Source organism: Somniosus microcephalus, chromosome 1 (assembly GCF_052327205.1).
Source record: "Somniosus microcephalus isolate GS21.2 chromosome 1, FLI_Smic_1.0, whole genome shotgun sequence".
NCBI lineage: Eukaryota > Metazoa > Chordata > Chondrichthyes > Squaliformes > Somniosidae > Somniosus > Somniosus microcephalus.
The window spans coordinates 328,536,082-328,680,260 of NC_140987.1; the positions used below are offsets into that span (position 1 = coordinate 328,536,082).

Below are 144,179 nucleotides of genomic sequence, written 5' to 3' on the forward strand. Positions count from 1 at the left end.
AAGGAGCTTGACTGTTCCAGGATTTGGCTGAGGAAATTGGGCTTTGGGATGTACAGTACAGAGGGCCTTTAACCTTCTTGTAAGTGAGTGAGATGATCGCTTCTAGGAAAGGTGCCTCAGGAGAAAACAACTGTCCCAAATAAGATGGGGCAACAAAGGAGCGCTGTGGGTGGTCTCCTTTTTGAAATAAGTCAGCCTTGTCAATTCATGGACACCTTACTCTCTCTACCCTGGTCTTCAGATATTGTGGTTGGGTTCTGCTAATCTAGTAATCTATCAGCTGTATTCCCATGACCGAAAGCAATGTTTAGTCACTCACCCTCTGTTGTTGCCCCCTTCATTCATAGCTTGAACACATTCTTGACTGAACTCCCTGTTTGATCCATTCTGCTCGCTGAGCACACTCATTAATATGCACTGATTCTTCAGAGCAGCTCAGCCATAACTATGAAACCATTAGTTACCACAGAAGGTAAGTACTGTAGAAAATATAGGGACAGAGTGATCTCCTGGAAGAATTTCGATCGCCTAGATGGGTCGGAGAGGAATTTCCCAGATTTTTTTCTCCCAAATTGGCCATTGGGTCTTTATCTGGTTTTTCGCCTCTCCCGGGAGATCACATGGGTTCGGGTGGATGCAGAGTGATAGAAGATTTGAGGTTAGGATCAGATCAGCCATGATCTTATTGAATGGTGGAGCAGGCTCGAGGGGCCGATTGGCCTACTCCTGCTCCTATTTCTTATGTTCTTATGTTCTTATGTTCATTAGCTGTATTTCTTGCATACCTTGCTGACTTAATGATACATGGAAAAGGGATTCAATAGGGTAGATAGAGAGAAACTATTTCCTCTGGTGGGGGAATCAAGAATAAGGAGGCACAGTCTTAAAATTAGAGCCAAGCCATTCCAGAGTGAAATCAGGAAGCGCTTTTTCTACATGAAGGGTAGTGGAAATCTGGAACTCTCTCCTGAGGCTGTGGATGCTGGGGGTCAATTGAAATTTTCAAGACTGAGATCAATAGATTTTTGTTGGATAAGGGTATCAAGGGATATGGAGCTAAGGTGGGTAAATGCAGATTAGACATAATCTAATTGAATGGCAGAACAGGATCGAGGGGCTGAATGGCCTCCTCCTGTTCCTAATGTTCCTATGGTAAACAATACTTCTATTCTCTATTTAGACCAAGATGGCACGACTGACGATAGACTATTTGCTTGTATTCCAACGTTGTTATAATTTATTATTACCATGATCGAAAATGTTGATTTGACAGGACTTCGGCCACTAGCTGTGTGAAAGTGAAAGGAGACTTGGGCATAGAAAAACCTCCGAGATTGTTCAGCGTTGTCCTGGTGGAAAGGTAGAATCTCAGCAACAAAGTGGGAAGATGCTGCATCTCAGAGTCCAGCTTTTGGATGACAAGTATGAAATATTTGAAGTGGAGGTAAGACTGAAGACCTTGATGAGCTCCTTTGTTTGACTGTGGGGGGGTGGGGGGAGAAGGGGCCAAACTATTCTCAATGCAATGGCTTACAATCCAGAATTAGGAAAAGCAGTTTTTAAATGGATGATAGGTGTGGTGACACACTGAGCAGGTCAATTAGTGCTTCAGAAAATAATAATAATAATAGGATTGGGCAGAGTCAACACGGATTTATGAAAGGGAAATCGTGTTTGACAAATCTATTAGAGTTTTTTGAGGTTGTAACTAGCAGAATAGAAAAGGGGGAACCAGTGGATGTGGTGTATTTGGATTTTCAGAAGGCATTCGATAAGGTGCCACACACGAGGTTATTAAACAAAATTAGGATTGGGGGTAATATACTAGCATGGATTGAGGACTGGTTAACGGACAGAAAACAGAAAGTAGGAATAAACGGGTCATTTTCAGGTTGGCAGGCTGTAACTAGTGGGGTACCGCAAGCATTAGTGTTTGGGCCTCAGCTATTCACAATCTACATTAATGATTTGGATGAGGGGACCAAATGTAATATATCCAAGTTTGCTGATGATACAAAGCTGGGTGGGAATGTAAGTTGTGAGGACGATGCAAGGAAGTTTCAAGGGGACATAGACAGGCTAAGTGAGTGGGCAAGAACATGACAAATGGAATATAATGTGGAGAAATGTGAATTCATCCACTTTGGTAGGAAAAATAGAAAAGCAGAGTATTTTTTAAGTGGTGAGAGATTGGGAAATGTTGGTGTTCAGAGGGACCTGGGTGTCATTGTACACGAATCACTGAAAGTTAACATGCAGGTACAGCAAGCAATTAGGAAAGCAAATGGTATGTTAGCCTTTATTACAAGAGGATTTAAGTAGAAGAGTAAAAACGTCTTACTGCAATTATATAGGGCCTTGGTGAGACCACACCTAGAGTGTTGTGTAGTTTTGTTCTCCTTACCTAAGGAAGGGTATACTTGCCATAGAGGGAGTGCAATGAAGGTTCACCAGACAGATTCCTGGGTTGGGGGGATTGTCCTATGAGGAGAGATTGAGTAGACTAGGCTTATATTCTCTAGTGTTTAGAAGAATGAGCGGTGATCTCACTGAAACATACAAAATTCTTACAGGGCTTGACAGGGTAGATGCAGGGAGGATGGTTCCCCTGACTGGGGAGTCTAGAACCAGGGGCTACAGTCTCAGAAAAAGGGGTCGGCCATTTAGGACTGAGATGAGGAGAAATTTCTTCACTCAGAGGGTGGTGAATCTTTGGAATTCTCTACCCCAAAGGGCTGTGGAGGCTCAGTCGTTGAGTATATTCAAGACAGAGTTCAAAAGATTTTTGAATATTTAAGGAATCAAGGGATATGGGGATAGTGTAGGAAAGTGGAGATAAGGTAGAAGATCAGCCATGATCTTATTGAATGGCGGAGCAGGCTCGAAGAGCCAAATGGCCTCCTCCTGCTCCTATTTCTTATGTTCTTATGTTCAAAAACTTCTCTGCATGAGATTTCCTGTACATACCAACACAATCCCAGGGACCCCCTGTCAACATTGACACACGTCCAGGGAACTGCTGTAATTACTGAAAGACTCCCGCCGACACCCTGTAAACACTGACACACTTCCGATTACCCCCTGTAAACACTGACACACTTCCGATTACCCCCTGTAAACACTGACACACTTCCAGGGACCCCTGTAAATATTAAAAGACTCCCACAGGTCCCCTATAAATACTGATGCACTTTCCCAGGGATGCCCTGTAAATACTGACACACTCACAGGGACCTCTTGTAAATCCTGACACACTCCCGGGGATACCCTTGTAAATACTGACACACACCCGGGGACCCCCTGTAAACACTGACACACTCCCAGGGATCCCCTGTAAATATTGACACACTCCCATGGGCCCTCTGCAAATAATGACAGACTTCCAGGGACCCCTTTGTAAATACTGACAAACTCCCGGGGACCTCCTGTAAATAATGACACACTCCCGGGGACACCCTGTAAATATTGACACACTCCTGGGGGCACCCTTGTAAATACTGACACACTTCCGGGGATCCCCTGAAAATACAGCCAAATTCCTGGGGATCACCCTGTAAATATTGATACATACCCAGGGGCCCTCTGTAATTACTGAAACACTCCCAGGGACCCCTGTAAATACTGACACACTCCTGGGGACCTCCTGTAAATACTGACACACTCCCAGGGACCCCCTGTAAATACTGACACACTCCCAGGGACACCCTGTAAATACTGACACACTCCCAGGGACACCAGGTAAATACTGACACACTCCCGGGGACTCCCTGTAAATACTAACACATTCCTGTGGAACTCCTGTAAATAGTGACACACTCCGGGGACCCCCTGTAAATACTGACACACCTCCAGGGACTCCCTGTAAATACTGACACACACCCAGGGACACCCTGTAACTACTGACACACTCCCGGGGACTCCCTGTAAATACTGACACACTCCTGGGGGCCCCTTGTAAATACTGACAAACTTCCGTGGACTCCCTGTAAGTACTGACACATTCCCGGGGACTGCCTGTAAATACTACAGGAAACTTTTGATTTACCGGCAAAATTCAGGAGTAGGTTCAGGTAAGTTTTATTACTTGCCTTCCTCGATCTGTTGCTGTGCAATGGTGTGGGTGCAGTTGTTGCTAAGCTACAGAGAGGCTTGGAACTTGTGGCCATTGTTCTGAACCAGCAACAGGGTTTGTTGCTTTATCCGGAGCTCTCAGCTCCGTATCTTTTACTATATCTTTCGGTTATCCGGAATTTTTGATGAACCGGCACCACATCGGTCCCATCGGTGTCGGATAAAAAAAAGTTTCCTGTAACACACTCCTGGGGACCCCAGGTAAATACTGACACACTCCTGGGGACCTCCTGTAAATAATGACACAGTCCCGGTGACCCCCTGTAAATACTGACACACTCCCGGGAACCCCCTGTAAATACTGACACACTCCCAGGTACCCCTGTAAATACTGACAAACTCCTGGGGACCCCTTGCAAATATAGACACACTCCCGAAGATCCCCTGTAAATATTGACACACTCCCGGGGACCCCCTGTAAATAATGACACACTCCCGGGGATGTTTCTGTAAATACAGACACACACCAGGGGAACTCCTGTAACTACTGGCACACTCCTGGGGATCCCTGTAAATACTGACACACTCCCGGGGACACCCTGTAAATACTAACACACTCCCAGGGACCTCCTGTAAATACTGAAAAACTCCCGGTGACCGCCTGCAAATACAGACACACTCAGGGGGACCGCCTGTAAATAATGACACAGTCCCGGTGACCCCTGCAAATACTGACACACTCCTGAGGACCCCCTGTAAATACAGACACACTCCCGGGGACCCCCTGTAAATACTAACACATTCTCAGGGATGCCCTGTAAATACAGACACACTCCCGGGGACCCACTTGTAAATACTGACAGGCCCCCCTGTAAATATTGACACACTCCCAAGGGCCCGCTGTAAATACTGACACACTTCCAGGGACCTCTGTTAATACTGACACACTCCTGTGGACCCCGTATAAATACTGACAAACTTCCAGGGACCCCTGTAAATACTGACACACTCCCAAGGACACCCTATAAATGCTGACCCACTCCCAGGGACCCCTGTAAATACTGACACACTCTCGGGGACCCCCTGTAAATACTGATGCACTCACAGGGACACCCTGTAAATACTGACACAGTCCTGGGGGCCCCCTGCAAATACAGACACACTCCAAAGGACCACCATGTAAATACTGACACACTCCCGGAGACCACCTTATAAATATCGACACACTCCCAGGGGCCCTTTGTAAATACTGACACTCTCCTGCGGACCGCCTGTTAATACTGACACACTTCCAGGGACCCCTGTAATACTGACACACTCCCAGGGACCCTCTGTAAATACTGACACACTCCCAGCGACATCCTGTAAATACAGACACACCCCTGGGGACCGCCTGTAAATAATGACACAGTCCCGGTGACCCCCTGTAAATACTGACACACTCCCGGGGACGACCTGTAAATACTGACACACTCATGGGACCCCCTGTAAATACTGACACACTCCCGGGGACCCCCTGTAAATAGACACACTCCTGGGGACCCCCTGTAAATACTGACACACTCACGGGGACGCCCTGTAAATACTGACACACTCCCGGGAATTCCTGTCAATATTGACACACTCCCAGGGACACCCTGTAAATACTGACACACTCGCAGGGACCCCCATAAATACTGACACACTCCCGGGGACCCCCTGTAAATACTGACACACTCCCGGGGACCTTCTGTAAATACTGACAGACTCCCAGGGACCCTATAAATAATGACACACTCCCAGGGACCCCTGTAAATACTGAAACACTCCTGGTGACCCCCTTGTAAATTCTGACAAACTCCCAGGGGCCCCCTTTAAATACGGACACACTCCCGGGGACAACCTGTAGATACTGACACACTTACGGGGACGCCCTGTAAATATTGAACCACTCCTGGGGACCCGCTGTAAATACTGACACACGCCCAGGGACCCCCTGTAAATAATGACACACTCCCGGGGACCCCCTGTAAATACTGACACACTCCCAGGGACCCCGTGTAAATACAGACACACTCACGGGTACCCCATTGTTAACACAGACACACTCCCGTGGACCTCCTGTAAATATTGACACACTCCAGGGGACCCCCTGTAAATACTGACACACTCCCGTGGGCCCCCTGTAAATACTGACATACACCCGGGGACCCCCTGTAAATATTGACACACTCCCGGGCTACCCCTGTAAATACTGACACATGCCCGGGGACCCCCTGTAAATACTGACACACTCCTGCGGGACCCCCTGTAAATACAAACACACTCCCGGGGACTCCCTTGTAAATACTAACACACTCCTGGGAACCCCTGTAAATATTGACACACTCCCAGGGACACCCTGTAAATACTGACCCACTCCCGGGGACCCCCTGTAAATACTGACACACTCCTGGGGACGCCCTGTAAATACTGACACACTCCCGGGGACCCCCTGTAAATTCAATCACAGACCCGGGGACCCCCTTGTTAATACAGACACACTCCCGGGGATGCCCTGTAAATACAAACAAACACCCGGGGACCCTCTTGTTAATACTGGCACACTCCCGGGGACACCCTGTAAATACTCTCACACTCCCAAGGACCCTCTGTAAATACTGACACACTCCCAGGGACCCCCGTACATACTGATACACTCCCGTGGACCCCCTGTAAATACAGACACACTCCTGGGGACCCACTGTAAATACAGATACACTCCCGGGGACCCCCTGTAAATACAAACACACTCCCGGGGACCCCTTCTTAATACAAACACACTCCCGGGGACCCCCTGTAAATACAAACACACTCCCGGGGACCCCTTCTTAATACAAACACACTCCCGGGGACCCCCTGTAAATACAAACACACACCCGGGGACCCCCTTGTTAATACTGACACACTCCTGGGGACACCCTGTAAATACTGACACACTCCCAGGGACCCCCTGTAAATACTGACACACTCCCGAGGACCCCCTGTAAATACTGACACACTCACATGGACACCCTGTAAATACTGACACAATCCCAGGGATCCCCTGTAAATACTGACACACTCCCGGGGACCTCCTGTAAATACCGACACACTCCCGGGGACCCCCTGTAAATATTGACACACTCCCGGGGTCCCTCTGTAAATATTGACACATGCCCGGGGACCCCCTGTAAATACTGACACACTCCCGGGGACCCACTGTAAATACAAACCCACTCCCGGGGAATCCTTGTAAATACTGACACACTCCCGGGAACCCCTGTAAATATGGACACACTCCCAGGGATACCCTGTAAATACTGACTCACTCCCAGGGACCCCCGTAAATACTGATCCACTCCCGGGGACCCCCTGTAAATACTGACACACTCCCAGGGACCCCCTGTAAATACAAACACACACCCGGGAACCCCCTTGTTAATACTGACACACTCCCGGGGACACCCTGTAAATACTGACACACTCCCAGGGACACCCTGTAAATACTGACACACTCACAAGGACCATCTGTAAATACTGACATACTCCCAGGGACGCCCGTAAATATTGACACACACCAGGGGACCCCCTGTAAATACTGACACAATCCCGGGGACCCCCTGTAAATACTAACGCACTCCCAGGGACCCCCTGTAAATACTGACACACTCCCGGGGGCACCCTGTAAATACTGACACACTCCCAGGGACACCCTGTAAATACTGACACACTCCCAAGGACCATCTGTAAATACTAACACACTCCCAGGGACCCCCTGTAAATACTGACACACTCCCGGGGACCCCCTTGTTAATACTGACACACTCACGGGGACCCCCTGTAAATACTAACACACTCCCAGGGACCCCCTGTAAATACTGACACACTCCCGGGGACACCCTGTAAATACTGACACACTCCCAGGGAACCCCTTTAAATACAGACACACTCCCGGGGACCCACTTGTAAATACTGACAGGCCCCCCTGTAAATATTGACACACTCCCAGGGGCCCGCTGTAAATACTGACACACTTCCAGGGACCTCTGTTAATACTGACACACTCCCGTGGACCCCGTATAAATACTGACAAACTTCCAGGGACTCCTGTAAATACTGACACACTCCCAAGGACTCCCTGTAAATACTGACACACTCCCAGGGACCCCTGTCAATACTGACACACTCCCGGGGACCCCCTGTAAATACTGACGCACTCACAGGGACACCCTGTAAATACTGACACAGTCCCGGGGGCCCCCTGCAAATACAGACACACTCACGGGGACGCCCTGTAAATACTGACAGAATTCTGCGGGCCCCCTGTAAATACTGACACAATCCCGGGACCTCCTGTAAATACTGACACACTCCCAGGGACCCCCGTACATACTGATACACTCCCGTGGACCCCCTGTAAATACAGACACACTCCCGGGGACCCACTGTAAATACAGATACACTCCCGGGGACCCCCTGTAAATACAAACACACTCCCGGGGACCCCTTCTTAATACAAACACACTCCCGGGGACCCCCTGTAAATACAAACACACCCCCGGGGACCCCTTCTTAATACAAACACACTCCCGGGGACCCCCTGTAAATACAAACACACACCCGGGGACCCCCTTGTTAATACTGACACACTCCTGGGGACACCCTGTAAATACTGACACACTCCCAGGGACCCCCTGTAAATACTGACACACTCCCGAGGACCCCCTGTAAATACTGACACACTCACAGGGACACCCTGTAAATACTGACACAATCCCGGGGATCCCCTGTAAATACTGACACACTCCCGGGGACCCCCTGTAAATATTGACACACTCCCGGGGTCCCTCTGTAAATATTGACACACTCCCGGGGACCCACTGTAAATACAAACCCACTCCCGGGGAATCCTTGTAAATACTGACACACTCCCGGGAACCCCTGTAAATATGGACACACTCCCAGGGATACCCTGTAAATACTGACTCACTCCCAGGGACCCCCGTAAATACTGATCCACTCCCGGGGACCCCCTGTAAATACTGACACACTCCCAGGGACCCCCTGTAAATACAAACACACACCCGGGAACCCCCTTGTTAATACTGACACACTCCCGGGGACACCCTGTAAATACTGACACACTCCCAGGGACACCCTGTAAATACTGACACACTCACAAGGACCATCTGTAAATACTGACATACTCCCAGGGACGCCCGTAAATATTGACACACACCAGGGGACCCCCTGTAAATACTGACACAATCCCGGGGACCCCCTGTAAATACTAACGCACTCCCAGGGACCCCCTGTAAATACTGACACACTCCCGGGGGCACCCTGTAAATACTGACACACTCCCAGGGACACCCTGTAAATACTGACACACTCCCAAGGACCATCTGTAAATACTAACACACTCCCAGGGACCCCCTGTAAATACTGACACACTCCCGGGGACCCCCTTGTTAATACTGACACACTCACGGGGACCCCCTGTAAATACTAACACACTCCCAGGGACCCCCTGTAAATACTGACACACTCCCGGGGACACCCTGTAAATACTGACACACTCCCAGGGAACCCCTTTAAATACAGACACACTCCCGGGGACCCACTTGTAAATACTGACAGGCCCCCCTGTAAATATTGACACACTCCCAGGGGCCCGCTGTAAATACTGACACACTTCCAGGGACCTCTGTTAATACTGACACACTCCCGTGGACCCCGTATAAATACTGACAAACTTCCAGGGACTCCTGTAAATACTGACACACTCCCAAGGACTCCCTGTAAATACTGACACACTCCCAGGGACCCCTGTCAATACTGACACACTCCCGGGGACCCCCTGTAAATACTGACGCTCTCACAGGGACACCCTGTAAATACTGACACAGTCCCGGGGGCCCCCTGCAAATACAGACACACTCACGGGGACGCCCTGTAAATACTGACAGAATTCTGCGGGCCCCCTGTAAATACTGACACAATCCCGGGACCTCCTGTAAATACTGACACACTCCCAGGGACCCCGTGTAAATACACACACACTCACGTGGACCCCCTTGTTAATACAGACACACCCCCGTGGACCTCCTGTAAATACAAACACACACCCGGGAACCCCCTTGTTAATACAGACACACTCCCAGGGACACCCTGTAAATACAAACACACACCCGGGGATCCCCTTGTTAATACTGACATACTCCCGGGGACACCCTGTAAATAACGACACACTCCCAGGGACCCCCTGTAAATACTGACACACTCCGAAGGACCCTCTGTAAATACTGACACACTCCCAGGGACCCCCGTAAATACTGACACACACCAGGGGACCCCCTGTAAATACTGACACAATCCCGGGGACTCCCTGTAAATACCAGCACACTCCCAGGGACCCCCTGTAAATACTGACACACTCCCGGGGACCCCCTGTAAATACAAACACACTCCTGGGGTCCCCTTGTTAATACAAACACACTCCCGGGGAACCCCTGTAAATACAAACACACACCCGGGGACCGCCTTGTTAATACTGACACACTCCCGGGGACACCCTGTAAATACTGACACACTCCCAGGGAACCCCTGTAAATACTGACACACTCAAAAGGACCCTCTGTAAATAATGACACACTCCCAAGGACCCCTGTAAATACTGACACACTCCCGGGGACCCCCTGTAAATACTGACACTCCCGGAGACCCCCTGTAAATACAAACACACACCCGGGAACCCCCTTGTTAATACAGACACACTCCCGGGGACACCCTGTAAATACAAACACACACCCGGGGACCCCCTTGTTAATACTGACACACTCCCGGGGACACCTTGTAAATACTGACACACTCCCAGGGACCCCCTGTAAATACTGACACACTCCCAAGGACCCTCTGTAAATACTGACACACTCCCAGGGACCCCCGTAAATACTGACACACACCAGTGGACCCCCTGTAAATACTGACACAATCCCGGGGACCCCCTGTAAATGCTAACACACTCCCGGGGACCCCCTGTAAATACTGAGACACACCCGGGGACCCCCTGTAAATACAAACACACACCCGGGGACCCCCTTGTTAAGACTGACACACTCCCAGGGACACCCTGTAAATACAAACACACTCCCAGGGACCCCCTGTAAATACTGACACACTCCCAAGGACCTTCCGTAAATGCTGACACACTCCCAGGGACCCCTGGAAATACTGACACAATCCCAGGGACCCCCTGTAAATACTGACACACTCACAGGGACCCCCTGTAAATACTGACACCATCCTGGGGACCCCCTGTAAATACAGGCACACTCCCGGGGACCACTTTGTAAATACTGACACACTCCCGGGGACCAACTTGTAAATATTGACACACTCCCAGCGGCCCTTTGTAAATACTGCCACACTCCTGCGGACCCCCTGTAAATACTGACACACTTCCAGGGACCCCTGTAAATACTGACACACTCCCAGGGACCCTTGTAGATACTGACACACTCCCAGGGACACCCTGTAAATACTGACACAATCACGGGGACCACCTGCAAATACAGACACACTCCCGGGGGCCCCCTGTAAATAGTGGCACACTCCCGGGGACCCCCTGTAAATAGTGACACACTCCCGGGACCCCCTGTAAATACTGACACACTCCCAGGGACACCCAGTAAATACTGACACAATCCCGGGGGCCCCTGCAAATACAGACACACTCCCGGGGACAACCTAGTAAATACTGACACACTCCCGGGGACCACCTTGTAAATAATGGTCCTGAAATTAGGATCGGGAGCAAGCCGCGCGTGCAAGCCCTCGATCTGCACTCACCCTGCGCGCCGACATCTGAAGCCCGGGCCTGCTTGCATTTCCTGTCACTGGCCCGGTTCAGATGTCGGCGCGATGTGCTTACCTGATCCAGCGGCGTAGTTAGTGCGATGTGCCGGCTGGGATCAGGTGAGCACTGTGCAGCCAATCAGGGGAGGGGAAACTTATTCATGAGTTTGAGAGTAAGAACTGTCAATCTCATGAAAAATATGGGCTGCCAAAACACAACTTAAACTTTAAATAAAATTTTTAAAAACATCCCACTGATTATATTAACTATAAATAAGTTTTAAAAAATGTTTTAAACAATTAATCAACTTTTTGAAAAAAATAAATTTTTTAAAAATAGGGTCTAAAACTAAACTTACCTTACTGTAAATTCTTTAAAAATAATAAACCTGTGGAAAAAAAGTTTCTAAATTGTACTAAAAGCCCACTTACCTGTAAAACTAAGTACTTACGTCTGGTTTTTCCACGCGTAAAAACCGTAGCCCTTTACACTCGTCAACTCTGGGGAAAAAAAAAATGGAATTTCACTGCGCACGCGCTGCCTGTGCAGTCGCACGTGTTCTGCCTCTTAACCCCTTGGGTCACAGGACAGGAAATGCCGGTTTTCAGCGCATGCGCTGTGCATGCTGAAAACCGGCAATTCCTCCGGTCACACATGTGAGTACCCCGTCCGTGCTCACGCGTTGTGACAGGAATTACTGGGCCATTGACACACTCCCAGGGGCTCTTTGTAAATACTGACACACTCCTGCGGACCCCCTGTAAATACTGACACACTCCCGGGGACCCCTGTAAATACTGACACACTCCCAGAGACACCCTGTAAATACTGACACAATCCCGGGGACTGCCTGCAAATACAGACAAACTCCTGGGGACCCCCTTGTAAATACTGACACACTCCCGGGGACTACCTTGTAAATATTGCCACACTCCCAGGGGCCCTTTGTAAATACTGACACACTCCCAGGGACCTCCTGTAAATTCTGACACACTCCCGGGGACATCCTGTAAATTCTCACACACTCCCAGGGTCCCCCTGTAAATATTGACACACTCCCGGGGGCCCTCTGTAAATACTGACACACTCCCAGGGACCCCTATAAATACTGCCACACTCCCGAGGACCCCCTGTAAATACTGACACACTCCCAGGGACCCCTGTAATTACTGACACACTCCCAGAGACACCCTGTAAATACTGACACAATCCCGGGGACTGCCTGCAGATACAGACAAACTCCTGGGGACCCCCTTGTAAATACTGACACACTCCCGGGGACTACCTTGTAAATATTGCCACACTCCCAGGGGCCCTTTGTAAATACTGACACACTCCCAGGGACCTCCTGTAAATTCTGACACACTCCCGGGGACATCCTGTAAATTCTCACACACTCCCAGGGTCCCCCTGTAAATATTGACACACTCCCGGGGGCCCTCTGTAAATACTGACACACTCCCAGGGACCCCTATAAATACTGCCACACTCCCAAGGACCCCCTGTAAATACTGACACACTCCCAGGGACCCCCGTAATTACTGACACGCTCCCGGGGACCACGTGTAACTATTGACATAATCCCTGGGGCCCTCTGTAAATACTGACACACTCCCAGGGACCCTCTGTAAATATTGACACACTCCCAGGGACCCGTGTAAATAATGACACACTCCCAGAAACCCCTTGTAAATATTAACACACTCCCAGGGGCCGCCTGTAAATATGGACGCACTCCCGGGGACCACCTGTAAATACTGACACACTCATGGGGACGCCCTGTAAATATTGACACACTCCCGCGGGCCCCCTGTAAATACTGACACACTCCCAGGAACTCCCTGTAAATAAGGACACACTCCCGGGGACCACCTGTAAATACTGACACACGCCCGGGAACCCCCTGTAAATAATGACACACTCCTAGGGACCTCCTGTAAATACAGACACACGCCTGGGGACCTCCTGTAAATACTGACACACTCCAGGGGACCCCCTGTAAATATTGACACACTCCCAGGGTCCCCCTGTAAATACTGACACACTCCTGGGGACCTCCAGTAAATACTGACACACTCCCGGGGGCCCCCTGTAAATACTGACACACTCCTGGGGACCTCCTGTAAATACAGACATGCCCCTGGGGACCTCCTGTAAATACTGACGCACTCACGGGGACCCCCTGTAAATATTGACACACTCCCAGGGACCCCCTGTAAATACTGACACATGCCCGGGGAACCCCTGTAAATACAAACACACTCACGGGGACCCCTTGTAAATACTGACACAGTCCCGGGGACCCCCTGTGAATACAAACACACTCCTGGGGACGCCCTGTAAATACAAACACACACCAGGGGAACCCCTTGTTAATACTGACACACTCCCGGGGACATCCTGTAAGTACTGACACACTCCCAGTAACCCCCTGTATATGCTGACACACGTCCGAGGACCCCCTGTATATACTGAAACACTCCCGGGTCTTATGTTCATTAATAAATAGACATTCTTATTATGAACACAGCTAGCTTATGCTAGTTACTTTATTGAGCACATGTGGACTAGGTACATTATCTGTAGAAGCTTCCACCTTGACTGCTGCCTTGTGGGTAGCCTAGTGCCTCATGGGTAATGTAGTCTTAATATACATACAGCTGGGTAGTGTAGTCTTATATACAGCTCTACACAGCTCTACGGCTCCACCTAGTGTCCACTATAGAATGACATGTTATTGATCATTACACCGGGGACCCCCTGTAAATACAAACACACCCCTGGGGACCCATTTGTTAATACGGACACACTCCCGGGGACACTCTGTAAATACTGACACACTCCCGGGGACCCCCCGTAAATACTGAAACACTCCCGGGGACCCCATTGTTAATACAAACACACTCCCAAGGACCCCCTATAAATATAAACACACTCCCAGGGACCCCCTATAAATATATACACACTCCCGGGGACCCCCTGTAAATACTGACACACTCCCGAGGACCTCCTGTAAATACTGACACACTCCCGGGGACCCCCTGTAAATACTGACACACTCCCGGGGACCCCCTGTAAATACTGACACACTCCTGGGGACCTCCTGTAAATACTGACACAGTCCCGGGGACCCCCTGTAAATACTGACACACTCCTGGGGACCTCCTGTAAATACAAACATGCCCCTGGGGACCTCCTGTAAATACTGACACATGCCCGGGGACCCCCTGTAAATACAAACACACTCCCGGGGAACCCTTGTAAATACTGACACAGTCCCAGGGACCCCTGTAAATACAAACACACTCCCAGGGACCCCTTGTTAATACAAACACACTCCCAGGGACCCCCTGTAAATACAAACACACACCAGCGGAACCCCTTGTTAATACTGACACACTCCCAGGGACACCCTGTATATACTAAAACACTCCTGGGTACCCCCTGTAAGTACAAACACACCCCCGGGGACCCATTTGTTAACACTGACGCACTCCCGGGGACACTCTGTAAATACTGACACACTCCTGGGGACCCCCCTGTAAATACTGACACACTCCCGGGGACCCCATTGTTAATACAAACTCACTCCCAGGGACCCCCTATAAATACAAACACACTCCCAGGAACCCCCTGTAAATACTGACACACTCCCGGGGACCTCCTGTAAATACTGACACACTCACAGGGACACCCTGTAAATACTGACACACTCCTGGGGATTCCCTGTAAATACTGACACACTCCCGGGGACCCCTTGTAAATACTGACACACTCCTGGGGGGCCCCTGTAAATACTGACACACTCCTGGGGACCTCCTGTAAATACAGACGCACACCTGGGGACGTCCTGTAAATACTGACACACTCCCGGGGAACCCCTGTAAATATTGACACACTCCTGGGGACCCCCTTTAAATACTGACACACTCCTGGGGACATCCTGTAAATACTGACACACTCCCGGGGGCCCCCTGTAAATACTGACACACTCCTGGGGACCTCCTGTAAATACAGACACCCCCCTGGGGACCACCTGTAAATATTGGCACACGCCCTGGGAGCCCCTGTAAATATTGACACACTCCCAGGGACCCTTGTAAATACTGACACACTCCTGGGGACCTCCTGTAAATACAGACACAATCCTGGGGACCTCCTGTAAATAATGACACACTCCGGGGACCCCCTGTAAATAATGACACACTCCGGGGACCCCCTGTAAATACTGAGACACTCCCCATGACCCCCTGTAAATACTGACACGCTCCTGGGGACCCCATGTAAATACTGACACACTCACAGAGACCCTCAGTAAATACAGACAAACTCCTGGGGACCTCCTGTAAATACAGACACACTCCCGGGGACCCTCTGTAAATACTGACACAGTCCCAGGGACCCTCAGTGAAGCAGCGTATAATATTCCATAGCAATGCCGTGTTGTGACCATACAGACCTGCAGCTGATTAAAAGGAAAGAATTTAGTCATGGGTTGAGACTAGGAGCTTACAGAAATGTCAGTCTATGGAAGTAAAAAATATCTTATGTCTGTCAACCGCATCAAAACTGTAGCTAAGCTCTCATATAAGTTAAACATAATTTAATTCATAGAAACATAGAAGATAGGAGCAGGAGTAGGCCATTCGGCCCCTCGAGCCTGCTCCGCCATTCAATGCAATCATGGCTGATCATCCAAATTCTGGTCCCTGCTTTCTCGCCATACCCCTTGATCCCTTTAGCCTTAAGAAATATATCCAACTCCTTCTTGAATATATTTAATGAATTGGCCTCTACTGCCTTCTGTGGTAGAGAATTCCACAGGTTCACCACTCTCTGGGTGAAGAAATTCCTCCTCATTTCTGTCCCAAATGGCTTACCCCTTATCCTTAGACTGTGACCCCTGGTTCTGGACTCCCCGACCATCGGGAACATCCTTCCTGCATCTAGTCTGTCCAGTCCTGTCAGAATTTTATAAGTTTCAATGAGATCCCCTCTCATTCTTCTAAACTCCAGCGAGTATAAGCCCAATTGACCCAACCTCTCCTCATACGTCATTCCTGCCATCCCAGGTATCAGCCTGGTGAATCTTCGCTGAACTCCTTCCATGGCAAGAACATCCTTCCTCAGATAAGGCGACCAAAACTGCACACAATACTCAAGATGTGGTCTCACCAGGGCCCTGTACAACTGCAGCAAGACATCCTTGTTCCTGTACTCAAACCCTCTCGCTACGAAGGCCAACATACCATTTGCCTTCTTAACCGCCTGCTGCACCTGCATGCTTACCTTCAGCGACTGGTGCACAAGGACACCCAGGTCTCGTTGCACTTCCCCTTCTCCCAATCTATTGCCATTCAGATAATAATCTGCCTTCCTGTTTTTGCCTCCAAAGTGGATAACCTCACATTTATCCACGTTATATTGCATCTGCCATGCTTCTGCCCAATCACCCAACCTGTCCAAATTATCCTGGAGTTTCTCGGCATCCTCCTCACAGCACACACGCCCACCCAGCTTTGTGTCATCTGCAAATTTGGAGATATTACATCTAGTTCCCTTGTCTAGATCATTAATATATATGTTGTGAATAGCTGGGGTCCAAGGACCGATCCCTGCGGTACCCCACTAGTCATTGCCTGCCACTCGGAAAAAGACCCGTTTATTCCAACTCTTTGCTTTCTGTCTGCCAACCAGTTCTCTATCCAAGTCAATACCTTGCCCCCAATCCCATGTGCCTTAACTTTACATGCTAATCTCTTATGCGGGATCTTATTGAAAGCCTTCTGAAAGTCCAAATACACCACATCCACTGGTTCTCCCTTATATATTTTACCAGTTACATCCTCAAAAAATTCCAGTAGATTTGTCAAGCACGATTTACCTTTTATAAATCCATGTTGACTTTGTCCGATCCTGTCACTGTTTTCCAAGTGCTCTGCTATTACATCTTTTAAAATGGACTCTATCATTTTCCCCACTACCGATGTCAGGCTTACCAGTCTGTAATTCCCCGTTTTCTCTCCACCACCTTTTTTGAATAGTGGGGTAACATTAGCTACCCTCCAATCCAGGGGTACTGTTCCAGATTCCATCGAATGTTGGAAGATGATCAGCAATGCATCTACTATTTCTAGGGCCACTTCCTTAAGTACCCTAGGATGTAGATTATCAGGCCCTGGGGACTTATCGGCCTTCAATCCCATCAATTTCCCTAACACCATTTCCCTACAAATACTGATTTCTTTCAGTTCCTCCCTTTCATCAGACCCTATGTTCCCCTGCATCTCTGGGAGGTTATTTGTGTCCTCCTTTGTGAAGACAGAACAAAAGTATGTATTTAATTGGTCTGCCATTTCTTTGTTCTCCATTATAAATTCCCCTGATTCTGACTGCAAGGGTCCTACGCTTGACTTCACCAATCTTTTTCTCTTCACATATCTATAAAAGCGTTTACAGTCAGTTTTTATGTTCCCTACTACCTTACTCTCGTATTCTATTTTCCCCTTCTTAATTAATCCCCTTGTCCTCCTTTGTTCAATCCTAAACTGCTCCCAATCCTCAGGTTTACTGCTTTTTCTGGCCAATTTATATGTCCTTGCCTTGGATCTTATGCTATCCCTAATTTCCCTTGTTAGCCACGGTTGAGTCACCTTTTTTGTTTTATTTTTATGCCAAACTGGAATGAACAAATTCTGTAGTTCATGCATTCAGTCTTTGAATGTTTGCCATTGCCTATCCACCATCAACCCTTTGAGTGACATTCCCCAATCAATCCTACCCAACTCGTGCCTCAGACCATCGTAGTTTCCTTTATTTAAATTCAGGACCCTAGTCTCTGAGTCAGCTAATTCATTCTCCATCTTAATGAAGAATTCTATTGTATTATGATCGCTCCGACCCAAGGGGCCTCGTACAACAAGATTGCTAATTAATCCTTTCTCGTTACATAATACCCAGTCTAAGATGGCCCGATCTCTGGTTGGTTCCTCGACATATTGGTCCAGGAAACCATCCCATAAACACTCCAGGAATTCCTCCTCCACAGTATTGTTACTAATTTGCTTAGCCCAATCTATATGTAGATTGGTGTGGAGATGTCGGAGTTGGACTGGGGTGGACAAATGTAAGAAGTCACACAACACCAGGTTATAGTCCAACAGTTTTATTTGAAATCACAAGCTTTCGGAGCGCTGCTCCTTCCTCAGGTGAAGTGGAGAGATGCATAAAGACACAACTTATATAGTCAGAGAATAATGCCAGATGATCTTTCTAACTGCCATTTATCACACCTCGGCAGAGAGATAATCACAGCAATCAAAGGTGTGAATGGCATTCAGCCTCCGATCTTCGGGTAAGCATTCTCCAAGGCGGCCTTCGAGACACACGACAACGCAAAATTGTCGAGCAGAAACTGATAGCCAAGTTCCGCACACATGAGGACGGCCTCAACTGCGATCTTGGGTTCATGTCACGCTACATGTAACCCCACCTGACGTAGGGTCACCCAGACTCGAGTTGTTGTTGGCTTGTTCTCTCTACACAGCTGCGGCCGGACCTGCTGTGATTTCCAGCAAAAAAAAATGTTTTTTGTCTGTTTTTTGTTTTTCATACAGACCCCAGCATCTGCAACATTTGACCCCTTGTGACCCCACCTCATTGTTCTTTGATGTAATGTTTTCCTGACTAACCTGTTTGGACACCATTCACACCTTTGATTGCTATGATTATCTCTCTGCCGAGGTGTGATAAATGGCAGTTAGAAAGATTACCTGTAATCATCTGGCATTATTCTCTGACTATATAAGCTGTGTCTTTATGCATCTCTCCACTTTACCTGACGAAGGAGCACCGCTCCGAAAGCTTGTGATTACAAATAAAACTGTTGGACTATAACCTGGTGTTGTGTGACTTCTTACATATATGTAGGTTAAAGTCACCCATGATGACTGCTGTGCCCTTATTGCATGCTTCTCTAATTTCCCTTTTAATGCCATCCCCAACCTCCGCATTACTGTTTGGAGGTCCCACTAACATTTTCTGCCCCTTGGTATTTCTCAGTTCTACCCATACAGATTCCACATCATCAGAGCAAATATCCTTCCTTACAATTGTGTTAATCCCCTCTTTAACCACCAATGCTACCCCACCTCCCTTTCCTTTTTGCCTATCTTTCCTGAATATTGAATACCGCTGGACGTTGCGATCCCAGCCTTGGCCACCCTGGAGCCATGTTTCCGTAACCCCAATCAAATCATATTCGTTTACCTCTATTTGCGCAGCTAATTTATCCAACTTATTACGAATGCTCCTCGCATTAAGACACAAAACCTTCAGGTTTGTTTTTTAAATGCTCTTAGACCTATTAGAATTATTATTTACTGTGGCAATGTTTGATTTAAACCATTGATTTCTCTGACTGCCACTTTTGTTTTTCTCCTTCCTATCGTTTGCTTTTATCCTTGTTTCCCTTTCCTCTGTCTCCCTGCTCAGGTTCCCAAGCCCCTGCCATTTTAGTTTAAAACCTCCCCCAGAGCACAAGTAAACACTCCCCCTAGGACATCGGTCCCGGCCCTGCCCAGGTGCAAACCGTCCGGTTTGAACTGGTCCCACCTCCCCCAGAACCGGTTCCAATGTCCCAGGAATTTGAATCCCTCCCCCTTGCACCATTCCTCCAGCCACATATTCATCTGAAATATCCTTCTATTTCTACACTGACTAGCACGTGGCACTGGTAGCAATCCTGAGATTACTAACTTTGAGGTCATATTTTTTAATTTACCTCCTAACTCCCTATATTCAGCTTTTAGGACCTCATCCCGTTTTTTACCTATATCGTTGGTACCTATATGCACCATGACAACTGGCTGTTCACCCACCCCTTCCAAAATGTTCTGCAGCCACTCTGAGACAACCTTGATCCTTGCACCAGGGAGGCAACACACCATCCTGGAGTCTCGTTTGCAGCCACAGAAATGCCTATCTATTCCCCTTACAATAGAATCCCCTATTACTATAGCTCTACCCCTCTTTTTCCTCCCGTCCTGTGCAGCAGAGCCACCCCTGGTGGCAGGAAGTTGGCTGCTGCTGCCTTCCTCTGATAAGCCATCCCCCCAAACAGTATTCAACGTGGCATATCTGTTTGAGAGGGGGATGTCCACAGGGGACCCCTGCACTACCTGCCTGCGCCTACTACTCTGTCTGTTGGTCACCCCTTCTCTTTCTGCCTGTCCAACCTTTGCTTGCGGTGTGACCAACTGCTTAAACGTGATATCCACGACGTCCTCAACATCGCGAATGGTCCAGTATGTATCCAACCGCAGCTCCAGTGCCACAATGCGGTCTGCCAGTAGCTGCAGCTGGACACACTTCCTGCACACATAGTTGTCAGGGACACAGGAAGTGGGTGTGGGTCAGGATTTCAAAATATATCACAATATTTGTGAAGGCAACATCATTGCCGCAGTTAATCATCGTCATTACTACTGCAGAGATGCACCTAATGCTGGAATCATAATTTTACCCCAATTTGGTGGCTGCACTGATGCCTCAGTGCCAATAATGTCCCTCAGTGCCCAGAATGTCCCTCAGTGCCCAGAATGTCCCTCAGTGCCCAGAATGCCCCTCAGTGCCCAGAATGCCCCTCAGTGCCCGGAATGCCCCTCAGTGCTCGGAATGTCCCTCAGTGCCCAGATTGCCCCTCAGTGCCCAGAATGCCCCTCAGTGCCCAGAATGGCCCTCAGTGCCCACAATGCCCCTCAGTGCCCAGAATTCCCTTCAGTGCCCAGAATGCCCCTCAGTGCCCAGAATTCCCCTCAGTGCCCAGAATGCCCCTCAGTACCCAGAAAGCCCCTCAGTGCCCAGAAAGCCCCTCAGTGCCCAGAATTCCCCATAGTGCCCAGAAAGCCCCTCAGTGCCCAGAATGCCCCTCAGTGCCCAGAATGCCCCTCAGTGCCCAGAATTCCCCTCAGTGCCCAGAATGCCCCTCAGTGTCACAGTTTGCCCCGAAGTTTTATTGTTTAAGGTGGGCAATGGCAGGGCTGATGTCTCACTGCAAGCTGACATTCTTGGCTGCTGACCAACAGGGCAGGATGGGGCCTCCTCGTTCTTCCTGTGCTGTGTGAGGCCACTTCCTCCTTTCAGATGTAATCCCAGGATAACGTGAAAATCTGGTGGATATGGAAGTAAATTCGATTGATTAGATTAGATTAGATTGATTTTTCAGCAGTGCAAAATGGGCCCTTGCATGGTCAAATGCAATGGCAGTATATTATGGTTATGGTGGGGTAGTGGTTAGGTTACTGGACTAGTAATCCAGAAGGTCTGGATTAATAATCCCGAGCTGGGCAGGACCGGCAAATAGCTGTACAACCACACAGCTTAGAGGGAACGTTACTTAACTGCCTTCTGAAGTCATGCAGCAAGCCGCTCAGTTGTTTCAAGCCACTAGAAAGACAAACAAGAATAAAATCAGACGGACCACCCAGCATCGACCTAGTACTACATTCAGAACGATAAAGGCACACACAGCCCAGTCGACCCTGCAAAGTCCTCATCAGTAACATTTGGGTATTTGTTGCACAGACTAGTCAAGCAACAGCCTGACATAGACATACTCACAGAATCATACCTATTAGCCAACATCCCAGACTCCTCCATCACCATCCCTGGGTATGTCCTGTCCCACCGGCAGGACAGACCCCCCAGAGGTGGAGGCATAGGGGTATACAGTCGGGAGGGAGTGGTCCTGGGAGTTCTTAACATTGATTCTGGACCCCATGAAGTCTCATGGCTTCAGGTCAAACATGGGCAAGGAAACCTCCTGCGGAGTGCCACCTACCGCCCTCCCTCAGCTGATGAATCAGTACTCCTCCATGTTGAACACCACTTGGAAGAAGCACTGAGAGTAGCAAGGGCAGAGAATGTACCCTGGGTGGGGGACTTCAATATCCATCATCAAGAGTGGCTCAGTAGCACCACTACTGACCGAGCTGGCCGAGTCCTGAAGGACATAACTGCCAGTCTGGGCCTGCGACAGGTGGTGAGTGAACCAACAAGAGGGAAAATCCTACGTGACCTCGCCCTCACCAATCTACCTGTCGCAGATGCATCTGTCCATGACAGTATTGGTAGGAGTGACCACCGCACAGTCATTGTGGAAACAAAGTCCTGTCTTCACACTGAGGACACCCTCCATTGTGTTGTGTGTCACTACCACCGTGCTAAATGGGATAGATTAAATGCAGAGTTGCCAGCTCAAAACTGGGCATCCATGAGACGCTATGGGCCATCAGCAGCAGCAGAATTGTGTAAAACCACAATCTGTAACCTCATGTAAGCCTCCCCAGCACCTACAAGGCACAAGTCAGGACTGTAATGGAATACTGCCCACTTGCCTGGATGGGTGCAGTTGCAACAACAACAACAAATTGCACTAATATAGCACCTTTAATGTAGTAAAATGTCCTAAGGCGCTTCACAGGAGCGTTTTCAAACAAATTTGACAGAGTCACAAGGAGATATTAAGGCAAGTGACCAAAAGCTTGGTCAAAGAGGTAGGTTTTAACTAGCGTCTTAAAGGAGGAAATGGAGGTAGAGAGGCAGAGAGGTTTAGGGAGGGAATTCCAGTGCTTGGGGCCTCGGCAGCCGAGGGTATGGCCGCCAACGGTGGAGCGATTAAAATTGGTGATACACAAGAGGCCAGAATTAGAGGAGCGCAGATATCTCGGGGGGTGGGTGGGGGAAGGGTTGTGGGGCTGAAGGAGATTACAGAGATAGGGAGGGGGCGAGGCCATGGAGGGATTTGAAAACAAGGATGAGAATTTGAAAATCGAGACGTTGCTTAACTGGGAGCCAATGTAGGTCAGCGAGCACTCAAGTGATCGCCACCGTCCAGGACAAAGCATTCCACTTGATCGGCAGCCCATCCACCACTTTAAACATCCACCCTCTCCACCACCGGCGCACTGTGGCTGAAGTGTATCCTATCTGCAGGATGCACTGCAGTAACTTGCCAAGGCTTCTTCGTCAGCAGCTCCCACCCAGTGACCTTCTGCACTTAGACGGACAAGGGCAGCAGGCACATGGGAACACCACTGCCTCCAAGTTCTGGTTCAAGTCACAAAGCATCTGACTTGGAAATATATTACCATTCCTTCATTGTCGCTGGGTCAAAATCCTGGATCTCTCTACCTAACAGCACTGTGGGAGTACCTTCACCACAAGGACTGCAGCAGTTCAAGAAGACGGCTCACCACCACCTTCTTGAGGGCAACTAGGGATGGGCAATAAATGCCAGCCTTACCCGCGGCACCCACATCCCGGGACTGATTAAGAGAAAAGTCTCCAGTGGCTCAGTGAGCTCATTCTCTTTATGTGTCGTTACTGAGCTAACTGTACAGATGAAGCCCCAGATCTGATCTCAGGTCAGTACTGAGTTAGCCAGTTAATGATGGCGGCCATACAACTGACCTCAACATTCTTGGCCTAGAGAGGCCAGGAACATTTTCAACCAATATTCTTGTTGCTGGAAGACTGAGTGAATGTGTGCATGTGTGAGTATCTTTGCGTGTGTGTGTGTGCTTGAGTATCTTTGTGCGTGTGTGTGTGTGCTTGAGTATCTTTGTATGTGTGTGTGTGTGCTTGAGTATCTTTGTATGTGTGTGTGTGTGCTTGAGTATCTTTGTATGCGTGTGTGTGCATGCGTGCGTGCATGTGTGTGCGCATGTGCGTGCGTGTGTGTGCACATGCGCGTGTGTGTGCGCGTGTGCGTGCGCGTGTGTGTGCATGCATGCGTGTGTGCGTGTGTGCATGCGTGTGTGTGTGTGTGTGCACGGGCTCGTCTGTGTATTTGTCACATCGAGACTCAATAATTCCAGTGCTCCCTTGGCTGGCCTCCCATTCTCCACCCTCCATAAACTTCAGCTCATCCGAATCTCTGCTGCCTGTATTCTAACTCACACCAAGTTCTGCTCACCCATCACCCCTGTGCTCGCTGACATACATTGGCTCTCGGTGCGGCAACGCCTCCAGTTTAAAATTCTCATCCTTATTTTTATATCTCTCACTCGTCCCTGTCTCTGTAACCTCCTCCAGCCATAAAAACATCCTAGAACTCTCCAATCCTCCAAATCTGGCCACTGGTCTCTCCCTTCACCCACCATTGGAGGCAATATCATCAGTCATCTAATCCCCACACACAGGAATCACTGGCAGGAATATTATGGCACAAGCACGTGACCCATTTGGATGACACTCGTCTGTCCCCTCTCTTGGTTGAGACGTTAACCCCATTAAAATAATCAGCTTAAAGTCTGGGTTAAAGTACAGTGCAGAGAAATGTCATACAATCGCTTTCACTTCTAGGTTTTAACATTTGATAATATCACAAAATCAACAATTTAACTAAATATTTTCCCCCTGGATTCTTGCTTGCAAAATTTTTGATGAAATTAATAAATTTGAAAAGCACAAAGCGGAGCGTATCAACTTATGTTGCATGTTACACAAGAGAGCTCTCTGGATGAAGACCCTTAGGGCGATGAGGCTGGTCATGTGGTCGGACATGCCTTTCATTAAGAGGCTGTCATTGTGGAATCAGCAGTGGGCACTAACTGGAGATGCTAAGTGTGTTATTTTGTTAAATGGAGCACCACTAACGGTAGCAGCATGTCTCTGCCAATAATGGACATGCCTCTCCTGAAGACAGCTGCTTTGCACATTAACAATGAACGTATCAATGGATTAAGCCATTTTATGCAATGCTTCTCTTTGCTACAAGCATTGCTCGAGGTCTTCTGTTGAATTTAAAATTCTCATCCTCCTTTTCAAATCTCGCCACAAACTCGCCCCTCCCTATCTCTATAACTACCTTCGCCCGACAGCTCTCTGAGAACTCTGCGTTCCTCCAATTCTGGCCTCTTGTGCATCTCCCCCACTTCCTTCACCCCACCATTGGAGGCTGTGCCTTCAGTTGCCTAGGTCCTAAGCTCTGGAATTCCTTCCCTAAGCCTCTCCGTCTCTCTACCTCTCTCTCTCTCTTCATTTAAGACACTCCTTAAAACCTACCACTTTGACCAAGCTTTTGATCATCTGTCCAGATATCTCCTTATGTGGCTCGGTATCAAATTTTGTTTGATTACCCTCCTGTGAAGCACCTTGGAAAGTTTTACTATGTTAAAGGCACTATATAAATACAAGTTGTTGTTGTTGTTGTCGTTGTCTGCAGAATAAATTCCAGCTGTAAAGGATAATCGTTCAACAACAATGGGCTGGTGAACCAACTACCCATTGAATCAGTGACCAAGTTATGGGCATCAAGGCGGCTGATTTGAATTGTGTCATGTTGATAATTAATTATACTTTGTCCAATGGATAGATAGAGGCTTTCCCTCTCTCATAGAAACATAGGAACATAGAAGTTAGTAGCAGGAGTAGGCCATTCGGCCTCTCGAGCCCGCTCCGCCATTTAATGAGATCATGGCTGATCATCCAAATTCAGTACCCTGTCCCTGCTTTCTCCCCATATCCCTTGATCCCTTTAGCCTCAAGAAATATATCCAACTCCTTCTTGAATATATATAATGAATTGGCCTCAACGGCCTTCTGTGGTAGAGAATTCCACAGGTTCACCACTCTCTGGGTGAAGAAATTCCTCCTCATCTCAGTCCTAAATGGCTTACCCCTTATCCTTAGACTGTGACCCCTTATTCTGGACTCCCCGACCATCGGGAACATCCTTCCAGCATCTAGTCTGTCTAGTCCTGTTAGAATTTTATAAGTTTCAATGAGATCCCCTCTCATTCTTCTAAACTCTAGTGAATATAAGCCTAATCGACCCAATCTCTCCTCATACGTCATTCCTGCCATCCCAGGTATCAGTCTGGTGAATCTTCGCTGCACTCTCTCCATGGCAAGAACATCCTTCCTCAGATAAGGTGACCAAAACTGCACACAATACTCATGGTGTGGTCTCACCAAGGCCCTGTACAACTGCAGCAAGACATCCTTGCTCCTGTACTCGAATCCTCTCGCTACAAAGGCCAACATACCATTTGCCTTCTTAACCGCCTGCTGCACCTGCATGCTTACCTTCAGCGACTGGTGCACAAGGACACCCAGGTCTCGTTGCACTTCCCCTTTTCCCAATCTATTGCCATTCAGATAATAATCTGTCTTTCTGTTTTTGCCACCAAAGTGGATAACCTCACATTTATCCACATTATACTGCATTTGCCATGCATCTGCCCAATCACCCAACCTGTCCAAATCATCCTGGAGTTTCTCTGCATCCTCCTCACAGCACACATGCCCACCCAGCTTTGTGTCATCTGCAAACTTGGAGATATTACATCTAGTTCCCTCATCTAGATCATTTATATATATTGTGAATAGCTGGGGTCCTAGCACCTATCCCTCCGGTACCCCACTAGTCACTGCCTGCCACTCGGAAAAAGACCCGTTTATTCCAACTCTTTGCTTCCTGTCTGCCAACCAGTTCTCTAAAGAAGACAGTACCTTACCCCCAATCCCATGTGCTTTAACTTTGTACGCTAATCTCTTATGCGGCACCTTATCGAAAGCCTTCTGAAAGTCCAAATACACCACATCCACTGGTTCTCCCTTATTTATTCTACCAGTTACATCCTCAAAAAATTCCAGTACTTGTAACTCTTTATAATTACTCCCACTTCTCTCTTGAGGAAGGGTCGTAGATGTAAAACTGACTGACTGGCCTGCTGGAGATTGACCTGACCGGCTGGTGACCTCATCCTGCGGGGGTCATCTGACCTGCTCGGGGCCACCTGATCCTGTTGGTGTCACCTAACCTGTGGGGGACGTCACCTGACCTGTGGGGGGGGGGTCACCTGACCTATGGGGGGTCACGTGACCTAATGTGGGTCTCCTGACCTGCTGGGAGTGACTGGGTCTGACTTCAGGTGACCGCCAGGCTCTCCTGAAAACAGTGAGGACCAATATGGCGATGGCCATGATGCCGGTGCAGAATAGGTGCAGGATCTTGTGCCCAGAAAGTGGTGTACAGTGCACCCATTTTACGCCCAAAGAACGGACGAAACATATACCAATTTCTGCCCCACCGTGTCCAAATAACATTTGCCAAATGTGGCCCATGCCAGGAGACAGATATCGGATCAGGCCCAATATAGAAAAATCCCTTAATCATTTTAAACACCTCAATTAGATCTCTCCTCAACCTTCTAAACTCAAGGGAATTCAAACCAAGTTTATGCAGCCTGTCCTCCTAATTGAACCTTTTTAGCCCCGGCATCATTCTGGTGAATCTGCCCCGTACCCCAGTATATCCCTTCTGAGGTGCGGTGCTCAGAACGGAATGCAGAACTTCAGATGGGATCTGACCAAGGCTCTGTACAACTATTCCACCTCGTGGAGACAGGAGCCTTTGAAAGGATGAAGGAGAGGAAAGTAAACATACTTGCAAATGAAAAAAGAATCAAAATAAGGTTTTCGGGTGTGTTTTCAAAAAATCCATATTCGACCCCTTTAAATAGATTCGCTACCATCAAAAGCCACGGCGCATTCAAATTAGGATCAGTTTGTTTATATTGCTGATGTGTGAATGCTCTTTTAAGCATGAGGAATATACTGATCAAAAGAACATAGACAGCCCCTTGAAGATGCTAAGTCAGAGGGGCTGACTGCTTTTGCATCTGCTGTGGGTTGATTACTGATAAATAGCTGCTGTGTTGTTAGCTTGCTAAAATGTCCTGCTTTGATGTGTGAAGAATTATAGTTATTATTCATTTAGACACATTAATGGTTAGTTGGATTACCAGCTGACATGGATGAGCTCACTAAACACGACCACAGTGACTTTAAGAAAAGCCAGTTCTGCCTAGAGAACTGGTTGAATTAAACATAGTGTTTAGCAAAAGAATAGCGAGAACCATAATGATAGATTTGGATTATGCCTCCCACTATTAATCCTTTGCTTCTATCTGACAAGGACACATTCCTGGGACATCCCCTGTAAAGGCAAAGTAGATCTGCCGCCATCTTTAATTGCATTTGGTCGGTGCTGAGGCAGCCGTCCTTCAAAGTACAGCTATTATTCTGTCAGTCAAAAGTCAATGCCTGGGGAGTAGATGGAAAGTATTTTCAGAGAAAGAAAAGAAATAGATGTTGTGAAAGTGGATTAGCTTTTTAGAGAATCCGTTCTGGAATAGCTGAACGTACAAAGTGTCTTAGCTTAATAGTTACAAGATTTGTGGAGTGATTTTTTTAAAAACATTTCCTGGAAATGTCCCAGTTTGGGTGAATTTATTAATGTGTCTGACAGTAAAGAGCATCAGAATGAACAGCAGCCGCTGTGTTTTTGCAATCCACAACATTGCTAAAGTGTTTGGAAAAAAAGCGCTGCTTTCTTCATTAATCCAACAGAATTAGATATGGAATAACGAGAGCAGGCAAAGATCACCAAGGTGCTCGCCAGGGTGTCTCCATGGGCTGCTCTAGTTGCTGTTTTCATGCTCCTTCCACAGAGAGCAGTGTGAAGTACTGGGACGATTAACGGTCTGACAGGCCTCGGCGTGGATGCTCCTTCCATGGCCACAGCCATCTTTATTCCAGATAATAGTGGGGGGGCTAGTCCTGTTCGGCGGGAGGAATTTATGGGCTCACACAACCCATACAATGAGGGGGGTGCCACCCACACCAACTGGATGTGAGTATTCCACTGGCAGTCCATTGGGAACCGAAGCTCCGGTCTTCCACTTGCCGGGACTCTCTGGAGCGGGCGTCAGGAGCACCTTCTGGCTCAGAGGCAGGAGTGCTACCACTGAGCCAAAGGCTCGCTCCTGTGATGCTCTGGGATGTACCATGTGGCACATATTGGCGGGGGGGTCTCTACTTCTGCTCTGGTCAGCCCCAGGTTAAAGCAAATGAGTGGGAAACCACACGCTGGTGAGCGCAGAAGCAAAAGCCCCGGCCATAAAATTTAACTCCACAACCCATCAATTTGCAAGTATCTTAGGATAGAAATTGTGCCTGTTTTCCAGGCGTAAAATAGGGGTGAAGCAGACCAATTTAGCAGTGGGACAGCCTACGCCCAATCTGCGCAGGCGTGGCCCACCTGCTAAATTGGTGGGGTCCTTTATTTTAGGCGTCCCGGGCGGACTCTCTTGAGATGCAGTGAAGTCTGCCAGCGGCCTCGCCGCTAGTGAATTTTCACACCCCCTTCTCCATACTGCACCCGGGTGCAGAATCACAGTGATTGCTCATTAACCTGGCTTCTCCTCAGCAAAAAGCCACCGGAAAGATTCTTTTCGATTGTGTCTGCCACCACCTGAAGCTCGTTGAGGAGGACTACTTCGGAATGGAGTTCAGCGATCGCTATGGGAATGTGGTAAGCGATGACCTATCCCTGTGTCTTAGCAACCGTAGCAAAGTCTGCAGCGTGCGGTAATTTAGAGGTACAGGCACGATGGGCCAAATGGCCTCCTTCTGTGCGGCACGATTCCATGATTAGAGAGGTATGAAATGGAAAATACCATTCAATATTTTAAAGAGCCAATTTTCTATTTGTTGATATTGTTAACATGATAAATGGTTATTGACTACATCATATAAAAGTTACTTTTCAACAAAAAGGGCCCTTGAAATATTTAAAGGATGCAAGAAATATTTTAAATAGCTACCTTATTGCTTCTGTCAGGAAAGTCTCAAAGTGTTTCACATACAATGAATTACTTTGTAGCGCAATAAGTATTGTTATGTGGGCATATATGCCAGTCATTTTGCACACAGCAAGATCCCACAAACAGTTATGAGATGCATGACCTGTTATTCTGTTTTTGGTGGTGTTGGTTGAGGGAGGAATCTTGGCCGGGACACCAGGACAGCCTTCCTGACACACAGGTTTTCCAGAACATTCCCTCCTCCTCTCCAGTGCCCACGATGAATCATGCCCAAATATGGTATGGTGAGTGCGAGCTGCCCTCAGGAGCTCCATTCAGTTCTGTGTTGGTAAACTCTTTGCCTGTGGTGGACCAATCCACTGAGCCCAATCCTATCCTAACTCGGGGCCATACCATTGCCTTTTTTGCTAAGTTTAATGGAAAATGATGAAACAATATTGTAACCTCGTTAGAAAGCGCTGACGGACTATTTGCCCATGTTCAACATTGCTCTTCTACCCCTCCAAATATGGATTAACAAACACTCGCAAAAATTGAAAATAAGCAATTCTTTTTGCATGTTAAAACCCAACTAATCATTACTAATGAACTCGTAGCATTCCACAGTTACAAGAAGTGGGCACTTTACTGGAGTGAGGGGGGTTTCCTGCTGGAGATGATTTCAAAGCTATCACCGTGGCAGAAGTGAATAGTAAAGAGGAGCTTTCTTCCCTCTGTGGGTGTGTCTCGGTGGATCAGGAAGGACAGAGGGTGGCCTGGGCACACAGAGGTCATTGGAGGTACAGGACTCCCAGTAGCTCCTGCCCCATGTGCAGCAAGTCCATTGTTGTGAGCCAATGATTTGGTTATGCACCAAGTCTGAGTAAGTATCAATTAGTGTAGAGGATGGGATCCTAGGACCCATTAGAAGGTCAGTAGCTTTGGACCTAAAAACAATCAACTTTTTAACCTAAAATAACAGAAATTGCTGTCACAGACCTGAAACATTAACGCTGTTTCTCTCTCCACGGATGCTGCCTGGCCTGCTGAGTGTTTCCAGCATTTTCTGTTATTTCAGATTTCCAGCATCCGCAGTATTTTGCTACTGTATCAACTTTTTAATCTAACTATTCATGGATTAAAATTCCTCTCTGTTCTACTTTTAGTGCACTAGTTAATGCCCTCCTGTCAAATTCCTGTGTGTGCTATCTTAACAAACTCGTCAACCTGCTTAACTTCTGCATACGATGCCTTTGTTTTTTTGTTACCGCGATGAAAATTCTCAGAAGCCGTGCGTTATGAAACCCTGAGTCCCTGCAATCTTGTTAGAAGGTCAGCAGTTTTAATGAAAACAGATTGCCCTCTTCTCAAAATGGCTAAACTTAACCCACTTTCCAGCAAGGATCACTGGATAGTGGTCAGGAAGAAGAGCCAGAGCTGATTCCCCCTTCCCCTACTGCTGGACATGGTGACTCCCACCCAGTTTTACCTGCCCCACCATTGCCCTGGTTGGGATCAGCTAACTCAACACAGACCAGGAATGTTGGGCCTTCATGTTCTGTATAGCCCAGTACCATACCACACAGGCCTGTTACTCACTGAGTTAGTGCGAGCTTTTTTTAAATTGAAGTGACCCAACTATGTTGTGTATAAATGTATATGCTCTATCCTGTCATGCCATACTGATCTGGATCTCTGTACTAATTGCAGGTTTGGTTGGATCTCTTAAAACCTGTTTTAAAACAAATCAGAGGTGAGTAACGTGCGCATTTCTAAACTATCTCTGACTAAACGCAAAAGGGTTTCTTGTTTTAATAGGAAATGTGTGGAGCATGATTGGCCAATTACACATGGCCATGGATGGAGATCCCGGCGTGCCAGCATTTACTGGGGTACAGAGAAAGCTTTGGAAGTAGAATTCATGGCCCAGTGTGATGCGAGTAAGAAATTGTCCTTTAGACAGAATAATTCTCGTGCTTCATCAACCTATATACAAGAGAAAGTCAATACATGGCCTTCCAAACTAGAGCTCAGACGGAATGAGAGAATGTTCCAGAAGTGTGGTGTAGATTGGGTTTCGTGGTGACTCTCCCACTTTAGTTCCCATCAGAAGCTACGGCCAAAGATATTTTGGCCATATTTCTACAGTCTCCATGAGATGTATAGCCATAATAATAGGATGGTTCTAAAGGAGACGGAATGGGTTTAATGCCCCTTTTGTCATTTAATCATGCCTGCCCTCCATCCTAACACAGACCTCTCCCTCTTGTTCTTTCCCTGCCCTCCTTTCCCAGGATCTGTATTTGCTTAGAAGCCATTAATTTCTAATTTCTTCCAGTTCTGATGAAAGGTCATCGACCTGAAACCTTAACTCTGTTTCTATCTGCACAGATGCTGCCTGACCTGCTGAGTGTTTCCAGCATTTCCTGTTTTTATTTTGGGTTTACTGTATGATTGATTGAGAATAACTTTCCCGTCTTGAAAAGATTAACTTTATATCAAATAAGAGAGCTGCTTGATGAGACCAGAGCCATTATTTGTGTCTCACGTATGTTGCCCATCCCTAGTTGCTCCCTGTTTTGGACAGGCCACTTCAGAGGCTTGAAGGGTCACCCGCACAGTCACGTGTTGGCCTGACCGGAAGGATTGTTGTTTTCTGACTGCTTTCCTGGTCATTTTAGTCTGCTGCCAACCCCCAGATTACCAGATTACACTGAGTTCAGTTTTGCAACTGGGCAGGGTGGGATTCCAATGGCAGGGTCACTGATCCATTACCATAATCACTGCAGTGCTGAACCCACACCCATTAGTTTTGTCGCTGGAGTGAGTGCTAATAGGATCCTAGCAGAGGGTACTTTTATCGTAGCGCTGTACTGATCATTGCCAGTCCCTTTTTATTCCAGCACTCGTGAATGTGAGGGATGTCACCGCCGGGGAGCAGAACACTCTCCAGTTCAGGCACTCAGAGTCAGTGCCGAGCATTCTCAAATACAAAAAGAAAATACTGCAGATGCTGGAAATCTGAAATAAAAACAGAAAATGCTGGAGACACTCAGCAGGTCAGGCTGCTGAGTGTCTCCAGCATTTTCTGTTTTTATTTCGAGCATTCTCAGGTCGGGTATGGCACAGCCAGATTTTCAGCAAGCTCCTGCCGCCTCTGCCTCTACCTCAGAAGAGCACCACCCTCCCCATGGCCAGTATAATGGGGTAGTGCTATTACCATACACTATTATATAACAAGAATGTTGTAGATCACGAATAAACTAAAAAAAAAGACTGCATGCAATGCAATTAGCTTCATTTAACTGCAGTCAGTGCTTAGTGCAAACTGTATCCCCACACCACTTAGAGGGGGTTGGAAGGTCCTTAAATACACCAAAGATAATTGAACATTAACAAGGCGTTATTTACTTATGTTAGTTCTTGTATTCAGTGCACCTTAATGAGGTGCGATCTAGTGAGTAAGCACAGCTCTTTCTGCCTGAAAGAGGAAGCTTTTATCCCATCAGTTAAGGTTGGATTTGATGCCAGATCCCAAAGGGGAAAGGCCAATCTCTCAGACCAATTTCCAGCTATTTAGCGTATGTAACAGGTGCCATTTTATTGCTGAAGATCAAAGAGCAAAGCTGCCCCAAACTGCACGTAAGTCATAGCCTCCAGCGTTCAATGCTGGTACATCGTAACATTTAAAGTAGAAAAACCATCTTTAGAAAAAGGCCATGAAGGATTTTTGGCTCATGATGAAGAAGAGCCCTTTCCAACGTGCCTTGCTGGAACTTTCTATAAGTAGTACCAACCTAATACCAATGAATGCAGCCAAAGTGCCTTTGTGCTAATTCATTAATGCAGCCTTTCTCATAGAAAGCTGCTTCAGAAATGTTAGTCAGTAATGGACCCTTCACAAGCCTGAGTGAAAACACCAGCACTACCTTTCAAAAAAAGTCACTGTAGCAAACTGTTAAAAAGGAAAGGAAAGACTTGCATTTCTATAGCACCTTTCACAACCACAGGACATCCCAAAGTGGTTTACAGCCAATGAAGTATTTTTGAAGTGTAGTCACTGTTGTAATGTAGGAAATGCGGCAGCCAATTTGTACACAGCAAGATCCCACAAATAGCAGTGTGATAATGACCAGCTAATCTGATTTAGTGATGTTGATTGAGGGATAAATATTGGCCAGGACACCGGGGAGAACTCCCCTGCTCTTCTTCAAATAGTGCTGTTGGATCTTTTACGTCCACCTGAGAGAGCAGAGGGGACATCGGTCTAAAATCTCATCTGAAAGACGGCACCTTTCAGCACTGCACTGGAGTGTCAGCCTATACTTTTGTGCTCAAGTGTCTGGAGTGGGACTTGAACCCACAACATTAATTTAAACATAGCACACAAAATACTTACGCTCAATCTCACCTCAAATTACTGCATGAGAGGAACCAACAAGCTGAGGCCTGAGGTCTTTGTGCCGAGGGGTTCGGTTTTTAATACATAACTCGGTGATGCCCCAGGTGATAACTCTGATGTAAAGTTAGGCAGGACTGGCGTGACCAATCAATGCCTGTTCACAACCTTGGTGTCCTTTTTGACTCCGTGCTGAGATTCTGACTCCATATCCTCTCCATCACAAAGACTGCCTACTTCCATCGCCGTAACACCAACCATCTCTGCCTCTGCCTCAGCCCATCCTCTGCTGAAACCCTGATCCATGCCTTTGTTACCTCCAGACTTGACTATTCCAGTACTGCTGGCCGGCCTCCCACAGTCCACCTTCTGTAAACTTCAGCTCATCCAAAACACTGCTGCCCGATCCTAACTCACACCAATCCCATTCACCCATCACCCCTGTGCTCACTGACCTACACTGGCTCCCGGTCCGGTCATGCTTCAAGTTCTGGATTTCACTTCCTAAACATCTCCTCTTCTCCACCTCTCTCTCCTCATCTAAGACCCAGCTTAAAACCCACCTCTTTCACCAAGCCTTTAGTCACCCTCCCTAATAGCTCCTTCTTTGGCTTGATGTTGATTTTTGTTTAATTACGCTTCAGTGAAGCACCTTGGGACGTTTTGTACATTGAAGGCACTACAGAAATGCAAGTTGTTGTTAAATACTGCACAATCATGCTTCTTTATCTTAAAGCTGTCAAAATTAAACTCAAACTTCAAAATTGGAGTTAATTGTTATTTAAAACTGCCATGGTAAAGTCATGTAGTTATAAAAGGTTAAAGGATGAAAGAACTTGTATTTATATAATGCCTTTCATGTTCTCAATTAATTAATTTTGAAGTGTAGTTCACTGTTGTAATATAGGAAACGCTGCAGTCAATTTGCACACAGCAACATCCCACAAACAGCAGTGAGATAAATGGCCAGGTAATTTGATTTTTATTCTGTTGGTTGAGTGACAAGCATTGGGCCAGGACACCAGGGAGAACTCCCCTGCTCTTCTTCGAAATAGTGGCGTGGGATCTTTTATGTCCACCTGAGAGGGCAGAGGGGTCCTCGGTTTAACGTCTCATTCGAAAGACGGCACCTCCGACAGTGCAGCACTCCCTCAGCACTGCACTGCAGTGTCAGCCTGGATCTTGTAATTGGGTCTTGGATTGTAGCTGGAACCCACGACCATTCTGACTTCACTCTAATAATTACAGCATCTCAAACAGTAACTGGTTCTGCAGATCTACTGAAGAGTTAAACAATTATAATCTAAACTAACGTTGAAGTTGTAAAGTGATTGGTAAGCACACAGGCCAACTATAGAAAGGTCAAGCCCATTGTAATTGCAGAACTCTGTGTACACTGTCTTCTTATCAATACTCTATTGAAGAGCGTTCTTAGGCCCAGTATATACAATAACTCAAACCCAAGCTAAACTTATGTTCATCTCTTTTAATTATTTGTCAGTATTGATCACTACAATACTATAGTTTTTTTTTAGGTGTTTGACTGTAACCAGATAGGAAATTCTTGGCCAGTCCCCTCAGAGAAGTACCTTGTGGAAATGAAGCATTTCACTGAGGAGAGAAAACTAGTTCTCTTTACTTTGACTTATTGCGAGCATCTCGAACAGCTGGCAACATCAAGAAGCAACACTGGCGATAGACGATAGCCTCAATCTAGGGTTCTATAGCTGTGTCTTCACTTCCAATCTGGTTGTGTGGCGATAAATGAAGATTGGGAGGAAACAAAAAAATTGGAGTAGCATGAAAACTATAGAGCAAACAGTTCACAGACACTAGTACTCGTCACCCGATTAACGTAAATATTTCAGCAAATACCACCACTTAGCTTAAATTAGAGCTAGGCTGTTCAGGAGTGAAATCAGGAAGCACTTTTTCACAGAAAGGGTAGTGGAAATCTGGAATTCTCTCCCCCAAAAGGCTGTGAATGTTAGGCGTCAATTGAAACTTTCAAGATTGAGATTGATAGATTGTTGTTGGGTAAGGGTATTAAAGGATATGAAGCAAAGGCAGGTAAATAGAATTGGGGTGCAGATCAACCATGATCTGATTGAGTGGCTGAAATGGCTCGAGGGGCTGAATGGCCTCCTCCTGTTCCTATATGTCTCTCATTTGTAAATTGTTATATTTTAGAATCTCTGTTTTTACAGAATATGGAAGAAATTAAGATCTGCAGGATTTATTTTTCTTTATTCATGGGATGTGGGCATCGCTGACAAGGCCAGCATTTATTGCCCATCCCTAGTTACCCTTGAGAAGGTGGTGGTGAGCCACCTTCTTGAACCGCTGCAGTCCGCGTGGTGAGGGTACTCCCACAGTGCTATTAGGGAGGGAGTTCCAGGATTTTGACCCAGTGACGATAAAGGAATGACGATATACTTCCAAGTCAGGATAGTGTGTGAATTGGAGGGGAAATTAGAGGGGGTGGTAGCATTCACGCCTAGTCTCTGACCTGCTCTTGTTGCCACAGTATTTATGTGGCTGGTCTAGTTAAGTTTCTGGTCAATGGTGACCCCCAGGACGTTGATGGTAGGGGATTCGGTGATGGTAATGCCGTTGAATGTCAAGGGCCGATGGTTAGACTCTCGCTTGTTGGAGGCAGTCATTGCCTGGCACTTCTATGGTGCGAATGTTACCTGCCACTTATCAACCCAAGCCTGAACGTCGTCCAGGTCTTCTTGCATGCAGGCCTAGACTGCTCCATTATCTGAGGAGTTGCGAATGGCACTGAACACTGTGCAGTCATCAGCGAACATCCCCATTTCTGACCTTATGTTGGAGGGAAGGTCATTGATGAAGCAGCTGAAGATGGTTGGGCCAAGGGCACTGCCCTGAGGAACACCTGCAGTGATGTCTGGGGCTGACATGATTGGCCTCCAACCACCACAACCATCTTCCTTTGTGCTAGTTATAACGCCAGCCAGTGGAGCGTTTTCCCCCTGATTCCCATTGACTTCAGTTTTACTAGGGCTCCTTGATGCCACGCTCAGTCAAATGCTGCCTTGATGTCAAGGTCAGTCACTCTCATCTCACCTCTGGAATTCAGCTCCTTTGTCCATGTTTGGACCAAGGCTGTAATGAGGCCTGGAGCCGAATGGTCCTGACAGAACCCAAACTGGGCATCAGTGAGTAGGTTATTGGTGAGTAAATGCCACTTGATAGCACTGTCGACGACACTTTGCTGATGATTGAGAGTAGACTGATGGGGCGGTAATTGGCCGGATTGGATTTGTCCTGCTTTTTATGGACAGGATATACCTGGGCAGTTTTCCACATTGTCGGATAGATGCTTAAACACCATTTATTAATGGCATTGCTATTGGTAGCTTGTGATTGATGCTTTGGGGTTTTGTACCTACCCCCAATTTTCAGTGGTTCAGACACCATGGGGTCGACACATGAGTCTAAATGGGTGTGTGAGATTGATGCAATTTTAACTCAATTGGCCAATTGATTTCCAACGTGTGGGAACCCTTGGCAAATGAGTATTTCCAGTCAGAAAGTCGCATAATATGACATCATTATTGCTGCTGCATTTAGGGTCTGCAGCAAGCCTTGCTTCTTCTGCAGGCTGCCAACCTTTTGGCATTTGCTGATACACTGAGCTGGAAGCAGAATGGCAAGAGAAAGACCAAGGTCTGCACCCCGTTTTGATGACGTTGCCCTGCAGGCTTTAGTGGAGGGAGCAAGAGCTCACAAGGAGGTGCTCTTCCCTTCATCAGGGAGGAAGATGCCTCCCCAGCAGACAAAGGCTGCGTGGCTGCAAGTGGCAGAGGAGGTCAACTCCTTATCGGCTACCCGCAGAACCTGGATACAGTGCAGGAAGAGATTTCATGACCTTCAGCACACTGGAAAAGTGAGTATGAAGTTCCCATCAATCTCAATCTGATCTCCATTGCCTCTCTTCACCAGCACTCAGCTTTAGCAATCTCTTCCTCCACATCCCACTTGACACTGACATCAATGCACCCGTACCCATTCCCTCTCTCTCTATGCTCACATTCACCTAACTATTCGACTATGCAGCCCTCACCCTCCCTATCACTCTGATGCTATGAAAACAACTGACAACACACAGGGAGGGCCCTTGGTCTTGCCACCTCACTCCATCTTTGTCTCCCTCTAAGCATCTATGCTATGGATTTTCTACGCTCACTCCTTCATTCTCACTCAAACTCCACTTGTCTCCCTCATTGCAGGAAAAGAGAGCTCACAATAAAAGAGAACGAGTGAGGACAGGAGGAGGGCCACCATCAGCAGCCCACCTCACCCCCTGGGAGGAGGCAGTCCTGGAGGTTGTAGGACTGGAGGATGAGGCGCAAGTGGGGGACGGACAGACGGGTGCATCACAGCAAGCTGGTGACAGAATAGTTTTCCATCTCTCTCATTGATATTGCATGAGTCGCTGATAATGATTCTGAAGCTATAACAGATGGACCTATGATCATCTGCAATATGCAATGTGCATGTAACCTTGACCTCACATCTCTAACTCTTTCCTTCACTCCCCCACAGGACCATAGCGAGCCCCCATCCCCACTGTCCAGGAGGAAGAGCCTGAGCTTCCAGACGACTCAGAGGAATCTGCAACATCTGAGGGCGCAGCGTCAGCAGAATTCAGCGCACCCAGCACCAGCGCAGACACTCACACCTCGGTGGGACCTTCTGGACATAGAATAGTGTTGTCACCTGGTGTATCACAGCTCACAAGTGAGCATCAGCAGATTGTGGAGACAGGGACAGCAGTGGAGAGTGCTAGACAGAGGGCGCAGGACTCTGCCAGCTCGGCTCAGCTGCATGTCGACCCTCTGCCTCTGGGCCCATCCATAAGATCAGCGGGGCTGGAACTCCAGGAACAGATGCAGGAGTCTCTGGCAGGTTTTGTCTCTAGGGTCAATGAGAGTGTGGAGCGAATGGAGGAGTCCATAGCGAACATGAGCAGAGCCTTTGTGGAGTCATTGGCGCATGAACGCATCACCATGGAAAGGATGGTAACCTCCATGGAGGAGATAAGTCGCCAGGGTATGGAAAACATGGTGAGTGTTCATAATAGAATTACATCTCTTGAGCAGCGATGGGCATCTACTGAACAGAGAAACCAGACCTTCATGGAAGTCCTTCTGAGCAGGACTGCCAGTGCAGATATGGGTCCCCATGGCCCTCTGAAGCGCAGCAAGGTGCTCTCAAGCCACTTCCACGCGCTGGCCCCTTCTGGCCTGTGCAGCTTCAGGTGGGTGAGCAGCAGCCTGGTGCTCCTGTTGCTGCTGCTGTTGTTCCTGGTTCTGCTGGTGCCGCGGCTGGTGTTCGAGCTCATCTAATGCACAGAAGGGAAGGAAATAAATGGCTCCCATGCTTCTGGTATATGCCTCCGTTGAGGAAGCGCTGAGTGAAGGTGGCGAGCGGGGTTTCCCAGGAGGTCACACTGGAGATGTGTGTGAGGCTCCAACCTTCCACAGGTGTGGTTAAGCCAGGTAAAAGTTGCCCCAGGCCTGAAACAACAAAGTCCTACCACCTGCAAATGATGACTGATCAAATCTCCTCTTTAATGGTTGACCTGTAGCTGATAGTCAGCAAGCCAATAGTGCTCACGCCAGGTTTCACAGGCGTGATCCCCACCAGGCGGGTTTTACATGGGAAAAGGGTTAAAAATGCAAGGGCCTATTAAAATGGGATTATAAAGGCCAATTATTGCTGTTGGAGGCAGGACTGATTCGGGACCATCAGACACGCCTGGGTTAAAATGGCTCGGGGTCAGGAACCAGGCGGGGGGTCCCGACCCCCAGTTTTTGCGATTTTTAACCCCCCACACGCCTCAAAGCCCGCCTCACGGCTGAGTTAAAATCGACCCCCATGTTTGGGGAGATATAAATGTCTGTGAGAGAGAGCCATAGAGGGAGTCAGAGAGAGAGAGAGAGTGAGAGAGAGCGCCCAATAAAACAGGACTGAGACAGTGCAACAAGATTAAATATAATTATGTCACACAATCATCATACAGTTAGATTTTCAATCCTGTCCCTGGGGCCACTTCGGTCCACTGTGTATATCAATGATTTAGCTATAAGCTTAGAGGGAATGGGGTTTAAATTTGCAGATGGAACCAAAATAGGAGGGGTAGTTAATTCTTTAGTAGACCGACGGAAGCTGCAATGGGCTATTGATAAGATGGTGGAATGGGCAAAGGTGGCAGCTGTAATTTAGTAAGTGTGAGTTGATACATTTTGGTAAAAATAGCAGTAATGATAATCTAAATGGACGTAGGCTCAGTGCTATCAAAGCAAAGGGATTTGGGGGGACAGGTTCACAAGATATTAAAGACAGCGTCTCAGGTTGGTAAGGCTGTAAAAAAGCTAATGGATTTCTAGGCTTCATCACAAGAGGTTATATGGGGCGCGAAATTCGGTTACGCCCCGTTTGGGGGCAGTAACCGAGTTAAGCCCGGACATTTAGCGCCCGGAGAGGAAGTACCACCCCGGCCGCTAAATTCAGCTTACTGCCCCGCACAGGAAGTGGAGCACAATCTTGGGCACTCCACTTCCTGGTGGGGCGGTAACTGAGGCGTTTCAATGCTCCTCCAGTTCAGTTAAAGGGGAGGGCCGCTGTGCACTCCGCAGGGCCTCCGCTGGTCCACACTAGGCCACCAGGGCGGCATGGGGCCACGGCCGCAGCTCGGCATTGAGATGCGGTGCCGGGCTGCACGATGGCGGCCAGGACCACGCCACAGCCCACCACGGAGGGCTGACGTGGAGGTCGTCCAAAAAAAAGAAAATGGCGGCGCGGGTTGCAGCTGCACCACCCTCTTAAATACTGCCATGTGAGTGGAGGTCGGTCCGGTTCGCGACCCGCGGGTCTGGCACTGACACTGCATGCAGCAGCCTTGCGGGGTGCAGCTGAATTTCTGCCGTGGGGATGTAAGGGGATGCGGCGGGGCGCTAAGGGGTCGCCACGCACGGCTATGATGTCATCCCTGGCGGCGCAGCGGCCCGGGGCGCTACCGGCGCCGGTGCAGCACTAATGGGTAATACCTCAGAAACGCCCCACCGAATTTCTCAGGAGGCACTTTTTTCGCCCTCCCCCAGGCGATAAGCCCTTTGCACCCCATTAGCGGCCCCTGGAGGCGCTAACGGCAGGCGCAAAGGAGCTGAATATATAAGGCAGGAAGTAATGATGAGTCTATGTAGATCCTTAATAAAACCTCAGTTAGTGTAGTGTGTGCAGTATTGGGCTCCACACTGTTGCGTCTTTGGAAAGGGTTCAACACATTCACTGGGATGGTGCCTGGTAAAGGGAAATACAAAATATGAAGAAAGACTTGAAAAATTGGGGCTTTTATCATTAGAACAACACATGGCGGGGCGATCTAATTGAAGTTTAAAATTATGAAAGTGGGACAGGGTAGAGAGAAGCAATGGTTGCAGGGTCAAACATAAGGGGCCATAGATATAAATTTAAATGTTGTGGCGGAGCCACTAAAGGACTCAGATCGTTTGTATATAATTCCCTTTAACAACATGTTAGCTACAGCCTGAGTCTGTATCTTTATTTATACTGTTTACGTGTACAGAGCGTGATTACTTTAACAGCGCGGGTAAACGCGATGACGTCACGCCGTACATCACGTGATCCCCCACTGGCGGGAAGAACGTGATGACGTCATGACGTCAACCACGGGACCAGCCAGCAGTCCTTGTGGAGCCTCCGAACTGAACAGACCTACACTTGATGTTCTCCTGCAGTTACTTGTTTAAACCTGTTAGTTTCCATTAAACTTCGTTTTGTTTGAGCGCCTGAGTGGACCTCAGTCTTTGGATAGGAACTAGACATTCCTACATTGGTGACCCTGACTTTTGTGAACGGTTTTCACAGAAGACAATCAACATGGAAATGAACGCCGTTACCTCGAAGCTACCGCAGTTCTGGGAGCACCAACCAGCCGCGTGGTTCATCCAGGCTGAAGCCCAGTTTGCCATCAGGGACATCGTTGCAGATCAGACCCATTATTATTACGTGGTCTCCGCTCTCGACAGCGCCATAGCCTCGTGGATCGTCAGCCTACTTGGTCGTCCGCCTACTGATCGCAAGTATGACACGTTAAAGGCGTGGTTGCTGCAGGTCTTCGGGCTCACAAAGTCAGAGCGCGCCCACCGGCTGCTCGCTATGCCCGGCCTCAGGGACTCCAAGCCGTCCGAGCTCATGAGCCAGATGCTCACGCTCCTTGGTTCCGAGCCGGAATGCTTCCTCTTCAGGGAGCTATTCCTCAGCCTACTCCCAGAGCAAGTTCAGGCTGCCCTAGCCAGGTCCTAAGTCACAGACTGCGCGGAGCTTGCTGCCGAAGCGGACAAGATTTTCGCGGTGACACAGCAGTACTGCGCGGCCACGAGGCGCCCATCCCCCACAGACGCTGCTCCAGCTCCTCAATCAGCGGGGTTGTGCTTCTACCATGCCCGTTTTGGCGCAAAAGCAAGATGCTGCCGCCCTCCCTGCAGTTTTTCGAACAAAAAAAAACATCTACAGCCACCCTGGCGAAAGAGGACCGGGTCTAACGAGCGCCCTGCGGCTATGATGGCCATCGGAGATTCAGGGAAGCATCTCTTCATCACCGACTCCCTATCTGGTCGACGTTTCCTTCGCGACACCGGGGCACAGTGTAGCATCCTACCTGCGTCAAATCTCGATATACTAGCTGGGAGCCACGGCCCCGCCCTCGCGGCGGTTAATGGCGCGGCCGTTCAGACCTTCGGAAGGCTGCGGGTCCAGGTGTGTTTCGGCGGCCAGCGCTTCCACTGGGAATTCATCACGGCCAAAGTCACGCAGGCCATCCTTGGGGCGGATTTTTTGTGCGCCAACGGCCTCCTGGTCAATGTCAGGCACCGCCGGTTGATCAATGCGGCCACGTTCCACTCCATCCCGTGCCACCGCGGTAACGCCGTGCCGTGCACTGTCTTCTGTGCGTTCCCACCTCCAGACGACTTCACTCGGCTCCTTGGAGAGTTCCCAAATCTGACCAGGCCCACTTTCTCCTCCTCGGCCACTAAACATGGTGTAGAACATCACATCACCACCACCGGCCCCCCAGTTTACGCATGGGCCCGACGACTCGAACCCGGCAAGCTCGCGGCTGCGAAAGCGGAGTTCGACATGATGGAGCGGCTGGGGATTATTTGCCGGTCGAATAGTCCCTGGTCTTCGCCTCTCCACATTGTTCCGAAACCCGGTGGCGGATGGCGGCCATGCGGCGACTACCGACACCTGAATGACGCCACTACTCCTGATCGGTACCCGATCCCGCATATCCAAGATTTCTTGGCCCATTTGGCGGGAAATACCTTTTTTTCAAAAGTCGACCTCATCCGTGGTTACCACCAGGTCCCCGTGCACCTGCAAGACGTCTCGAAAACCACAGTCATCACCCCATTCGGCCTGTTTGAATTTCTGCGGATGCCGTTTGGATTGAAGAACGCTGCACAGGCTTTCCAGCGCTTGATGGACTCCGTGCTTCGGGACCTAAAATTCCTCTTCGTCTACCTCGACGACATCCTCATCGCCAGCCCTAGCAAAGAGGAGCACTTCTGCCATTTGCGCACCCTCTTCACACGCCTCAGACAACATGGTTTGATTATCAACCCAGCCAAGTGCCAGTTCGGCCTGCAGCGGATTGATTTCTTGGGCCACTGCATCACATCAGGCGGCGCAATTCCCTTACAGATGAAGGTTGAGGCGGTTACATCTTTCCCGCTCCCGCAGACCGTCAAGGCCCTACAAGAGTTCCTCGAGATGGTCAATTTTTATCACTGGTTCATCCCTAAGGCGGCTCTGCTTATGCAGCCCCTGTACGAGGCCCTCAAGGCCAAGTCCGGTAAGGATCCGATCAGCTGGACGGCCGAGATGGACCGGGCGTTCGTCGACACCAAAGGCGCCTTGGCCAACGCAATCATGCTGGCGCACCCGCTTCCAGGTGCCACCATTGCCCTTACCACCGACTACGCAATCGGTGCAGAGCAGGAACAGTGGGTGAATGGGACGTGGCAACCGCTGGCGTTTTTCAGCCGTCAACTACGGTGAAACGAAAGAAAGTACAGCACTTTCGACCGGGAGTTGCTGGCTCTTTTTCTAGCCATCAGCCATTTCCGGTTCTTACTAGAGGGACGTCCGTTCACGGCTTATGTGGACCACAAGCCATTAACGTGTACTATGGCCAAGACCGCCGAACCGTGGTCAGCTTGGCAACAACGTCACCTGACGTTCATTTCAGAATTCACCACGGACATTCAGCATTAGTCCGGCAAAGACAACCTGGTGGCGGATTGCCTCTCCCGCGCGACTGTGTACGCAGTCCAACTCGGAATCGACTATGCCCTCATGGCTGCGGATCAAGCCTCGGACTCAGAGGTCCAAGCATACAGGACCAGCCCCTCTGGCTTCCAAGCGGCCGACGTCAAATTCCATGCCGCAGGCACCACGCTACTTTGCGACATCTCCATGGGAGTTCCCCGCCCTATCGTTCCAGTCGCCTGGCACTGAAAAGTGTTCGACGCCATACACGGGTTGTCACTCCCTGGCATGAAGGCCTCGCAAAGGCTGATGTCATCAAAATTCATCTGGAGGGGTATGCACATGGATGTCTGCGACTGGGCCAACACCTGCGTGGTCTGCCAAAAGGCCAAGGTACAGCGTCATGTAAAAGCTCCATTGGCCACTTTCGCTGTTCCAGAGCGTCGATTCGACCACGTGAATGTGGACCTTGTGGGGCCGCTTCCACCTTCTCAAGGTTTTACACACATCCTCACAATGGTAGACCACACCACTAGATGGCCAGAGGCCGTTCCTTTGGTTTCCACCACTTCGGCAGACGTGGCCAGAGCTTTCATCTCCTCTTTGGTTGCTCGTTTCGGGGTACCGGCGGACATCTCTTCCGATCATGGACCGCAGTTTTCCTCTGAGCTCTGGAACGCTGTGGCTCAGGGACTCGGCACCAAACTACATCGCACCACCGCCTATCATCCACAGACAAACGGCCTGTGCGAGCGATTCCACAGGTCGCTCAAAGCCGCTCTGCGGGCCAGTCTTCAAGGCGCGGGATGGGTGGACAGACTTCCCTGGGTCCTTTTGGGTCTTCGTACAGCGCCCAAAGAAGATTTGCAATCGTCCTCGGCGGAACTCGTACATGACCAGCCACTACGAGTACCAGGGGATTTCCTCCCGTCTCCAACAGAGCCATGGTCCGCATCCCAGCAACTCGTCAGCCACCAGGAAGCGGCCAATGTTTCGCTCCAGTGCCTACGTTGCATCACGGCTTACAGAGCTCCCACGTCCCAACTGAGCTGAAAAGCGCCGAGTACGTGTTTATCCGCCACGACGCTCACCGGGATCCGCTCAAGCCTCCTTACACTGGTCCCTTCCACGTCATAGAGCTGGGAGACAAGACCTTTTCGGTCGATATCGGTGGTAAACTGGACCACATATCGGTTGACCGGCTGAAGCCGGCACACTTAGACCTGGACCGCCCAGTCGAAATCGCTCAACCGCCAAAAAGGGGCCAACCGCCCACAGTCGCCATGCCAGATCCACCACAACCGCCCGCCAGCTCGACCACCGTCCATCAGCTTCCACTTCAGGGTTACAGAAGTCACTCGGACAGGCTTGTCAGGCCGCCTCGCCGTCTCACTTTTGCTGTTAAAGACAATTCTGGGGGGGCGCATGTGGCGGAGCCACTAAAGGACTCAGATCGTTTGTATATAATTCCCTTTAACAACATGTTAGCTACAGCCTGAGTCTGTATCTTTATTTATACTGTTTACTTGTACAGAGCGTGATTACTTTAACAGCGCGGGTAAACGCGATGACGTCACGCCGTACATCACGTGATCCCCCACTGGCGGGAAGAACGTGATGACGTCATGATGTCAACCACGGGACCAGCCAGCAGTCCTCGTGGAGCCTCCGAACTGAATAGACCTACACTCGATGTTCTCCTGCAGTTACTTGTTTAAACCTGTTAGTTTCCATTAAACTTCGTTTTGTTTAAGCGCCTGAGTGGACCTCAGTCTTTGGATAGGAACTAGACATTCCTACAATGTAAGAGATTTAGAACAGAGGGCAGGAGAAACTGAGCTGTGGGGCTGTGGAATTCACTTCCAGTGTTAGTGGTTGAGGCAGAGACTAAGTCAACATTCAAGATTTGATTGGATAGATGGATGAAGGCAAAGAGGATGAAGGATATGGGAACATGTCAGGTAAATGGGATCAGAACTATTTGCTGGCATGGAGGGTTAAGACTGACACAGACTGGTTGGGCTGAATGGCTTGTTTCTGCATTGTAACTTCTATGTATTCCTACGTAACGAACTAATGAATGGGAAGCAGTTCCTCTTTTATTGCTTTAATCTCATCCATGAAGCCTTCCTGAACTTTAATGCCTGATTTGTGAAGTCCATTTTCTTTTGACAGGGGTGAAGAAGGTTCTGTTCCAATTTGTAGTGAAGTTCTTTCCCCCCGATCCTGGGCAACTACAAGATGAACTGACAAGGTGGGTACAGACCGCTCCTGCTCTGAGGAACGCAACCAACTCAAGTTACCATTAAAATCCTAAATGATCATTTTGTAAATTCTAGATGGACCTCACCTGTTGCCAACGCATATCAATTTAGATTATGTGCTCTGGAGTGGGGATTGAACCCACAACCTTCTGACCTTAGAGCCAAGAGGTTTTTTTTCATTCATTCATGGGATGTGGACATCGCCGGCGCATTTATTGCCCATCCCTAATTGCCCTCGAGAATGTGGTGGTGAGCCGCCCTCTTCAATACAACTGAGTGGCTTGCTGGCCATTTCAGAGTTAAGATTCAACCACATTGCTGTGGGTCTGGAGTCACATATAGGCCAGACCGGGTAAGGACGGCAGATTTCCTTCCCTAAAGGACATTAGTGAACCAGATGGGTTTTTACAACACTCTGGTAGTTTCATGGTCATCATTACTGACACTAGCTTTTTATTCCAGCTTTATTTAATTGAATTTAAATTCCCCAGCTGCCGTGGTGGGATTGTGAACTTATGTCACGCGGATCATCAGTCCAGACCTCCAGATTACTCATCCAGTAACACAACCACTATGCCACCGTACTACTTCTTCGGACCAGTGCCATGGGATCTTTTATGTCCACCTGAAAGAGTGCAGCCACTGAGCCACGGATGGCATTTAAAGCATGCACGCTTCTCCCATACTGCTGCCTGTGAGCTGAGGAACAGTTGTGATGTTTAGATGAAGCTGTGGTTGACCCAGGAATGTGCGGGAAATTTCTGCCAGCTTACAGAAAGTCGAGCAACCTCTGGCCCCCTGCCAGCACTCCAGTGTAGGGAAGGCCAGGGCAGGGGAGGGCTACACTTTCTGGAGAAGCACTCCTGCTTTACCTTCAATGCCTCCTTCTGCTTCTATTCTGGTATTCCCACATCAAATACTATGACATGAAATTCACCTTACCATGTGGCTGTGCCCGTGTTAAAGCTCAAAGTAACAAATGAGTCTATGGGTTAGGTCCCCTAACAGTGATTGCTGGGACAATGGTTATATCAGTACTTAGTGTCAACTTACATTCCACTCTGATTAAGAGGGACAAAGTACAGGTGAAAACATGCAGTCTACACTTCCTACAGACTGTACAGCCTTAACCAACGTCTCTGAAACGACCGAGCCATTTTATCCCAATTATCCAAAGCACTTTTATGACCGCCTTATCATTCCTTAAGAATTCTCAAAGGGCTAATTATAGAAAATAATTCCAGAATGACATCATTGTTAATGAGCGAAAAGTTAATTAACATAATGATTTTAAAAATCAGACGCATTTCAGAAGTTAGTTTCAGAGGCTGAAAGTGACATAATGCTGAACTATAGGAGTGAAAAGGTTAATTAAACCTGTGTTCTACTCACTGCCCTCTCATTTTCTCTTTATTGTCTCGTCTTGCCATTAGTTTTACTAGAGCTTCACTTATTTGGCCTTTTGTCTGCAGATCCCATTTAACCTACTGCATTTATACACAAGCCCATTCTCTTCCGAGGTGTCAGCCATGGCTCAGTTGGTAGCATTCTCAACTCGCAGTTAGAGGCTTGAGCAGATAATCTCGGCTGACACTCCTGGGACAGTACTGAGGGAGTGCTGCAATGTTGGAGGTGCCGTTTTTTGGATGAGACGTTAAACCGAGGTCCCATCTGCCCTCTCAGGTGGATGTAAAAGATCTCTATTTTGAAGAAGAGCAGGGAAGTTCTCCCTGGTGTCCTGGCCAATATTTATCCCTCAACCAACATCAATAAAATAGGTTAACTGGTCAAATATCTCATTGCTGTTTGTGAGCGCTTGCTGTGTGTAAATTGGCTGCTGCATTCCTTACATTACAAAGTGACTACACTTCAAAAATACTTCATTGGTTGTAAAGCACTTTGGGAACGTCCTGAGGTTGTGAAAGGTGCTATATAAATGCAAGTTCTTTCTTTCTTATCATATGCAGTTAACTAAGTAAAAGAGACATGGGGACAATGTTTTTTTCTGGGGAAACATTCTGATATTCTATAGTCTGCATTATAATTTTGGGAGGTTACACAGCTACGCTCTCTCATTGCAGCACTCCCTGAGAACTGAGCCTGCCCCCAGGATAGGGGCACCCAAACCACAGCCCATGGGTCACATGCAACCTCCAAGCCCCAATAATCTGACCCTAGAAGGCCAAGCAACTCAATCTTACTTGTGTTTATATTTCTTGATTGCTGGTTCCGAAGGAGCTTCATGTTGTTGCTTCATTGGTGGATAAACCCTAAATAAGAACACCAATTAGTATCAGTAACTGCAACTATTCACAGCTGTGAGCCATGGCTCAGTGGTAGCAGTCTCGCCTCGGAGTCAGAAGGTTGTGGGTTATCTATATCTTATCTACATGCTCCCCCTCGGCAACATCATCACGCTGCTTGTCCGACATTCAGTATTGGATGAGCAGAAATTGCCTCCAATTAAATATTGGGAAGACTGAAGCCATCGCCTTCAGTCCCCGCCACAAACTCCGTTCCCTAACCACTAACTTCTTCCCTCTCCCTGGTCACTGTCTGAGGCTGAACCAGACTGTTCGCAACCTTGGTGTCATATTCGAACCTGAGCTGAGCTTCCAACCCCATAATCCTCTTCATCACCTACTTCTACCTCTATAATATCAGACACCTCCGCCCCTGCCTCAGCCCATCTGCTGCTGTAATCGTCATCCATGTCTTTGTTGCCTCCAGATTTCACTATTCCAACGCTCTCCTGGCCGGCTTCCCATCTTCAACCCTCTGTAAACTTGAGCTCATCCAAAACTCTGCTGCCCGTGTCCTAACTCGCACCAAGTCCCGTTCATCCATCAGCACTACAGTACTGAGGGAGTGCTGCACATTGGAGGTGCCGTCTTTCCAATGGGAAGTTAAACGGAGGCCCATTCAGCCCTCTCAGATGGATGTAAAAGATCCCACGGCACTACTACAAAGAAGAGCAGAGACGGTCTCTCTGGTTTCCTGGCCAATATTTATCCCTCAACCAACACATAAAACAGATTATCCATGAATTTATGTGCAGTATTTTTTTCGAGGCAGGCAGAGTATCTTTCTGATCGTTTACAACATGTCTTGAACTGGTAATGTTGCTGACAGAATTTTCCTTTTAATGAGACCTGGTGATTGCAGGGTGAAAACCCCATAATTACCCCTCAAGAACAATCTGCACAAGTAGCGGTAAACCCAATACAACATTGGACATATTGGCATATCCACTCAGCTACTGCCCCCCTTGTTTGAAGCAGTGAGCACTTAACCCTCTCTCTAAGAAGCACCAACATGGACCTCACCTTCAGTCACCTCTATCACCTACACTTGGCTAATGATGCACATACACTCCTTTTTGAATATATTTTGTCAGCAGTTATAAGCAGTTGCCTTTAAGAGACTTATTTTAATTTGGCCCAGACAGAATTGTCTAGCTGACTGAGCTGGAAATTTTCTGATTGCGAGAATTCTGTTTTATCTTTGACCAGCAGTCGTTTGCAGTTGATTTATGTTTGGGAAAAAATTATACCTGCATTTAATCCATTTTTGACGCTGGAATCATCGACACACCATCTAATAAACACTTGCATCTAAGTAAATTCAAAGCAGTTATTGGTGGAGATAAAACTTAATGGGGCAAAATAAAATGTTATTTTTGTTACACCCTGCATCATAGTAATTCCCTATACCTGTAGATTTCTCGGTAGATGCACTTTCCCTGTTTTTCTCGTATTTGTTCTCTGGATGTGAGCGTCGCTGGCAGGGCCAGCATTTATTGCCCATTCGTAGTCACCTTTGAGAAAGTGGCTGTGAGCCGCCTTCTTGAACCACTGCAGTCCATGTGGTGAAGTTGCTCCCACAGTGCTGTTAGATTGGGAATTCCAGGATTTTGACCCAGGGTTGATGAAGGAGTGGCGATATATGTTCAAGTCAGGATGGTGTGTGACTTGGACAGGTTCCTGGGGGTGCCAGTGTTCACATGACACTGCTGCTCTTATCCACCTCGCGGGTAGAGGCCATGGGGCTGGGAGGTATTGTTCAAGTAAACTTAATGAGTTGCTGGAGTACATCCTGCAGATAGTATACACTGCAGCCACTGTCCACCAGTGATGGATTTGGTGGATATTGAGTCCAGTGGCAGGGGCATGTCGAGCTTCTTAAGTATTGATGTGGTTTGAGCCATCCAAGTGAGTGGTGAGTGTTCCATCACACACCTGACTTGAATCAATGCAGGTTCAGCACAGTTACGAGTTTGGGTTTTAACTTTAGATGGTCTCCTTGGGTAGAGCACCATTGGCCTCTTCCATAACTGGACCTCATCGATGGACAAGAGTGTGCCTTTAAATTTAGACTTTTTTTTATCAAGGACAAGAAAAAGCCATCAGATCCAAATTTGGCCTCCCTCCTTGGCTGATTCCATCCCCATACACCAGTTATTTTATAACTGTTATTTTAATACTGAACTGAGTGAAAAAGCAAATGGTGGTTAAAAAGAATATGGTGAAACGATTTGAATGCTTTGATTGGTTGGTTTTGTTGCACTTGTTGTTTCTTGAATGGTAGTTTTGTCAAAAAAATTGAAGAATTTAATTACTCAATTTTGTGTTCCTTATTGGTACTTTTTAGTTTGTTCATATTCAGCCAAGAAGATGATGCACCACCACCTTCTCAAGGGCAACTAGGGATGGGCAATAAATGCGAGCCTTGCCAGCGACATCCCGATAATTCAAGACAAACAAATCTGATAATTGGATATAATGTAACAGACTATTGGCAGTCAATCCTGACTCTTTTGCCCCTCAGACATGTGACCCAATGGAGATGTGGCACTGTTCAGGCGTGATGTCTCTGTGACCTCACCTTCAGATGGGACGTTCCTGAAAGGCTTGACACTACACACATTGATGCGCTATCAATTACTCATAAAAGACTGAGAGTTAGAAGAGTAACTAAAGGCTTTTATTAACAACAGAATGGAGGTCTGCCTCGAGTGGTCGACCGGTCCAGGATACCAAGGGCTGGGGAGCAGTCACCTTTATACTAGGACCTGTGGGAGGAGTCAGCCGAGGCATGTCCAGGCATGTACACAGTGGAATACAAACAGGACAAACAGGAATACAAACAGTGGTTTACCACATTCACCCCTTGTTTAAAATTGAGTCCGGCGGGGTGAAGTGTATTAAAAGTTAGTGTATTGGAGTCTCTCCGGAGGTCTTGTCTGCCGCTGTGATCGGCGTGGCGACGGCAGGGGTAGTGAAGCTTCCGGCGTCGAGTCCAGCGTAGGCTGTGGCACAGGCGTGTCGTCCTCGTAGATGTCGAGCGGGTCGCGGGGCCCAGGCCTGCCGTCTGCTGGGGCTGGATATCGGATCGTGGGGGGGGGGTGGTAGTGGGTAGTGGGTTACTGTGGTCCCCGAGGGTGCAAGGTCTCTTATGGAGACTGTGTCCTCCCGCCCGTCCGGGTATGCGATGTAAGCATACTGGGGGTTGGCGTGGAGGAGGTCGACCCTCTCGACCAGGGGGTCCGTTTTATGGGTCCTCACGTGTCTTCTCAGTAGGACCGGCCCTGGGGACGTCAGCCATGGCGGTAGCGATGTCCCTGATGTGGACTTCCTTGGGAAGACAAACATTTTCTCATGAGGGGTGGCGTTAGTGGCAGTGCAGAGCAGTGACCGAATAGAGTGGAGCGCATCGGGGAGCACATCCTGCCAGCGGAAGGTTGGAAGGCCCCTAGACTTTAAGGCTAGCAGGACGGCCTTCCAAACTGTTGCATTTTCTCTTTCCACCTGTCCGTTCCCCCGGGGGTTGTAACTGGTGGTCCTGCTTGTGGCAATACCCCTAGTTAGCAGGTACTGACGGAGTTCGTCGCTCATAAACGATGAGCCCCGGTCGCTATGGATATAGCTGGGGAAGCCGAACAGGGTGAAGAGGTTGTTCAGACATTTAATGACCGTGGCACTGGTCATGTCCGGGCAGGGGAAGGCGAACGGGAAACGGGAGTACTCATCAATAATATTGAGGAAGTACACATTGCGGTCGGAGGAGGGGAGAGGCCCTTTAAAATCAACGCTCAGGCGCTCGAAGGGGCGAGTGGCTTTTATCAGGTGGGCCCTGTCTGGTCTATAAAAGTGTGGTTTGCACTCAGCGCAGACTTGGCAGTTCCTGGTCATGGTCCTGACCTCCTCAATAGAGTAAGGCAGGTTGCGGGCCTTGATGAGGTGGAAGAACCTGGTGACCCCCGGGTGGCAGAGGTCATTGTGGAGGACCCGTAGTCTATCGATCTGCGCGCTGGCGCAGGTGCCACGCGATAGCGCATCCGGGGGTTCATTTAGCTTCCCGGGCCGGTACAAGATCTCGTAGTTGTAGGTGGAAAGTTCGATTCTCCACCTCAAGATCTTGTCATTTTTGATTTTGCCCCTCTGCTTGTTGTTAAACATAAAAGCAACTGAACGCTGGTCAGTGAGCAGGGTAAATCGTTTTCCGGCCAGGTAGTGCCTCCAATGACGCACAGCCTCCACAATCGCCTGGGCCTCCTTCTCAACAGCGGAGTGTCTGGTCTCCGGGCCTTGGAGGGTTCGTGAAAAGAAGGCCACGGGTCTCCCCGCCTGATTGAGGGTAGCGGCCAGGGCAAAGTCGGACGCGTCGCTTTCCACCTGGAAGGGGATGGATTCGTCCACTGCGTGCATGGTGGCTTTGGCAATGTCCTCCTTGATACGGTGGAAGGCTAAGCGGGCCTCTGCCGTCAAGGGAAAAGAGGTGGACTTGATCAGCGGACGGGCCTTGTCCGCATAGTAGGGGACCCACTGGGCGTAATAGGAGAAAAACCCGAGGCACCTCTTCAGGGCCTTGAGGCAGTGGGGCAGTGGAAGTTCCATAAGGGGACGCATCCGGTCGGGGTCAGGGCCGATGACTCCGTGTTCCACAACACAGCCAAGGATGGCGAGGCGGTTTGTGCGGAATATGCACTTCTCCTTGTTATATGTCAGGTTTAGGAGTTGGGCGGTGCGGAGGAATTTTTCGAGGTTTGCGTCATGGTCCTGCAAGTCACGGCCGCAGATGGTCACATTGTCCAGATATGGGAAAGTGGCCTGCAACGCATTTTGATCTACCATCCGGTCCATCTCCCTTTGGAAGACGGAGACCCCGTTGGTGACGCCAAAGGGAACCCTAAGGAAGTGATAGAGGCGGCCGTTTGCCTCAAAGGCAGTGTACTGGCGGTCCTCAGGGCAGATGGGGAGCTGGTGGTACGCTGATTTCAGGTCAATGGTCGAGAAGACGCGGTACTGCGCGATCTGGTTGACCATATCAGCTATACGGGGGAGTGGGTAGGCGTCCAGCAGGGTGTAGCGATTTATTGTCTGGCTGTAGTCGATGACCAGGCGCTGCTTCTCGCTGGTCTTAACGACCACAACCTGGGCTCGCCAGGGGCTGGTGCTGCCCTCAATAATCCCTTCTTTCAGGAGCCGCTCCACTTCGGTTTTAATGAAAACCCTGTCCCCGGCACTATATCGCCTGCTCTTTGTGGCGATGGGCTTACAGTCGGGGGTGAGGTTAGCAAACAGTGGTGGGGGGGTGACTCTGAGTGTGGAGAGGTTGCACCTGGTGCGCGGCGGGCAATTTGGAAGCTGCTGGCTGCGGACTGTGAGTGGGGGTAGGGGTCCACCGTACGCCATCGTAACACTTTTAAGGTGGCACTGAAAATCTAACCCCAGCAGGACGGCAGCGCAGAGGTCAGGCAGGACCAGAAGTTTAAAATGATCGTACACGGTCCCGTCTACTACGAGTGTCACCACGCAGTAGCCGCCGATGTCCGCCGACTGGGACTCGGAGGCCATAGAAATCCGCTGTTGCGCAGGCAGGACTGGGAGAGAGCAACGCCGCACCGTGTCGGGGTGGATGAAGCTCTCCGTGCTCCCAGAGTCAAAAAGGCAGATTGTATCGTGACCATTTACCTTAATGTCCATTGTGGAACTGGCCAGTTGGTGCGGTCTCGCTTGGTCCAGTGTAACGGATGCCAGCGTAGGGGTCGGTGTGTCGCTGCGGGTATCAGATGAGGCGGTGTCGGGGGCCTGCTGCGTCCCGGCTGTCATCCAAGATGGCAGCGTCCATGATCCCCATGTGGCTGGAGGCGTCCAAAATGGCTGCTGTACCGGTGATTCGCACACAGCCGGGGAGGTCCAAAATGGCGGCCCGCAAGGCCCACACGCGGCGCTGCTGGGGTTCGGGGTGGCTTTGGCCCTGCAGACGCTAGCGTAGTGTCCCTTCTTCCCGCAGCCCGAGCAGATCGCGTTTTTCGCCGGGCAGCGCGCTCTGGGGTGTTTTGCCTGGCCACAGAAGTAGCATTTCTGGCCTTGGGGCACTGCTGTCTGGCCTTGGGACACTGCTGCGGTAGTTGGGCCGTTGTTGGGGTGTGGCTGGGGTGGCACGGCGCTATGAGGCGGTCCTACCGTGTCCCAGGCTGTCATTCCCCGCGGCGTCCACGGTGCAGAGGAGTAGGCATCCATGCCCTGGTAGGCTGCATCCAACGATAGTGCGAGTTCAGAGGCCTTGTTGAGGTCGAGGTTACTCTGCTCCAACAGTCGCTGTCGTGTGTAATTGGATCTGTGGCCCGCTACAAAAGCGTCCCGGATAAGTTCCTCTGTGTACACGGCGGCCTTTACATCCTTACAACCACAGGCCCGGCCAAGCACAGACAGTGCCTGAAGGTATTCCACGGTCGATTCCCCAGGTTGTTGTTTACGACTCCCCAGGAGGTGCCTGGCGTACACTTCGTTCACTGGGCGCGTGTACTGGTCCTTGAGGAGCTTGATAGCATCCGCGTACGAGGTCGCGTCTTGGATGACCGAGTGCACTCGGTGGTTCACTTTGGAGGTCAGGACATCCAGTTTGTCCTCGTCCGATTTGATTGCTTCGGAGGCGGTCAGGAATTTTTCGAAACACTTAAGCCAGTGAGTAAACTTGGTGGATGAGTCCGCCTCCCGATGATCTAAGTCCAGGCATGCTGGTGTGAGGATCTTCTCCATTATAAAAATGTTGTTAATAAAATTAATGCGCTATCAATTACTCATAAAAGACTGAGAGTTAGAAGAGTAACTAAAGGCTTTTATTAACAACAGAATGGAGGTCTGCCTCGAGTGGTCGACCGGTCCAGGATACCAAGGGCTGGGGAGCAGTCACCTTTATACTAGGACCTGTGGGAGGAGTCAGCCGAGGCATGTCCAGGCATGTACACAGTGGAATACAAACAGGACAAACAGGAATACAAACAGTGGTTTACCACACACATAGAATCATAGAATGGTTACAGCACAGAAGGAAGCCATTCAGCCTGTCGGCTCTCTGCAAGAGCACTTCAGCTAGTCCCACTCCCCCGCCCTTTCTCCGTAGCCCTGCAAATTTTTTCCTTCAGCTATTTATCCAATTCCCTTTTGAAAGCCATAATTGAATCTGCCTCCACCACCCTTTCAGGCAGTGCATTCCAGATCCTAACCATTCGCTGTGTAAAAAAGTTTTCCTCATGTCGCATTTGGTTCTTCTGCCAATCACCTTGAATGTGTGTCCTCTGGTTCTCGACCCTTCTTCCAATGGGAACAGTTTCTCTCCATCTACTCGGTATATACACCTCATGATTTTGAATACCTCTATCAAATCTCCTCTCAATCTTCTCTGCTGTAAGGAGAACAACCCCAACTTCTCCAGTCTATCCACATAACTGAAGTCCCTCATCCTTGGAACCATTCTGGTAAATCTTTTCTGCACCCTCTCTAAGTCCTTCACATCCTTCCTAAAGTGCGGTGCCCAGAATTGGACACAATACTCCAGTTGAGGCCTCTCCTCGTTCTTCCTGCCAAAATGTATCCACGTGCCCGCCCATTCCACTAGCCTGTCTATATCCTCTTGAAGTCTATCACTATCCTCCTCACTGTTCACTATACTTCCAAGTTTTGTGTCATCTGCAAATTTTGAAATTGTGCCCTGTACACCCACATCCAAGTCAGTAATATATATCAAGAAAAGTAGTGGTCTAGTACTGACCCCTGGGGAACACCACTGTGTGCCTTCCTCCGGTCCAAAAAACAACTGTCCACCACTACTCTCTGTTTCCTGTCACTTAAGCCAATTTCGTATCCATACTGCCACTGTCCCTTTTATTCCATGGGCTTCAACTTTGCTGGCAAGCCTATTATGTGGCACTTTATCAAATGCCTTTTGGAAGTCCGTGTACACCACATCAACCGCATTGCCCTCATCAACCCTCCCTGTTACCTCATCAAATAATTAAATCAAGTTAGTTAAACACGATTTGCCTATAACAAATCTGAGCTAGCTTTCCTTATTAATCCACACTTGTCCAAGTGATTAATCCACACTTGTCCTTAGACACGGGCGGTGGGGGGGGGGGGGGGGAGAAATTCAGTATCGCCCCGTTTGGGGGCGGTAACTTTTGAAAGCTGGGAAACCTAGCGCCAGGGGCTAAAGATTCCTAGCTTTTAAAAAATTGGGATTTAGTGCTCCAGGAAGGAAGTGGAGTGCTAAATCAAGTGTTCCACTTTCTTCCTGGAGCGCTAAAGGATGCAGGCAGGGCAGTAGTGGTGCAGCACTGCCGCGATCCAGGGCTCCTTCCCTCCTTTAAAGGGAAGGGCCATCGCTGCCGGCTCTGCATTGGGACCAATTAGCTGGTCCCCGACGGCGGCCGCGATCCGGCCCGATCAGCCCCATGCACTTCAGCAGAGCCCCGGGCTGATCGATCGCGGCCCAGGAGAAGTGAAAAAATTTAAACAAAAACACTTTAGAAATTTAGGTATTTACCTCGGTGACCTCCCCTTTAACTTTCACCCCTGAAGTGCCCAGCCTCCCGATCAACACCTCCTGCATCTGTCGGTGTCATCACCCCGTGATGCTGCAGGGGGCGGAACCAAAGTTTGGGTCTGGGGCGCTACTGGGGCAATGCGCATGGCAATGATGTCACGATCTCTGGGCGAAGGAGATCGTGGCGCAAAGTCTTACCGCCGCTGCAAAGCTGTCACCAAAGTTCGCGGGAGTCGTTCATCTCGCCGCGTCCGGGCAGTAAATTGTTAGCGCCCCGTTATCGAATCCCGGGGGCGCTAATGGGAGTCGCTAACCTACTGAGTTTCTCCCACAGGGCTCTTAAACATGTGGGCCTAGAAATTGGGTTGGGGCGCCAAAGTGGCGCAAAAGTCGGCGGAGCGCAGGATTTAGCGCAGCGATCGGAGTGATACCGGTCGCCAGATATTCAGTTTCATTGCTGCTTGAGGGACACGGGGTGAGGCTCGAGGCGCTCCGCGTCCCTCTTAGGGCGCTGAAACTGAATATCGCAGCGCAACATGCCGCAGCGCCACACGCTGCGGCACGGCACGCTGCGGTACTGCAGGCCTTCCTCCCACTGTTAAGGGGGAGGTGCCTGCAACAGCGCGATCCCCGATCGCGAGTGCCGGCAAATGAGCCCGGCACCAAGGAGAAGTGCCGGGCTCTCGGGAAACAGCCGGCAATGCCGCGGGGGGGGGGTGGTTAGGAGGCCGGGGACGGAGGTGCTGGCAGGCGGCTGCCAAAAATGCAGCCGCACCGCACCTCCACCTTAACTTGCGCCACTGCCGGCACAGTAAGGCCCCGTGAACCGGGCGCGGGTAGCGAGCGGCGCAACTGCGGCGTTCGCTACCAAATATCGTGAACGGCGCACGAATGGGGCGCTGCGCACACTGATGATGTCATCGGTGGCGGCGCAGCGCAAATGCCTAACGCCACCATTAGCGCCCCTACTGAATATCGCCGGAGACGCAGCCAGTGGCGCTACAGCCACTGACTGCCTCTTTAGGCGCTAACAGGTGGCGCTACTCACCCAATTTCTCCCCCGTGATACCATAGCAAACTGCGAGGAAGAACCTAAGAGATTTCAGTATGAAATAAAAAGTTAGCAAGGTGGTCAAATAGATGGCCAATGTAGAGAAATGTGGTGTAGTGCTTTGTGTGAACAAGAATGATGAAAGAAAGCATACTCCAAATGATAAGACTCTTAACAGAGTGAAGGAATAGAGAAATCTCGGGGTATGAGTAACTAAAAGTGGGCGTGTAGGTAGAACGGGGCATAAAACGGGATAATGGGATTTGAGGTCTTATACACAGGGGTGCTATATATAAAAGTACGGAAGTGAAGTTGAATTTGTATAAGACATTGTTAAAGCACAATTGGAGTTTTGTGTGCAGTTCTGAACGCTTCATCATAGGAAGAATGTTATTGCCATGGAAAGGGACAGTGAAGATTCATAGTATAATACTAAACATAAGAAATTATAATTTTCAAGGAAGTTTTTTTTTATTTGTAAGGTTAGGAAGCGAATTCTAATGGAGGTTGATCGAAATTCTGTAAGATTTTGAGAGGGAAAATAGTGAAAATTTTCTTCCACTGGGTAACGAATTGTAGTAAGATAGCAGAGATTTAGGATTATCATTTGGAGATCTTTTCCGCAGAGGGTTATTGGAACATGGAATGCTATACTAGAATAAGTGAGGCAATAACACCATTCAAGTGGGAATTCATTAAGTATTTGGAAAAGAATATAAAGGGATTCGGGTAAAGGGCAGGGAAACGAGAGTAGAGTAGGTAACTCCGGTCCAAGATGGAGCACCAGCACAGACACCGATGTCCAATTGGCCTCCTACTGTGCTGTAAGTTTCATGATTGTAGGAATGAGGTCATAGTTACGAAGAAAGATTTGAAATATTGAGGCTTTTCTTTTACAGTAAAAGACGATTAAGAGGAATCTAATGGAAATTTTTAAGATGATGAAGTGTCTTGAGAGGGTAAATTGTGAAAGTGCTGGTTGGGGAATTGAGGGGACACAGACACAAGATCATTACTAGAAAAACACAGGGGAAAGTTAGAATTACATAGGATATACAGTACAGAAACAGGCCATTCGGCACAACCAGTCCATGCCGGTACTTATGCTCCACTCGAGCCTCCTCCCGTCTTTCCTCATCTAAATCTATCAGCATAACCCTCTATTCCCTTCTCACTCATATGGTTATCAAGCCTCCCCTTAAATGCATCTATACTATTCACTTCAACCACTCCCTGTGGTAGTGAGTTCCACATTCTCACCACACTCTGGGTAAAGAAGTTTCTTCTGAATTCCCTATTTGATTTCTTGGTGACTATCTTATATTGATGGCCTCTAGTTTTGCTCTTCCCCACAAGTGGAAACACTCTCTCTGTGTCTACTCTATCAAAACCTTTCATAATTTTAAAGACCTCTATTGGGTCACCCCTCAGCTTTCTCTTTTCAAGAGAAAAGAAACTCAACCTGTTCATCCTTTCCTGATAGGTATAACCTAGCATTTCTGGTATCATCCTTGTAAATCTTTATTGCACCCTCTCCAGTGCCTCTATATCTCATTCTTATAAAATGGCGATCAGAACTGTACACAGTACTTCAAGAGTGGTCTAACCAAGGTACGATACAAGTTTAGCATAACTTCTACCCTTTACCCCTACTCTCTGCTTTCTTTTTTGCAGCTAGCTGGCTATCCATTCTGCTACTTATCCCTAACTCCATATTCCATGATGTTATTCATTAGTCTATTATGTGGCATCTTATCGAAGGCCTTTTTGGAAATCTAGATAAATTACATCTACTGCATTACCCTTGTCTACTCTCTCTGTTACCTCTTCAAAGAATTCAATGAGCTTAGTCAAGCAAGACTTTCCCTTTTGAAATCCATGCTAACTATTCATTATTATATGTTTGTTTTCTAGATGTTTTTCTATTTTCTCCTTTAGTAGGTTAGTCTATAGTTCCATAGACATGTTCTATCTCCCTTCTTAAATATAGGTATTGCGTTAGCGATCTGCCAGTCCTCTGGCAGTACACCTTTTTCTAACAAATTATTAAATATGTGTAGTAATGCCTCTGCTATCTCTTCTCTAGATTCTTTTAGAATGCACGGATGCAATCCGTCCAGACCAAGGTGTAAAGTCTGTGGGTTGTGCAGTTAATAAATACACAGACTTCCCGTTAAACATACATATCTTCAACTTCCTATAAAACAAATTACAGATATAACCTCGGTGGAGTCAATGTCATATAAAACAATTTACAGATATAATCTCGGTGGAAACAGTTCACAGGTTCAGTCTCTGCGGAAACAGTTCATAGATTCAGTCTCTGATCTTGACTCGTTCCGAACAACATTTCTTTGGTGTAGCCGGTTCACCTGGCTAGCGTGACTCCTCCATAGCCTTTTTCTTGACGTAACAGCTTGAACTTTCGTCCTGTTGAACCAGCAGTGCGGACTTTTACAACCAACTGGCTGTCTTGACATTTTCCAGTTTTTCAACTAATTTAGCTCCTTTCGTAATGTCCCGCCTGGGATGGTAGAAGTGCTAATATTTTAGACAGTTATTATCTTCTGCTTCTTCTTTTTCTTTTCTGCCTTTTTGAAACTCTCGGAGCTCCTTTCTCGGCTGCCAGCTGTAGCGCCACCAACTCTCTATGTTCCTTAGACCTTAAGTGCTTCATCCGGATTTCAGCACTTTGGGAGCTTTCATCACAAGCTGGGCAGACCACATCCTCGTAATATTCAGTGTCACTCAACAGGTCATGGTAATATTCGGGTTCGTCCTGAGTTAGGCCAGCGAGAGAGCCTTCTTCTTCCTCCTCACCCGTCTGGACGTTAGCTGACGGTGGTTCCTTCCCTAGACATCTTTCTTGAAAAGACTTCTTCATGCATTCATATTCATCCCGCTCTTCCTGGGTTATCTGCCATTCCTTCACGACGGACCTCATTTGTGAGTTCAATACCTTCCCTTCCATCGGGAATTGCGTTATCAGGCTATTTAAACCTTCTACTGAAGTAACGGTTTCCACATTCTTCTGTTCACCTTGACGTGATTCAACGTACTTTTGGCATCCTTGTAAAATTTGTGTTGCCACCTCAGCTATCTCCGTGACTTTTGAGAGCTCCAAACTCGTTCCCCCTGAAGATTGAAGCTCGTGTTCAGATTGTTCCCCTTGCAGAGTCTTGTCCTTCAGCATATGAAGGAGTTGGCTGACCATTAACTCTTCCCTGGGAACACGGTGGATCAGAGTCTTCTCCATTTCATCCACCTCTTTCTCCAATACTTCCACCTTACGTTCCTCTTGAACTTTGGCTTTCAGCGCTCGGAAAAGTTGCGCCCTGATGCTCTCTAGTTCATGTTCAGGGACCATTCTTACAGCCTCTGAGTTTCTTACAATTTCCTTTTCTTCCACTGAATCTGTTCTTCAAGTTGTTGAACCTCGGTCATTGCCGCCTCATATTTGTCTTGGGTGTCCTTCAATGTTTTTATGAGTTCTTGGACATCCTGTCTTTCATGCTCTGCCATGTTTTTCACCTCTAATTTCTCATCTATGGATGGAACTTCTACCGATGAGTCTGTCTTGGCCTTGAGCTCATCAAGAATTTCCTGCAGCCTTTGGACTTCTTGCTCATGTTCAACCTTTAGTTGTTCATATGCTTTTACTGAAACTAGCTTTTCGGAGGCTGCCGAGTTAACCCCCTCCAGAATTGTAGCCTGGGCCTGTTCATACTGTTCTTTCAACTTCTCACACTCTGCTTGTAAGGAGTCGTAGAGAAGAACTGGAATAAAAATCCTGGCTTCCTGAAGATTCCTCTTCCTTTGGTTCGTTCTGTAAATATTCTAGTTCCTGAACAGCATCAGGGGAATATGATTGGTATTTGACCACGATGGCTCTATGGTCGCTCTCTGCTTGAGCTAGCTGTCTCTGTTGTCTTTCCAGGTTCTCCCATTCGGTGTCCCAGAACTTTTCCATATTTTTCATCTATTGTACGAGACGGTCACTCAACTGTTCTAATTGTTGTCGTACTTTGACATAAGTTTGCGTCCGGGCTCGGTGTTCTTCCGTCGTGGATGAATCCTTTGCTTGAACAGGCTCAGAATTCTCTGTCAACCTGGAGTTCTGCTCTGCAGCTTTATTCTTCTTGGTACCATAAGTCCTTCTGCATGTCTTCGTTTTCTTCCCCATCGTCGGCAAGTCCCTTTTAGCCTTGTCTTCCATATTCGACTTGGTCTTATCATCATCCATTTCAGAATCTGAGCTAATAGCTTGCACCGAGTCCTCCCTCATTATGGCTTTTAGGTAATGCCATTCCATGTCTATTTTCTTAATCCACTCCCATCCTAGAAGTGGTGGTCCTCCCTCAGGTACTACGTACAAGTTCATTCTTGGGTGTTCTTTACCCCTATCTCTCACCTTGACTCTTATTTTCCCCACGGGGTATACGTTATGCCCCGTGTATGTCTGTAATACGAACTTGGTATTTCTTAAAGGTATGTGAGAGAATAGCCGGTGGTAGTCCCTTCGGTTGATGACTGATAGAGCTGATCCAGTGTCCAGCTCCATTCTTACTTGGACTCCAGCTATTTTTAGTATGACCCAGATGGTCTGTAGATCCGTTTCTTTACCCACATTGTGGATTCTCAGACTACCCAGCTCCTGGTTGTTTGGGTCTGAGTCTGAATTCTGTTCGTCTGAACTCTTCTCAGCCACCTTGTGTACCTTGTTGTACTTTTCTTGTGGTGGCTTCCTTTGATTGTTGGTCTTTTTCCCGGACCGGCATACCTTCGCGATGTGACCCAGTTTGCCACATTTCCTACACTCTTGGTTCTTAAACCAGCATTGATTCTGGCCATGCGTTGTCTTCCCACAACGGTAGCATTTTGTTGTGCTTGAAGTAATTTGGTCCACCCCGAGTGCCGCCGCCTTTAGTTGCATTTCCGCCGTTCCTTTCGCTGCGGCTTCGTGCGATGCAGCTATAAGGACAGCCCTGTCCAGTGTGAGGTCGTTCTCTTCCAGTAGTCGCTTCTGCGTCCCTTCTTTGGACAATCCGCATACGAACTTGTCCCGCAGCGCTTCTGTCAGATTCCCTCCGAACTGGCAGTATTTCGCTAGCCTACGCAGTTCGACCAAGTATTCCGCATTGCTTTCGTCTTTCCTCTGCGTTCTTGCGTAGAATTTGAATCGTTCAGCCAGCATCAACGGTGTGGGGTTCAAGTGGTCCTTCAGCACAGCCACAATCTCTTCGAAGGTCTGATCCGTTGGTTTATTTGGTGCTATTAGATGCTTCAAGAGCCCGTATGTTTTTGCCCCCATCGAGTTTAGCAATGTTATCGCCTTGTCGTCTTCCTCTATTTTGTTGGCTTCGCAATAGATCTCTATGCGTTCCACGTACGTGGCCCAGTCTTCTATTTCAGAATTAAAGTCGTTAATATTCCCTCGCTTAGGCATCTTTCTTCCCTTGGGAGCAGCACCAGTATTTCTTTAAGTATTCTTATTTATTTGTTTATTTCTAAGATGGCGGTTTTCCCACGAAAATGGCGGTTTCCCGCTCTTCCTTTCTCGCCCCGCCCACTTCAATGGCGGTTTCCCGCTTCTGGCGTCTTCTCCGCCTAATGGCGGCTTCCCGCGTTTCTTCCCGGTGGAAGGGGTACGCTTCCCCCACAGTGGACAGGTTCAGCCGCTGGCTGGCTTCCGCACAGCTCCCCTTACTCGGCTCTGTCTTTTCCTCCCACCCGCACGGCTCTACCGGCGCTGGGTACACCCCGTTAACGGAGGACAGTTCAGCCGCTGGACTGGCTCTCGCGCAGTCTCTCTCTCCGTACCCGGCTCTGTCGCTCTCTCTCCCGCACGTTCGGTGCTACCGGCCCTGGGTACCCCGTTGGTGGAGAACAGTTCAGCCGCTGGACTGGCTCTCGCACAGTCTCTCTCCCCTTGCTCGGCTCTGTCTCTCCCTCTCCCGCACGTTCGGTTCTACCGGCTCTGGGTACCCCGTTGGTGGAGGACAGCTCAGCCGCTGGACTGGCTCTCGCGCAGTCTCTCTCCCCTTGCTTGGCTCTGTCTCTCTCTCCCACCCGCACGATTCCTGTTCGCCTCCCAGCCCTCTCGCAGACCGGTGTTTCCCTCCCCGGCTGCGGCTGGGTTTCTCTTCCCGCGCCTACTCCCAGTCTCAGCGCTTCGTGGCTGCGGGCGCTGCCCGGCTTTTCCCGCCGATCGCGGTCCGGCTGTCACCCGACGCCGTTGGAACCAACTTCTGACCGGCTCAGCTCCCCCTCGACCGAGGTCGAGTGCTCTGCCCTTATCCTCCGGATACTTCTACACCTTCCCCTACTCACAGTCTCTTCGGCCGCCTTGTTCCCTTCTGATCGGCTCACTCCGTACCGTGATAGAAGGGTAGTCAGTGCCTGTTGCAGACGGAAGCTTTTGTTGCTAAAGTCTTCCACCTTTCTCCTGCTGCAGCCTCGTGTTTTCTTCCAGCAGCACGACGAGGGCGGTTGCCTCTCTTCGACGCTCTTCTTGCTTTGGTAATCTTGCCGCAGGGTACGATCGGACTCGTCGCCACTGTAAAGTCTGTGGGTTGTGCAGATAATAAATACACAGACTTCAGAAGTAACAAACAAACAGGTCTTTACTATTCGAAGGTCCGGGCGAATCTGCCCCAGCAATCCTGCCACAACACTTATATACTGGTGTGGTCACTATCGGTATTACAGTATACAGAAGCCAAACAAATAGTGCCACACCTAAAGTAGTTCTCTTAAAGGTGAATGGTTACATTCAATAGTTCCCTTAAAGGTAGATGGGTACATACACTACACAAGGGTTTTATCCTCTTTGAGTTTGATTAGTTTATTTAATATTTCTCCTCTTATTTTAATTGTGGTTATATAATTTCTAATATCATCTTCTACTGTCAAGTCCACCTGCTCTGTCTCCCTGGTAAATACTGAAGCAAAGTAATTATTTAATATTTCTGCCATTTCTCTGTTGCTGCCTGTGATTTTATCCTGTCCATCCCTTAGTGGGCCTATTCCCATCCTGATTTTCCTTTTTTTATTGATGTGTTTGTAGAATATTTTACTATTTTGCTTTATGCTCATTGAAAATTTAATTTCATAGTTCCTCTTTGCCTTCCTAATTGTTGTTTTGACTTCTCTCCTGGTATTATCCCTTGTCATGCTCTCTCGTGCTGTCCATGTACTTAGTGTATGCCTCTTTATTTCCCTCAATTTTTCACTTATGTCTTTAGTCATCCATGGTGTCTCATCAGTATTTAGTTTGATCTTGTTTTTTTTTAGTGTAATATATTTTTCCTGGACACTGTTGAACACCATTTTAAATGTTTCCCATTGCTGTTCTACATCATTGTTTGCCAATATTGTTGTTCATTTTTTTCCCCACGTTCTATTCTCAGCCCCTCAAGATCTGCTTTTCTCTAATCTATTACCCTGTTCTTTGTAATTCTTATGTCCTTCTCAATTATTATATTAAAGTGTATTGTATTATGGTCACTATTGCCTAGATGTTCCCCTATTTTTACTTCTCTTATCTGTTCTGGTTCATTTCCCATTACTAGACCCAGTAGCGAATCCATCCTAGTTGGGCTTCTTACATACTGGGCTAGAAAGGAGTCCTATACATATTGTAGGAACTCCATTCCCTTATCACCTTTACCTACCTCTTCTGGCCAATTAATTCAGAGTAGTTGAAATCCTCTATGGTTATTATTCTATGTTTTTTACCTATTTCCCTAATTTGTTTGCATATTTCTTCCTCCACCTCCCTTCCACTATTAGGTGGTCTGTAGACTACCCCTATTAGTGTGATTGATCCTTTATTATCTTTAATCTCTATCCACTTGGATTCTATTCTGTCCTACTGATAGCTGTGTCACTTTTTTCTACTGCCATTATGTTATCTCTAATAAGTACAGCTACTCCACTTCCCCTTTTTCCCTCTCTATATTTTCTAAATATGTTATACCCTGCAATGTTTAATTCCCTGTCCTGATTTTTCTGCAGCCATGTCTCAGTAATCCCTACTATATCTGGTTCCTCACAACATATTATTGCTTCCAGTTCCCCCATTTTATTATGGACACTGTGTGCATTGCTGTATAGAGTTTAACTTATTTTTAATAGCAGTTCCTATCACTTTATTTTTAGCCATCTTTTTGCACTCCTGTAATATAAGTCTATTTTTTCCCTGGCCATTTATGTCCTCCCTTAGTTTACGCTGTCCTATGCTCACTTTTCCTGTTTCATTTCTTGTAGAGCCCTCCCCCCATTTTACTAATTTAAAGCCTTTGCCACATCCCTATTTACCCTTTCTGCTAGCACGCTGGTCCCATTAGAAGAGATGTTTCTATACAGAGGCTTATTAGAGCATGGCATGCTTTACCACAAGGCACTCCTGAGGCAGAGACTAGAACATCACTCAAAAGGGAATTGGATAAGTATTTGCTAATGAGGAATATAAAAGGGTGCAGGGAAATAGAATTCAAGGAGCTGGTCCAGTTGAAGTGTTGGCAGGCACAAAAGAAAAAAAAGACTTGCATTTATACAGCGCTTTCCATGACCTCAGGACATCCTAAAATGCTTTATAGCCAATTAAGTACTTTTGAAGTGTAGTCACTGTTGTAATTTTTTTTAATTCGTTTATGGGATGTGGGTGTCGCTGGCATGGCCAACATTTATTGGCCATCCCTAATTGCCTTTGAGAAGGTGGTGGTAAGCTGCCTTCTTGAACTGCTGCAGTCCGTGTGGTGAAGGTACTCCCACAGTGCTGTTAGGGAGGGAGTTCCAGGACTTTGACCCAGCGAGGATGAAGGATCGGCGATATACTTCTAAGTCAGGATGGTGTGTGACTTGGAGGGGAACTTGGAGGTGGTGGTGTTCCCATGCGCCTGCTGCTCTTGTCCTTCTAGGTGGAAGAGGTTGCGGGTTTGGGAGGTGCTGCCGAAGAAGCCTTGACGAGTTGCTGCAGTGCATCTTGTAGATGGTACACACTGCAGCCACGGTACGCCGGTGGTGGAGGGAGTGAATGTTTAAGGTGGTGGATGGGTGCCAATCAAACAGGCTGCTTTTTCCTGGATGGTGTCGAGCTGCTTGAGTGTTGTTGGAGCTGCACTCATCCAGGCAAGTGGAGAGTATTACATCACACTCCTTACTTGTACTTTGTAGATGGTGGAAAGGCTTTGGGGAGTCAGGAGGTGAGACACTCGCCGCAGAATACCCAGCCTCTGATTTGCCCTTGTTGCAACAGTATTTATGTGGCTGGTCCAGTTAAGTTTCTGCTGAATGGTGACCCCCAGGATGTTGATGGTGGGGGATTTGGCGATGGTAATGCAGGAAACATGGCAGCCAATTTGCACACAGCAAGCTCCTACAAACAGCAATGAGATAAATGACCAGATAATGTTTTGATGATGTTGGCTGAGGGAAACCTATTGACCAAGACATCAGGGAGAACGCCCCTGCTTTTCTTTGAAATAGTGCCATGGGATATTTTACATTTACCTGAGTGAGCAGATGGGGCCTCAGTTTTGTAAAGTCCGCGCCTCAATAATACACGGAATTCGGGAGAGCAGTTTAACAGGTACTTTACTTGAACAGGAGGCAACGTCAGACTGAAATACAGAAGCCTGCTAGGGCCTTTTATACAGGGGTGGTTGTTGTGTATGTACCTTTAAGAGAATAACTGGTCTCAGACTGCAATACCGGCAGTGACCACCCCTGTATAAAAGGCGCTAGAGAGCCTCTGTTTTGTTAGATTCGTTTGTGCCTTTCACCAGTAAAGTTCTGTTTGTTTCTCTCCTGCTAGTCCGTGTCTCAATCATTCACGGACTTAACACTGGCGACGAGGTAGAAAGAACTTACCTGCAACTCAGCAGCAGCTCCGACGACGTTGAAGGTCGGAAGAAGAAAAAAAAAATAGAGTCCATTGAAACTCGAGGAACGGGCGTCGACCGTCAATCATCGGGTTCAAGGCTTTGCAGGAGCGACTTTCCAGAGCCAGGCTGGGTTCCTCGGTCCGTGGTTTCCCAGCTAATCGGGCTGGTGGCAGGTAGTGCTCTGATCCTTCCTGGGCTGCAACGGGGCTGGGCAGCGAGTCGGGAAGCAAGAAGAGAGAGAGAGGGTGGAGCACACAGGGCGCGGCCGGTGTTTCGAAGCTGGGCAGCGTTCGGACCTCAGAAGAGGGAGGGAAGTGTTCCAGAGGGTCCGCTTCACGATGGGAAGATAATAAAAGAAAACGAATTAATATTTAATGCGCAGGAAACCGTGGAAAGCAGCGCTAACAACAGCGGGGAAGAAGGAAAAGCGCGGGAGGCGCCATTTTGTTAAATCGGAGAAGAAGGCAAAGCGCGGGAGGCGCCATTTTAGATTTGCAAGATGCCAAAGACTGGCTGTATCACTGCTTTTGATAATACATTAGAGGACTGGACCACGTATGTGGAAAGAGTAGAGGTATATTTCGAGGCAAACGATATAGCGGAGGGGAAAAAGGCATCGGTATTGTTAAACTTAATGGGCGCTAGAACGTACGGCCTATTGCGGGACCTGATTACTCCAGCCAAACCGAAGGGGAAGAGTTTTAACGAAATTGTTGCTGTTCTACAGGAGCACTTAAACCCTGCACTGCTGTTGATAGCAGAAAGATTTAAATTCCACAGGAGAACTCAGCACAAAGATGAGAGCAATGCTGAGTATCTTACGGAACTACGCAAGCTATCAAAGCACTGCCAGTTCGGAGCAGGACTGGCAGATACCCTACGGGACAAATTTGTCTGTGGACTCACAGAATCACAGAAACCCCACAGTGGAGATAGAGGCCATTTTGGCCCATCGAGCCTGCACCAACACATATCCCACCCGATCCCCGTAACCCCTATACCAACACATATCCCACCCTATCCCCGTAACCCCACGTATTTAATCCCCCTAACACTAAGGGTCAATTTATCATGGCCAATCAACCTAACCCGCACATCTTTGGACTGTGGGAGGAAACCGGAGCACCCGGAGGAAACCCACGCAAACATGGGGAGAATGTGCAAACTCCACACAGACAGTCACCCGAGGCCGGATTCGAACCCGGGTCCCTGGTGCTGTGAGGCAACAGTGCTAACCACTATGCCACCATGCTGTTAACCACTGTTATTGTTTTCATTGTTGTTCACTACTGTTATCGTTATTGCACATTGTTACCTCTTGCTACTCACTGTGCACCAATTCATGCCTCGGCTGGCTCCGCCTACATGACCTGGTATAAAGGTGGCTGCCCGGCAACCCACTTCCTTCTTGGAACCAGTCGTCCACGAGAGGCATGCTCTGTTCTTTAGTTAATAAAAACCTTTTCATTACTTTCCTAATTCATCACCTTTTATGGAGTAATTGATAAGCGTATCAATTTTATTAACTAAAAGTAAAATGTCCGGAACTGAGCAGCAACAACAGCAGGCGTTGCTGCGAGCCCTCAGACCAGCATGCCTGGACCTCGACCCCCAAGCGGCGGGTTCATCTACCAGTTTCGAACACTGGCTGAGCTGCTTTGAATCCTTCCTAGAAGCCTCCGCCGTGACATCGGAGGAGAACAAATTAAAAGTCCTGACCGCCCAGGTGAGCCCTCAAGTATATACACTCATCCGGGACGCTACTACGTACACGGTGGCTCTCGACCTGCTAAAAGGGCAATACACGCGCCCAGTGAATACGATTTACGCCAGACACCTCCTGGGATCCCGCAGGCAGCAACCGGGGGAATCGGTAGAGGCATTTTTACGGGCGTTACAGACGCTCTGCAGGGACTGCGACTGTAAGGCGGTAACGGCTGCCGCGCACGCGGAGGGACTTACCTGTGATGCCCTCGTTAAGGGCCTCCAGTCCGACTACTCCCGGCAGAGACTTCTCGAAAGCAAGGAGCTCGACCTGAAGACGGCCATAGCCCTCGCGTTCTCACGAGACGCGGCCCACCGAAACCTCGAAGCATACGCACGTAACGGGGCCGCGCCATGGTCATCGCGACCTTGGGACATGGGACCACCACCCCCGGTACCAACTACTGCAGCGATGTCCCGAAAGCAACCGGGACCGCCGCCCCCGGTACCAACTACTGCAATGATGTCCCGTAACCAGGCCCAAAAATGCTATTTCTGTGGCCAGTTAAAACACCCCAGAGCACGCTGCCCGGCGAAGACCGCTACCTGCTCTGGCTGCGGGAAGAAAGGCCATTACGCCAACGCCTGCGGAGGGAAACCCGCGAACGCCAGCAGCGCCGCGTGTGAACCGTGGGGGCAGCCATCTTCTCTGCCATTTTGTGCACCTCCGGCCGCGTGGGGATCGGAATCATGGCCGCCAGCATTTTGCCCTCCGCACTCAACCGCCAGTTTGTCTCCGGACTCGACCACCGTCTCGGCGGACGACCTTATCAGCTCACTCAGCCATACACTGGCCTCCGTTACGCTGGATCAAGCCCTCCCTCATCATCTGTCCAGGTCCATGATGGACATTCCGGTAAATGGCCGCACCACTACTTGCCTGTTTGACAGCGGGAGCACGGAGAGTTTTATTCACCCCGACACAGTGCGTAGCCACTCTCTCACGGTCCTGCCAACGCGCCATCGGATTTCTATGGCGTCCAAGTCCCATTCAACGGACGTCGGCGGCTACTGTGTGGTGACCCTTTCGGTTAGGGGCACTGAATATAAAAATTTTAAACTTCTTGTCCTGCCCCGTCTTTGCGCTGCCGTTCTGCTAGGGTTGGATTTTCAGTGCCACCTCAAAAGTGTCACATTGGCATACGGTGGACCCCTTCCCCCACTCGCAGTCTGCAACCAACAGCTTTTAAATCGCCCGCCGCGCAACACTTACAGCCTTTCCACACTCAAAGTCCCCCCCCTCCCTTGTTCGCTAACCTCACCCGCGACTGTAAACCCATCGCTACCAAGAGCAGGCGGTACAGCGCCGGGGACAGAGCTTTTATTAGCGCTGAGGTGGAGCGACTCCTGAAGGAGGGCATTATCGAAGGGAGCACCAGCCCATGGCGAGCCCAGGTTGTAGTCATTAAGACCGCCGATAAACGCCGCCTGGTCATCGACTACAGCCAAACCATAAACCGGTACACCCAGCTGGACGCATACCCCCTTCCCCGCATATCTGATATGGTCAATCAGATTGCGCAATACAGGGTATTCTCCACCATTGACCTTAAGTCAGCATACCATCAACTCCCTATCCGCCATGAGGACCGCCAGTATACTGCCTTCGAGACAAACGGCCGCCTCTACCACTTCCTTAGGGTCCCCTTCGGCGTCACCAACGGGGTTTCGGTCTTCCAAAGGGTGATGGACCGGATGGTTGACCAGAACGCGCTACAGGCCACCTTTCCCTATCTGGATAACGTCACCATCTGCGGCCACGACCAGCAGGACCATGACGTTAATCTAGCAAAATTCCTCCGTACGGCCCAGCGGCTGAATCTAACATACAATAAAGAGAAATGTATGTTTCACACCACGCGCCTTGCCATCCTCGGCTGCGTAGTGGAGAACGGAGTCATCGGGCCCGACCCCGACAGAATGCGCCCCCTTATGGAGCTCCCCCTCCCCCACTGCCTAAAAGCACTGAAGAGATGCCTGGGGTTTTTCTCTTACTATGCTCAGTGGGTGCCCAACTATGCGGACAAAGCCAGACCCCTCATCAAGTCCACCTCCTTCCCCCTGACATCAGAGGCAGGTGCTGCCTTCACTCTTATCAAGAGTGATATTGCGAAGGCCACAATGCACGCAGTGGATGAGTCCATCCCTTTCCAAGTGGAGAGCGATGCATCCGACTTCGCCCTAGCTGCAACCCTTAACCAGGCGGGGAGACCCGTGGCCTTTTTCTCAAGGACCCTCCAGGGCCCCGAGATTCGACACTCCTCTGTCGAAAAGGAGGCCCAGGCTATTGTGGAAGCGGTGCGACACTGGAGGCATTACCTGGCCGGAAAACGATTTACCCTTCTCACTGACCAGTGTTCAGTTGCTTTTATGTTCAATAATAAGCAGAGGGGCAAAATCAAGAACGACAAGATCTTGAGGTGGAGAATTGAACTTTCCACCTACAATTATGATATCTTGTACCGGCCCGGGAGACTCAATGAGCCCCCAGATGCTCTATCACGAGGTACAGGCGCCAACGCGCAAGTTGATAGACTGCGGACCCTCCACAATGACCTCTGCCACCCCGGGATCACCAGATTCTGCCACTTCATTAAGTCCCGCAACCTGCCCTACTCCATCGAGGAGGTCAGAACTATGACCAGGAACTGCCAAATCTGTGCCGAATGCAAACCGCATTTTTATAGGCCTGACAGAGCAAGCCTGATCAAGGCCACTCGCCCCTTCGAGCGCTTGAGCATCGACTTTAAGGGGCCCCTCCCTTCCTCTGACCAAAACGTGTACTTCCTCAACATTGTTGATGAGTACTCCCGTTTCCCGTTTGCCATCCCTTGCCCAGACATGACCAGTACCACGATCATCAAATGTCTGAATGACCTCTTCGCCTTGTTCGGGTTCCCCAGCTATATACATAGCGACCGGGGCTCCTCTTTCATGAGCGACGAACTTCGTCAGTACCTGCTCGCGAGAGGTATTGCTACGAGCAGGACCACCAGCTACAACCCCCGGGGGAACGGCCAGGTGGAAAGAGAGAACGCGACGGTTTGGAAGCCCGTCCTCTTAGCCTTAAAATCTAAGGGCCTTCCGACCTCTCGCTGGCAGGAGGCCCTCCCTGCGGCGCTCCACTCCATCTGGTCACTGCTTTGTACGGCCACTAATGCCACCCCTCATGAGCAAATGTTCGTTTTCCCCAGGAAGTCCACATCGGGAACCTCGCTACCGACATGGCTGACTTCTCCTGGGCCCGTCCTACTGCGGAGGCACGTGAGGACCCATAAAATGGACCCCCTGGTCGAGAGGGTGAACCTCCTACACGCCAACCCCCAGTATGCCTACGTGGCATACCCAGACGGGCGGGAGGACACGGTCTCCATATGAGACCTCGCACCCTCGGGCGCCCCTGAATCACCACCGTTATTATGCACCACTTCTCCCAACCCAACCCCTGTAGACGGCATGCCGGAGCCCCAGGACCCTTCGTCGACCACTCAGACACCAGACTCGACGTTGGATACTGCAGCACCGCCGCCGCTGCTACGACGATCAGGACAGCATACAAGGCCTCCTGATAGACTTACCTACACGAACTTTTAGTACACTTCACCCCGCCAGACTCAATTTTAAACAAGGGGTGAATGTGGTAAACCACTGTTATTGTTTTCATTGTTGTTCACTACTGTTATCGTTATTGCACATTGTTGCCTCTTGCTACTCACTGTGTACCAATGCATGCCTCAGCTGGCTCCGCCTACATGACCTGGTATAAAGGTGGCTGCCCGGCAACCCACTTCCTTCTTGGAACCAGTCATCCACGAGAGGCATGCTCTGTTCTTTAGTTAATAAAAACCTTTTCATTACTTTCCTAATTCATCGCCTTTTATGGAGTAATTGATAAGCGTATCAACTCCTGAGTGAAGGAACACAGAAGAAGTTACTCACAGAAAAAGAGCTGAAGCTAGATAAGGCTTTCAGCGTGGCAGTATCGTATGAAGCAGCAGCCAGGGGAGCTGCAGAAATTCAACAAAAACCACAGGAATACAGCACCCACGAAATGACACAGGGATTTGCAAAATGTTATCGCTGCAGCAGAACTAACCATGACCAGAAGGACTGCTGGTCCAAAGACAAAATATGCAGACAATGCAGGAAGATTGGACACATTGCACGAGTTTGTAGGTCTGGGAAGAAGACCAGCGACAACAAAAAGGCTACTAAGGAACCGTACAAGAAAGTACAAAAGATGACGGACAGTAGTTCCGAAGACCAGATGAGCGATAGTGAATCCGAGAGCAGGAGATTAAGCTGTCTCAAACTTCACAATGTAATCGCAAAAGAGGATCACCAAACCATTTGGGTCACCCTCATGATAGCAGGGTCCCAAGTTAAAATGGAATTGGATACAGGATCAGCGCTAACTGTCATGAATCGACGAGACTATGAGCGGCTATTTTCAAACATACCCTTGAGAGAGACATCCATCGTCTTGACGACGTATACGGGGCAAAAAGTATACCCCAGAGGAAAAAGAAGGGTGCCTGTCGAATACAATGGCAAGAAAATACGGAAATTGTATCTCTACATACTGCCAAATGGTGGACCACCATTATTGGGATGGGAATGGATCAGGAAGATAAACTTAGATTGGTATTCCATTCATGCAATGAAGGTGGACGGTAAAAAAGATGAAGACGTCACTCCTGGACGATTGTCAACAATCTTAGATAACGCCAAAGAGGTATTTCAACAAGAACTGGGCACGCTTAAAGGCATAACCGCCTCGTTAAAAATAGAAGAGAATGCAGTTCCCAAGTTTTTCAAAGCGAGACCGGTACCATATGCAATTCGTCCAGCCGTCGAGGCAGAGCTGGAGAATCTGGAGAAGGCGGGCGTGTTGTCTAAGGTCGACTGGAGCGAGTGGGCGACACCCATCGTTCCTGTCATGAAAAAAACGTTAAGCAATAAGTCCGGAGAGCCAAGGAAGATTCGCATCTGTGAGGATTTCAAGGTGACGGTGAACCCTGTCCTTCACACAGTACAATATCCTCTTCCAAGGATAGAAGACATCTTCGCCTCACTGTCTGGAGGGAAGCGTTTTACAAAAATTGACCTAGCACAAGCATATTTGCAGATGGAGGTTGAAGAGTCCTCTAGGAAGTATCTCACGATAAACACTCACAAAGGTCTTTACCAATATCATCGATTGGTATTGGGAGTAGCATTGGCTCCGGCGATATGGCAAAGAGCGATGGAACAAGTCCTGCAAGGGATTCCGGGGACTCAGTGTTACTTGGACGACATCCTTGTAACAGGTGAAGATGACAGTGAAGACCTTAACAACCTAGAACAGGTGCTCACTAGACTACAGGAACATGGGCTGCGAGCCAACCGCCCCAAGTGCGAATTTTTTAAGAAACAGATATCGTATTGTGGCCACGTGATTGATGAAGAGGGGTTACATAAGTCCCCTGACAAAATTGAAGCGGTTGTTAAGGCCCCAGCGCCTGAAAATGTGTCACAACTGAGGTCATTCCTCGGGTTGGTGAATTACTATCATAAGTTTTTGCCGAATTTGTCGACAATTCTGCATCCACTGAACGCCCTGCTACGAACTGGGGTAGCATGGAAGTGGAGCGATGATTGTAAACGTGCTTTTCAGAAGAGTAAGGACTTAATCACTTCGAAAGAAGTATTGGCTCACTACAACCCAGCACTGCCAATCAGGCTGGCGTGTGATGCGTCTCCCTACGGCATTGGGGCGGTACTGTCACATAAATTCCTTAATGGTTTGGAGAGGCCGATAGCTTTTGCGTCACGCTCGTTAACTTCTGCCGAGCGTAACTACGCCCAGATTGACAGAGAGGCCCTCAGCCTAGTGTGGGGGGTGAAGAAGTTCAATCACAATCTGCACGGTCAAAAATGTACTCTACTAACCAATCATCAACCTCTTGTCTCCATTTTCAACCCTCAGAAGGGCGTACCGATAATGGCAGCACAACGGCTGCAGAGATGGTTCCTTTTCCTAGGGGCACACCAATATGACATCGAGTACAGGGGAACTAAACAGCATGGAAATGCTGATGGATTGTCACGCCTACCGTTGCCGACGGTGGAAGAAGAAGACCTTGCAGTGGATCCAATGGAGTTATTCCACTCGACCATAGTCGAATGTCTCCCTGTGATGAATGCAAACATAGAAAAGGAAACACGGAATGACCCGACACTATCACGGGTCTATGATTTAACGGTGAAGGGATGGCCAGCACATGGCGAACCACTGCTGACAGCATTTTCGTCAAGAAGAGAACAGCTGTCAGTGTGCAGAGGAACCTTGATGTGTGGATCCAGAGTAGTAATTCCACCTAAGTTGACAGATAGAGTGCTCAATGAGCTTCATGAGGGTCATCTGGGTGGGGTAAAAATGAAGAGCTTAGCCAGAGTGTTTGTGTGGTGGCCGGGAATTGATAGAGAAATCGAAGAGATTACCAAGAGCTGTGCAGGATGCCAGAAGGTCCAAAACGCCCCACCACAAGCTCCTCTGCATCCATGGGAGTGGCCCTCATCCCCATGGCAAAGGGTGCACATTGATTTTGCTGGTCCCTTCATGGACTCGATGTTTTTAATTGCGGTGGATGCACATTCAAAGTGGCCAGAGGTAATAAAAATGCCCTCAACCACCACGGAAAAAACTATCGCAGTTTTACGAACCATATTCGCCAGGAATGGGCTGCCTGAACAGATTTGCTCTGACAATGGACCACAGTTTGTGTCTGAAGAGTTCCAGAGGTTCTTAAAGAACAATGGTGTTAAGCATTACACATCAGCCCCATATCATCCAGCCACTAATGGATTGGCCGAGAGGTTTGTCCAAACATTCAAGAAGGCTATCAAGGCAATGTGTAATGAAGATATACCCCTACAACACAAGGTGGACAACTTCTTGATTGCCTACCGGAATGCGACACATGCGGTTACCAACCAAACTCCAGCCATGATGTTCTTCAATCGAAGACTACGATGCCACTTGGATTTGGTTAAGCCAAACGTCCGAAGAGATGTCAAGAACAGGCAGTTTCAGAATATGAATGAAAGGCCGACCAGGAGTTTTAAGATAGGTCAACCAGTTTTGGCCCGGGACTACCGCACTGAGAAATGGCAGCCAGGAACGATTTGTACACGACAAGGACCTCTCATGTATATCGTGGACGTTGGGGAGAGCATTGTAAGACGCCATGCTGACCAGATTCTACAGTCATTGAAAAACGTCAACTCCACACCACGATCTGATACACCTGGTAATGAAATCAACGTTCCAATTGCAGCTACCACAGAACCGGTAATATTGGAAGCAGATGAACCAAACAACGACATTGATTTCGACTCAACATTGCCAGAAGAACCTGATACTCCAAGGAGCCGTTATCCAGACAGAATCAGGAAGCCTCCTCAAAGACTGAACTTATAATTGCTTAAACTTAACCAATGTATCTAGCAACAGTAATTGTGATTGTAATTCGTTATCATTAGTGTTAAATGAATGTTATGTACTGTTTATCTAAAAGGGGAGGAATTGTTGTGTATGTACCTTTAAGAGAATAACTGGTCTCAGACTGCAATACCGGCAGTGACCACCCCTGTATAAAAGGCGCTAGAGAGCCTCTGTTTTGTTAGATTCATTTATGCCTTTCACCAGTAAAGTTCTGTTTGTTTCTCTCCTGCTAGTCCGTGTCTCAATCATTCATGGACTTAACAGTGGTCACTGCCGGTACTGCAGTCTAAGACCAGTTATTCCCTTAAAGGTACATACACAACAATTCCTCCCCTTTTAGACAAACAGTACATAACATTCATTTAACAACTAAATAATAACTAATTACAATTACAATTTTCTCGGTACTATATACATCAACTGAAATAGTCATTTATAAGTTCAGTCTTTGAGGAGGCTTCCTGATCCTGACTGGATAGCGCCTTTCTCGAGTATCCTGTTCTTGCGGTGGAGTCAATTCTGGCTCATTGTCATTGGTTGGTTCGTCAGCTTCCAATACCCCTGCTTCTGAGGTAGGCGCAATCTGTACTTCGGGCTCATTACCAAGTGCACCTGCTTGTGGTATAGATTTGGCTTGTTCCTGTGACTCTAGAATCTGGTCAGCATGGCATCTCACGATGCTCTCTCCAACGTCCACTGTATACATTAGTGGTCCCTGCTGTGTGCATATCGTTCCAGGCTGCCATTTATCTGTTCGGTAGTCGCGGGCCAAGACTGGTTGCCCTATCTTGAAGCTCCTGGTTGGCTTCTCATTTATGTGCTGGAACTGCTTATCCTCAACATCTCTTATGTTTGGTTTGAGCAAATCCAAGTGACATCTTAGTCATCGGTTGAAAAACAGTACAGCTGGAGTTTGGTTGGTTACTGCATGTGTCGCATTCCGGTAAGCAAACAAGAAATTATCCACCTTGTGTTGTAGTGGTATGTCATCATTATACATTGCCTTTATGGCCTTTTTAAAGGTCTGAACAAACCTCTCAGCCAATCCATTTGTGGCTGGATGATATGGGGCAGATGTGTAATGTTTCACCCCATTATTCTTCAGGAACCTCCGGAAATCCTCAGACACATACTGTGGGCCATTGTCGGAGCAAATCTGTTCTGGCAACCCATTCCTGGCGAAGATGGTCCTTAGGACTGCAATATTTTTCTCCGTGGTAGTGGAGGACATTTTAATGACCTCTGGCCATTTCGAATGGGCGTCCACAGCGATTAGAAACATTGAGTCCATAAATGGACCAGCAAAATCAATGTGTACCCATTGCCATGGAGATGAGGGCCACTCCCATGGATGTAGCGGGGTCTGTGGTGGAGCGTTTTGGACCTTCTGGCATCCTGTGCATCTCTTGGTCATATCCTCGATTTCTTTATCGATTCCCGGCCACCACACAAACGCCCTGGCTAGGCTCGTCATTTTTACCCCTCCCAGATGACCCTCGTGAAGCTCATTGAGCACTCTATCTCTCAACGTGGGTGGAATTACCACTCGGGATCCACACATCAAGGTTCCCCAGCACACTGACAGCTGTTCTCTCCTTGGCGAGAATGCTGGCAACAGTGAGTCGCCATAAGCTGGCCATCCCTTCACCGTCAAATCATAGACCCGAGAGAGTGTCGGGTCATTTCGGGTTTCCTTCTCAATACCTGCGTTTGTAACAGGCAAACATTCGACTATGGTCGCATGGAATATCTCCACAGGGTCCACTGCAGGTGCTTCTTCCGCCGTAGGCAACGGTAGGCGTGACAGCCCATCAGCGTTTCCATGCTGTTTCGTACCTTTGTACTCTATGTCGAACTGATGTGCCCCTAGAAAAAGTGACCATCTTTGCAGCTGTTGCACCGTCATCACCGGAACGCCCTTCGTTGGATTAAAAATTGAGACCAGGGGTTGATGATCAGTTAGTAGGGTGAATATCTGCCCGTGTAGATAGTGATTGAACTTCTTTACCCCCCACACCAGGCTGAGGGCCTCCCTGTCAATCTGGATGTAGTTACGCTCGGCTGAGGTTAGCGAGCGCGATGCAAAGGCTATTGGCCTCTCTGAACCGTCACGGAATTTGTGTGACAGTACCGCTCCAATGCCGTAAGGTTACGCATCACATGCCAACCGAATCGGTAGTGTTGGGTTGTAGTGGGCCAATACTTCTTTTGAAATGATTAGACATTTACATTCCTGAAAGGCACGCTCACACTCATCACTCCATTTCCATGTTACACCAGTTTGAAGCAGGGCGTTCAGTGGGTGCAGAATTGTAGATAAATTCGGCAAGAACTTATGGTAGTAGTTCACCAACCCGAGGAACGACCTCAGTTGCGACACATTTTCCGGTGCTGGGGCCTTGACTACAGCCTCAATCTTGTCCGGCGACTTAGGTAACCCTTCCTCATCAATCATGTGACCACAATACGAGATTTGTCTCCTGAAGAACTCGCATTTGGGGCGGTTGGCTCGTAGCCCATATTCCTGCAATCTCGTGAGCACCTGTTCCAGGTTGGTAAAGTGTTCATTGTCATTTTCGCCCGTAACCAGGATGTCGTCCAAATAACACTGGGTCCCCGGGATCCCTTGCAGGACTTGTTCCATTGCCCTCTGCCAAATCGCTGGGGCCGATGCTACCCCGAATACCAGTCGATTGTACTGGTAAAGGCCTTTGTGAGTGTTTATCGTGAGGTATTTCCTAGATGCTTCTTCCACCTCCATTTGTAGATACGCTTGAGCCAGATCAATCTTTGTAAAACGTTTCCCTCCAGATAGTGAGGCGAAAATATCTTCTATCCGCGGAAGAGGATACTGTACTGTGTGCAGGACTGGGTTCACAGTCACCTTGAAGTCCCCACAGATGCGAACCTTCCTTGGCTCCCCAGGCGTGCTGCTCAATGCTTTCTTCATTACAGGAACGATGGGTGTGGCCCACTCGCTCCAGTCCACCTTAGACAGCACCCCCGAATGCTCCAGACTCTCCAGTTCAGCTTCAACGGCTGGGCGGATCACGTATGGCACCGGTCTGGCCTTGAAAAATGTTGGGGTTGCGTTATCCTCAATCTTTATGGTTGCCTTTACTCCTTTTAGAGTCCCAAGTCCTTGTTGGAACACCTCTTCCGCGTCAGATAGAATTTGTGACAGACATCCAGGTGCGACGTCATCATCCTTTTTGTCAGTCACAGTTAGTGCCAGAATGGAATGCCAATCCAATTGTATTTTTCGGATCCATTCACGTCCCAATAATGGTGGTCCTCCATCTCGTAGTATATACATGTATAGTTTCTGTGTTTCCTTTCCGTTATATTCAACTGGCACCCTTATTTTTCCTCTGGGGTAGACCTTTTGCCCCGTGTATGTCTTCAATACAATGGACGTGTCCTTTAAGGGTATGTGTGAGAATAGCCGCTCATAGTCTCGTCGATTCATGACAGTTAGGGCTGATCCTGTGTCCAATTCCATCTTTACTGGGGACCCTGCTATCATGAGGGTGACCCAAATGGTTCGGTGATCTTCCTTTGCGATCACATTGTGTAACTTTAAACAACTGAGTCTCCTGCTCCCGGAGTCCTTATCACTCTCCTGATCTTCTGAACTACTGTCTGTCAGTTTCTTTACTTTCCTGTACTGTTCCTTAGTAGTTCTTGTCATGTCGGTTTTCTTTCCTGACCTGCAGACTCTTGCTATATGTCCCATTTTTCCGCATTGCCTGCATATTTTGTCTTTAAACCAGCAGTCCTTCTGCTTATGGGTTGTTCTGCCGCAGCGATAGCACTTTTCTGCTCCATACGCCATTTCGTTAGTGCTGTATTCTTGTGGTTTCTGTTGTATTTCCGCAGCTCCCCGTGCTGCTGCTTCGTAGGATACTGCCACGCTGAAAGCCTGTTCTAGCATCAGGTCCTTTTTTGAAAGTAGTCGTTTCTGGGTTCCTTCACTCTGGAGCCCGCAGACAAACTTATCCCGTAAGGTGTCTGCCAGTCCTGCTCCGAAGTGGCAGCGCTTCGATAACTTGCGTAGTTCCGTCAGACAGTCAGCATTGCTCTCATCTTTGTGCTGGTTTCTGTTATGGAACTTGAATCTTTCTGCTATCAGCAGTGGTGTAGGGCTTAGGTGTTCCTGTAAGATATGAACAATCTCCTCAAAACTTTTCTCCATTGGTTTAGCTGGGGTAATTAAATTCCGCAATAGGCCGTACGTACTCGCACCCATCAGATTTAATAATACCGACGCCCTGTTTCCATCGGCCACCTCATTTGCCTTGCAGTACACTTCAATTCTTTCCACATACGTGGTCCAGTCTTCTATCTCGTTGTCGAAAGCAGTGATACTGCCGCTTTTCGGCATCTTGGGTGACTTAAAATGGCGCCTCCCGCGCTTTTGCTTCTTCCCCAATGGAATAAAATGGCACCTCCCGTGCTTTTGCTTCTTCCCCAACGGGATAAAATGGCGCCTCCCGCGCTTTTGCTTCTTCCCCTTGCTGCCACGCTGCTCCTAGCGTTCTACGGGGTAATGGCGGCGACCCGCAGCTTCGGCGCGTCTCGCTTTCCTTCCCCCCGTTCAGTTTCTCTCCACTGCCCTGTTCTTGAGCACCGACCGCGCCCTGTATGCTCCACCCTCTCTCTCTCGTTTTCTTTTCCCGGCGACGCTGTGCGGCCCGTTTTGTAGAGCCGCTCGATCGAGCTTGAGCCCGCCGCAGTCCGGAAGGGTCAGCGCGCTACCTGCTACCAGCACGATTTTCTGGAACACCTTAACTGCACAGCTCTCCACAGTCTCTCCCGCAATTCTCCAAACACCAATGAACTCTTTGGGCGGTTGCCCTCGGTCAATGCCTGTTGCTCAGACTACGACCTTCCAGAACCCTTCTCTCAGGGCGAGATCCCCGTGAGATGCTGCCACACTGCCGGTGAGTTCGTACTTACTCGTCGCCACTGTAAAGTCCGCGCCTCAATAATACACGGACTTCGGGAGAACAGTTTAACAGGTACTTTACTTGAACAGGAGGCAATGTCAGACTGAAATACAGAAGCCTGCTAGGGCCTTTTATACAGGGGTGGTCACTGCCGGTACTGCAATCTAAGACCAGTTATTCTCTTAAAGGTACATACACAACAAGTTTAACATCTGAAAGACAGCCCCTCTGACAGTGCAACACTGGAGTGTCAGCCTAGATTATGTGCTCAAGTGCTGGGGTGGGGCCTGAACCCAGGAAGAAGCATCACCTTGACCCTACCTGAATATCCTGGAGCAGAGATGTGTCTCGGGCAGTGGCTCAAAACGAGCAACAGTGAAACGAGCTGCCGATTCGCTATCACTTGTTTCGCGCTACCACACAAGATATGTTTATACCCCACAGGGTTTAGAGACAAATTCATTAATCAGAAGGCTGTAGGAATTAACGAATTCCAACGAATAACGGAGATCGACACAAGAGAACAATTAAACAGGTCTTTACTCAACGGAGATGCCACGAGGACTGCCTGGGCAGCGCCGTGGTTTGCGACGTGACGTCATCGCGTTTGCCCGCACTGTTAAAGGGGCCACGCCCCGTACATGAAAACTCTATACGAAACACAGTAATGCCTAACACAATGGGACAGGTTTAGGCTGGCGTTAGAACATCGTTAAAAAGAATTATATACAGTTAGCCAGAGTCATTCAGTGGTTCTGCCACAAGGCAAAATATAAAGAGTTCCAGTGTTTTATTGGTTTCAAATAGATAAATATTTACTTTACAAAATGTACACGCAGGTATATGGCTCTGCAGTTTTGAAATATAAATCAGTTTGTGTTAAGAGTGTTGGTTGTCTCCCGTGAACTACAGGCAGTGCTGTGCTTAAGTTTCTGGAATGGGGCTTGAACCCATGATCTTCTGGCTCAGAGATGAGAGTGCTACCCACTGAGCGATGGCTGACGCACAATGAGCTGAATGGCCTCTTTCTGTGCTGCACTTGCTATGAGATGCACCAAGGGGGAGTCCCTGCTCTAGTTTTGGTGCTCCTCGCGGTGCCGACTGTGTTGCCTGTCTGTCTAACTTCTACACTGTGATTGCATGGAGATATTCTAACGGATCTCGTTACTTCTGCAGGTATCTGTTTGCTCAGCAAATCAAACGAGACCTGGTTGCCGGGAGGCTTCTTTGCAGTGACAACAGTGCCGCACTGTTACTGTCTCACATCATCCAGGGTGAGTAATGACCAGAATTATCCATCCTATTGAGTTCAAAAGAAGGTTAAACGTCTAATTGAGCTGTGGAAGCAGTTTGGGCTCTCTGCCAACACTGCAGTTATGTTATTTTTATTTTTAAATGCCTCTAGATCAAAGTGTCAGATTTATGTCCATGCCAGATGTATGTATATTTACACTGACCTACTGAGACCGGTAGCTGTAGTCCGGGTTTAAGCTAGACAGAGCCTTGTTTGCACTGCCTGGGTAAAGCTTCTGTTCAGCTGACCAGTAGTGAGTGAGGCAGATGCTCCTCTCCCAGCCTCTCCTGGGATCCAGGCCTGAGCCCTGACTCCAGATTTACTGCTCAGGGAACCACTTTAATTCCCTGAAGCTGAGATTGTAAACGCAGCCTGAGGGGAAACTTGTGCGACTGAACCCCAACGCTTAAAGGAAAGCTGTTGTTTCTTCAGCTGTTTGATCTCTGGTTGACATCCTGAGGGCCCGAATGCAGATTCCACCCCATAAGGGGAACACGTACAACATGAATAGAAGATTTAACAGGTGGATGTACATTACACGTCAATGAGAAAAAGAATAGAATGAAGGCCTAACTGTGTCGAGAAAACTGCTCTTCCCACAGTGAGTGAGGCTCCATCTCCACCATAACAGCAGCAATATCATGGGAACACCAACACCTCCAAGTTCCCCTCCAAGTCACACACCATCCTGACTTGGAAATATATCGCCAATCCTTCATCGTCACTGGGTCAAAATTCTGGAACTCGCTCCCTAACAGCACTGTGGGAGTACCTTCACCGCACGGACTGCAGCGGTTCAAGAAGGCCCATCATCACCTTCTCAAGGATAACTAGGGATGGGCAATAAATGCTGGCCTTGCCAGCGATGCTCATATCCCGAGAATTAATGCAGCATAATATTTATGGTTCAGACTCATTCCGGGTAATTTTAACTTGGTACGATGGTGAATGATATGGAATTAACTGCTCTTATACAATATGCCCAACCAGACGGGGTGTATAATGCACTGCTAATTCCATATCGCCCGTCATAGACCATTGCCTAATATTAAAATGACCCCCGATGTAACTTGCTCACCTATTTCTCTGGTTTGCTGCACACGTTTCTATGTCCCTTTCCTTTTTTTGTGTATTTGTCTTCCTATCTTAAAGCTGAGGTTGGTGATTTTGATGAAGAACTTGACCGATCGCATTTACAATCCAAGATATACCTTCCGAACCAGGAATTCCTGATTCACAAAATAATGAATTTTCACCAGAAACTCATGTAAGTACAAAATAAAAATCAGCAAGGTTTTATAGAATTCAACATTAAGAGATATTTTAGTATCTTTACGTTGATTCAATTGGTAGAACATGTGGTTAGAAGTTTGAGTCCCACTCCAGAGACCTGAGAACACAATCGGGACTGACACTCCAGTGTAGTGCTGAGGGAGTGCTACACTGTCGGAGGTGCCGTTTTTCAGATGAGATGTTCAACCGAGGTCCCGCCTACCCTCTCAGGTGGATGTCACAGATCCCATGGCACTATTTCAAAAAGTGCAGGGAGTTCTCCTCAGTGTTCTGGCCAATATTCATCCCTCAACCATCATCACCAGTAAAATAGATTAACAGGTCACTTATCTCATTGCTGTTTGTGGGACCGTGCTGTGTGCAAACTGGATGCTGTGCTTGCCTAAATTTACATTTCAAATGTAATTCATTGTATGGGAAATGCTTTGGGATGATTCTGAGAGATTTTATATATTTGCTCTGATTTTGCGTGAAGATTGCCTGGAAAAGTCATTGATCTTTGGAAGGTCAGTAAACACTCTGAGAAATTACATTACTTTAATAAACTTGGTTAAAGAGCCTACACAATTCGGCAAAGGTCAGTTTACGTGTCTCTGCTATTTGTGGAGAATCAGTTTTGTAAACTTTCCTATAAGGCGTGGAAAGGAGGGCATAAAAAGACCAACAGGCCCAACCAATGTCATCCTATTGATTAGACAGGGCAACCTCGGACATCCCCGTCCCCAACCACAAGTAACGACAACCCCCAGGCCGAACCAATGTCATCCTATTGATTAGACAGGGCAATCTTGGGAGGGTTTAAACTCATTTTGCGGTGGGTGTGGGGATGGGGGGGCGCGGTGGACACCAGGATGTAGCATTAGAAAGGAGAAACAAGGTGCACAAATGATTGGGAGAGATGCATAACACTAGAGTAAGAAATAGTATGGTATTAGGTGGAGTCAGACCAACAGAGAATACAAGAAGGTCTAAGATAGGTTTATAGTGCATGTGTGTGAATGCACGAAGTGTGGTAAATTAAGGTTGGCGAGCTGCAGGTGCAAATGGACACATGGGAATATGATGTTGTGGTGATAACGGAGACCTGGCTCAAAAAAGGGCAGGATTGGGTTCTAAATATTCCTGGATATAAGGTATTCAGGAAAGATAGGGAAGGGAAGAAAGGAGGTGGGGTGACAGTATTGATTAAGGAGAGTATTACAGTGCTGGAGAGAGAGGATGTCCTGGAGGGGTCAAGGACTGAATCTATTTGGTTAGAGTTGAGAAACAAGAGAGGTGCCATTACACTACTAGGTGTATTCTATATGCCGCCAACTAGTGGGAAGGATATAGAGGAGCAAATTTGCAGGGCGATTACAGAGAGATGCAAGAACTATAGATTAGTGATAATGGGGGGCTTCAACTATACTAATATAGACTGGGATAGTAATAGTGTAAAGGGCAGAGAGGGGGAAGAATTTCTAAAGTGTATTCAGAAAAACTTTCTTGATCAGTATATTTCCGGCCCAATAAGAAAGGTGGCATTGCTGGATCTGGTTCTGGGGATGAGGTGGGCCAAGTAGAGCAAGTATCAATAGGGGAACATTTAGGAAACAGTGATCACAGTATCATAAGGTTTAGACTAGCTATGGAAAAGGACAGGGAGCAATCTAGAGTAAAAATACTTAATTGGAGGAAAGCCAATTTCAGTAGGTTCAGAATAGATCTGGCCCGGGTAAATTAGAATCAAAGATTGGCAGGCAAAACTGTAATCGAACAATGGGCTGCCTTTAAAGAGGAGATGGTTCGGGTACAGTCGAGGTACATTCCCACGAGGAGGAAAGGTAGGGCAACCATAGCCAGAGCTCCCTGGATGACGAAAGAGATAGAGAATAAGATGAAGCAGAAAAGGGGGGTGTAGTGTATGTGCCTTTAAGACAGAACTACTTTTACAGCTCCTGTATACTGTAGTACCGGCAGTGACCACACCTGTATATAAGCCTTGCGCATGCCTCTGTACCCCCAGTCTTGAGACTACCCTCCTCCAGTAAATACCTGTTTATCGTTAAGTTACAGCATCCGTGTGGTTATTGAAAAACAGCATACTCTCAGAATTACGGATCTAACAGTGGCGACGAGTGTCGATTCGAATCTACCTGCAACTCTGCATTTCCCTTCGAGGATTCGCTCCGGGAGGGCGGTGTAACAAAAAAAACAAAAAAAAGTCGAGGCCAGGAACACAGGCGTCGACCACGAGCAACCGCCCAGTCGTCCGGCAGAGAGTGAACATCGCAGGGGAGGCTGTGGAGAGCCGGGCTTGGTTCTCCTGCCACGACGATCAGCAAGAGACTGACGACAGGTCCAGCGCAGACCCTTCCTGGACAGCGGCGGCTGGAGCCGACCGACGGTGGAAAGAAAGCCGAGCAGCGTCGACGGGGTAAGACAGAGGGTGAAGCGCACAGGGCGCAGCCGGGGGTTGAAAACCGAGCGGCGTCGAAAAAAAAAAACCGGAGAGAGGGTAAAGCAACAGCCGGGTTCAGGACTGAGCGGCGTCGAGAAAAAAAAAAAGAACGCGCAGAGCACAGCCAGGGCTCAAGGGCTGAACAGTGTCTGCGGGGAGAAGAAGGGAGAGCACGGGAGACACCATTGAGCCGCGGAGAAGAAGGAAGAGCGCGGGAGACGCCATTTTTAGAAGCCGCAGCGGAGAAGAAGTGCGAGCGCGGGAAGGAGGGAAAGCGCGGGAGACGCCATTTTGTGCCAGCGGAGAAGAAGGGGAAGCGCAGGAGACGCCATTTTTGACAGTTAAATCACACCCAGGGATGTCGAAGAGTGGCAGTATCTCTACGTTCAACAATGAAGTCGAAGATTGGGCGACATATGTGGAAAGTATTGAGGTGTACTGCAGGGCGAATGAAGTGCCAGATGCTAGTAAAGCACTGGTTTTGTTAAATTCCATGGGTGCAAAAACTTATGGGTTACTGCGAAATCTAATAACCCCAGAGAAGCCGGTGAACAAGAATTTCGAAAGCATAGTAGAAATCCTACAGGACCACTTAAACCCCACACCGCTGCTGATAGCAGAACGATTTAAGTTCCATAAAAGGAACCAACACAAAGATGAAAGCAATGCTGAGTACCTAATGGAACTGCGCAAGCTATCGAAACACTGCCAGTTTGGAGCGGGACTAGCAGATACGTTAAGGGACAAGTTTGTGTGTGGGCTACAAAGTGAAGGAACCCAGAAACGGCTTCGATCAGAAAAGGATCTTACGGTGGACAAGGCTTTCAGTATGGCAGTATCACACGAAGCAGCCGCAAGGGGAGCTGCAGAGATACAACGGAGACCGCAAGAATATGGCACCAATGAAATGTCCTATGGAACAGGGAAGTGCTATCGCTGTGGCAGAACAACACATGACCAGAAAGATTGTTGGTTCAAGGACCAAGTGTGCAGACAGTGTGGAAAAGCAGGACACATAGCAAGAGTCTGCAGGTCTGGGAAGAAAACCAACAGTAAGAAATCTCCACAGGAGAAGTACAAAAAGGTACACCAGGTGATGGACAGTGGTTCAGACGAACAGAAAAGTGACACAGACTCCGGAAGCAAGGAGCTGGGTTGTCTGAAGCTACATAAGGTAACCAAAATGGAGGATCACCAGACTATGTGGGTTACACTCAAGATAGACGGAGTCCAAGTGAAAATGGAATTGGACACAGGATCAGCCCTAACAGTCATAAACCAAAGGGACTACAAGCGGCTATTTTCACATATACCCTTGTAAACTACAGAGATTGTCTTGAAGACGTATACGGGGCAAAAAGTCTAACCCAAAGGAAAAATAAGGGTGAAAGTGATATACAAAGGCCAGGAAATACCTAAAATGGATATATATGTATTGCCAGATGGAGGACCACCACTGCTAGGCCGTGAATGGATCCGGAAGATACAATTAGATTGGCATTCCATACAGGCACTGAAGGTTGAGGCCAAAAAGGATGACGACGTCACACCTGGACGACTGTCAAAAATGCTAACTGACGCAAAAGAAGTGTTCCAGGAGGGACTAGGAACACTAAAAGGCATAACAGCAACGATTAAAATAGAGGAAAATGCAAGCCCAAAGTTTCTTAAGGCCAGACCAGTGCCTTATGCGATCAGACCAGCTGTCGAAGCAGAGCTGGAAGGATTGGAACATTCAGGAGTACTGTCCAAAATGGACTGGAGCGAGTGGGCTACACCCATCATTCCTGTAATGAAGAGGTCGTTGAGTAATACGCCTGGGGAACCAAAGAAGGTCCGCATCTGTGGGGATTTTAAGGTGACAGTGAACCCAGTCCTTCACACGGTACAATATCCGCTTCCACGAATTGAGGATATTTTCGCCTCGCTATCTGGAGGTAAACGCTTCACCAAAATTGATCTAGCCCAGGCGTACTTGCAAATGGAGGTAGAAGAAGCTTCGAAACAATACCTTACGATTAACACTCATAAAGGTCTCTATCAATACAACCGGCTGGTGTTCGGGGTAGCCTCGGCTCCGGCTATCTGGAAAAGGGCAATGGATCAAGTCCTGCAAGGGATTCCAGGGACCCAGTGTTATTTGGATGACATCTTGGTCACGGGCGAAAATGACAGTGATCACCTCGCCAACTTGGAGAAGGTGCTCACCAGATTAAAGGAGTATGGGCTACGAGCTAATCGCCACAAGTGCGAGTTTTTCCAGAAACAGATCTCGTATTGTGGCCACGTCATTGAGGAAGAGGGGTTACATAAGTCCCCTGAAAAGATTGAGGCAGTAGTCAAGGCTCCAGCACCAGAAAATGTGTCACAACTAAGGTCGTTCCTCGGGCTGGTAAACTACTACCACAAGTTCTTACCAAATTTGTCCACGGTATTACACCCACTGAACATCCTACTGCAAACAGGGGTACCATGGAAGTGGGATGACGAACGTAGATGAGCTTTCCAGAAGTGTAAAGAATTGATCACATCAAAAGAGGTGTTGGCCCATTTCAACCCAGCGCTACCAATTCGTTTGGCATGTGATGCATCACCCTATGGTATTGGAGCGGTGCTGTCGCACAAATTCCCAGACGGGTTGGAGAGGCCAGTAGCCTTTGCGTCTCGGTCACTAACCTCAGCCGAGCGCAACTACGCCCAGATTGACAGGGAGGCCCTCAGCCTAGTATGGGGAGTAAAAAAATTCAACCACTATCTGCATGGGCAGAAGTTTACCTTGCTGACTGACCACCAACCACTTGTCTCCATCTTTAATCCTAAGAAGGGCGTTCCAGTGATGACTGCACAACGGTTACAAAGATGGTCCCTGTTTCTAGGGGCGAATCAATATGAAATAGAATATAAAGGCACGAAACAGCATGGGAACGCTGATGGGCTATCGCGCCTGCCACTGTCTACTGTGGAGGGAGCACCAGCAGTGGACCCTATCGAGATATTTTATTCATCAATAATTGAACGATTGCCAGTAACGAATGCGGATATAGAGAAGGAGACCCGCAATGATCCGACGCTGTCTCGGGTATATGATTTGACGGTGAGGGGATGGCCAACACATGGCGACTCACTGTTGCCAGCATTCTCATGCAGAAGAGAACAGCTGTCAGTATGCCAGGGGACAGTGATGTGTGGATCCAGAGTGGTGATTCCACCCAAGTTAAGGGAGAGAGTGCTAAATGAGCTACATGAAGGTCATCTGGGGGGAGTGAAAATGAAAAGCCTTGCTAGGGCTTATGTGTGGTGGCCGGGAATCGATCAACAAATCGAAGACCTAACTAAGAGCTGCTTAGGATGCCAGAAGGTCCAAAATGCACCACCACATGCCCCTCTACACCCATGGGAGTGGCCCTCCTCTCCATGGCAATGGGTGCATATTGATTTCGCTGGTCCATTCATGGACTCAATGTTCTTAATAGCAGTGGATGCTCATTCGAAGTGGCCTGAGGTGAAAAAATGTCCTCAACCACTACAGAGAAAACGATTGCAGTCCTACGGACCATATTTGCCAGAAACGGTTTGCCAGAGCAGATTTGCTCTGTTAATGGACCACAGTTTGTGTCCGAAGAGTTTCAAAAATTTATGAGAAGGAATGGGGTAAGGCATTACCCATCCGCCCCATATCATCCAGCCACAAATGGATTGGCTGAGACGTTCGTACAAACCTTTAAGAAGGTGATAAAGGCCATGTGCGACGATGAAATTCCACTACAGCATAAGATGGACAATTTCTTATTAGCCTACCGAAACACGACACATGCAGTTACCAACCAGACCCCGGCCATGATGTTCTTTAACCGAAGGTTGAGGTCTCGTCTGGACTTGCTCAGACCAAATGTGCGAAGAAATGTTGAGGACAAACAATTCCAGCACATCCAATGAGAAGCTGACAAGGAGCTTCAATGTAGGACAACCAGTCTTGGCCCGTGACTATCGAACAGAGAAATGGCAACCCGGAACGATATGCACAAGGCAGGGGCCATTAATGTACACAGTGGATGTCGGGGAGAACATTGTGAGGCGCCACATTGATCAGATCTTAGCGTCACAGGAACGCGTCAACCCCATGTCTCGATTACCTGGGGATGAACCCGACATACCGGTAGCATCTACCTCAGAACCAGTAGCAGTGGAACCCGATGAACTACCCGATGAAAAGGGGTCAGAATCGCCTCTGCACCAAGAACAAGAACCTCAGGAAAGGCGCTATCCCGAAAGGGTCAGGAAGCCGCTCCAAAGACTGAATCTATAAATGGACTATTGTTGTTTAATGTACATGTTAAAGTGTTAATTGTTATTTGAATATTAGGGGTACTACTAATCTAAAAGGGGAGGAATTGTAGTGTATGTGCCTTTAAGACAGAACTACTTTTACAGCTCCTGTATACTGTAGTACCGGCAGTGACCACACCTGTATATAAGCCTTGCGTATGCCTCTGTACTCCTAGTCTTGAGACTACCCTCCTCCAGTAAATACCTGTTTATCGTTAAGTTACAGCATCTGTGTGGTTATTGAAAAACAGCATACTCTCAGAATCACGGATCTAACAGGGGGCGTATGACAGATGTCAGGTTGAGAATACAAGTGAGAACCAGGCTGAATATAGAAAGTTCAGAGGCGAAGTGAAAAATGGAATAAAAGGGGCAAAGAGAAAGTATGAGAATAGATTGGCAGCTAACATAAAAGGGAATCCAAAAGTCTTCTATAGGCATATAAATAGTAAACAGGTAGTAAGAGGAGGGGTGGGGCCAATTAGGGACCAAAATGGAGACCTATGCATGGAGGCAGAGGGCATGGCTGAGGTACTAAATGAGTACTTTGCATCTGTCTTTACTAAGGAAGAAGATGCTGCCAAAGTCATAGTGAAAGAGGAGATAGTTGAGATGCTGGATGGGATAAAAATTGATAAGGAGGAAGTACTAGAAAGGCTGGCTGTGCTTAAAGTAAATAAATCACCAGGTCCGGATGGGTTGTATCCTAGGATGCTGAGGGAAGTAAAGGTGGAAATTGCAGAGGTACTGGCCATAATCTTCCAATCCTCCTTGGATACAGGGCTGGTGCCAAAGGACTGGAGAATTGCAAATGTTACACCCTTGTTCAAAAAAGGGTGTAAGGATAAACCCAGCAAATACAGGCCAGTCCTCACCACTCGCTGCGTAAAAAAGTTTTTCCTCACATCCCCCCTGTATCTCTTGCCCAAAACCTTAAATCTGTGTCCCCTAGTCCTTGTACCATCAACTAGTGGGAACAGCCTTTCCCCGTCTAGCCTATCTAAACCCGTCATACTCTTGTACTCCTCTATCAAATCACCCCTCAACCTCCTTAGCTCTAATGAAAACAAGTCCAGCTTCTCCAACCTGTCCTTGTAGCTAAGATCCCCCATCCATGAAACCATTCTGGTAAATCTCCTCTGCACCCTCTCAAGGGCCTTCACATCCTTCCTAAAGTGTGGTGACCAGAACTGGACACAATACTCCAGTTGTGGCCTAACCAGCGCTTTATAAATGTTCAGCATAACTTCTCTACTTTTGTACTCAATACCTCTATTTATGAAGCTCAAGATCCCATATGCTTTGCTAGCCACTCTCTCAATATGTCCCGCCACCTTCAGGGGCCTATGCACATTAACTCCCAGGTCCCTCTGTCCCTGCACACGCTTTAAAACTGTGCCATTAAGTGTATATTGCCTCTCCCTGTTCCTTCTGCCAAAATGCATCACCTCACACTTCTCTGTATCAAATTCCACCTGCCACTTGTCTGCCCATTCTACTAGTCTTTCTATGTCCTGTTGCAGTCAATTTGTATCATCCTCACTGTTTGCCACACCCCCAGATTTGGTGTCATCGGCAAATTTAGAAATTCTACTCTGTATTCCAATATCCAGGTCATTTATATATATCAAAAAATGCAGTGGCCCCAGCACTGATCCTTGGGGAACACCACTGTCTACCATCCTCCAGTCTGAAAGCAGCCATTTACTGCAACTCGCTGTTTTCTGTCCTTAAGCCAATTCCTTATCCAAGCTGCCACTGACCCACCTTTTCCATGAGCCTCAATTTTGTTAACCAGCCTTCTATGTGGTACTTTGTCAAACGCCTTCCTAAAATCCATGTAGACAACATCCATTGCATTCCCTTCATCAATCATCCCTGTTACTTCCTCAAAAAATTCAATTAGATTAGCCAAACACGATCTGCCTTTTACAAATCTGTGTTGGCTATCCTTAATTAGCTTAACCCTCTCCAAGTGCCCATTAATTTTTTCCTTAATTATTGTTTCTAAAATTTTACCCACCGCTGACTTTAAACTGGTTGGCCTGCAGTTATTAGGATTGTCCTTACACCCTTTCTTGAACAATGGTGTCACATTTGCCACTTTCCAAACCTCAGGCACCTCCCCTGCATCGAGGGAAGATTGGAAAATTATGGCAAGCCCTTCTGCTATCTCCACCCCCAATTCCCTTAGCAACCTGGGATGCAAGCCATCTGGACCAGGCGACTTATCCACTCTAAGCGTACCCATTCTTTCTAGTATATCCTGTCTATCAATTTTCACCCCTTCCATTGCTTCTACTTTATCCACTTCGACCGATATTTTATCAGCATCCACCTCCTTAGTAAACACCGATACAAAGTACTCATTGAGTATTCTAGCCTTGCCCTGTGCCTCTAAGCATATATCACCTTCTTTGTCCCTAATAGGCCCCACCTCGTCTTTTACTACCTGCTTACTGTTTACATGCCGGTAGAAGATTTTTGGTTTCTCTTTTATGTTAACTGCCATTCTACTCTCATATTTTCTCTTTGCCAATCTTATTTTCATCTTCACTTCCCCTCTCAACTTATTGTGCTGTATATGGAATTCCATTAGGCGTTTGATAAAGTGCCACATAATAGGCTTGCCAGCAAAGTTGAATCCCATGGAATAAAAGGGACAGTGGCAGCATGGATACGAAATTGGCTAAGTGACAGGAAACAGAGTGTAGTGGTGAATGGTTGTTTTTCGGACTGGAGGAAGGTATACAGTGGCGTTCCCCGGGGGTCAGTACTAGGACCACTGCTTTTCTTGATATCTATTAATGACTTGGACTTGGGTGTACAGGGCACAATTTCAAAATTTGTAGATGACACAAAACTTGGAAGTATAGTGAGCAGTGAGAAGGATAGCGATAGACTTCAAGAAGACATAGACAGGCTGGTGGAATGGGCGTATATGTGGCAGATGAAATTTAATGCAGAAAAGTGTGAAGTGATCCATTTTGATAGGAAGAATGAGAAGAGGCAATATAAACTAAAGGGTACAATTCTAAAGGGGGTGCATAAGCAGGGAGACCTGTGGGTATAGTGCACAAATCGTTGACAGTGGCAGGGCAGGTTGAGAAAGTGGTTAAAAAAGCATACAGGATCCTGGGCTTCATAAATAGAGGCAGAGAGTAAAAAAGCAAGGAAGTTATGATGAACCTTTATAAAACACTGGTTCAGCCTCAACTGGAGTATTGTGTCCAATTCTGGACACTGCACTTTAGGAAAGATGTGAAGGTCTTAGAGAGGGTGCAGAAAATACTTACGAGAATGGTTCCAGGAATGAGGGACTTCAGTTACGTGGATAGACTGGACAAGCTGGGGTTGTTCTCCTTGGAACAGAGAAGGTTGAGAGGAGATTTGATAGCGGTGTTCAAAATCGCGAGGGGTCCAGACCGAGTAGATAGAGAGAAACTGTTCCCATTGGCAGAAGGGTCGAGAGCCAGAGGACAGCACGGTGGCATAGTGGTTAGCACTGTTGCCTCACAGCGCCAGGGACCCGGGTTCGAATCCGGCCTCGGGCGACTGTCTGTGTGGAGTTTGCACATTCTCCCCGTGTTTGCGTGGGTTTCCTCCGGGTGCTCCGGTTTCCTCCCACAGTCCAAAGATGTGCGGGTTAGGTTGATTGGCTATGATAAATTGACCCTTAGTGTTAGGGGGATTAAATACGTGGGGTTACGGGGATAGGGTGGGATATGTGTTGGTGTAGGGGTTACGGGGATCGGGTGGGATATGTGTTGGTGCAGGCTCGATGGGCCGAAATGGCCTCTATCTGCACTGTGGGGTTTCTGTGATGTTCTGTGACACCGATTTAAGGTGATTGGCAGAAGAACCAAAGATGACATGAGGAGAAACTTTTTTACGCAGCGAGTGGTTATGATCTGGAATTCACTACCTGAGAGGGTGGTGGAAGCAGATTCAATTGTGGCTTTCAAAAGGGAATTGGATAAACACCTGAAGGAAAAAAAATTGCAGGGCTACGGGGAAAGGGCGGGGAAGTGGGACTAGCTGAAATGCTCTTGCAGAGAGCTGGCACGGGCTATTTGGGCTGAATGGCCTCCTTCTGTGCTGTAACCATTCTATGATTCTATGATCTGCCACTAGTAATGACAACTCCTGTCCTTTGCCACTAGTAATGACAATTGCCAGGCCCAACCAATGTCATCCTATTGATTAGACAGGGCAACCTCGGACATCCCTGTTCCCAGCCACTAGTAACAACAACTCCCAGCAAAGGTAGAATCCAGAGGGAAAAATACCTGAAGCTATTTCAGGTAAAACCTGCGCATCACCTTCACACAGATTGTAGTGGTTCAAGACGAAGGCTCACCACTAACAGCTCAAGGGCAACTAGGGATGGGCAATTAATACTGGCCTTGCCAGTGACGCCCACATCCCGAAAATGAAATTTTTAAAAATGCTCCCTGCCTCCCTAAAACAGTCTTGTGTTGACAGTCACCAGACACACTTACACTAACCTACACACAGAATGGGCTTAGTCCGAAATTGGATGTTAAATGGCAAAAACTTTCAAACCAAACTATTTTATGCTTAATATTCCGTTTGTAACAAGCCCCAGGTAAGCCCATAAGGAAAGGATTCTAGTAGTTTTTAGTAAGGTGCTTTGCTCATGGTTGTTGAGTAAACATTTTACCTTCGCACAGTGGGCTGACGTCAGCTGAATCCGAAACTCGTCTTCTGGACACAGCGAGGAAGCTGGAGATGTACGGCATCAGGCTGCATCCAGCCAGCGATGGTGAAGGAACACAAATCAACCTGGCCGTTTTACACATGGGCATACTGGTCTTTCAGGTTCATTAAACTTGAGTGAATGTTGTGAACTGTTGTGAAGGGGAAGCCCATCACAGGCCGCATCAAGTGCAGCTGGATTTGTTGTAGAATGTAAGGGCATTTAAAATATTCCACAAGATACACAGGTACACAAACTTTACAGGTACACGAACTATACAGGTACATGAGCAATACAGGTACATGAACTATACAGCTACACGAGCAAAACAGGTACATGAGCAATACAGGTACACGAACTATACAGGTACATGAGCTATACAGGTACACGAGCTATACAGGTACACGAGCAATACAGGTACACGAGCAATACAGGTACACAAACTATACAGGTACACGAGCTATACAGGTACACGAGCAATACAGGTACACTAATTATACAGGTACATGAGCTATACAATTACATCAAACTTTGAGTAAGAGGCTTTGGGATCCGTAGGATAAATCCCTTAGGGTTCATGGTTGAAGCATCATTATTGTTACGTTAGCACATCACTCCATTAGATGTTACTGTGCTATTGCAAGATTTCATTACATAAAATAGCTTTGCCATTCTGTGTATTTGTAGCCCAGGCCATGGAAAAATGAACGGAATCATGGGAGTTGATCCCCAAAACAGTGGTGAAGATTCAAAAACCCCATGTAAAGAAAATGTAATTTGGCTTCCCATAAACCAAGGGGACGAATTATAAATGGTGGTAGTTATGGAGTGAGATCCCCAAATCAACACTAGAACCCCATGTAATAAAACTGTCTTTGACTTATGCATTCATCGTGAACCAGTGGAACTTGCTTACGACCTTCACATTCCAGCCCTGCAACCCACTGAGTTCTCTGCGCTCCTCTGAATCTTGTGCATCTCCTACTTGCTTCGCTCCACCATTGGCGGCCATGCCTTCAACTGTCCAGGTCCAAACTCTAGAATTCTTTCTGAAAGCCTCTCCTCCCATACACCTCGCTCTCCTCCTTTAAGACTGCTTAAAACCTATTCTTTGACCAAGCGTTTGGTCACCTATATATATCATTGTCTGATTCCGCTCCTGTGAAGTGCCTTGGGATGCTTTACTACGTTAAAGGCGCTTATACAATGCAAGTTGTTGTTGATGTGACAGGATCGATATTAAACTGCTGCTTTCATTCCAGGGCAAAACTAAGATCAATACTTTCAACTGGGCCAAAGTACGCAAGCTGAGCTTTAAGAAGAAGCATTTCCTTATCAAGCTCCATTCCAACATCTTTGTAAGGTTTTTTATACTTCCATCATCGCACAAGATTAATGTTCATCAAGTGATTCTTTGTCTGATAATGTGTCCTGTCTCTGAAACTGACAGACCACCGCGTGCAAGGACTCCTTGGAGTTCCTGATGGCAAGCCGTGATACGTGTAAACACTTCTGGAAGACGTGCGTTGAGTATCATGCCTTCTTTAGGCTCCCTGAGGAACCCAGGTCGAAGCCCAGGCCCATACTTTACAGCAAAGGATCCTGCTTTCGGTACAGGTATTGTGGAGAAATCTCTTCTTGGGATATTGCCCCTCACTGCGCCAAGATGTTGTGTTAATTATTTGGGGCAGAATTCAACTAATCGGGTACAAATTTCATTTTATGGGGTCAGCTGTGGTTCAGTGGTAGCACTCTCGCTACTGAGTCAGTGGGTTCAGGTCCCACTCCAGAGAATCGAGTGCAAAATCCAGGCTGACACTCCAGTGCAGTGCTGAGGGAGCGCTGCATAGTTGGAGGGGCCGTCATTCAGATGAAATGTTAAACCGAGACCCCGTCTGCCCTCTGAGGTGGACATAAAAGATCTCACGGCCACTATTTCGAAGAAGAGCAGGGCAGTTCACCTTGGTATCCTGGCCAATATTTATCCCTCAACCAACATCACTGAAACAAATTATCTGGTCATTATCACAATGCTGTTTATGGGATCTTGCTGTGCGCAAATTGGCTGTCGCGTTTCCTACATTACAACAGTGACTCCACTTCAAAAGGACTTCGGTGGTCGTGAAAGGCGCTATATAAATGCAAGGTCTTCCTTTAAGTTTTAACTCTTGTTTCAGTGGGAGAACACAGAAGCAACTGGTAGAATACATGAGCAAAGGAGATTTCAAGAAGGAGCCGTTCAAAAGGTAATATTCAGGAGGCTGCTCGTTCCAAAATTCAGGCCCATTTAAACTTCCACCTTTTTTTCTCGCATAAAATTACATAGAATCAAGATCACAGAAACAAGCCATTTGACCCAACTGGTCTATGCTGGCGGTTATGCTCCAAATGAACAGATGAACATACGAACAATGACAAGGTATTGACTTGGATAGAGAACTGGTTGGCAGACAGAAAGCAAAGAGTTGGAATAAACGGGTCGTTTTCCGAGTGGCAGGCAGTGACTAGTGGGGTACCGCAAGGATCGGTCCTAGGACCCCAGCTGTTCACAATATATATTAATGATCTGGACGAGGGAATTGGATGTAATATCTCCAAATTTGCAGACGACACAAAGCTGGGTGGGAGGGTAAGCTGTGAGGAGGATGTCGTGAAACTCCAGTACGATTTGGACAGGTTGGGTGATTGGGCAGAAACATGGCAAATGCACTATAATGTGGATAAATGTGAGGTTATCCACTTTGGAGGCAAAAACAGGAAGGCAGATTATTATTTGAATGGCAATAGATTGGGAGAAGGGGAAGTGCAAAGAGACCTGGGTGTTATTGTGCACCAGTCGCTGAAGGTAAGCATGCAGGTGCAGCAGGCGGTTAAGAAGGCAAATGGTATGTTGGCCTTCGTAGCAAGAGGGTTCGAGTACAGGAACAAGGATGTCTTGCTACAGTTGTACAGGGCCTTGGTGAGACCGCACCTTGAGTATTGTGTGCAGTTTTGGTCACCTTACCTGAGGAAGGACGTTCTTGCCATGGAGGGAGTGCAGCGAAGATTCACCAGGCTGATACCTGGGATGGCAGGAATGACGTATGAGGAGAGATTGTGTCGATTGGGCTTATACTCACTGGAGTTTAGAAGATTGAGAGGGGATCTCATCGAAACCTATAAAATTCTGTCAGGTCTGGACAGACTAGATGCAGGAAGGATGTTTATGATGGCCGGGGAGTCCAGAACCAGGGGTCATCGTCTAAGGATAAGGGGTAAGCCATTTAGGACTGAAATGAGGAGGAACTTCTTCACCCAGAGAGTGGTGAACCTGTGGAATTCTCTGCCACAGAGGGCGGTGGAGGCCAGTTCATTAAATATATTCAAGAAAGAGTTGGATATATTTCTTGAGGCTAAAGGGATCAAGGGATATGGGGAGAAGGCAGGGACAGGGTACTGAATTTGGATGATCAGCCATGATCTCATTGAATGGCGGAGCAGGCTCGAAGGGCCGAATGGCCTACTCCTGCTCCTATCTTCTATGTTTCTATGACGGGCAGGTAAAGACCCTCTGGGCCATCCAGCCTCTCCCACACAATTGCGATACCTTGTGTGTCACAACATACACTCTACCCCACCCGAAACCATGTGACCTCCTGGGAGAGGCAAAAAAAAAGATAAAAAACCCAGGCCAATTAGGGGGAAAAAATCTGGGAAATTCCTCTCCGACCCATCTAGGCGATTGAAACTAGTCCAGAGATCACTCTGGCCCTGAATTCCCTGCCGTACCTACCTTCTGTAAGAGGTGATCTCCGCCCCAGCCAGAAACAAATCCAGCTCTCGCTTGAAGGAATTCACTGAGACCGTGTCCACCACACGAGATGGCAGCCTGTCCCAGAGGTCCACTATTCTCTGGGAAAAGAACTTCCTCTGGACATCTAACCTAAATCTAGCCTTATACAACTTAAATTTGTGACCCCTGGTCCTGCCTAACCTATTTAATTGAAATAAACTGTCAGCTAGAACACAATCTATTCCTTTCATTATCTTATAAACCTCAATCAGAACCCCCCTAAGTCTACGCTTCTCTAATGTATACAGTCCCAACTCTTTTACCCTATTTTGAGAACTAAGATGCTTTAGACTGGGAATTAGTCTAGTAGCCCTCCTCTGCACCCTCTCCAAAGCCTCAATATCACCCACCATGTGAGGAGACCAAAACTGGGCACAGTATTCCAAATGCGGCCTGACTAAGGTCTTGTACAAGAACAAAACAGTATGCCTTGCCTTGTACTCAATTTTCCTATGGATACACCCTAACATCCTATTTGCTCTAGCTATCGCTACATGACATTGCTCATGTACCTTTAAGGATGCATGCACTAGAATGCCCAAATCCCTTTCTATCTCCACCATCTTTAATGCCTTTCCCTGAAGGGTGTATGAATGTTGAGCATTTGCCCTGCCCACATGCATAACACTGCACTTATCTAAGTTATACATCATTTTCCAGTCTTGAGCCCAATCTCCCAACACACTATGATATGCCTGAAGCAAATAAGCATAATCTACAGCTCTAACACTCGCACAGATCTTGGTATCATCTGCAGATTGTGCCCCCAACACCTACATCCAGATCATTAATAAAAATAGTAAAGAGCAACGGTCCCAACACCGATCCCTGCGGGACAGCACTGGTGAGCGATCTCCAAACAGATCCAAATCCATCTATAACTTTTAGTTGCCTACATCCTGTCAGCCAGTTCTCAATCCAGCTCAATATATTACCACTATAATACCAGAGACTTCGATCTTGTAGAGAAGGCTCTTGTGCGGTACCTTATCAAAAGCTTTTTGGAAATCTAAGTGGACAATGTCTACTGGACTTCCCTCAGCCACCAACTTTGTAACTTCTTCAAAAAATGCAATTCGATTTGTAAGGCATGACCTCCTTTTATGCAGCCACGTTGGGTGTCCCTAATATGTCCCTTTCTATCCAAGTATTCATATATTGCATCCCTAATGATTCCTTCAAGCATCTTACCTATTACTGATGTTAAACTAATGGGCCTATAGTTACCCGGGTCTGTCTTGTCACCTTTTTTAAAGATGGGACTACATTTTCCTCCTTCCAGTCGATAGGAACCATTCCAGAGTGCAATGAGCTATTAAAAATACAGGCTGGTGTCTCGCACAGCACAGGCCTCGTCTCCCTGAGGACCCTCGGGTGGATATCATCTGGCCCGGATGCTCTATTTATTTTCAAGTTCTTAATTCTTTCTAAAACAATGTGTTCATCTATGTTAATACTAGTTTTGTTCATAACATTATTAAATTCTAATAGTCGAGCATCATCCTCAAGGGTGAAGACCGATGTAAAGTACTCATTTAATATTTCCGCCATACCCAGAGAGTCCTTTGTAACCTGTCCTTGAATATCCTTCAATGGCCCAATACAGTCTTTGATGCAAAAGTAAAATACCGCGGATGCTGGAAATCTGAAATAAAAACAGAAAATGTTGGAAATACTCAGCAGGTCAGGCAGCATCTGTAGAGAGAGAAACAGAGTTTCCTCCCTCCCCGCTTCCTGTAAGGACTCTATTTCATTTTCCCAGTTTCTCCATCTCCATCGCATCAGCTTAAATGATGCCCCCTTCCATACTAGTGCTTCCGGTATGTCTTCCTTTTTCCTCAACCGAGGATTTCCCTCTACTGTGGTTGACACGGCCCTCGACCGTGTCCATTCTATTTTCCGCACTTCTGCTCTCACCCATTCCCCTCCCTCCCAGAACCATGATAGGATTCCCCTTGTCCTTACCTTTCACCCCACCAGCCTCCACATTCAACAGTTCATCCTCCGCCATTTCTGCCACCTCCAGCGTGATCCCACCACCAAACACATCTTCCCCTCACCGCCCCTTTCAGCATTCTGAAGGGACCGTTCCCTCCGCGACACCCTGGTCCACTCCTCTATCACCCCCAACACCCCTTCCCCTTCCCACGGCACCCTTCCTGTGCAAGCGCAGGAGATGTAACACTTGCCCTTTTGCCTCCTCCCTTCCCACTGTCCAGGGCCCCAAACACTCCTTCCAGGTGAAACAGCGATTTACTTGTACTTCTTGCAATTTAGTATACTGTATTCGCTGCTCACGATGTGGTCTCCTCTACAGTGGGGAGACCAAACGCAGATTGGGTGATCACTTTGTGGAACACCTCCATTCAGTCCGTAAGGGTGACCCCGAGCTTCCGGTCGCCTGTCACTTTAATTCTCTGCTCCACTCCCTCTCTGATCTCTCCATCCTCGGCCTCTTACACTGTTCCAACGAAGCTCAATGTAAGCTTGAGGAATAGCACCTCATCTTTCGATTAGGCACTTTACAGCCTTCAGGATTTAACATCGAGTTCAACAATTTCAGACCATAACCGCTGCCCCTAATTTTTTTCACATGGCAGCTGTAGATGATTCTGCCATTCCCATTTACACCTCCTCTAGACTCAACTTTTGTTTCTTTACTTGTCCCATTACCATCTCCTTTTGCCTTGTACAATCATCCCTTTTGTCATTGAATCTCTCCGGCCTTCCACCCTATCACAGACCTTCTCTTTTGTTCTTTCCTCTCCTCCCCCCTTTCCCTGCCCCTACACTTGCTTAAAACCTGTTACAGTCTTTGACAGTTCTCTGATTCTTCACATAACTGAAAATGGTTTGCCCATTACTTCCAGTTGTCTACAATCCTTTTTTCCATTAGCCTTTTTGCTGATCTAATAGCAGCCTTCATTTTCTTTAGTTGTTCCTGTACACAACTCTATTTAATTGAGTATTAAGTGTCTTTAATTTATAGAAACATTTCTGTTTACATCTTATTTGTCTTTGTACATAACCAGTCAGCCACCTTGGCTTTCTCTTATCACACTTCCTTCTTTTGACTTTGGGTACATATTTGTTTTCCACATTTTTTTATCTTATTTTTAAAAACTTCCATTTGTATTCTACATTGGTCTCATTACCACCCAGGAGGGTGAGCCAATTTACCCGTTACAAATCATCTGCAATTTTGCTGAAGTTTTATAGTAATCTGGGATGTAATGTTTAAGTTATCCACCAGATGGAGTCAAATGTTAAGGGTTCACATTCACCGGTATTTAAGGTAATGGGTCATGTATTCAATGTCCTGGTACACCAGTTTATATGGTAATGTGACATTGCATTATGGGTATGACTCAGAGGTTCATCTTCCATCTTGGTTTGTGCAGTAAGAATTATGTGCCTGGCTTCCAGCTGGTAAGAGCTATGTCTCTCTGCTACACCGTGCAAATAAACAGTTGGGTTTTGTTCCTAATATCTCGCTTCTCTCAGTTTCTGACCTTACCACTCGGATATCACATATTGGCGACGAGGATAAACAGATCACATCTTGACAAAGAAAAAAAAAGGAACACTGAATAACGGATCATGGCTGCTACGGTAGGAAAGATCTCTGCTTTTGATGTTTAGGCGCAGACCTGGGATGAATACTGCGAGGTGTTGATGCATTTCTTTGAAGCAAATGATATAAATGATGTCGGAAAAAGGAGAGCTATTTTGCTCACTTCCGTGGGAAGTCAGATGTATAGTTTAATGAGAAACTTATGCAGTCCTGAAAAGCCTGGAGACAGATCATTTGCTAACTTAGTGGCCTTGCTGAAGGACCATTTCAATCCCAGACCGAGTGAGATTGTACATTTAATTCACGGAACAGAAAACCGGGAGAGACTGTATTGGATTATGTAGCGGTGTTGCGGAAATTGGCACATGATTGCAATTACGGCAACAACCTGAAAGACATGCTGAGAGATAGGCTAGTTTGCGGGATAATGGATGATCGAATGCAGCGGAGATTATTGTCCGAGACTGGGCTTACATATGAAAAAGCGTTGGAACTTGCTCAAGCCATAGAGACAGCGAACCGAGATGTAAAAGAAATACAAGGTTCAGACTGGGCTACTACAAAGCAGGTTGCAGGTCAGGTTATTGTGCACAAGTTAAACATGCATCAGAGACCACAACGTGAGCATGTAAAGGCATGTTATAGATGCAATGGCGATCACCTGGCAAGGGAATGCAGGTTTCTGGAGGAAAAGTGCCACAAGTGTGGGGAAAAAGGGCACATAAAACGTGCATGCAGGGCAAAAACAATCGTGGAGGAATACAAACCAAAAGGAGGAGGAAAGCAAAACCTAGGAAGAGAAGTGAAAAAACAGGGAGCACATCACATCAGCGGAGAAGCTGAGAAAGAAGACAACATGTTCATAATGCATAGTATGGTAGAGAACATTCCAAAAGTGGATCCTATCACTTTGCAACTGACAGTAAATGACTCTAAGGTCAACTTTGAAGTGGATACAGGATGCGGTGTAACCATAATGAACAGGGAGGAGTACTCAAAATTGTGGAACCGTGCAAAAGTTCCAGAGTTAAAGTCTTGCTCTATGCAGCTTAAAAATATACTGGTGAATGAGTGGCGACATTGGGTACAGCTACTGTAACTGTGCAACACAGGGACACCGTGGAACAGCTACCTGTAGTTGTAGTATCGGGTTCCGGACCAAACCTGTTAGGTAGGGGCTGGATACAAGAAATTAAATTAGATTGGGGAGCAATAAATCAGATAGAGGGTGGCAAACAGTTGTCTTTGCAAGAAGTGTTGATTGAAAATGAGAACATGTTCAAGGAAGAACTTGGCACATTTAATGGCCCCCCAGCTAAGATTTATGTAGACAAGGAGGCACTGCCAAGGTTTTTTAAACAACGACCTGTGCTGTATGCCATGAAACCGAAGATAGAGGTTGAGCTTGATCGTCTTTTGAGAGAGAACATACTGGAACCCGTGAAATGTTCAGAATGGGCAGCTCCCTTTGTACCTGTTTTAAAACCGGACAATTCGGTAAGACTCTGTGGAGATTATAAATTGACAGTAAATAGGGTGTCTAAACTAGAACAGTATCCTATTCCTAAAACAGAGGATCTCTTTGCAAACCTGGCTGGAGGGAAGAAATTCACAAAGCTGGATATAAGTCATGCATACTTGCAGATTACACTAGATGAGGAATCCAAGAAGTATGTAACCATAAATACACACAAGGGTTTGTTTACCTATAACCGCTTACCATTCGGTGTCTCATCTAGTCCAGCTATTTTCCAGAGGACTATCGAGGGTGTACTACAAGGGATCCCACATGTTTCAACCTGTCTGGATGACATTCTGGTGACGGGATGAACCGACCAGGAGCATCTGAGCACTCTGAGAGAGGTACTACAAAGATTGGATAAGGCTGGGTTACGGCTCAAGAGGAGTAAGTGCACTTTCCTGGGGAATGAGGCCGTGATCCTGGGACACAGAGGGGATGCCACCGGGCTCCATCCAATCAAGGAGAAGGTACAAGCACTGCAGGAGGCCCCACCTCCTACCAATGTGACGGAGTTAAAAGCTTACCTGGGACTGCTAAACTATTATAACAGATTTTTACCAAACTTGGCAACAGTGTTAGCACCTCTTCACAAACTTCTGCGCAAGGAGACACAGTGGCAGTGGGAAGAGGAACAGAGGGTTTCATTCGAACAGTCCAAGAAACTGATGCTGTCCTCAGATGTGCTGGTTCACTACAATGCAGAGAAAGTCATCATTCTCTCTTGTGATGCTTCGCCTTATGGGGTGGGGCCGGTTCTTTCACACAGCTTGGAAGATGGAACAGAAAGACCAATAGGGTTTATGTCTCAAACTCCGACACCGGCAGAAAAAACTATTCCCAGTTAGATAAAGAGGGGTTAGCAGTAATGTTTGGGTTACAGAGGTTTCACAAGTACATATATGGCAGGAAATTCACCATATGCATCAATCATAAACCTCTTCTATCTCTTTTTAATTAAATGAAAGCAGTACCACAGATGGTGTCACCCCGGATCCAGAGGTGGGCAGTGATATTGAGGGCATATGAGTATGTCATCGTTTACAAGGCGGGCAAGTACCATGGGAACGCAGATGCCTTGAGCCGTCTTCCACTGCCAGGTACACCTATCCGTGCAGCTCCAGAGGACAGAGTTTTGATGTTGGAGGACACGGACACGGCAATTGTGACCGCAGAACAAGTAAGGACATGGACCGGTAAAGATCCAGTACTGTCTAGAGTCCGAGAATATGTGATGAGGGGTTGGCCACAGCATCCGGAAGGGACTGATTTCATACCTTACAGTGTCAGGAAGACAGAGCTGGGTGTGCAGGATGGTTGCGTGTTGTGGGGAGCACGAGTGATTATTCCACAGCCAGCACGACAGTCTATCCTAGAGCAACTACATCAGTGTCATCCTGGGGTTTCGCGTATGAAAGCCTTGGCAAGGAGTTACTTGTGGTGGCCAAAGCTAGATGAGGAAATAGAAAATCTAGTCAAGACATGCAGCACTTGTCAAGTACACAGGAAGGCACCAGCAGCGGCTCCTCTCCACCCCTGGGAGTGGCCGGATAAACCATGGAGAAGATTACATGTAGATTATGCGAGTCCATTCATGGGAAAGATGTTCCTCATAATCATTGATGCCCATTCCAAATGGATGGATGTTTATCCTGTAAATTCTGCTTCATCTACTGTTAGTATAGACTGCCTGCGTAGGAGTTTTAGTAATCAAGGGCTACCGGAGATCGTAGTAAGTGACAATGCCACGTGCTTTGTGAGTACAGAAACAAAAGAGTTCATGAGAAACAATGGCATAGTGCACGTGACCTCAGCTCCATATCATCCGTCTTCAAATGGACTTGCGGAGAGAGCTGTGCAAACATTTAAGGAGATGATGAAAAAAAGTGCGGAAGGGAGTTTGGCAGCCAAGGTGTCATGAGTTCTGTTCAGCTACAGAATAACACCTCAATCTACCACAGGACTCTCTCCTGCTGAGCTGTTGTTAGGACGTCGACTACGCTCCACTCTTGACCTGGTTCACCCAGACCTAAAAAGGAAGGTGGAAAACCGACAAATCAAACAAAAGGAGAAGCATGACAGGAGGATAAAGAGCCGCAGTTTTGGAGAAAGAGATGCGGTCCTTACCAGGAATTTCAGTTATGGTCCAAAATGGATTCCTGGCATCATAGACTCAATGACCGGTCCAGTATCATATACAGTCATGGTGGGAACTTGTCAGGTAGTACGCAGACATGTAGATCAAATACTGACCAGACCAGGGGAAATCGAAATGGAGGTTCCAGAGGAGATGTCGGAGGACAAGTTGGCCCCCAGTTATCCAAATGCATCGGTGGTACCACCACCACGAACAGAGCCAGTTCCACCTGGACCCCTTCGTCAAGAGGAAACCATCGTAGCAGAGTCAGATACTCTGAGTACTGCTCAGGAGCAGCAGGTGGCTCTACCACAACCAAGCAGGGACTTGACTGTAAGACGTTCACCAAGGTCTCACAAGCCGCTAGAGAGATTGATAACGACCTGCTAGATTCGTTCAGTATGGACTATCGTTGAGTTTACTTATGGGACTTTTTAAAGAATGTTGTTAAGAAATTAATGTTCAACTTAAGAGGGGAGGGATATAGTAATCTGGGATGTAATGTTTAAGTTATCCACCAGATGGAGCCAAATATTAAGGGTTCACATGCATCAGTATTTAAGGTAATGGGTCATGTATTCAATGTCCTGGTACACCAGTTTATACGGTAATGTGGCATTGCATTATGGGTATGACTCAGGTTCATCCTCCATCTTGGCTCATGCAGTAAGAATTATGTGCCTGGCTTCCAGCTTGTAAGAGCTATGTCTCTCTGCTACACCGTGTAAATAAACAGTTGGGTTTTGTTCCTAATATCTCGCTTCTCTCAATTTCTGACCTTACCACTCGGATATCACAAGTTTGCTCTTCTGAAATCTGGTATGAGTTGCAGATTCTCAGTACCTTTAGTTCTCCCAGCCAATTGGAACCGTATAATGTTGTGGTCACTGTTGGCCAGATGTTTACCCATATGGAGGCCCGATACGAGGTTGGGCTCACTACTAAACACTCAATCCAATATATGATTATCCCGAGTCACTTCATTAACATGTTGAATCAATAAATAGTCTTGTATATTTTTGACAAATTTTTCAGCTGCACTTCCCACCACAACAGTGGGTAAACCATCGAGCTGCTGAATTCCAGGAAAATTAAAATCACCCACCAAACAAAGATGGCATTTTATATTCAAAGCGTTTGCAGTCTGTTTCCTTAATAACTCATCATGTTCAGTTGTCTGACCCGGGGGCCTATAATAATTATCGATAATTTTTTTTTATATGGTCCCTGCCCGTGAGCTTGGTCCACTTGAATCCAGATAGCCTCAGCTGTACTTGTTGAGGCAAAATCAAGTCTTTCTGTAGCTGTTAGATTCTCACTGCTAAAAATAGAAACCCCACCTCCCCTTTGACCTACTCCATCCTTTCTGAATCCCTTGTAGCCCTTTAGATGAATTTCTGTCCCCTCACTTTCATCTAGCCATGTCTCAGAAATACAGTATGTCTAATTTCTCCAACACAGCGTAGGATTGCAGTTCTAACAATTTGTTTCGAACACTCTGCATTTATATAAAAACAATTTAAAGGTCTCTCATCTAATTTCTTAAGTTATTTATTCTTGTATGCGTCCTACCTGGTTTATCTGCATGCTTAGCACATCTATGTAATTATCAAGGTCAGTAAGGCTATGTTTGAAATTATCTGCACTATCCCCTTGCTGAATTAGTTTAAATGCTTTCTGAAAGCATGCTCAACACCCTCTGCCAGCCTTTGTGCTCCCAGGCAGTTAGGATGGAGGATGTCCCTCCTCCCACCTTAGTTCATCTCACCCCATCAGCAGATGCTTCTATTCCTTTCTCCCTCATGCACTTATCTAGCTTTCCCTTAAAGACATCTATGCTATTTGCCTCAACTGCTCCTTGTAGTAGTAAGATACACATTCTCACCACTCTCTGGGTGGTACCAGTTTCTCTTCAGGTTACACCAGTCTATCTGCTCACTTTTAATCTTTCACATATGTAGTTACTTAATCTACTGGAGTTAAGTGTCAGCTCGCCCCGAGTCAGGAGGTTGTGGGCCCAGGAATTGATCACCTGATCTATGACAGTGCGGGACTGAGGGATTCAGAAGCACTGTCTCTTGGCTGAAATGTTAAATTGAGGCCTGCTCAGGTGGAGGTAGAAGATCTCATTGCAAGTGTCCTGGCCAACATTCATCCCTCAACCAAACACCACCAAAACAGATCAGTTGGTCACTTACCTCAGCCTCGGCTCAGTTGAAGCAATCTCACCTCTGAGTCAGATAGTTATGGATTCAAGCTCCATTCCAGAAACTTGAGCACATAATCCAGGCTGACACACCAATGCAGTACTGAGGGAGTGCTGTACTGTCGAAGGTGCCGTCTTTCGGATGAGATATTAAACAGTCTGCCCTCTCAGGTGGAGATAAAAGATTCCACGGCACTCTTTTGAAGAAGAGCAGGGGAGTGATATTTGAACAAGTGGCATGCCTTTATGACGATGAATTATTCTTTTGTTGATACTGTTGTTTTTTTTGCAGGAGGCAATGTAATGAACAGTCTGAGGAAGCTTCATCAGTATCCCACCTCGAGCTGGAGAGACAGGTTAGTAAAGGAAACATTCTTTGAAGACAGTGTTCTCAATTAACAGTTTAATTAATAAAGACAGGTTCAAAAATCATTATAGAAGGATCAAACAGTCAGATAGGATACTGAGGAGTTGAGTTTCAGTGGGCAGGAGGGGGTTCTCCTGGTCATCTACTGTAACTTCAATGGAAGATCTGTAGAAATCCCAAATATGGTCTGGAGTATCCTCCTTGGGCATAACCCGGAAATTAGACCCGAAAATGTTGGTCTCATTTTGCTGAAGTCAAGTTACGCCCAAGTATCCATCCAATCTTATTAGAATACGCCCGACTTAAAGTGGGCGTAAATCAGTGTAAACAAGGCAACACCAAACCCACACCAGATATTCCGCCTTCGAGCCTGTACACGTCAGGCACAGCATGTTTAGGAACCTGCAATCAGGGAAGATTTTCAATTTTTAATGTGACTCAGACTGACATCAGCAACAGAAAATACAGAGATCTGTGAGGATAATTTCTTTATAAAAACAAAGTTCAAAAATTGACCAGAAAAATGATTTTTTTTCCTGCTGTACCTAAAAATCTGGTTGTAATGTTGAGAGACCCCTGAACAAGCGTGATTGGAGCATACTTGCGTTTGAGAGTTCGGGGCGTGGACGGGAGGTTTGATGGACGGAAGTAAAAGATTGTGGAGACTTGGGTGCATTATTGTTATGAGCAATGTTCCCTGTAATTTTGGTTGGCGCATGCACGGTTTTTACATTGAAAAGCCGGCTGCACGGGATCCCTGGGAACATTGCTTACAGGGAACATTGGTTGTGAGTGCACTTATGCCCAAATACCCCCATCTTTTAAGAACATAAGAAATAGGAGCAGGAATAGGCCATTTGGCCCCTCGAGCCTGCTCCGCCATTCAATAAGATTATGGCTGATCTTGGGCTCAAAGTCACTTCCCCGCACGCTCCCCATAACCCTTCACTCCCTTACCTTGCAAAAATGTGTCTATCTCCACCTTAAATGTATTTAATGACCCAGCCTCCACAGTTCTCTGGAGAAGAGAATTCCTCAGATTTACGACCCTCTGAGAGAAGAAATTCCTCCTCATCTCAGTTCTAAAAGGGCAACCCTTTATTCTAAAACTGTAACCCCGCGTTCTAGATTTCCCTACGAGGGGAAACATCCTCTCTGCATCTACCTTGTCGTGCCCCCTCATTAACTTAAACGTTGCAATAAGATCACCTCTAATTCTTCTAAATTCCAATGAGTATAGGCCCAGCCTGCTCAACCTTTCCTCATAAGTCAACCTCCTCATCTCTGGAATGAACCTAGTGAATCATCTCTGAACTGCCTCCAATGCAAGAATATCCTTCCTTAAATAAGGAGACCAAAACTGTACGCAGTACTCCAGGTGTGGTCTCACCAATACCCTGTACAGTTGTAGCAGGACTTCCCTGCTTTTATACTCCAACCTCTTTGAAATAAAGGGCAACATTCCATTTGCCTTTTTGATTACTTGCTGTACCTGCATGCTAACTTTTTGTGTTTCATGCACAAAGACCCCCCAGGTCCCTCTGCACTGTAGCATTTTGTAATCTCTCTCCATTTAAATAATAATTTGCTTTTTTATTTTTCCTGCCATAGTGTATAACCTCGCACTTTCCCACATTATACTCCATCTGCCAAATGTTTGCCCACTCACTTAACCTGTCTATATCCCTTTGCAGGTTCTTTGAGTCCTCTGCACAACTTGCTTTTCCACCCATCTTTGTATCATCCGCAAACTTGGCTACATTACACTCGGTCCCTTCATCCAAGTCATTAATGTAGATTTAAGCCGTGTAATTGGTTGGTGTCCAGATTATGGGCGTCTCTGGGCGCAATCGTGGAGGAAAGTCAAGTTTATGTAATCTCTTGTAGACCTAGATGTGTACATGATACATAAGGTGCTGTCTTGGAACGATTGTGGCTACCGAATCACTGGGCTAGATCACGACTTTGTGCGATAGTGTAAAACAGGTGCTAGTGAGTCGGCAACCCGGTTTACATCCCTCCCCATTTTTATTTCCTGAATTGGCTGCCAACTCACCGTTACCCATTTACACTATTGCTCAAAGTCAAGCTCTAACCCACTGTAGCAAAAGCCCCAAATCATCTTGTTTTATTGAAAATCTGAGAAATTGGATTGAGTCTCATCTTCCATTCAGGTCAAGGGATTGCCACATCGCCTTGGTGACACCGAGCAGCCAGGAGACACGAAGGTTAAGGTATGGCAGGAGGCCGCACAGAGGGAGAGGAAGGAGTCGGCAGTGGAGATCGTGTTTACCACAGAATTTGAGCGGTCCAAACCCGAGGCTACCCCAGCATCAGAAGCTCTCTCCAGCAGCAATGTCTCCACTCCCTGCAACAGTGACAGCGGCACTGAGGCCAAGAGGGATCTAGTCCAACCGCAAAAAAGCAGGCAACCTTTCCAAACTGACAGGACCAGGAGGGATACTGATACAGAAAAGTTAAGATGTGGAAACTCGCCCGAGTTCACAATAAGTAGTCAGTGTATCAGTGATAATTTCCCGAATTCGGCCGTTTGTTTGGACAGATCTCGTCAGGTGCCGAGACGCACTTTACTGAACAAAGAAGTGGTTCGGCCTTCGGGTGTGGCTCGCCCAGTCAGCCTGCCTGCTCGCAGCTACTTAGCCAATTATGGGCTTTACCAACGGGTTGTGATGAGGAGTAGCTGCGGCAACTATCTGAATGCGGTGAAGGAGGAGGAGGGCCAACAGGACGAGAGTCTGCAGCCTTCCAAAAGATCTCACAGCCAGTCGGATGTGAAAACACTTGGCCTAATTCATGGGCCAGAGTTAAGACCACTAGCTCATTACCTGCCACTGAGTCGGAGACAGAATCCCAATAAACTGAGGCCTATGCATCCAGCGCACGCGGCGTTGCAGCACAAGGAGGCTCTACAGACGACAGAAAGATACATCAGCAGTGGCACAGAATCAAGTGATTCAGACTCGGAAATAATTAGCCCCTACTTTCATCCTTGTCTATTTGGCAAAGCCCTTCGATCTTCAGCACTGAGGGGAGGCCGGTTTTCCTCAGCTAGCCTCCAGTCAGCTGAAGGTGCTGCATTCGATCTGAATTGCCGTAAAGGTGGGAGTCACTTGACGGTATACACTGAATTCATTTAGTCTGGGATCGATCCAGGTTTCACAGTTGCCGTGTTCTGCAACCAGCCCAACTATTGTCATCATCGTCATCATTGCCATCGGTCTCCTATTGTTGGAGCTCTGTGACTGTCCTCCACACCTCTTCACAAAGCAAGGACCTGAACCCTGGTGTTGTGTGTTGGACTGTCCATGGTCAGTCGTTCATTGCCATGTTCTGTAATGAGGCTGGGTCACCCCTTGCAGGTTCTGGACGCCATTGGCTAATTCAAGGATTAGCTCATCCACCTCTTGATGGTGATTCCTCCATCGAGAGACCCGTTCCCCTCCTCCAGGGGCTCAGCCACTCGAGGTCATTGACACTTTCTGGAGGTGACCAGGTTAGTTAACCACTGCCTGGCACTCGGTGGTGACCAGCTGCGGGTAGTGCCGTCTACTGTCGTTACGGTAACAGGTTTGAACACCATTTATGGCATTTACATTTAAGTCATGTTCAATACCTCTACTGTATTGTCACAAAGCAGATTATAGTGCGAGATGTGTTAAAGGCTGCCGTTATAGTACAGATGGTGGCTTAAAACACATACTGTAAAGCAGATGTCAGTTATACTGTCAAGGGTATCTCGGTGCATGTTGCACTGAGGTCAGTGACAAACAGGCGCTCTGCGTATGGGCACACAGCCTCGTGCTTGGCCTACTCAGGCGGTCCAATGGGCTACACTGAAATGCTGCATCACTGGGCCAGAGTTATGCTGCACCCGCTGAAAACCTGAAGCGGTGCAAGATCACCTCCTGAAGGGGGTGTTACATTTCTCGCTTTGATGTGTGGGGGAGTCAGAGCAGATGAGTTCCGAGCTAAACTCAGATTCGCAACGATCTTCACACATTTGCATCAGTGCAAACACTGCAGTATAACTGCAGCTGACTGGTCCAGCTGCATCATATGAGACTGTGACTGTGTGCATCTGAAAGCATTGTAGAGATGGAACACTGCTTTACGTGTGTGCAGTACTACTTTGCTACACCTGGTTTGATTATTAATCATTTTACCAAGAATAACTGGTTAAAACACATTACTGATTGTTATTGGAAAAGGGCAGAGAGTCAGATTTAAGAAAAATGGAGGGAAACATTGTAATTTTCCCTCAGGGAGTGTGGTTCATGGAATCTATTAATAGACTGAAGTAAATGTTCAATAAACCTGCCTGTGCAACACATCAGAGCAACATTGGTTCATTTATTTATTTTAATATAACCCGGACTGCTAAAAGCTGTAATTAAAGAGTGTAGAAGAGGGCTACAGTGGCATGAGATTATTACTCAATTTTGAGGTTTCTTTTGTAACCAGTAATATATAAAAGTTGAAGCACACCCGTCATTGACTCGTCAAAAATCTGCCTCTAATATCTCCTAGCTATTACTTGGGAGCTAGCTTTTTTCCTTTTCCTGCTGTTGTGATTTTTGGCATCCCTCAAAGCTACTGGACCAGTAACCCAGGGAGCACGAGTTCAAATACCACCACGGCCGTTCGAGAATGTGAATTCAGTTCAGTTTTTAAAAAAAAGTTGGTATCTATAAAAGCGACCATGAAGCCGTCAGATTGTCGTAAAACTCAACTGGTTCACTAATGTCCTCTGCTTCGAGCTACATTGTTGCCATAGAGATTTTTACCTAAATGCTAATCCAATTACATTTCAATTTAAAAAAAATCAATGTTTGCATTTTTACGTCTATCACAACATCCCGAAGCGCTTTACAGCCAATGAAGTACTTTTGAAGTGTAGTCACTGTTGTAATGTAGGAAACGCAGCAGCCAATTTGTGCACAGCAAGCTCCCACAAACTTGATATTGACTAGATAATCTGATTTTTTTTTTGGTGTTGTTTGAGGGATATATATTGGCCAGGACACTGGGGAAGAAGTCTCTTGCTTTTCGTCAAATTAGTGGCATGGGATCTGTTAGGTCCACCTGAAAGGGCAGACGGGTCCTCAGTTCAACATCTCATCCAAAAGATGGCACCTCTGACAATGCAGCACTCCCTCAGTACTGCACTGGAGTGTCGGCCTAGATTTTGTGCTCAAGTCTCGAGTTGGACTTGAAACCATGACCTTTGGACTCAGAGGCGAGAGCTACAACTGAGCCAACACCTCATTTTAGTATTTGCAATTGTGCAATGCAAGACACCGGGGTTTCGAATAGATGCCCCATCACAACAGGGGACCTAGTGTAAGCTCAGAAAGTGTCACTTGTACGATCCACAAATCAGAAATCTTTCAGAAACTTATTGTGCACAATTGGCCTTCTACAGTCTGGGTTCCTGTAATGGTCCCATTGATGCACAAACATGACCTTCAACTTATAAACCAGCTAACAGGAAAATCTGGTCTAAAAGGTGCATTGTTCGAGTGTTTGGGGTAGAAGCCTTGGCTGGTTTCCTTGGCGCCCAAGAAACAATCTTCACCAGGTGGCATAGACTAGGCTTGTACTCCCTTGGGCACAGACTAGGCTTGTACCTGTTCGGCCTCAGCTTTTATAATCTATATTAATGACTGAGATGAAGAGACTGAGTGCAATGTATCCAAGTTTACAGACGATACAAAGTTAGGTGGGAAAGTAAGCTGTGAGGACACAACGAGCCTGCAAAGGGATACAGACAGGTGAAGTGAGTGGGCAGTAAGGTGGCAGATGGAGTATAATGTAGGGAAATGTGAGGTTATTCACTTTGGTAGGAAGAACAGAAAAACAGAATTTTTAAAAATGGTGAGAAACTATTAAATGCTGGTGTTGAGAGATTTAGGTGTCCTCGTACAGAAAACACAGATTTAGCATGCAGGTACAGCAAGCAATTAAGGGGGCAAATGGCGTATTGGCCTTTATTGCAAGGGGGTTGGAGTACAAGAGTATGGAAGTCTTGCTGCAATTGTACAAGGCTTTGGTGAGATGACACCTGGAGTACTATAACACAGTTTTGGTCTACTTATCTGAGGAAGGATATACTTGCCTTGGAGGCAGTGGAACAAAGTTTCACTAGATTGATTCCTGGGATGAGAGGGTTTTCCTATGAGGAGAGATTGAGTACACTTGGCCTATACTCTCTGGAGTTTAGAAGAATGAGAGGTGATCTCATTGAAACATACAAGATTCTGAAGGGGATTGACAGGGTAGATGCGGAGAGGTTGTTTCCCTTGCTGGAGAGTCCAGAACCAGGGGGCATAGTCTCATAAGGGGTCAGCTATATAAGACTAAGAGGAGGAATTTCTTCACTCAGAGGGTTGTGAATCTTTGGAATTCTCTACCCCAAAGTGTTATGGTCACTGAATCATTGAGTATATTCAAGACAGATGGACAGAATTTTGAACTCTAGAAGAATCAAAGGATATGGAGATTGGGTGGGAAAGTGGAGTTGAGGTCGAAGATCAGCCATGATCTTATTGAATGGCAGCGCAGGCTTGAGGGGCCGTATAGCCTACTCCTGCTCCTAAATCTTATGTTCTCCCTTGGGCATAGATTAGGCTTGTATTCCCTTGGGTGTAGACTAGGCTTGTATTCCCTCGAGTATATAAGATCAAGGGTGATCTAATTGAGGGGTATAAGCTGATTAAAAGGAGTTGATAGAGTCGATAAACTATTTCCTCGGTTGGGGGGGGGGGGGGGCGATGGGGAGGAGTCCAGAAGAAAGGGGCATAACTTTAAAATTACAGCTAGGCTGTTCATGGGTAATGTCAGGAAGCATTTCTTCATATAAAAGGGAGTGGAAATCTGGAAAACTCTCACCTAAAGTTGTTGAGGCTGGGGGGGTGGGGTGGGGGGGTCAATTGAAAATTTCAAAACTGAGCGATAGATTTTTGTTAGGCAAGGGTATTAAGAGGCACGGAACCAAGGCAGGTAGATGGAGTCAAGATACAGATCATCCATGGTCTAATTGAATGGCAGAACAAGATTGAGGGGCTGAATGGCCTTCCCCTGTTCCCGCTAATACTGCAACATTCCAAGAAACATTCTCCGCGATCTCCAACAAACACTCAAAGCAACTGCCGAGGATGATTTAAATATTTATTCATAAAACCATTCAAAACCCACAACTAAGAATAACAAAACGTTATCTACAAAACAGATTTACAAGACTATTAACGGTCACAGATCTGACTAACACAGCTTGCGCTCCCCTACTAGATCCTCACATATTTCTATATTTACACCGCTATTTTTTTTTAATTTTTTTTTTTACACACTTACAAAAATATTGCTTTAAATCGACATTAATTGTGGCTTTTTCAAAATTACCGGCGAAACAAAATGATAATTCTTTTCAATCTAGAAAAAATTGGCCTGATTGCGTTACGTTCAGGGTGAAAAGTTACCTTGTTTGACTGGGTAAATAACTAACTGCAGCAGGCATCAGTTGAAGTGTAATGCTTGGCATTTTGCGATATATGCAGGACTCCACCAACACTATGAAATGATTGATACATGTGAGAGCACTAATGGCAACTAAATCTCTCCCTATTTGGCCATTGATATGTTGTCTAATTACCATGCGCCAACCAATCACGTTGAAATATTTGGCAAAATACGTCTAAGCAATCTATATATATATACACATATATCAAAAAGAAATTTTGCGTAAAATTTACAGAGTGGGTAAAAAAAAATGAAAGACACAATTGCATATCTTTACATTGGGCTCCCGCACACAAAACAAAACCGAACAGTCAGAAGCAAAGTGTAAACACCCTGTGGTGATCTATAACAAAATATATACACATGTGGCTGGCTCTCTCTCTTGGGCTGGATGTGGAGACCCATCCATTCCTGGGTACCCCAGCGAGCTCTTCGATTGGGAGAGAGCAGAACCTTCCCACCTTATTCCAAGATGTCCTATGGCTGCACCCATCGTGAGCTTGGAACCGGACAGAACTGGTTCACGTTCGGTGCAGATTTACACTTCAATCCCTTTGTTTTGTTCGATTTGTTTTGTTGAATGAGACCAGTGTTCTCCCACCAGCTCGGGAGCCACACCCACCTGCTGGACATTCTGGGAAATCTGGTTTGGGGGGGGGGGGGGGCGGGCGGTGGGCATGGGGGTGGAGAGGGCCTGCGATTTCCCGATATTCAGGGGCGCATCAAGCGGGAACCCCAGCCCACCTCCACCAGCCACACTGTACTCGGGACATTGGCCCTTGGGATTTATTTGCTTTTAAATTCAATCCATATTTACAAGCGAGGGGGATTGGCCAATTGTCGAAGATCTCTCGCACCTGGAGTCACCAAACTGCTCAATCACTCTTAAGCCTTTCTTAAAGCAGACTTAACAAACAAATGTACAACTGTGTTTGGCTGGCATCTAACCTTCCACCCTGGTGCCAATTCCACGATAAGATGAGAGAAACTACTAAAAGTAGCAGCACACAACCCAAATGTTACTAATGGATGACAAACAGAATGTTTGTGAACTCCAGGGGCCCACAAATATACTGAGAGCAGGCGAAGTCAACAGAGATTGGAACTGAATAGAATGGGCTTCATAATAATTGATGGAGGCTCTGTATAGGATATCTTCGCAGAATTTTGAACGAGCTTCCATCCTCAGTCTACTGAGAAACAGGTAGGTTCCTATCAAACAGGGACTGAAGTCCTCCTTCTCTGAAGGAGGGATTTTAAACACGACGGCTCAGCCGCCATACTTGACAAGGTCACAGCAGAAGAATGTAAAATCTCCTTTAACCAATTCCTTTTGTGGACATATCATCTTCCTTACTTAACTTCTGTCGCAGGCCACTCAGCAACCCCCTCCTCGCTCCCCTTTCCTCCCCCCACCTAAAAAAAGGTCGGCGATGGGAGGCGTGCGTGGATTCCGTCTCTCCAGTGGCCTCGTCTGCTTCTCATGCATTGGGATGTACAGCAAGTTCACACCGTGAGTCTACACATAGCTTTGTGCCTTCATCTGGACTGTGCCTTTTCATACGACCACTTGCAACAGCTTTCTGCGTCATTAAGGGGACAGTCCAGGCCAGCCCCTTTCAAAGCAGAGAATGCCAAATTGAGTTACAGAATGAGCCAACAACACAGCTGGGGGCTCCTTGATGACACACAAGGTAGAATCCACCTCCCAAGCCTCAGATCTGGCCATTTGGGAGGACATCTGGAAGACTGTTAGTTTTGAGCAATGCTCGTGTATATTCTTTACATAACGTCTTTTAGGTTTAGGTTATTCTTGTAGGGACATGAGGCAAAAAGGTTCAAGGAAATATGACCCATGGTATGAGAAAAGTGAAGTGAATGGGAAAGGTTGACTTGCTTTAACTTTTTTTTGAAAGAAGTGATAATGTTCTTTCTTTTTTTGGAAGAATGGTTCTGTTCCCTTCTCTTGGACCTTGTGGCAGAATATAAGGGGGCTCTCAAGCGGTTTCAGGACACTGTATTGAAGAGGTGGCTTCTCCACATGGACTTTGCTGACCCATAGTATGTGGGCACCAAAAGCACCTGATCAACAATATCAGAAATGTTATAGTTCTGCTACAAATTTACTTTGGAGTTCAACAGGATGTATAAACTAACACCTAGCAATGTACTAAAGTATTAACAACAGCAGCCGGCATAATGGGTCAATATGTTATAAGAATAATAAATCGCATAGCTCAGGGTGGCCAAGCTGTTGTCTTTGAGGGCCATGTAGACTGTGTAACATGGAGCCTTGGGAAGGATTGATATTGTGCTGACAGGAACAAATTTTGGGGTTCTGATTGAGGGTTTATCCACCAATGGGGCAACAGCAGAGAACGGCCCTTACCAAATCCACAGAATTCAAATAGGACCGTCCAGCAAGAAAGATAATACAAGCCCGAACCGGTGAGCTGCCAGAGCCTCGACAGACAGATCGCCAGGCTTGGGGGATGGACATCCTTGGCATAGCTGGTTTCAAGATACCCACTGGCCTTACATGGCACCAATAGTCAAGGAGATGGGGACAGGAGTGGACACTCATTCTGAAATCACGCTAAGGCTCGTCTTGGCATGAGGCAAGGTGGGGGCCTCTTCCGATATAAACACACAACTTCTCATTCGCTATATCTATCTCCATAATCTCCATTTTCCAGCCAGACTCAGATGCAGAGGAAGAAACTGTTTGGGGGAAGAAAAGCGTGTGTCTGTTGCTAGATTTAGAGTAAGCAACTTCCTGGTAAAGTCACATAATGTCACCCTCTTCCTTTCTCCGATCTAGCCCTTTATTTCCCTTTGGCGCAAGTAGCTGCCTGAGGTCTAATCCCGGTGGAGTGCAATGGAGACTTAGGTAAATGTGGCTGCCTTACACTTTCCTAAACAGACATCACCAACAAGAATGGCATTCAACTGAGCGCTGGGGTTTGAGATTTCTATTTAAATAACAAAGATATACAGTAGGGGCGGGATTTCTCCCTGTTTAAAAAATAATCATTCAATCATTTCAGGCTTTCCAGCAGTCAAGTTTTCTTCCTTGGCCTCACCATACACATACGTAAAGTGTTTACCACCTTTTTACTGACAAAACTCAATTGTTAAAAAATAAGAAAGAGTTAAGAACAGTTTTGTGAGCGAAGGAAGACACGGTAGGGGAGAAGAAACCTGTTCTCCAGTCCTGGGGTGTCGTGTAGAGATAGTTTTGGACAGTGTTGATTTGTTGGGACCAATAAAAGAATCTGGGTTGGTAGGTGGCGTCTTTAAGATGCTTCAGTGGCCGAAAACCTAACGTGGACAAAAGATCATAAAATTAGAAAAGAGTGACATTTTACAGTGACTTCTCGGCACCCTCTGTAAACTCGAGCTCATCCAAAACTCGGCTGCCTGTGTCCTAACTTGCAGCAAGTCCCGTTCACCCATCACCCCTGTGCTCGCTGACCGACATTGGCTCCCGGCTCGGCAACGACTCGATTTTAAAATCCTCATCCTTGTTTTCAAATCCCTCCATGGCCTCGCAACCCCCCCCTCTCTCTCTGTAATCTCCTATAACCACCCCCCAGAAATATCTGCACTCTTCAAGTTCTGGCCTCTTGAGCATCCCTGATTTTAATCGCTCCACCATTGGCGGCCGTGCCTTCAGCCACCTAGGCTCTAAGCTCTGAAATTCCCTCCCTAAACCTCTCCAACTCTCTCTCCTCCTTTAAGATGCTCCTTAAAACCTACCTCTTTGGCCAAGCTTTTGGTCACCTGCCCTAATTTCTCTATGTGGCTCAGTGTCAGATTTTGTCTGATAATGCTCCTGTGAAGCGCCTTGGGGCATTTTACTACGTTAAAGGCACTGTATAAATGCACGTTGTTGTTGTTTAGCTCTCCACTTTACAGGGGGTACAGTGGTGAAGTGATTATGTTACTGGACTAGTAATCCAGGGTACGCGAGTTCAAATGCAGTACGAGAATTTTTAATTGTTTTTTTAAAAAAAATCTGGAAATATAAATCTGGCATCAGTAAAAGTGACCATGAAGCTGTCTGATTGTTGCAAAAACCCAACTGGTTCACTAATCTCCTTTAGGGAAGGAAACCTGCCGTCCTTACCCGGTCCAGCCCATATGTGACTCCAGTCCCACACTCAATGTGGTTGACTTTTAACTGCCCTGTGAAGTGGCCTAGCAAGCCACTCAGCTGTAACCAAGATAACTAGGGCAATGGGCAATAAATGCCGCCGTTACCAGTGACACCCACATCACAAGAATGAATATAAAAGAATATAAACTTTCAGGTACCTTGTGCACCGATAACTGTAGGGATGGCTTCATTCAGGTAAGTGCAATTGCAACATTCGAGGTCAGGATTACACAAGGGGAGCACAGTAAACTGTATGAAAAGGTTACTGGGCAGATAGCTTGGAGACTGAAGTTGTTGCCCTGGTGAACACTGATGGTGCTGCACTTATTGTACTGATCTTTGTACTGTCTAAAATGGCAAATAAACATGATTCAACACAACATCCCTCAGAGGAAGAGTCAGTCGTGCGATTATGGAAATCCAGTTTTATCGTGTTTTCCAGCTGTTGCAGGTGATCCGTGACACTAAACAGCTGCTTATTTTGGGAAGGAGCAGCTTCCTATTCTGTAGCACCACCGCTATTGGGTGGGCTTTTCAGGAGGCCACTTTTTAAAGCTCATTAAATGTTGAGGGCATTTGAAAAGAACTCTTGTTTTTGTATCTTCGCACTCTTTCTTTGGAGAACAGTGTGGAGTGGTGAGAGGATTTTGTGGGCTCCCACAGCCCATACGATGAGGGGGGCATGGCCACCCACACCCACCGGACGTGAGTATCCCGCTGGATGTCAACCCAGGGTTCTCAGCCGGAGCTGCGGTCTCCACTGGCTGGGGCTGTCTGGAGTGGGATTCGAACCCTGCACCTTCTGACTCCGGCGGGAACGCCATCACTGATGCAAAGGCTCGCTCCTCTTGTGAGGTGATGAGCTATGAATTGGACATTCCTCTTCAGGCTATGTGTCCCTCATATCTGTCCATCATTCCCTTTATCCTTCGTTGGCTGGGAATAAATTGCCCTGATAACGTCGTGAATCCATTCAGAAAGAATGAGATTCCTATTGCATCACATCTCAAAAATGCTGACTGAATCTTTGCAACACAAGGTTTTCATTACCCTTGAATGCATTTTGACCCGAAGTGAGAACGGAAAACAAGCAACAGGCCACCCAGCCAGCATTCCCTTCAGAGCACTTCAACTGGGTGAGTTAACAAGACTGGAATACTGGCCATTCCAACCCAGCATTCCTTTCCAGGATTTGACACAGCCAAGTGAGAGGTTCTGAGGCACCATTGGATCCTGTGGTTCCTGGGATTCACGACGAGCCCTGCTCCGTTCAGCAAGAGTCAACCGGACATCCGCAGGATCCAGTCATGAGGACAACAAGCAGCCTGTTGGTCATGACCTGTGCTAGATGGTTGTAACTTTGGTAATCTGCATAAAGCAAACTATCTTTCAACAATGGGGAACTGCCACTAAACTGACTGCTATAAATAACTGCAATAACAAAGAAAGAAAAAAGAACTTGCATTTCTACAGCACCCTTCATGACCTCAGGACGTCCCAAAGCACTTTACAGCCAATGAAGCACTTTTGAAGTGTGGTCACTGTTGCAATTTGGGAAATGCAGCACCCACTTTGCACACAGCAAGATCCCACAAACAATATGGTAATGAGCAGGTAATCTGTTTTAGTGATGTCGGTTGAGGGATAAATATTTCACAGGACACCGGGGAGAACTCCCCTGCTCTTCTTCGAATAGTGCCATAGGATCTTTTACATCCACCTGAGAGGGCAGACGGGGCCTCGGTTTAACGTCTCATCCGGAAGACGGCACCTCTGACAGTGCAACACTCCCTCAGCACTGCACTGGAGTGTCAGCCTGGATTATGTGCTCAAGTCTCTGGAGTGGGACTTGAACCCACGACCTTCTGACTCAGAGGCGAGAATGCTACCACTTAGTTATGTGATTGGAAAGCAGATCCTGACCATTCTAAGTGACTGCTCACTAGATGCAGCGACTGGCGAAAGAGAATCCCACTGTAGTTCCAAAAAACCCACAAGTAGTATTCGATTAATTGATTCTAATGAATCAGCGGCAAATATTGTAAATTATGAAATTGATCCTCGTTCTCTCCCAGATGTTCCAAATCACCTTCATTTATTTTTACTAGCAGATCTCCTGTGGCGCACCTCACAGATGCAGCTGATTCAAAGACCAGTGGCCTCTAGCCTCAGCTTCACAGACAAGGTCCAGGCACGGCGGGAAACCGGTGGGCGACCTATCAAATCCAAAAAGCTGGGAAAAAACCTTTGATAAGTGGCTGTAAACAAGCCACTAATGATTTTAATCACCTCCCCCGCCGCTGCGTATCGGGTCTGCTCAGCGCGGACAGACCTGACATTTGGTAAAGGCACACGGCGGTGGGTTCACCCGACCTGCTGGAAAAAAAAACACTTTTCCACCCGACCCGCACCGATCGCGCCTGCTGACCCCCCCACAAAATCCAGCCCTTAATTGCTGTAAATAGGCACATCCCGAGGACAATTAGAGGGTGACTGCTGTTGCTGAGGGATGTTTGTAGATTGGTAGCGACTTGTAAATTCCTGGCTCCGGGTCAGAAAATAAAAAAGGCAGGAAATGACTGTCTCTATTTTTTCCCCTAGATGTTATTTATTCATAGGGGCATCCCCAAGTTGCTCAGCTGTGGTTTGACCGTGCAACTGAAGCATAGACTTTGCACGTCTAACACTTTCAATATCTGACAGATGCTTCATCATAAAGATAAAGCAAACAGTAACAATGGAGAGACTATGAGGGTAAGAAATGTGGTGAGAAATTTTCCTATTATTTTTAACTTGTACTGCAACAACACAACTTGCAATAATATAGCACCTTTAATGTAGTAAAACGTCCAAATGCACTTCACAGGAGCGTAAAATGACTAAAGTTGGCGCAGAGCAAAAGAATGAGACATTAGGACAGGCGACCAAATGCTTGGTCAAAGAGGTAGGATTTAAGCAAAGGTTTAGAGATGGAATTCCAGAGCTTCGGGCCTAGGTGGTTGAAGGCACAGACACCAATGGTGAGGCGAAGGAAGTGGGGGATGTGCAAGAGTTGGATGAAGGCAGCACGGTGGCATAGTGGTTAGCACTGTTGCCTCACAGCGCCAGGGACCCGGGTTCGAATCCGGCCTCGGGCGACTGTCTGTGTGGAGTTTGCACATTCTCCCCGTGTTTGCGTGGGTTTCCTCCGGGTGCTCCGGTTTCCTCCCACAGTCCAAAGATGTGCGAGTTAGGTTGATTGGCTATGATAAATTGACCCTTAGTGTTAGGGGGATTAAATACGTGGGGTTACGGGGATAGGGTGGGATATGTGTTGGTGTAGGGGTTACGGGGATCGGGTGGGATATGTGTCGGTGCAGGCTCGATGGGCCGAAATGGCCTCCATCTGCACTGTGGGGTTTCTGTGATTCTGTGAATGTTCTCTGAGGATTGTAGGGCTGGAGGAGGTTACAGAGGTAGAGACAGATGCAATTGTTGAAACTGGGTAATGAGTGTAAAAGAACTGATATTACTGCCTCACTGAGATATTGAGAGCATGGATTTATTTAGGTTTAGAAAGATTGGTTGATAAAGAAAATGAATAGCAATACAGCTAAATAAATAACACTCTATACATAAACTCAGATTTATTACAAATGTTTCAGTAGCAAAGACAAGATACCAGTGCTTCAAACATTACCTGACAAGGAACTGACCTTTGAAACCTGTCTATTAGTTTCTTTATCATCTTCTCTGTGATGCCCGGGCAGCTGGCTTCCACCATGTTAATGCTTCTTTCAAGTTCATCTATTGCTTCAGTCTTTCCTGCGTTGCCTCTTTCCTGTTCCTTAAGCTGGTTTGAGAAAGATGCATGGGTTTTAGTGCTGTTCGAATGCTCTCTCGTGAAAACAAAGCACGCGCCTTTAAAAGGGGCCTCCACATTTCACCTACCTCAGCAAAAAGAGGAGTGATCACAGTCGATAAGCATGCTGATAACTTCTTGAGGTCTTGGTCCTAAATATTGAAAGAATGCAAATGTTAACGATTGCTTAGATCAGCACGAATATAGTGGTGGAGGCAAGTCAGTGCGAGCCAGTGATTGTGCCAACAACTCGTAGCAAAATCCGTCTCTATTTCCCCAACTCCACTCACACTTCACTCACTATCAGGTGGCAGCTATCACTCAGTGATAGCACTCTTGCCTCTTAGACAGAAAGTTGTGAGTTCGAGTCCCACTCCAGACTTGAGCACAAAATCCAGGCGGACTGAGGGAGTGCTGCACTGTCGGAGGTGCCGTTTTTCGGCTGAGACGTTAAACCGAGGCCCTGTCTGCTCTCTCAGGTGGACGTAAAAGATCCCATGGCACTATTTCGAAGAAGAGCAGGGGAGTTATCCCCGGTGTCCTGGCCAATATTTATCCCTCAACTAACATCAGATTATCTGGTCATTATCACATTGCTGTTTGTGGAAGCTTGCTGTGCACAAATTGGCTGCTGTGTTTCCTACATTACAACAGCGACTACACTTCAAAAGTACTTCATTGGCTGTGGAGCGCTTTGGAACATCCTGAGGTCAAGTCTCCTGACTCAAGAGTGCCACCACTGAGCCACGGCCGTGTATCAGCTCCTCACACCCGTCATGAGTAGAGGCTGTACAAACAGATTAGATTCACAGCTGCGCTCATCACCCAAATAAACACGTGGCTAAGGACTCAGTAGAACATTTTTTTTCTTCAAAACTTATCGAGCCAGCCTGCTGTTGTTTTTCCAAGTTAGATAACCCTATACTTCAAGAACTGAGAAGGAAGGAGGGAGCGGAAGAAGAGCCAGGCCACTCCTTGTGGAACACTCTTAGTTACTTACTGTTCCATTCTGCAGTTTATTTCGGTCAGGTTTCTTTCTCACTGTGGTGAAGGACCACTCGATGGGCTTCTCATTTTTATTCTCCTTGTCATTACTTCCACTAAAGGAGAAAAGAACAGAAGGTTACAGGGTTGCGTGATAAATTGATTCCCATCTCTTCAGAACATTCAGTGTTCTCTTCTCATGTGGACTCTGTGACCTGACCCATTATTGCTTTGTTTTGATAGTTCCCCTCTGTACCCCCAACCCCAAAAGTGGGGTGTGAGCTAGGCTGCAATTCCATGGGGCCAGCACTCCAAGTAACTTGGCCGAATAGCCATTCTTTGAGAGTAATGATAGGCAGTGTTGACAAGCTCTTCAACCACAGGAAGGTCTCACACATGAGCCTGATGAACCCTGGTTGATATGGTCCCTGCTTTCCAGCACTGGGATGCAAACTGCAGTAACACAACATTGCTGCCGTTGAGATCAGTTAACCCAGCACAGACTGGGGTTGAGCTCTCCCGATCTCTGTATGGATCAGTACCACACTGGACCGTGAAGTTATCCAATCAGCCATTGGCACGTCCTTCACAGTTTAGTAATGCCTGGGCCAATGACCTACCCAGAGACAGGAACATTTAGGTTTGGATTTGAGATAACCTGGGCATTGCAACTTGCAATGGAGAATGCACCAACACTTGGAACAAGGCAAGCAAGGAATTTCATGGTGCCCTGCAAGCAGAACGACTTCCACTTACATAATTCTTTATCACATCTAGCTAAGTGTCAGCCATGGCCCAGTGGTAGCACTCTCACCTCTGAGTCCGAAGGTCTTCGCTTCAAGCTCCATTCCAAAGACTTGGAGCAATTTCTGGGCCCTTTACCTCCGAGCAGAAATATTTCTGTTGTCATTTTTTTTTTAATTTGTGTTATTTGTTCTTGGGATGCGGGTCACACCTGTAAGGCCACATTTTATTGCTCACCTCCAATTGGCCAGAGGAGGTGGTGTGGGCCTCCTTCTTGCCATGACAGCAGTGGCTCAGTGGTCGCAGTCTCGCCCAAGTTAGAAGGTCTTGGGTCAAGTCCCACTCCAGCGACTTGCGCAGCTAACCCAGGCTGACACTCTAGAGCAGTACTGAGGAAGCGCTGCACTGTCGGAGTTGCCATCTTTCAGAGCAGACATTAAACTGAGGCCCACCCTCTTGGGTGGACATAAAAGATCCCATGGCACTATTTGAAGAAGAGCAGGGGAGTTCTCCCCAGTGTCCTGGCCAGTATTTATCCCTCAACCAACATCACTAAAAATAGTTTACTCAGAGAGTGGTGCTTCTACCCAAAGATTTGTGGACAGCTTCTGCAGTTCTAGAGTGCAACAGAAATGAGTTGCAATTAAAGCGACAGTGTGTGTTTGTGTGGTTCTAGGCTTCCGTGACTGAAAATGACTTTGGGTTAGTTCCTGTGACAGTATTGTGATTTTCCTTACTGAAAATTGTCTATTCACATTCACCAAGTATGCAGATAATATTAGCTAAAAGTGCTTTAAAAAGGAAAAAAAATTACTTGGTTAGTGTTGAATCTATTTTTAAACGTCAGAAAGCCCAGTTTGCTAGCCAACTATAGCAATATATTAACATCCAACCAAGCCGGACTAACAGTAAATTATTATCCAACCAATCAGGAGTGACAATAACATTGACAAAAGGCACAAAAGTGACCTCCTTCAAGGCCTCTGGCATCACTTCACTTGGTCTAGATGTTAATGAGGGCCTTGGGATAAATTGCCCATTAATTTTCCTTCCCTCCCAGAATCCCATAGGGATCGGTGCTGGGGCCTCAACTATTTACAATCTACATTAATGACTTGGATGAAGGGACCGAGTGTAATATAGCCAAGTTTGCGGATGATACGAAGATGGGTGGGAAAGCAAGTTGTGCAGAGGACTAAGAATCTGCAAAGGGATATAGACAGGCTAAGTGAATGGGCAAACATTTAGCAGATGGAGTATAATGTGGGAAAGTGCGAGGTTATGCACTTGGCAGGAAAAATAAAAAAACTAATTATTATTTAAATGGAGAGAGATTACAAAATGCTACAGTTCAGAGGGACCTGGGGGGGTCTTTGTGCATGAAACACTAAAATTAACATGCAGGTACAGCAAGTAATCAAAAAGACAAATGGAATGTTGGCCTTTATTTCAAGGGGTTGGAGTATAAAAGCAGGGAAGTCCTGCTACAACTGTACAGGGTATTGGTGAGACCACACCTGGAGTACTGCGTACAGTTTTGGTCTCCTTATTTAATGAAGGATATACTTGCATTGGAGGCAGTTCAGAGATGATTCACTAGGTTAATTCCAGAGATGAGGGGGTTGACTTATGAGGAAAGGTTGAACAGGCTGGGCCTATACTCATTGGAATTTAGAAGAATGAGAGGTGATCTTACTGAAAATAAGATACTGAGGGGGCTCGACAAGGTAGATGCAGAGAGGATGTTTCCCTTCGTGGGGAAATCTAGAACTCGGGGGCATAGATTCAGAATAAAGGGTCACCCTTTTTGAACTGAGATGAGGAGGAATTTCTTCTCTCAGAGGGTCATAAATCTGTGGAATTCTCTGCCGCAGAGAGCTGTGGAGGCTGGGTCATTAAATACATTTAAGGTGGAGGTAGACAGATATTTGCAAGATAAGGGAGTGAAGGGTTATGGGGAGCGGGCAGGGAAGTGGCTTTGAGCCCAAGATCAGCCATGATCTTATTGAATAGCGAAGCAGGCTCGAGGGGCCAAGTGGCCTACTCCTGCTCCTATTTCTTATGTTATGAACTTTCTATTGAGTGCCTCTCCTGAAAGGCATGACCAAGCAAGGGGGATTGTGGATTACAGCATGTGTCCTATTGCGCCTCATGTTCTGGAAGTCCAATGTGAGCTGGTCCATGAGCCCCTCATTTTCTCCTTTTACCCCCCTTCTTTCCTGCAGGCAAGGACCCGTACTGGGGTTCAGTTGGAAGAGCACATTTTGAAAACTTCTTTCGTTCATGTCAAAGTTACTTTTTCAACATGAACATTTCCAACTTTCTTAACCTTTCCCTCATAACTTAGATTCCTGAAGCCTGGCATCAGCTGTAGAAACCCTACATTGGATCCTCTCAAGGGCAATTTCATCTTTCTTATGGTCCACTGCCAAACTCTGCAGACTGTACTTAGAAGGAGCTTAACCAGGGCTTACACTGTAATAATTTGATTTATAGTGTATCCCACTGCTAATACCCAAATGAGTTTGCTTTACACCATACACGGGGCTGATACATTGAAAGACTTGTTAAAAATAATCCTCAAACCCTTTCCCTGATAATTACAACATTCCATTCAGTACATAGTTTGGGTCTAATAATCTGGCTCAATGTTCATTATTTGCTCTGCCTTGGATAAGCAAGACTTCCTTTTCCTGAATCCATGGTGCCTGCCCTTTCCTGAATCTATGTCTCACCCCCCACCCCTTGATTAAGGCTGGTTTCTCCTGATGTTTTCCAACTAAATCCCTTACATTTGTTTGGTGGGTTTTCTGGTCAATGAGTATGAATGTGTCTGCTGTGTGGTTTCCAGATACTCAACTCTCTAAACTAGTTTTCAAATAATTCAGTCTTGTTTACTGCTCTCCAATCCTCAGGAATCTGACATACACTGGCCGCCCTTTCATCCGTTAGTACAACCGACCATTTATCAACACCAACAGCTACTCAATCCTACAAGACATCAGAGTAGAGCCCTGTCCTCACCCACCATCAACACAGAGCAAACGTCATCAGATAATGATTAGGACACTGAGGCCAACTGTCAGCAGTCTGGCTGAGATCAAACCTGGATCCTCACTGGCTCTACAATAGTGATTCCAACAAACTTGACAATTCAAGAAAATACCATTCTTGAGATGTGGGTGTCACTGGCAGGTAGGCATTTATTGCTCATCACTAGTTGCCCTGAGGTGGTGATCGTGGGCCGCCTTCTCCAACCACTGCTTTGTAGCAGTTTGATAAAACCGAGCGGCTCGCTAGGTCACATCAGAGGGCAGTTAAGAGTCAACCACGTTGGTGTGGGACTGGAGTCACGTACAGGCCAGACCGGGTAAGGGCAGCGGGTTTCTTTCCCTAAAGGGTCATTAGTGAACCAGTTGGGTTCTTACGACAATCCGACAGCTCCATGGTCACTTTTACTGAGACCAGCTTTTTATTTCCAGAATTGTTTTTTTTTTTTTTATAAACTGAATTCAAATTCTCAAACTGTCATGGTGGGATTTGAACTCACATCCTCTGGATTATCAGTCCGGGCCCCTGGACTATTAATTCAGTCACATAACCACTTCACTTCCCGAGACATATAATTCTATTAAAAAGCACTTACGAATCTGACTCATCTGAACTGGAGTCGTCATCACTGTGTCCTTCTGCTTTCCACCTCTTGTACCCATCAATTACTTCCGTTAGATAGGAGGTCTTCTTGCAGTTTTTAAGGATGAATTTATGTTTCAGCAGCTCCTTGGCCGTCGGACGCTGAGCAAATACGGAAAGAGAGATGGACGGTAAATAGGTAAAAGAAACCGCTCCTTGGGAGCCTGTATTGACACACAAACTGGTGGAAAATTCTTCTGCTGACCCACTCCATCTCACTAAGAGTCTGATTGCTTGTGTGAGTGAAGCAGCCCTTGGAAAAGTTTAATTAAGCCTCTTTTTGATTTATGTCTGTGCACGAACTGAAATGTAAATACAAGCATTAATTCTACAAACCAGGAACCAGTGGCCAATAATCCTCGGATCCACTGTTTGCCTGTGTAAAAAGAATGAGCTCAGAGTACATAACGCAAATTCTTTTTTAAACACTCAGTTTTATATTTTTAAGCTGTGCAACAGCCAACATCCATGGGACAAACCTACAGCACAAAATCTATGAGCCTATCATGGGGGCAGGGAACGGTGGGCTTCCTCCAAACACACATGTGGTATAAATGAGTGGTTTTCAGAATACTCGAGACTAAAAAGTGAATCCAACCCCTTAGATACTTACAAAGGAAGGGTCCTTATTCAAGCACGCGTCTACAAACTCCTTAAAGGACTTGCTGAACTCTCCGCCGAGAGTTGGTGGGTTGTTTTTGGGTATAAGAAACAGAACCCTCATTGGATGCATGTCTGAATTGGGCGGCTCGCCCTTGGCCAGCTCAATGGCGGTAATACCCAAAGACCAGATGTCTGCCTGCAAGAAGAGGAGAGAGATATCGAGACACGTTCAACATAACAGACACTACAGTACTGCAGGCCAGCGTAATAATGAACGAATGCAGAGAAGCCTGCATCATGCTACCCCATGGAAGGATAGAGAGAAAAAGAAAGTGAAAAAAGAGAAAGTGAAGGAGAGCGAGAAAAAGAAAGTGAAAGAGAAAGAGTGTAACAGAGAAAGAGAGCGCAAGAATGAAGGAGATAACAAAACAGCAAGATGGAGAAAAATGGAGAAAAAGGAGAAATAAAAGAACAAATTTGCATTTATAATGTGTCATGCAGAATCTCAGGAAGTTGCTACGGGCTGTACAGCCAATGAAGTACTTTTTGAAGTGTAGTCACTGTTGTAATATAGGAATCGCGGTGGCCAATTTGTGCACAGCAAGCTCCCACATACAGCACTGTGATAATGACCAAATATTTATCCCTCAATCAGCATCACTAAAAAAACAATTCAGTCGTTTATCTCATTGCTGTTTGTGGGAGCTTGCTGTGCACAAACTGGCTGCCGCGTTTCCTACATTATATTAGTGATCACACTTCAAAAGTACTTCATTGGCTGTAAAGTGTTTTGGGGCATCCTGAGGTTGTGAAAGGCACTATGGAAATGCAAGTCTTTCTTTCTGTATTTAGAGTTGACAGTGTTCTGGGGAAACTAACAGGGACTTGCTGTCTAATCATTCAAATAAGAGAGGTGTATTTTTTAAATTATGAAAGGTTTTGATAAGGTGAATAGGGGAGAGACTACTTCCTCTGGTTGGGGGAGTCAATGATGAGAGGCCATCAATTTAAAATGGCCATTCAGAGCGGAGGGGTTGGGAGAAATTTCTTTACGCAGAGGGTTCCCAGAGCATGGAATATTTTTCCACAGGGAATGGTTGAGGCAGTGACCATTGCATTTCTCAACAACTTGCATTTATACAGCGCCTTTAACGTATTAAAATGTCCCAAGGCGCTTCACAGGAGCGATTATCAAACAAAATTTGACACAGTCACATAAAGAGATATTAGGATAGGTGAATGAGGTGGGTTTTAAGGAACGTCTTAAATGAGGAGAGTGAGGTGGAGAGACAGAGAGGTTTAGGGAGGGAATTCCAGAGATTAGGGCCTGGGCAGCTGAATGCACGGCCACCAATAGTGGGGTGACAAAAATTGGGGATGCTCAAGAGGCCATAATTGGATGAGTGCAGGGATCTCGGAGGGTTGTAGGGCTGGAGTAGGTTACAGAGATAGGGAGGGGTGAGGACATGGAGGGATTTGAAAACACAGATGAGTTTATCTCATGATGGTTGCGAGCCAGCTGTTGTACCACTCTTACCTTTGAGTCATAAGCAGATTGTTGAATGACCTCTGGTGCCATCCAGAATGGCGTGCCAACGAAGGTGTCGCGTTTAATCTGCGTGTCCGTCAGCTGACCAGCCACACCAAAGTCCGCCAGTTTAACATCGCCTTGCTCAGATAACAAGACGTTGGCAGCTGGAAGAGCAAGAGAAGGAAGACAAAAGGTTGAGAAATCCTCGGCACCACATTGCACAGAACAGAAACCCGGTCGAGCTCGGTGATCCCAGCATACCTTTAATATCCCGGTGGATCTTTTTCTCCAAGTGCAGATAGTCCAAGCCTTTGAGGATTTCCTTCAGCATGGTAGCAATTTGGAATTCATCGAAGGGCCCAGCTCGGAGCTGAAAGAGAAACTTTTATTACAAACTTGCGACTATAGACTCGTCTTAATAAGTCAATCCACCTTCTAATATGTTCAGATGCGCAGATCTAGCTTAGAGTTACGATGAACCTCCACCGTGGTTTTTGAGAAAGCATTGGCCAAGGTGTTGGAAGCCTTGACAAGACCTGACCTACTGCAAAGAGGCAATTGTGGCTTAAGGAATACAAGCAGTACTGTAAGTGTGTCCCTTGCAAAAGGTCATTCAGGGTTCAAGAAACATATATACACAGTGAGAAGCTTGGTTTAAGAGTACTGGAGGGGATAAAGATCACAAGAGGACAGCTCAATTAGTTTAAGAGGCCAGCCCCTAAAGAGAGAACTTACATTTATACAGCTCCTTTCAAGACTTCAAGATGTCCCAATGCGCTTTACAGCCAATGAAGTACTTTTTGAAGTGCAGTCACTGTTGTAATGTAGATGTCAGCCATGGCTCAGTGTAGCATTCTCGCCCGAGTCAGGTGGTCATTGGTTTAATCCCACTTCAGAAACTTGAGCACATAATCCAGGCTGACACTCCAGTGCCGTACTGAGGGAGTGCTGCACTGTCGGAGGTGCATTGCTCTCCATTGCACTCATAATACGGTGACCAGCATTGTACCCAACACTGTAGATGGGGCTGGACCAGACTGTTATCATATCTCAGGCCCAGCACATTGTGTTGCTAGGCAACGCACTAGCAAGAAGCAATAAATGAACACCAATCATGTTTTTACTGTACAAATGGCTGCCCTTCTGCTGAAACAAACAGCTGATTAAGGTAAAAATAAACTTAGCAAAACAAATGGCCATTATCTGAAACTGAGAAAGGAATTAATCTACTGGTTTCATACAATGATCTGCCTTTGAACTATCCCAATATATATCCACAATATCACCTGTTTCCATCCCTACCATCGCACACTACAGCCCAAAGTCTAATCCAGCTGTTGTCATCTCCCAAATTCTACCTCATCCAAAACTCCGTACCCAATCCTGGGCTGCTTGACAGTCACACCAATCCTTGCCAACCTCGGTTTGCTCCCTATCCCCCAATACATTAATTTCAAATTCCTACTCCTTGACCTCCTCCACCCTTATGCCTCATCTCAAGTCCATTGTTGCTCTAACTCTGGCCTCCTCTGCATAAGCTCCTCTCCCTCATCAGTGCCAGAGATTTCAACCATCTTGCTTCTAATCTCTGGAACTCCACCTCACTTCCTCTTTCCCTGCCTTTAAATACCTTCTCAAAACATATCTATTCAACCATGCCTTTTGGTCACCTCTCCTAACCACCCCCACCTTCTGCTCAGTGTCCATTTCTACTTCTTTGTGAAGCATCTTGGGACTTTTTTTCTATGTTAAAAGTGCTATATAAAGCCAAGCTGTTTGTTGGAGTTGAATGACTATAGTTGGGCACAGGTAATAAGAACATAAGAAATAAGAGCAGGAGTAGGCTATACGGCCCCTCGAGCCTGCTCCGCCATTCAATAAGATCATGGCTGATCATCGACCTCAACTCCACTTTCCCGCTCAATCTCCATATCCCTTGATTCCCCTAGAGTCCAAAAATCTATCTGTCTCAGCCTTGAATATACTCAAAGACTCAGCATTCACAGCCCTCTGGGGCAGAGAATTCCAAAGATTCGTAACCCTCTGAGTGAAGAAATTCCTCATCTCAGTCTTAAATGGCTGACCCTTTATCCTGAGACTATGCCCCCTAGTTCTAGACTCTCCAGCCAGGGGAAACAACCTCTCAGCATCTACCCTGTCAATCCCCTTCAGAATCGTGCATGTTTCAATGAGATCAGCTCTTATTCTTCTAAACTCCAGAGAGTATAGGCCCATTCTACACAATCTCTCATCATAGGACAACCCTCTCATCCCAGGAATCAATTTAGTGAACCTTCGTTGCACCGCCTCCAAGGCAAGTATATCCTTCCTTAGATAAGGAGACCAAAACTGTGCACAGTACTCCAGGTGTGGCCTCACCAAGGCCCTGTACAATTGTAGCAAGTCTTCCTTACTCTTATACTCCAACCCCCTTGCAATAAAGGCCAACATGCCATTTGCCTTCCTTATTGTTAGATCCGTGTATCTTAATGTTGTGTCCTTCAATAATTAGACAACAGACTGCCGGGAACGATTCAACAGGTGTTTACTGAATGAGGGTTACTCTAGAACTAACTATACAGATTACTACTCAGGGTTTATATACAGGTGTGGTCACTGCCGGTACTACAGTATACAGGAGCTGTAAAAAGTAGTTCTCCCCTTAAAAAGGTACATACATTACAATTCCTCCCCTTTTAGATTAATAGTACCGTAACACTCATTTAACAATTAAATATCAAACTAATGACAATTAACACTTTTAACATGCAACATTAGCTGAAAATAGTCTATTTATAAATTCAGTCTTTGGGGAGGCTTCCTGATCCTTTCTGGATAGCGCCTTTCCCGAGTGTCTTGCTCTTGGTGCGGAGGCGATTCTGGCCCCCTGTCGTCGGTTGGTTCATCAGCTTCCGATGCTACTGTTTGAGGTAGATGCTACCTGTACGTCGGGTTCATCACCAGGTACGTATGGGCGAGGCATAGGGTTGACTTGTTCCTGTGACTCTAGGATCTGGTCAGCATGGCGTCTCACAATGCTCTCCCCAACGTCCACTGTGTACATTAGTGGGCCCTGCCGTGTGCATATCGTTCCTGGCTGCCATTTTTCTGTTCGGTAGTCGCGGGCCAAGACTGGTTGCCCTACATTGAAGCTCCTTGTTGGCTTCTGATGGATGTGCTGGAATTGCTTACTCTCAACATCCCTTCGTACGTTTGGTCTGAGCAAATCCAGGCGAGATCTTAACCTTCAGTTAAAGAACATCATGGCTGGGGCCTGGTTGGTGACTGCATGTGTCGCATTCCGGTAGGCGAACAGGAAATTGTCCACCTTGTGCTGCAGCGGAATGTTGTCATTGTACATAGCCTTTATTGCCTTCTTAAAAGTTTGTACGAACCTCTCAGCCGATCCATTTGTGGCTGGATGATATGGGGCGGATGTGTAATGCCTTACCCCATTCCTTTTCATAAATCTTCGAAACTCTTCGGACATAAACTGTGGTCCGTTATCAGAGCAAATCTGCTCTGGCAAGCCGTTCCTGGCAAAAATGGTCCATAGGACTGCAATAGTTTTCTCCGTGGTGGACATTTTGATCACCTCAGGCCATTTTGAGTGTGCATCCACGGCTATTAAAAACATTGAGTCCATGAATGGACCAGCAAAATCAATATGCACCCGTTGCCATGGAGATGAGGGCCACTCCCATGGGTGTAGAGGGGCATGTGGTGGTGCATTTTGGACCTTCTGGCATCCCGACTTCTGGCATCCTGAGCAGCTCTTTGTCAGGTCCTCGATTTGCTGATCGATCCCCGGCCACCACACATAAGCCCTGGCAAGGCTTTTCATTTTCACCCCTCCCAGATGACCTTCATGAAGCTCATTGAGCACTCTCTCCCTTAACTTGGGTGGAATTACCGCTCGGGATCCACACATCAAGGTCCCCTGGCATACTGACAGCTGTTCTCTTCTGGATGAGAATGCTGGCAACAGTGAGTCGCCATGTGCTGGCCATCCCTTCACCGTCAAATCATATACCCGAGACAGTGTCGGGTCATTTCGGGTCTCCTTCTCTATACCAGTGTTAGTTACTGGCAAGCATTCAATTATAGTCAAATGAAATATTTTGACAGGATCCACTGCTGGTGCTTCCTCCACAGTAGGCAGTGGCAGGCGTGATAGCCCATCAGTGTTTCCATGCTGTTTCGTGCCCTTATACTCGATTTCATATTGGTGCGCCCCTAGAAAAAGGGACCATCTTTGTAGCCATTGCGCAGTCATCACCGGAACGCCCTTCTTTGGATTAAAGATGGAGACAAGTGGTTGGTGGTCAGTCAGCAAGGTGAACTTCTGCCCGTGCAGGTAGTAATTGAACTTTTTCACTCCCCACACTAGGCGGAGGGCCTCCCTGTCAATCTGGGCGTAGTTACGCTCGGCTGAGGTTAGTGATCGTGACGCAAAGGCTATTGGCCTCTCTGAGCCGTCTGAGAATTTGTGCGACAGCACCGCTCCAATGCCGTAGGGTGACGCATCACATGCCAACCGAATTGGTAATGCCGGGTTGTAATGGGCCAATACCTCTTTCGATGTGATTAGTGTTTTGCTCTTCTGGAAAGCTCGTCTACATTCGTCACTCCACTTCCATGGCACCCCAGTTTGCAGTAGGGTGTTCAGTGGGTGTAGTATTGCAGACAAATTCGGCAAGAACTTATGGTAGTAGTTTACCAGCCCGAGGAACGACCTCAGTTGCGACACATTTTCCGGTGCTGGAGCCTTGACTACTGCCTCAATCTTCTCTGGGGACTTATGTAACCCCTCTTTATCGATAACGTGGCCACAATACGAGATCTGTTTTCTAAAAAACTCGCATTTGGGGCGGTTAGCTCAGAGCCCATATTCCTGCAATCTAGTGAGCACCTGCTCCAGGTTGGCAAGGTGATCACTGTCATTTTCGCCCGTGACCAGGATGTCGTCCAAATAACACTGGGTCCCTGGGATCCCTTACAGGACTTGTTCCATTGCCCTCTGCCAAATAGCCGGAGTTGATGCTACCCCGAATACCAGCCGGTTGTATTGGTAGAGACCTTTATGGGTGTTGATTCTGAGGTATTTTTTTGATGCTTCTTCTACCTCCATTTGCAGATACGCCTGGGCCAGATCAAGCTTCGTGAAGCGTTTCCCTCCAGATAGCGACGCGAAAATATCTTCAATCCGCGGAAGTGGATATTGTACGGTGTGAAGGACCATGTTCACTGTTACCTTAAAGTCCCCACAGATGCGAACCTTCCTTGGTTCCCCAGGCGTGCTGCTCAACGACTTTTTCATCACAGGGACAATGGGTGTAGCCCACTCGCTCCAGTCTACCTTGGACTGTACACCTGAACGTTCCAGACTCTCCAGCTCTGCTTCGACGGCTGGGCAGATCGCATAAGGTACCGGTCTGGCCTTAAAAAATTTTGGGCTTGCGTTTTCTTCAATTTTAATCATCGCTGTCATGCCTTTTAGTGTTCCGAGTCCTTGCTGGAACACTTCTTTCGTGTCAGTTAGGATCTTTGACAGTCGCCCAGGTGTGACGTCGTCATCCTTTTTGTCAGCCACAGTCAGTGCCTGTATGGAATGCCAATCTAGCTGTATCTTCCGGATCCATTCACGTCTTAGTAGTGGTGGTCCTCCATCTGGCAATACGTATAGGTCCATTTTTGGTGTTTCCTTGCCGTTATATATAACGTTCACCCTTATTTTTCCTTTGGGGTAGACTTTTTGCCCCGTGTACGTCTTCAAGACAATCTTTGTATCTCTCAAGGGTATATGTGAGAATAGCCGCTTGTAGTCCCTTTGGTTTATGACTGTTAGGGCTGATCCTGTGTCCAATTCCATTTTCACTTGGACTCCTGCTATCTTTAGCATGACCGAGATAGTTTGGTGATCCTCCGTTTTGATCACATTATGTAGTTTCAGACAACCCAGCTCCTTGCTTCCGGAGTCTGTATCACTCTTCTGTTCGTCTGAACTACTCTCCGTCACCTTGTGTACCTTCTTGTACTTCTCCTGTGGAGATTTCTTGCTGCTGGTTTTCTTTCCCGACCTGCAGACTCTTGCTATGTGTCCTACTTTTCCACACTGTCTGCACACTTTGTCCTTGAACCAGCAATCATTATGGTCGTGTGTTGTTCTGCCACAGCGATAGCACTTCACTGTTCCATATGACATTTCATTTGTGCCATATTCTTGCGGTCTCCGTTGTATCTCTGCAGAGCCCCTTGCTGCTGCTTCCTGTGATACTGCAATGCTGAAAGCCTTGTCCAGCGTAAGATCCTTTTCTGATAGAAGCCGTTTCTGGGTTCCTTCACTTTGAAGCCCACACACAAACTTGTCCCTTAAAGTATCTGCTAGTCCCGTTCCAAGCTGGCAGTGTTTCGATAGCTTGCGCAGTTCCGTTAAATACTCAGCATCACTTTCATCTTTATGCTGGTTCCTTTTGTGAAACTTAAATCGTTCTGCTATCAGCAGCGGTGTGGAGTTTAAGTGGTCCTGTAGGATTGACACTGTTTTCAAAATCCTTTTCTACTGGCTTCTCTGGGGTTACTAGGTTTCGTAGTAAGCCATACGTTTTTGCACCCATTGAATTCAACAATACCAGCGCTTTCTTGTCATCTGGCACTTCATTCGCCTTGCAGTATACTTCTATGTGTTCGACATGTGTCGTCCAATCTTCGACTTCATTGTCGAACGCTGTGATACTGCCACTCTTCGGCATTTTTGGGTGTGGTTAGACTGGCTTAAAATGGTGTCTCCCGCACTTTCCTTTCTTCCCCGCTGCGGCTTAAAATGGCGTCTCCCGCGCTGCTGCCAACGCCGCTCTCGGCGGTCCTCATGGCAAATGGCAGCGCCTCGCGTTTTCCTGCGCGCCTCTCTCCCACGTTGACGCTGCTCGGCCCTTGAACACCGGCTGCGCTCTGCTCTCTCTCGTCTCTCTCCCCCGTTGACGCCGCTTGGTCCTGAACACCGGCTGCGCCCTGTGCGCTCTGCCCTCTCTCTCTCCCCGTCGACGCTGCTCGGCCTTTTTCTGTGCCGCTCGGTCGGGCTCTAGCCCGTCGCTGTCCGGGAAGGGTCTGCGCAGTACCTGTTGCCAGCCCGTTTCACTGGACCACCGTGACTGGAAAGCCAAGCCTGGCTCTCGACAGCCTCCCCTGCGATGCTCCAATCTCCGCTGGATGACTGGGTGGTTGCCCGTGGTCGACGCCCGTGCTTCTGGACTCGACCTTCTTCAGGAGCGAATCCTTGGGAGGTGATGCAGAGTTGCAGTAAGGTTCGAACTTGCTCATCGCCACTGTTAGATCCGTGTATCTTGATGTTGTGTCCTTCAATAATTAGACAACAGACTGCCGGGAACGATTCAACAGGTGTTTCCTGAATGAGGGTTACTCTAGAACTAACTATACAGATCACTACTCAGGGTTTATATACAGGTGTGGTCACTGCCGGTACTACAGTATACAGGAGCTGTAAAAAGTAGTTCTCCCCTTAAAGGTACATACATTACACTTATTGCTTGCTGTACCTGCATGCTAGCTTTCTGCATTTCTTTCACAAGGACACCCAAATCTCTCTGAACACCAACATTTGAAAGTTTCTCACCATTTAAAAATATATTCTGTTTTTCTATTCTTCCTACCAAAGTGAATAACCTCACATTTCCCTACATTATATTCCATCTGCCACCTTACTGCCCACTCACTTAGTCTATCTATATCCCTTTACAGACTCTTTGTGTTCTCCTCACAGCTTACTGTCCCGCCTAGCTTTGTATCGTCAGCAAACTTGGATACATTACACTCGGTCCCTTCATCTAGGTCATTAATATAGATTGTAAATAGCTGAGGCCCCCAACACTGATCCTTGCAGCACCCCACTAGTTACACCCGATTATTTCCTACTAGTAATAGTAGGAAATTAACCCAATAGTCTACACCCACCATAAACGCTGATGCAGCACATACCCTAAAATTTACTTGTAATTATGATCAGGATGACTTCAAATACTGCTGATAGCACAAGTTCGGTGCAAACACTGTGACGATATGTTTATGGAACAGATACAGTTTCAACTAATGGAAATAAAACCAGTATCACAGTTAACTAGAAATGAATCAACAGGGATTCACTGCAGTTAACTGTGATATTGGTTTTATTTCCATATTTACTTGAAGTGTGATATTTAAATGTAGAAATGGGTGAATTATGATTCCACGTTCATTGACATTTGCCATTTTCTCCCATTATTGTTGAGATGATTTGGTCCAATAATCTTATTATTCAGTCACTGCTGGGGGCGGGGAGCAAAGTTTGGAATTGCAAAATTACATAGACAATCCAGACAATTTACTGGGTGCCCTACAGTTTGGAGAGAGCTAATCTAGCAGCTAAAACATTGCCATTGACACTGCCTCTTACCTTTCAAACTCAGTCCTTCAGGCAGCTGAAGGACCCTAACCCAGCCAGCAAGCACCAACCCTGCCCAGAGAGACAGCAAACACCAACAATTCTCCCTGGGGAAAGCCAGCAGTCACCAACCCACTCCCCTCAAACAGCCAGCAGATATGAACCAGCATTTACACAGCAGTGACACAAACACTACAAGCTCTATTTATTACCCAACATCATGCTGCACAATGATTTGAAAAACGTAATAAAAACCAGCAATCCATTTCCTCGGTCACTCTGTGACCACGAAACAGTCCAGCAACACACAAACCCCCAAACTAGATCAGGTTTAGGGTGCAGTCCTGCTATCAAAGCAAAGCAATTTCCACAGAATGCGAAGGTGGCAGTATAACTCAGGAGTCAGACTGGCGATTGAAAGAGGAGTGAAGTCCTCTCCAGTCGGGACTTTCACATCCAATATCCAGGTGGAATTCTAAGTCTGGCCTGGCACAGTTTGGGTGTACAGGAGAATGCAGGATGATGTGTAGAGCATCAGAATCAATTTAACTCTCCCCACACCCCCTTGCCCCCCAACCCCACACCTCCAACCACTGGTTGTTTGAAAGGGGAATCACTGCTTACTCTAACTTTAAACGTCAACCTATTTCAGATGACGTCTATGCCCTCATAATGCAACATCGCACCGATGCCCATGGTAAGGGCATGTTTTAGATCAAAAATAATTCAGGGATAAACTGCAGCAGAGGCTATGGGTGGGTATGGGGGTGGGGGGGAAGCTCAGGGTCAGCTCCAGCCAAAGAGGTAGACTGGCAGAAATCTGGATGCCCGGCTGCTGTGCAGAGACATGGGACCTAGAAATTACAAGGAGAGAAACCAAGGAGAGTTTTCCCTTCAACGGAGGGTAAACTCCAACAAAATAAATGATAAAATGTTTGAATATGAAGCCTCCACAGTTAATGTGCTTTCTGCCATCTTGACCTTTCTTGAAATGACAATTTAGTCTTCTTGCACGCGGCTTCATCCATGTGCATTAGAATACACAATCATAAATGGTTAGGAAGAGGAAGAAAACAAACATTTTCAGTTTAAGAGACTGAAGTCGAGGCAGGGGACAAACAGCTGAAAGATGGCCAGGAAGCATCAGCTTTCCTTCGAGCTCGTGCACTGGGTTATAAACGCCTGCTGAATTGGGGGTCAGAGTCTGACCTCAACAGGGTTTGCAGTGAGGCCAGAATGAGGTGGACTGCAACTGGTAAAGTTAGTGAATATTGTTCAAGCTGTCAATCTAAATCCAGCACTGCTTCGAGCTCTAGCACACCCACTGCCCAGCAGTAAAGGAAACCGCAAGTTGGCGTACAACACACAAAGCCTCCTGCATAACAGGAAGCTAGGAAGGGTCAAA

At 47.3% G+C, this 144,179-nt stretch overlaps 2 protein-coding genes across 2 annotated transcripts in view; one reads left to right on the plus strand and one right to left on the minus strand.

The window, feature by feature from the left end:
* Positions 1-1,278: 1,278 nt before the first annotated feature.
* On the plus strand, positions 1,279-115,695 carry LOC147124900 (FERM domain-containing protein 7-like). The gene is made up of 12 exons (XM_085994605.1): positions 1,279-1,444; positions 30,207-30,311; positions 32,293-32,335; positions 47,483-47,561; positions 84,715-84,812; positions 85,985-86,099; positions 97,586-97,733; positions 98,874-98,969; positions 99,062-99,228; positions 99,789-99,857; positions 111,172-111,235; positions 113,421-115,695. Exons 1-12 carry the CDS (start codon positions 1,388-1,390, stop codon positions 114,402-114,404), a joined length of 2,025 nt encoding a protein of 674 aa, XP_085850731.1. The 5' UTR covers positions 1,279-1,387; the 3' UTR covers positions 114,405-115,695.
* A 2,725-nt stretch (positions 115,696-118,420) lies between these two features.
* LOC147124901 (serine/threonine-protein kinase 26-like) overlaps positions 118,421-144,179 on the minus strand; it is a 157,162-nt gene continuing 131,403 nt past the window's right edge. The window contains exons 4-11 of the mRNA XM_085994618.1: positions 134,599-134,707; positions 134,344-134,501; positions 132,817-133,002; positions 132,157-132,305; positions 127,783-127,882; positions 126,872-126,934; positions 126,637-126,773; positions 118,421-122,103 (exon numbers count right to left, since the gene is read on the minus strand). Coding sequence (XP_085850744.1) covers positions 122,079-122,103; positions 126,637-126,773; positions 126,872-126,934; positions 127,783-127,882; positions 132,157-132,305; positions 132,817-133,002; positions 134,344-134,501; positions 134,599-134,707 — 927 coding nt within the window. The 3' untranslated portion in view covers positions 118,421-122,078. The remainder of the gene's footprint in view (positions 122,104-126,636; positions 126,774-126,871; positions 126,935-127,782; positions 127,883-132,156; positions 132,306-132,816; positions 133,003-134,343; positions 134,502-134,598; positions 134,708-144,179) is intronic.

Coding starts and splice junctions, on each gene's coding strand:
- LOC147124900 (XM_085994605.1), top strand. CDS start 1,388: ATGCTGCATCTCAGAGTCCAGCTTTTGGATGACAAGTATGAAATATTT. Junction 47,562..84,714: donor CTACAAGATGAACTGACAAG/GTGGGTACAGAC, acceptor TTACTTCTGCAG/GTATCTGTTTGCTCAGCAAA. Junction 99,229..99,788: donor GGATCCTGCTTTCGGTACAG/GTATTGTGGAGA, acceptor CTCTTGTTTCAG/TGGGAGAACACAGAAGCAAC.